Source organism: Chelonoidis abingdonii, chromosome 8 (genome assembly GCF_003597395.2).
Source record: "Chelonoidis abingdonii isolate Lonesome George chromosome 8, CheloAbing_2.0, whole genome shotgun sequence".
In the NCBI taxonomy this organism is placed as follows: domain Eukaryota; kingdom Metazoa; phylum Chordata; order Testudines; family Testudinidae; genus Chelonoidis; species Chelonoidis abingdonii.
The window spans coordinates 58,609,476-58,730,586 of NC_133776.1; the positions used below are offsets into that span (position 1 = coordinate 58,609,476).

General features: G+C 45.2%; 4 protein-coding genes and 1 long non-coding RNA gene across 16 annotated transcripts in view; 3 read left to right on the plus strand and 2 right to left on the minus strand.

Annotated features, from left to right (window-relative positions):
* Positions 1-10,613, plus strand: part of LOC116833223 (SLAIN motif-containing protein-like) — a 77,298-nt gene extending 66,685 nt beyond the window's left edge. For all 10 annotated transcript variants that reach the window (XM_032794591.2, XM_032794590.2, XM_032794594.2 and 7 more), the window contains 2 exons: positions 784-1,105; positions 9,349-10,613. In XM_032794591.2, coding sequence (XP_032650482.1) covers positions 784-1,105; positions 9,349-9,415 — 389 coding nt within the window. In that variant the 3' untranslated portion in view covers positions 9,416-10,613. The remainder of the gene's footprint in view (positions 1-783; positions 1,106-9,348) is intronic.
* Positions 10,614-13,447: 2,834 nt separating this feature from the next.
* LOC142047202 (uncharacterized) lies at positions 13,448-17,642 on the plus strand. Its single transcript, XR_012656401.1, has 2 exons — positions 13,448-15,429; positions 15,681-17,642. It is a non-coding gene; the product is annotated as an uncharacterized LOC142047202 (long non-coding RNA).
* Positions 17,643-19,788: 2,146 nt separating this feature from the next.
* Positions 19,789-52,513, minus strand: VAMP7 (vesicle associated membrane protein 7). 3 transcript variants are annotated; one of them, XM_032794584.2, is made up of 8 exons: positions 52,432-52,513; positions 34,774-34,932; positions 31,004-31,061; positions 29,951-30,088; positions 28,157-28,247; positions 26,094-26,161; positions 23,419-23,511; positions 19,789-22,190 (listed from the first exon to the last, which is right to left on the minus strand). In XM_032794584.2, the coding sequence occupies exons 2-8, from the start codon at positions 34,917-34,919 to the stop codon at positions 22,122-22,124; spliced, it is 663 nt and encodes a 220-aa protein (XP_032650475.1). In that variant the 5' UTR covers positions 34,920-34,932; positions 52,432-52,513; the 3' UTR covers positions 19,789-22,121. The 3 variants fall into 3 exon arrangements, with proteins under 3 accessions (XP_032650475.1, XP_032650476.1, XP_032650480.1); XM_032794585.2 differs by having other exon boundaries at positions 52,374-52,457; XM_032794589.2 differs by lacking the exon at positions 23,419-23,511.
* Positions 52,514-54,477: 1,964 nt separating this feature from the next.
* Positions 54,478-75,936, plus strand: LOC116833220 (DNA-directed RNA polymerases I and III subunit RPAC2-like). Its single transcript, XM_032794583.2, has 5 exons — positions 54,478-54,568; positions 72,326-72,423; positions 73,265-73,341; positions 74,414-74,496; positions 75,748-75,936. Exons 1-5 carry the CDS (start codon positions 54,530-54,532, stop codon positions 75,793-75,795), a joined length of 345 nt encoding a protein of 114 aa, XP_032650474.1. The 5' UTR covers positions 54,478-54,529; the 3' UTR covers positions 75,796-75,936.
* A 17,732-nt stretch (positions 75,937-93,668) lies between these two features.
* LOC116833219 (endothelin receptor type B-like) lies at positions 93,669-117,806 on the minus strand. Its single transcript, XM_032794581.2, has 7 exons — positions 117,312-117,806; positions 109,845-109,957; positions 107,921-108,125; positions 102,614-102,763; positions 100,486-100,619; positions 99,861-99,969; positions 93,669-97,975 (listed from the first exon to the last, which is right to left on the minus strand). The coding sequence occupies exons 1-7, from the start codon at positions 117,804-117,806 to the stop codon at positions 97,826-97,828; spliced, it is 1,356 nt and encodes a 451-aa protein (XP_032650472.1). The 3' UTR covers positions 93,669-97,825.
* Between the last annotated feature and the right edge of the window lie 3,305 nt (positions 117,807-121,111).

Consider the following 121,111-nt stretch of genomic DNA (forward strand, 5'->3'; position numbering starts at 1 on the left):
GACTGACTGGCTAAGCAGTAGTTCTGCAGAAGAGGACCTGGGGATTGCAGTGGATGAGAAGCTGGATATGAGTCAACAGTGTGCCTTGTTGCCAAGAAGGCTAATGGCTTCTTGCACTATATTAGTAGGAGCATTGCCAGCAGATCAAGGGAAGTGATTATTTCTCTCTATTTGTCACTGGTGAGGCCACATCTGGAGTATTGCATCTAGTTTTGGGCCGCCAACTTCTGGAAGGATGTGGACAAATTGGAGAGAGTCCAGTGGAGGGCAACAAAAATCATTAGGGCCTGGGGCACATGACTTATGAGGAGAGACTGAGGGAACTGGGCTTACTTAGTCTGCAGAAGAGAAGAATGAGGGGGGATTTGATAGCAGCCTTCAACTACCTGAAGGAGGGTTCCAAAGAGGATGGAGCTAGGCTGTTCCCAGTGATGGCAGATGACAGAACAAGGAGCAGTGGTCTTAAGTTGCAGTGGGGAAGGTCTAGTGGGAAGGTCTAGGTTCCATATTAGCGAAAACTATTTCATTAGGAGGGTGGTGAAGCACTAGAATGGGTTACCTAGGGAGATGGTGGAATTTCCTTCCTTAAAATCATCCCTGGCTGGGATGATTTAGCTGGGATTGGCCCTGCTTTGAGCAGGGGGTTGGACTAGATGACCTCCTGAGGTCTCTTCCAACTCTAATCTTCTATGATTCTATGACAGTATTGCTAACTTCTTTCTTTTGTTTTTTTCTTTCTCTCTCTCCCATGGGGGGTGGCCACCACCACCCCTTCACATCTAGGTCTGACTCCCAGTAAACTCAGGTATTCCTCTAGTGCTGGCCAGTCTCCCTTAACAGTCCGACAGCCAATGAAAGCAGGGTCATGCACAAACTCTCTGTTGACACCAAGGCAGCCACTAAAAGCTTCCAGTTACACCACTCCTGCAAGTGGAGTCCGAAAGCCCCAGTCTTCAGTTCTCAGTCCAGGATCTTCTAGTAGCAGTTCTTCTACTACAAGAAGCAATAGTATGGCCACTGGAGCCAAAAATTCACCTGTTAAAGCACGAACATCTGTTGGAGGAACTTCTACTCCGAAGAGCAAGCTGATACAGCCATCCAAGAGGTAAGATCTTGAAATGAACATAAAAAAATTTAAATGCACCTTAACAAATTTTGCCAACAATATTGACATCTGTGGTGGTTGAAGTGCATTTCACATCTGTAAAGTAATTGTGTAAAAATGGCGTTCACCTCTGTCAGGGTTCCCTCCCCATTCTGAACTTTAGGGTACAGATGTGAGGACCCGGATGAAGACCCCCTAAGCTTATTTCTACCAACTTAGGTTAAAAACTCCCCAAGGCACAAATCCTTCCTTGTACCTTGGATTAGGTAACACTGCCACCACCAAGTGATTTAAACAAACATTTAGGGAGGGCTACTTGGAGCCCTACCATCCCCAAATATCCCCCCAAACCCCTACACCCCTTTTCCTGGGCAGGCTTGAGAATAATATCCTCACCAATTAGTACAGGTGAACACAGACCCAAACTCTTGGATCTTAAAACAATGAAAAATCAATCAGGTTCTTCGAAGAATTGTAATTAAAGAAAAGGTAAAAGAATTACCTCTGTAAAATCAGGATGGTAAGTACTTTATAGAATAAGAAAAGACTCAGGAACACAGAGGATCTCACCTTTAGGCAAAACCTGGGATAGCTCAGTGGTTTGAGCATTGGCCTGCTAAACCCAGGGTTGTGAGTTCAATCCTTGAGGAGGCCATTTAGGGATTTGGTGATTGGTCCTGCTTCATGCAGGGGGTTGGACTAGATGATCTCCTGAGGTCCCTTCCAACCCTGATATTCTGTGATTCCCTGTGATCATAATCATGTCACCTTAAAGTTACAAAACCAGGTATAAACCTCCCTCTTAGACAAGGAAATCACAAGCCAAAATAAAAGTAAGCTAATGCATTCCTTCACTAGTACTTACTAATACTAATGGAGATGGATTGCTTGCTTTCTTGATCTGCCTCCAGCAAGCATACAGAACAGACAGACAAAACAAAGCCTTTTCCCCTCCCCAGATTTGAAAATATCTTGTCCCCTTATTGGTCCTTTTGGTCAGGTGCCAGCTAGGTTACCTGAGCTTCTTAACCTTTTACAGGTAAAAGGATTTTGTGCCTCTGGCCAGAAGGGATTTTATAGTACTGTATACAGAAAGGTGGTTATCGTGCTCTTTATATTTATGACAACCTCCGATGCACTTTAACAATACTTATTAAACTCCTCAATTGGGTCAAAATGACTTTTAAAGCACAAACTAGAAAACATAGCTTGACTTCCAGGTCCCAGACTTACCTAGATTGATTGAGATACACTAATCATAGGTTCTCCTTGAAGCCATTTTAGTTTAAGTAATTGCAGATGGAATTTGTATGTTGGTCACTAAATCTCTATGCCTCAGAGGAAAAAAAACCTGTGTATTTACTGATAGATGTAGTGCCACTGACATGCATCATATTGCTTTACAGAATTATAAAGTGTTCTAATACTTTGAGAGCTTTAAATGAAAGGCATTACAGAATTGCAAAGCATTTAACAAAGGGCAGGTAAGGAAAACAGAGCCCAGAGAGATGGTGATTTGCCCAGGGTCACAAAAGCCTTTGAGGTAATAATTGCTTCAGACATCATGAAAATACAGTTCTCTGGAGAGGAGGATGGTTCATTGGTTAGGGGACTAACCTGGCACTTAGGGAATTGAGCCAAGCTTTCCTGCTCTGCCACAGACTTCCTGTGTGACCTCGCCCAAGTCATTCAGTTTCTCTGCCTCAATTCACCATCTTTAAAATTGGAATGTCTATTTCCTGATTTCTCTTAATGCTTTAACTCACAGGTGCATTGTGGGGTGGAAATGGGGGCTATTAAGTACCTCAAAAAGCTGACATCCAGATAAATAGCAAAGAATATGGGAATTCAGAAAAAGATAACCGTTAGATTTTGACTTTGCATATGTGCCTGTGCAAGGAAGTAAGAATCCCCTCATACACCTGCAGTTGGAAAAGAAAGAGTGACGCCTTGCCTCTGCTCTCACCATACTGGTCAGTACAGCTGAGCCAGCATGGTGAACCATAATTTTGCTGTTGGCCTAGGGTAACAAAATATCTATACCCAACCTCCCCCATACTCCTAGCAAGGGAGAAGCTGGGAGGGAGTTGTCTGAAGTAGCCTCTTCCAAGATTACTACTGGAGTAGGGCAGCTTATGCACCACCTCTTACTCAAGACTGTATCCAAAAGCAAAACCTAGCCATGAGGTAATAGAAGAATTCAGATGGATGGAATTAAACTTTAAAAAGAAAATGAAATTTGGTCAATTTGACAATACTCACTCTTCCCTCAAAAAATGCACTGAGATTACTAATGTTCCCGACCAACTAGAGGTCTTGTCTGTTTCCTCAGCGACTACACCAGCAGCATGGTGCCCAAGAATCTTTCTGGAGTACTACTTCATTTGATAGTTAGACAGAAGAATTGCACTTGCTGAATCACTTGTATTACTTCTACTGCCTTTTTGTAAATCTTAGAGTTCAAAAAATATTTTGACCAGGCCTGACCTTGCTTAGTTCGCAAGGTCAGAGGCTCTTGACCAAGGTATGACTGCAAATCAAAAAACAGATAATCGACTTGTTCACCTGTCGGGGTTCCTTCCCCACTCTGAGCTCTAGGGTACAGATGTGGGGACCCACATGAAAGACCCCCTAAGCTTATTTACCAGCTTAGGTTAACAGTAAGCTGCTACCACCAAGCGTGTTCCAAATCTTAGGGGAGAGCCACTTGGAATTCTGCCTTCCCCCAAATATTTCCCAAGTCCCTAACCTCCCCTTTCCTGGGCAGATTTGAGACTAATTCCTCCCCCAAAAGTCCTTACACCCCTTTTCCTGGGTAGGCTTGAGAGTACTCTCACCAATTCTGGTGAACACAGATCCAAAACCCTTGGATCTTAAAACAATGAAAAATCAATCAGGGTCTTAAAAGAAGGATTTTATTAAAAGAAAAGGTAAAGTTTATCTTTGTAAAATCAGGATGGAAATAACTTTACAGAGTAATCAGATTCAAAGTTACAGCAAAACAGATAAACCTCCCTCTAGCAAAGGAACATTTACAAGTTGAGAAAACAAAGATAAAACTAACATGCCTTGCCTGGCTGTTAGTTACAAGTTTGAAATATGAGAGACTTGTGCAGAAAGATTTGGAGAACATGGATTGATGTCTGGTCCCTTTTAGTCCCAAGAGTGAACACCACCCAAAAACAAAGAGCACAAACAACAGCCTTCCCTCCCTCCCTCCCCCCAAGATTTGAAAGTATCTTAGAATCATAGAACATCAGGGTTGGAAGGGACCTCAGGAGGTCATCTAGTCCAATCCCCTGCTCAAAGCAGGACCTAATCCCTAACTAAATCATCTCAGCCAGGCCTTTGTCAAGCCTGACCTTAAAAACCTCTAAGAAAGGAGATTCCACCACCTCCTCAGGCAACCCATTCCAGTGCTTCACCCCCCTCCTAGTGAAAAGTGTCCTCTTATTGGTCCTTTGGGTCAGGCATCAGCCAGGTTACCTGAGCTTCTTAACCCTTTACAGGTAAAAGGATTTTGGTGCCTCTGGCCAGGAGGGATTTTATAAAATTGTATACAGGAGGGTTGTTATCCTCCCCTTTATAGTTATGACATCACCACTGAAGAGTGATTTGAAAAGTAGAGCTGACTGAAAATATTTTAACTAGGGCTGTCGATTAATTGCAGTTAACTCACGCAATTAACTCAAAAAAATTAATCGCAGTTTTAATTGCACTGTTAAACGATAGAATTATTAATTGAAATTTACTAAATATTTTGGATGTTTTGCTATATTTTCATATATAATTTGGTGGTGTAATTGAAATCAAAGTATATATTTTTTATTACAAATATTTGCACTGTAAAAATGATAAGAATATTTTTCAGTTCACCTCCTGTAAGTACTGTAGTGCAATCTCTTTGTCGTGAAAGTGCAACTTACAAATGTTTGTTTTTTTGTTACATAACTACACTCAAAAACAAAACAGTATAAAACTTCAGTCCTACTTCTTGTTCAGCCAATCGCTAAGACAAACAAGTTTGTTTACATTTACAGGAGATCATGCTGCCCTCTTCTTATTTACAGTGTCACCAGAAAGTGAGAACAGGCACTTGCATGACACTTTTGTAGCCAGCATTGCAAGGTATTTATGTGCCAGATATGCTAAACATTTGTATGCTCCTTCATGCTTTGGCCATCATTCCAGAGGACATGCTTCCATGCTGATGATGCTGGTTAAAAAAATAATATATTAATTAAATTTGTGACTGAACTCTTTTGGAGAGAATTGTATGTCCCCTGCTCTGTTTTATCCTTATTCTGCCATATATTTCATGTTATAACATTCTCAGATGATGACACGTGTTGTTCATTTTAAGAACACTGTCACTGCAGATTTGACAAAATACAAAGGTGGTACCAATGTGAGATTTCTAAAGATAGCTACAGCACTCGACCCAAGGTTTAAAAATCTGAAGTGCCTGCCAAAATCTGAGAGAGATGAGGTGTAGAGCATGCTTTCAGAAGTCTTAAAAGAGCAACACTACAATGCGGAAACTACAGAACCTGAACCACCAAAAAAGAAAATCAACCTTCTGCTGGTGGCATCTGACTCAGATAATGAAAATGAACATGCGTCAGTCTGCACTTCTTTGGATTCTTATTGAGCAGAACCTGTCATCAGCATGGACACTTGTCCATTAGAATGGTGGTTGAAGTATGAAGGCACATATGAATCTTTAGTGCATCTGGCATGTAAATATCTTGCAATTCCAGCTACAACAGTGCCATGAGAACTCCTGTTCTCACTGGCAGGTGATATTGTCAGCAAGAACTGGGCAGTATTATCTCCTAAATGTAAACAAATTTGTTTGAGCAATTGGCTTAACAAGAAGTAGGACTGAGTAGACTTGCAGGCTCTAAAATTTTACATTATTTTATTTTTGAATGCAGGTTTTTTGTGTACATAATTCTACATTTGTAAGTTCAACTTTCATGATAAAGAGATTGCACTACAGTACTTATATTAGGTGAACTGAAAAATGCTATTTGTTTTTTTACAGTGCAGATTCTTGTAATAAAAAATAAATATAAAGTGAGGTCTGTGTTGTAATTGAAATCAATACATTTGAAAATGTAAAAACATCCAAATATATTTAAATAAATGGTATTCTATTATTAACAGTGCAATTAATTACAATTCATTTTTTTTAATCGTTTGACAACCCTAATTTTAACACATCTCTTTTGTACGTGTGTGTCACTTGGGAAACTTCTTAAAGAGCCACACAACTGGGGGAAAGCAAGGGATAGGTTTAATGCCTCAGAGCAGCTGGGCCCTAAATTTCACTATTAGCAATAATACAAAATGAGTGTGCATATTGTGTTGGGGGAAATATCTCCTGGCACCAGAAAGATAAACAGGGACGTCAGCTATTTGTCCTATTTCTGCCCATGCAAATTTCCTTATGAGTAGTAACCTGACAAATTCTCCTTAGTAATTATTACTGCAGGGAGCAATGCTTGAGAGAATTCTATGGATGGCAGAAAATCAGATAGATTCTTCCTTCACTTTGTGATGTGACATAGTGACTTCAGTTGGAGTTGGGATCAGCTTAATTTACACATTTCACAGGCAGAGGTGAAATGATTTGCCGAGCATCACTGAGTCAGTGGCTAGAGCAAGGAAGAGAACTCAGATCTCTTTACTCCAAGCTATTCTATCCACTGACTAGACCACAACATTTCCCTGATGAAGGGTGCAGCTGGGGTCATCGCTAATGTGTTCTCTCCTCAGTGGAAAGCTCGCATTTTTAAAATAGCTTTTTATCTTGCTTAATGGGACACTGAGGTTAAATGTAGGCCCTACATTAAAAATACTTTAACATTTAAAGTGCCTTCATAATCCTGAAAAGTATTTCCCTCAAAACAAGTGCTGCAATACTGGTAACTTTCTTACTTCTCTGCTGGTGTCCTGTGCCAGTCTGTTCTTATTAACTAGGAGGGTATTAAAATCCAAAATAGCCTTTGGGAGGCCTGATTTCTCCATTATTCTGAATCTTTTGTAGCCATTTACACCAGTGCAAAGTGGGTGTAAAATGCTACCATTCTGACTGAGTAGCGTTATTCCCATTCTGCACTGGTGTAAATGGCTATATAAAGTATAGGGCAATGGATAGTCTGGCCCCATGTCTCAAAAGAACTCAGCTGGCAAGTTTCTGTGTTTGTAATCTTTCTCTCACATGAAGCAGAGATAGAATGGAGAATAGCATTTACATGTGAATGAAAACCAAAATACAGCTGGAACATTAAAATGGAATATTATATAATCTTAATTTATATAATTTAACCAGGGCCTCCATGTATTCTGATCCTGCAGCTGTTGAAATTGCAACAGAATTCACCTCTTACCCCAAAATTGTTAGGCTACTGTACTGATTATATTACCCAAGCTTATCCTTAAAGGGTAACTTGGGAGTTTTACTGTTGGTCTAATTCTTCTTCCACTGTAGCCAATGAGGAGTGCTTTTAAAAAATCCCAGCCAAAGTAAAGTAACACTTCTGCCATGCCCCTACCCCACAATTTCCTGGGCACTATGCCTGCCCCAAAATCCCTGTTGACTAATTTTTGAGACTTACAATTTTTTAAAAATGTGTCTTAAAAAATAATAGGCTTTTTTTCTCTACTGTTGTGAAGGAATTCACACCAATGAGAGAAACAATTAAATTAATCAGAGTGTGTGTGTGGAACAAATATTTTCCTCTGATACCTTTCAGTTGGTGATGTTACAAGTAACAAATTAACCCACAATTGTCTGAATTTTGGTGTTGACAGAGGAGAAAATAAGTAAGGACATGTTGTTCACCCCTTCACATAACACAAGCACCAGGGATCACCTAATGAAATTTAATAGGCAGAAGTTTTAAAACTAACAAAAAAAGTACTATTTCACACAATGCACAGTCACCCTGTGGAACGCGTTGCTGGAGGTGTTGTGGAGGCCAAACCGTGGCTGGGGTAAAAAAAAATTTAGGCAAGTTTATGGAAGATAAGTCCATCAATGGCTATTAGTCAAGAGGGTTATCCTAAGCCTCTAACTGCCAGAATCTGGAACTGGATGATAAGGGGATCACTTGATTGCCTGTTCCATTCATTCCCTCTGAAGCATCTGGTACTGGCCAGAGGCAGATTTACAGTGAAACCCAAGGTGCCCTGGCATGGGGGGCCCCCAGTGACAGGGGGGCACAGGGCTGGGCAGCTAGGGGGGGCAGAAGTTTGGTCTTAATGGCTCCAGGGGCTCCTGCTGCAGGCTCTGCACCTCATCTTCCACCTCCTCCCCTGAGTGTGCCACATTTCTGCCCCTCTCCCCCCAGCATTACCCTCCCCCCTGCCGAACAGCTGTTTGCTGGCAGTCCAGAAGGGAGGAAGCGGAGAATAGGTGGGGTTGGGGTCTTGGAGAAGGGGGTGGAATCGGGGCAGGGCAGAGCAAAGGCACCCCCATGACCCCAGCCCACTGCACTGACTCCTGCCCCCCCACACCCTCAGCCCCCTACCCTCCCTGACTACTGTACCCTCCCCCCACATGCAGCCTCCACACCAAATGAGACCTGCGCCAGCCCTGAGCCCCCTCCTGCACCCTAACTCTTGGCCAGACGCTGCACCCCCAACTGCTCCTACACCGTAACTTCCTCCCAGACCCTGCACCCCCCTCTCGTACCGTAAGTCCTGGTCAGACTCCATGCCCCAATGTTTTTTTACTTAAAGCACTCTTATCCAAAGTGCTTTACAATAGTTCGCTAAGCTGAGCACAGAGCCCCACTAACTCTAAATCTGCCACTAGTACTGGCCCCTGTTGGAAGACAAGATACTGGGCTAGATGGACCATGGCTGCTATTATGTCTAACTTTAAAGCCTTTTTCAACATTACCTGAGCCTGCTGCAGCATTTCCCGTCTCTTGCACTAGCATGCCCCAGAACACAAGACTGGCTTTAATAGTTGGTATTCATGGATGTGAGTGTAACAGGGAACTATGGACTGTAAGACATGACTGTAGGGCAGGTGCTAAAATTCTGTGATAGATGGATTTTGTAAAAGCAAAAATATCACCATTCATTCTTAAGGCTTAGAGCACTAATATGTTTCTTGGAGCATGTTTCTTATGCTTTAATGAGCATTTCATTTCTTGCTGCTTTTTTTTAAATGTACCCCAATGCATCAGGCTGTCTGATGTGTTGGCTTTTTTGTGTTTTTAAAATAGATTTCCTCAGTCAGCAAAGACCAGTCAGACAACTGCTGATGATTCCTGGAAGGATGGGTGTTACTAAGCCAACTCAGAGAAGCTGATAAACTGTCAAACATCTGTATGAAGCATACCCCCAGCTGGCTGGGCATGAGAATATTATTTTAAAATATGCCTTGCCCAGACTTATCACATAGGACTGACTTGTATGTTTTCCTTATCTTTTGAATACAAATTACCCCCTTCCCTTCATTTATTTTGTAAAGATTTTGGTCTCTTACTAGTAGAAATAGACAACTTTTTCTTTACTGTGTTCCTACTGTTCAGAATATACTACTGAAGTCTGAAAAACATCAGATGAAGACTGGTTGATGCTAACCTGTATATCTCTAGTACAACTATCTACCAGATCAGCAGTGTGTTGTTGGAAGAGATGTTGACTTAGATACAATATGGTCTGTTCATGGGAAAATGTGCTTGGAAGGGTATAGGTGGTAATGTCTGTGCCATCAAGAAATTTTAACCCACTGTGCTTCCTGGTTGCTAAGCAGTGGTTTGGAGATGAGAAAAATAGTTGTATAGATGTTAGAAAATGAGGTTTGATTGTATTTTTTAAAATCATCTGGTGTAACTAACTTTTGCCTGAAGTTCAAAGTTTTTTTTACTTGTTCCTGTATAGAATGTTTCTTCTCTGCTACTTTCTATTAATGTTTGTTCTAGAAGATGAAGCAGCCTTTTATAACGCAGTAGTACAGTTCAAAAAGACATTTGTATTAGTGTGCGTATCACCAAGTGTAAGTTCACAAATGAAGGAGTAGTACACAATATTTGTGTGGGTTTATGAACAGGCAGTCACACTGCAGTAGGTGCTACTTAAAAACTGTCAAATTTCAGTATTTCCTCTGTTCCATAACTTCTCTAGGAAATACCAAACCTTGGTAAGCTGAACTACTACAGGTGAGTCTGGTTCTGCATGGCCTCCAATTGTATACTGGAGAGAAGCTATTGCACCTGAAGTGATTCCCTCCATCATCTACTTTACCCTTTCAGTAACAATTGCCCTTTTACTGGTTTTGTATAAAAAAACTGTTCTACTGCATTTTTTCATACGAGGGAATCAGTTCAAAATGAGTCCCCGTCCTCAGCAAACTATGAAGGCCACTGATTTAATCATATTTTCTGAAATATGCACTGGTAATAGAACTCAGCGATATATTCTCCCTGCCATCAATGTGATTTGATAGTGTCGTTTAATAAAGGCATATCTGGTTTCAGCAACTTAACATTTTTTAACTATTGAACTTTGTGGTAATATTTTTATAAGAAAGTTAATGGGCAGAGGGACAAAATATTCACTTTTAGATCTCAGTACTTAATTGTTTTCAGAAACAGGTAGGTTTACCACTACAGAACACTTTTACTGTTTATTATTTGCATTACAGACTTCTATTGAGTAATTACATATAGGTAGATTAAAATTGATGCTACATTTACACTCACTCTGGAGCCTCAAATCAACTGGAATGTGATTTTAGAAAACTTTAAAGAAACACGAGTCCAGGTTCTTTACAAAGGAAAAGTTAAAATGGGGGCCTGGAATAATTCTTTCCTACTATTTCTGCAGGAGTCAACCCTAATGGCCGAGTGTGATGACCTATGATAAACTTCAGAAGCATATAGCTTCCAAGGGCAGAAGGGATCATTGTGATAATCTTCTAGCTTGACAACCTGTAAACACAGGCAATAACACTTCCACAATAATTCAGAGAGTATAGCTTTAGAAAAACACCCACTCTTAATTTTAAACATCCATGACACTTGGTTAATTACTTTCACTGTTAAATGTGCACGTTAGTTCCAGTCCAAATTTGCCTAGCTTCAATTTCCAGACATTGGATGTTTATACATTTCTCTGCCAGATGGAAGAGCCTTAAATTTGTTCCCCTGTAAATACTTGTACACTAATCAGATCACTATTTAACCTTTTCTTTGTTAAACTGCATGGAGCTCAGTCACTATAAAACAGCTTTTGTAATCCTTCAGTCATTCTTGTGTGAACCCTCTCTAGTTTATCAACAGTTTTGAATTGCAGACACATTATTAGAATAATAAAATATCAGGGTTGGAAGGGACCTCAGGAGGTCATCTAGTCCAACCCCCTGCTCAAAGCAGGACCAATTCTTAGCTAAATCATCCCAGCCAGAGCTTTGTCAAACCTGACCTTAAAAACCTCTAAGGAAGGAGATTCCACCACCTCCCTAGGCAACCCATTCCAGTGCTTCACCACCCTCCTAGTGAAAAAGTTTTTCCTAATATCCAACCTAAACTTCCCCCACTGCAACTTGAGACCATTACTCCTTTGTCATCAGGTACCACTGAGAACAGTCTAGATCCATCCTCTTTGGAACCCCTTTCAGTAGTTGAAAGCAGCTATCAATCCCCCTCATTCTTCTCTTCTGCAGACTAAACAATCCCAGTTCCTCAGTCTCTTCCTCATAAGTCATGTGCTCCAGCCCCCTAAATTCATTTTTGTTGCCCTCTGCTGGACTCTTTCCAATTTTTTCCACATCCTTCTTGTAGTGTGGGCCCAAAACTGGACACAGTACTCCAGCTGACGCCTCACTAATGCTCGAATAGAGGGGAATGATCACACCCTCAATCTGCTGACAAGTGCCCTACTTATACAGCCTAAAATGTCATTAGCCTTCTTGGCAACAAGGGCACACTATTGACTCATATCCAGCTTCTCGTTCACTGTACCCCTAGGTCCTTTTCTGCAGAACGCTGCTTCCTAGCCATTCGGTCCCTAGTCTGTAACGTGCATGGGATTTTCCATCCTAAGTGGCAGACTCTGCACTTGTCCTGGTTGAACCTCATCGGATTCTCTTTGGCCTAATCCTCTAATTTGTCTAGGTCCCTCTGTATCCTATCCCTACCTCCAGCGTATCTACCACTCCTCCCAGTTTAGTGTCATCTGCAAACTGGCTGAGATTGCAGTCCACGCCATCCTCCAGAATCATTAATGAAGATATTGAACAAAACAGGCCCACCCTTGGGGCACTCTGCTTGAAACCAGCTGCCAAACTAGACATGGAGTCGTGATCACTACACGTTGAGCCCAATGATCTAGCCAGCTTTCTATCCACCTTATAGTCCATTCGTCCAGCCCATACTTCGTTAACTTGCTAGCAAGAATACTGTGGGAGACCATATCAAAAGCTTTGCCAAAGTCAAGGAATAATACATCCATTGCTTTCCCCAGTCATCCACAGACCCAGTTATTCTCCTCATAGAAGGCAATTAGGTAGTCAGGCATGACTTGCCCTTGGCTGAATCCATGCTGACTGTTCCTGATCACTTTCCTCTCCTTCGTAAGTGCTTCAGAATTGATTCCTTGAGGACCTGCTCCATGATTTTTCCAGGGACTGAGGTGGAGGCTGACTGGCCTTTAGTTCCCCAGATCCTCCTCCTTCCCTTTTTTTAAAGATGGGCACTACATTAGCCTTTTTCCAGTCATCTAGGACCTCCCCCGATCACCATGAGTTTTCAAAGATAATGGCCAATGGCTCTGCAATCACATCCGCCAACTCCTTTAGCACCCTCGGATGCAGCGCATCCAGCCCCATGGACTTGTGCTCATCCAGTTTTCTAAATAGTCCGAACCACTTCTTTCTCCACAGAAGGCTGGTCACCTTCTCCCCATACTGTGCTGCCCCAGTGCAGCAGTCTGGGAGCTGACCTTCATGTCAGTGAAGACTGAGGCAAAAAAAGCATTGAGTACTTCTGCTTTTTCCACATCATCTGTCACTAGGTTGCCTCCCTCATTCAGTAGGGCTCCCGAACTTTCCCTGACCACTTTCTTGTTGCTAACATACTTGTAGAAACCCTTCTTGTTACCCTTCACATCCCTTGCTAGCTGCAACTCCAGTTGTGCCTTGGCCTTCCTGATTACACCCCGGCATGCTCTAGCAATATTTTATACTTCTCCCTAGTCATCTGTCCAAATTTCCACTTCTTTTAAGCTTCCTTTTTGATTTTAAGCTCACCAAAGATTTCACTGTTAAGCCAAGCTAGTTGCCTGCCATATTTGCTATTCTTTATGCACATTGGCATGGTTTTTTCCTGCAACCTCAATAAGGCTTCTTTAAAATATAGCCAGCTCTCCTGGACTCCTTTCCCCTTCATGTTATTCTCCCAGGGGATCCTGCCCATCAGTTCCCTAAGGGAGTCAAAGTCTGCTTTTCTGAAGTCCAGGGTCCATATTGTGCTGCTCTACATTCTTCCTTGTGTCAGGATCCTGAACTTGACCATCTCATGGTCACTGCCTCCCAGGTTCCCATCCACTTTTGCTTCCCTTACTAATTCTTCCTGGTTTGTGAGCAGTAGGTCTAGAAGAGCTTGGCCCCTAGTTGGTTCCTCCAGCACTTGCACCAGGAAAGTGTCCCCTACACTTTCCAAAAACTTCCTGGATTGTCTGTGCAGCGCTGTATTGCTCTCCCAGCAGATATCAGGGTGATTAAAGTCTTCCATGAGAACCAGTAAACTTCTGCTAGTTGCCAGAAGAAAGCCTCGTTCACCTCATCACCCTGGTCTGGTGGTCTACAGCAGACTCCCACCACATCACCACCCTTGTTGCTCACACTTCTAAACTTAATCCAGAGACTCTCAGGTTTTCTGCAGTTTAATACTGGAGCTCTGAGCAGTCATACTGCTCTCTTACATACAATGCAACTCCCCCACCTTTTCTGCCCTGCCTGTCCTTCCTGAACAGTTTATATACATCCATAACAGTACTCCAGTCATGTGAGTTATCCCACCAAGTCTCTGTTATTCCAATCACATCATAGTTCCTCGACTGTGCCAGGACTTCCAGTTCTCCCTGCTTGTTTCCCAGGCTTCTTGCATTTGTGTAGGCACTTAAGATAAAGCATGACGATCAGTGAGTTCTCAGTCTAAGACAGGAGTCCTCCCCTTTTGCACTCTCCTGCTCGTGCTTCCTCCCGGTATCCTATTTCCCCACTTACCTCAGGGCTTTGGTCTCCTTCCTACGGTGAATCTAGTTTAAAGCCTTCCTCAGTAGGTTAGCCAGCCTGCTTGCAAAGAAGCTCTTCTCTCTCTTCGTTAGGTGGAGCCCGTCTCTGCCAAGCACTCCTCCTCCTTGGAACACCATCCCATGGTGGAAGAATTCAAAGCCTTCTCTCCGACACCACCTGCGTAGCCATTCGTTGACTTCCACAAGTCGACGATCTCTACCCAGGCCTTTTCCCTGCACAGGGAGGATGGACGAAAACCCCACTCGCGCCTCAAACTCCTTTATCCTTCCCAGAGCCATGTAGTCTGCAGTGATCAGCTCAAGATCATTCTTGGCAGTATCATTGGTGTCCATGTGGAGAAGCAGGAAGGGGTAGCAATCAGAGGGCTTGATCAGTCTCGGCAGTCTCTCCATCACATTGTGAATCCTAACTCCTGGCAAGCAGCAGACCTCTCGGTTTTCTCAGTCGGGGCAGCAGATAGATGACTCAGTCCCCCTGAGGAGGGAGTCCCTAACCACCACCACTCTCCTCCTCCCCTTGGAGTGGTAGTCGTGGAACCCCCATCCCTAGGACAGTGCATCTGATGCCTTCTAATCGGTGGAGTCTCCTGCTCCCTTTCCTCAGATGTATCATCTAGTCCACTCTCCGCATTAGTGCCTGTGGAGAGAACATGAAAACGGTTGCTCATCTATATCTCCATTACTGGTACATGGACTCTCCTCTTTCTTCACCATCCCTCAGTCTCCTCTGCGCAGCCTGCTCCGATTCTTCAGAACGTTGTGCCCGTAGAAGCATATCCTGATGTCTGTCCAGGAAATCTTCATTTTCTCATATGCAACGCAGGGTCAATACTTATTTCTCCAGACCTCGAACCTTCTCTTCTAATATGGAGACCAGCTTGCACTTCCTACAGACAAAGTCGCTTCTGTCCTGTGGAAGAAAGACAAACATGGCACAGTCTGTGCAGGTTCCACCTTCCATAATTTCTTCCTTCTAAGAGCTTCCTCAGCTGTTGCAGCAACTCACAGAAGCCTGTGAGATGAAAGCTTCAGTGGGCTCTTCCCAGGTGAACTCCCAGGCAGACTCCCTCTGTTAACCTCTGCTGTTTGCCATTCGGTTAGTTGGTTTGCTGCTGACTGCCTTTTTATTACAGTCAGGCCCATTCAAGGCTCACCTGGAACAAAGCACTTCCAATTCACACTTTTCAATCAATCAATCGTCAAACTGACAAACTGTCTCCTGCAACAGACACTCAGATACTCACCAACACAGCCCCCAATGCAGCACTTAACATACATCCTCTCAGACAGATCCCAGGCAAACTCCCTCTGTTAGCCTCCACCGTTCGCCGCAGTGGCTGCACCAGCACCAAATACAGAGGTAAAATAACCTTCCTACTCACACTTGAGGTTCACGTTTATGCATCCCAGGATCACAGCAGCTCTTTTAGGCAGTGTTGCACTGCAACCTCCTGTTTGGCTGATAACAGCCATACAGTTAAGAACAGTCATACTGGGTCAGACCAATGGTCCATCTACATGGCTGGCTCCAGGCCCCAGTATGCCAAGCGCATGCTTGGGGCAGCATGTCAGGGGGGGCACTCTGCGGGTCAGCAGGAGGGCGGCAGGCAGGGTGCCTTTGGCGTGGGGCGGCAAAATGTCTAGAGCTGCCCCTGTCCATCTAGCCCAGTATCCTGTCTTCTGACAGTGGCCAATGCCAGGTGTTTCAGAGGGAATGAACAGAACAGGTAATCATCAAGTGATCCATTCCCAGCTTCTGGCAAACAGAGACTAGGAACATAATCCCTGCCCATCCTCCATGAATTGACCTAGTTCTTTTTTGAACCCTGTTAAAGGCCTGGCCTTCACATCATCCTCTGGCAAAGAGTTCCACAGGTTGACTGGGTGGTGTGTGAAGAAATACTTCTGTTTGTTTTAAACTTACTGCCTATTTCATTTGGTAACCTCTAGTTGTTGTGTTATGAGTAAATAACACCTCCTTATTTACTCTCTCCACACCAGTCATTATCATACTGTGCCCCCCCACTCATTTTTTCCAAGCTGAAAATCCCAATTTTATTAATCTGTCCTCAGATGGCTGCCGTTCCATACCCTGAATCATTTTTGTTGCTCCTCTCTGACCCTTTTCCAATTCCAATACCTTTTTTGAGATAGGTCAACCACATCTGCACACAGTATTCCATGTGGGTGTACCATGGATTTATGTAGCAGCGATATGATACTTTGTGTTATCCATGCCTTTCCTAATGGATGTTTTCACAAAACTATCTAAGACCACCAACACCTCCAAAATCTTTTTCATTGCATCCAAAGAGAGTCTCCCACAGATGCTCTCATAGCTGGCCTCTATGCTTTGTTCCTAGATGTATTCATTTACATGCATTAAAATACTTAGTTTGCTTGTACCAGCTACCATGTAATCTAGGTTGCTTTGTATTATTAAATACTGGCAGTTGCATGCAAGTACATTTAATAGTCTAAAGTAATGGAGTACAAGTACTATTGTTAAAGAAGGGACAAGACCTTCTGCACAGCATCAGCAGATGGAGGTATGAATTGGTGATTAACAGATGCAGTAAAAATGAGATTTTTTTTAAAAACAGCAGTGGGAGAGAACTTATACCGGTGCAGCTTTGAAGGGCTAATTCAAAATACTTCTGGGACTGAACTAACCCTCAGCTTCTTAAGTAAATAGATTCATTTTGTTTGGTTAGAGAACTTTTAAACACTGGACATTTTAAAGTGGGCTGTCTAAATCTGTAGAAAAACACTACTTGGACTGGCTGGAGTTAAATCTGGTCTCCTCCAATATGAAATACTTCTCGCAAGCTCACACTAAATTTAGTTGTACGATACCAGATAACAACTTCATTTACACCTGTTTGGAGTGCCTTCAGCTGTGGAGGGGAAGGTAGAAGGGTGGAAAATGAAAGATGAGTTATACTTGGTATTGGTTGTAGCTCACTGTTTAAGGCAGCTGCTCCAGGACTCCAGCATCAGAGTACAATTGTTTAGGTTTAAAGAGGTACCTCTAATTGGATGTCTATTCCCTAAGTGTTGTCTTTCCACCTGTTAGCTAGTGACAAGGTAGTTTTCACATGGTTACTCCTATTAAAGGCAGCAGTTTTAAGGTTAGCAGGGCAAAGTAAACCATCTAAAACAGCCATGTCTGATTTTTGTTTCATTAGCAAATGCAGTTCTCAAACTTTTGTACTGGTGACCCCCTTTCACATAGCAAGCCTCTGAGTGCGACCCCCCCTTAAATATATAAAAAAAGTGTTTTTAATTTATAACACCATTATAAATGCTGGAGGCAAAGCAGGGTTTGAGTGGAAACTGACAGCTCATGACCTCCCATGTAATACCCTCATGACCCCCTGAGGGATCCTGACGCCCAGTTTGAGAACCCCTGATCTAATGTAAGAAAACCTCATCTTTAAGAAAGACTGCTGACTTGGCTCTGAGTACTTTACTTATTGACTGACAGCTGATGACTAGCTCCTTTTCCCCATGCCAGCTGAATCAGTGGGAAAGGACCAGATATATTTCAGTTACTTATCAATATTTAGTCATTGAGATTGAGGCTCCTTGCCTATCTATACCAAAATTAAACTAGGCTAGAAAATGTAGATTAGGATGAAGGCTGCACACTGCATTTAAAAAACAAAACAAAACAAAAAAACTAGCAGAGGAGTTTAAATCCTGGCTGCTGCTTTTTTTACTACCTTCTTTTAGGTAACTGTCCGCCACACTTTCCCTGTGAGCAGGTGCTTCATAAAGGTAAACTGTAGTAGACAAGATGCTTTAACTTACCCAGAGAATGGCAGCATTAGCTATGTTGAATCACAGGTGGCACAGGAATGTGGAAGATATTGAGTGCCTGGCAGACATGCATAGAGTCAGTTTAGCCAATGCTTGCAGAGCTGGCAGTTGGATTTTCTTTTAGAGCTGGAGTACCACAGGCTTTTGGGGGCACTTTAAATGTAAGCACCTTTTAAAGTGTAAATTCTAAACTTGATTTTTCAGTTACTTAGTTGTCCTGAATCTGTTTTGGATTCCTGCTGAAATCTTAAGTGGAAGCCAAAATGGTGCATATATCTTAAATACTAATTTGAGATAGGGAAAAATGAGGGATTTAAAACAGTTTAACATGCTTTCAGCAGAGCAAGCTCCACAGTAAGCAATTACTCCAGTATTCCTTTAGCTGCCTGAATCAGCAGTAAAACTACTAGAAGGACATGAAAGATGTTTAGTTTAAATCAGTTCTATTAAATAGAATGTTTTATGCAAAGGATGTTTTGAAGATGAAAGGGATAGCTTACAGGCATTTTTGCATTTCCTATCAAGCCACGCCAAGCATTAAGCATGGGGAGAATCATGTATTTTCTAGTAAACAAACTTTCTATGATGCAGTTTACTTTGGATTTACAGAACAGCCCGTTAACTGTATTTGCTACATTTAATGTAGTAATGTGCAGGAAAAAATTATGCTTTATAAACCTGGACCAGGGTTAGCATTTTAATTACAGCAGCCTGCAAAATAAAGTTCACTGTAGTGTTCAGACAAGCTACATAATGCCGTTTCCAAACATTAAGGACAACTCGTCTTTCAACCAATATGCAAGGCCCAATTCTCTGGTACCTGACACCATCTAGCTATTTAATGACTAAGGGGTGTAAGGCAGTGAATAATGTGACAACAGTTCTTTTTTTCCTCTGGTGAATAGTTCTACTTGAAGATTTAAGCTGTATTCCCACTTGTCTTGCTGTAGGATTGAGCAGAAAGAGCTATGCCTCTTCCCTTTCTTCTTGCACATGAAAAGGGGATGGTTGGTTTAGATTCAGATTAAGAATCTCTGCATGCTTTTTACCGAGTGTTCTCCACAAAATTCACTTCTGACAGCTTATTCCAGTGTAGCTCCTGAGGGCAACATCAGTCATGCTGAGGATGGCTATGCAAAAGTGCACTGCAGAAGCAGCTAGACAACCCCGATTATAGCCCTCATGCTTGGTGCTGTGCAAACAGAAAAAGATGGTCCAGATTTGTTTTAATCTGCTTTCTTGAAGCTGTTTTTCTACTCGATTTAAGTCTATGTACCAAACTCTTCCACATGTGGAGGATTTAGATAATATGCTTTATAGGTAAGGTAGTAGTGACTAGTTTTCTCCCTGCTCAGGAGGAACCAAGTCAGTCTAATCAGGACAGGCAGCACTATTGCTGATATATTTAAAGTGTCTTTTAGTAATTTGGCCTGTTTCAGAAGCGCACCAAGTTAAGTTAGGCAGGGTTTTAAAGAATAACTTTTCAGAACACTGCTGCGTTTAATATTAGTGGTGCTCCTCTAGCATGGAGTTGGGAGCAGCCATTTAATGCCAAGCTACCCTTCACAAAACTTAAAGTCTGGTCATGTGCCATAGAGTAAGTTTATTCAAACAGGATAACTTGGTTTTACAGTAATGCCTCACTGCATTCTTTAAAACAGAGGAAATCGTTTCTATAAAAAGTGTTTGTACATAAAGAGACAAATCATAGGAAATGAACAGTAACATTACCAATCCCTAAAACATGCAGAGTTGCACATTGATTGTGGGCAGTAGTGCGTACTTGAAGGAGATGACCTATCTCCTGCTCTTCCCAGATGAGCCATGAGTATTTCACCGATTGAGGGTTTCCAGTAAACTCAGCACTGCCTCTATTCTCAGGGGTTAGTCCAACTGGCGATAAAAAGTGAACTTAACATGGAGAACAGGGTCACAAATATGTTTTCTTGCATGGCAGGAAGACACTAACCAGTTCCAACTACCATGGATCAGATTTTGGTCTTCTGAGGATAAGCCCATGCATGGATGTGAATTTCGAGTACTGTTACAGAATGGAACCTGCTGAGAGACCAGTGTGTAACATGCAGCAGCACAAAGGATGGGATAGGGGTGGCAATTTGGTTTTCAGTGCCCTGTTTCATGGGGACCCAGTACTAAATGCCCTCAGGGATAAACTCCTCAAGGCCAGAGTGCAAAAGCTGTTCTGTACATCACATCTGATGAATGGCACTGCAATAAGCACGTGGCTTTAAATATATGCACTAGTATTAAGCCTCTCTCCCCCTTCCTCCCACACACACCCCTCCACCTTCTTAATAGGAGTTAGTTTCTGAGTGCTCAGTCACTGAGCACTGGAAAAAACTCTAGGGCGCAGGAGTTAGATATTTGTGTAAGCCATCTCATATTTCTCATTTATCAGAGAATTTGCTTTTGTCTCCATCCCCTCCATAGGAAACAGAGCTCTTTCAAAAGAAATATTGAATAGTTTACCAATTAGAAAAAAAGAGTCAGCAAGCCTTTTACACACTGCCGAGGTCAGACCTCAAGCCACTACTTTACAAATCTGCACTGTATATAACTGGACAGTGCCACCCCAATTTCAGCTATTGAGGAATTACACAGGGCTACCCCTAGGATAAGGATGTCCAGATAGCTTTGATTATAAACGCTTTGTCCTATCAGACACTGGACAAGTCTCTATGGGGCTATTTTTGGCCCTGTGAGGTTCTCATAGTAGTATATTTGTCAAGGACCCTGCCTTTGGTTGTTAACATTGGTGTTTTGTACCACAGAATACAGAATACATCTCGGGATAAGAGTTTCCCTTCAGAGCAGCACAAGATGAGACTTAGAACTGGGACAGAACCATCCGTTACCTGTTTCTTTAACATATGGAAGGATCTGACCAGGATGGAGATGCAAGCACATGGCACTTCAGAACATATATTCTCTTTGCAAACCAGAAAAATAGCTTGGCCCCAATTCCATCTCTTCCATCTTGAGTAATAAGCACTTGCTGTAAGTTTGTTTTGAGTAGGGGAGGATTAAACATACAGGACAGAAACAATACTTAAAACACAATGACAAACAGCAGCCAAGTTATCACAACCATCATCTTTACTCTATCGACTTAGTCACAGAGTAGGGGAGCTGGGCAGAAGACAGAGGGTGAAAGAGGAGTAATTTCAACATGCCCACTCAATCCCCACCCATCTGTACAGATGTTCAAAGAGATACTCCAAAGGAAAAAAGGGTTCCATATTGAAGAGGGAGATGTCTCTTCCAGAGGGGCCTATGCCTTTCAAGGATCTTAACATCTACTGTGCCGTTCCATTTGTGACCTCAACCCATGTTTGCATTGGTGGCCCCTAACCAAGCAAGCATTGAACTCTACATAGTACATCAGTTTGTGGACCAAACATGTAAGGAGCAGATGTTAATTAGATCCCAATACAGTGGCAGCAAAATGGACTTTCACCACTCTGACTACCTTCATAGACCCACCTTGAGTTCTCCAGCCCCACTCCTCATGCAGAGATGGAGGTACTAGCAATGCTGTTCTCTGCTTAGCACGCTCCCAGTAAAGTGCAAAGCTGTACATACACACACAGATGAGCATGCATGTACCCTCTGGAGCCAGCCTTGCAGCCTGCCCAGCTGAGAAACTGCTGTTAAGACAAAAGAACAAAAACAAAATCCCTTCAAGTAGTTTTAAAACACAGCTCTTCCTTCAGGCTGAAAGTGCACTGAGGCAGTGATTTGGGGCCGCTGAGGGTGATAAGACAAAGAGAAGTCCAAAGTCCTGGAAGGATGGAAGAATGAGGTGTCAGTAGTGAAAGACAAGTTATTTTGTGGGTTGCTCCTTCGCACACACTCATGCGCTCTCATCCTTGGCTGAACAGCACAGGCCATCTGTTTACTTCTGCACACAACTGGGCCATGTAAGCCCACCACAGGCAGCCGACACAATGACGTAGATGACCACCTGGAGGAAGAAAGCACTGTCAAAGGATAGATAATCTCTCTTATCACTCAAGTACTTAGAACAAGGTTTGGAAACCCAGACTAGGGTACTATTCCTGTCTCTGCCATCAACTTTTCCTTTGGCATTTAACGATTTGGGGGAAACCTGCCTCCATTTTCCCCAACTGAAACACTGGGATACCACCACCCGCCCTGCAGAGTAATGCAAGGCTCCATCAAGGACAGCAATGCACCTATGTCATCTGCAATTATGCTTTGAGGTCCTCAGATGAAAGAGGTTAAGAGCAAGAACATTTGAGGGTAAATACCTGAGGAGGAGGAGAGGTCATGACTCAGGCATGAAGCCATTTCAAGTAAGAGCAACAGGGGCACAGGGCTCCTTAAAACTTAAGTTTCCACTGGGCCCAGATACCGTGAACTCACTGCTTCAGCTTCTAAGAGTCAACAAGGCAGCTATGTCCCTGCCCTCTCTTACAGGGCTATATACAGCTAGAGAGAACGGCAACAGGGCACCCTCTGGAATGCTACACTTCCTGTCCCTCTCATCTGAGACATTAAGATAGCAGACATCACCCCCACATACTGTTATGGGCAGGGCTAGAAATGACTGGAAAAAAGAGAAATCCCCTCCTGTAAAAGATTTCCCATTTTTGAAGAAGGTCCTCATATTTGGGATGGAACAAGTCAAAATGAAACATTTTTTGTGGGAAGGGATTGAGAGAACCAAAATGGGATGTCTGGCTTCCTGCCTGAAGGAAGTCTCTTCCTCCCCAGGTGGTGGCCTCCTAACTCCTGGGCCCTGTAACTGACAGGCAGAAAATGTAATTGACAGAGTTTTCCAGGCAGACAGCCAGCTAGGGAACCATTGCTTCAATTTTCTTGATGGAAAAATAGAATTTTTTGGCAAAATGAATTTTCTGCAGAAGATATTAGTTTTGGGAAAAGGGAATTTTTTATTGGGAAATGATTGATGAAAAATTCCCGACCAGCTCTAGGCAGGATATTGCCACCTGCTCTAGTGTAAAAAGGGCAATGAAATGCTGAGTCCTAGCCTTGGGAAGAGAACCTTCAAGAAGGAACTCATTTACCTCCATCACTAGGAGACAATGTTTATTTAGGGGCTACTGTGAAGAGACATGGATGACATTTTCTAACATTCAGGCCTCACTTTAGAAAGGAGCATGTGCGTTACCTCCTTGGAAAAAAGAGGATGAAGGCTAGTAACTTACAATCGATACTACTGTGATGATGATGGTAAGCTTGAGGTTCTTCATACACATGGCTCTGGCCAGGTTCCTGCTGGTAGTTTTGAATGTGACAGACTATGAGAGAAAGACAACCCCCACTTAGTCGATGTGCCCTGGTGAGCAGCCCTAGTCCTCCAGTTGGATTTCATCAAAATCCCTCCTGATCCAATATCTAATCTCCAACAGCCTGCCAAGGGGAGCAGTAGGGCGAAAAAACCTAACTGGCTTCAAGACTGAACTTGGTAAATTTAAGGAGAGGACCGTGTGATGAGACTGCCTACAATGGCACGTGGCCCATCAGCCACTGCTAGCTGCAAATATCTCCAATGACAAGTGATGGGACAATTCGATGTGGAGGGCTCCGAGTTACTACAGAGAATTCTTTCCCAGGTATCTGGCTGGTGTGTCTTACCCACATGCTCAGGAGTCAGGAGGGAATTTTGCCCCGTGTCAGATTGGTGGAGACCTTGGGGGGTTTTCACCTCTCTCTGCACCATGGGGCATGGGTCATTTGCAGGTTTAAAATAGTGTAAACAGTGGATTCTCTGTAATGTGAAGTCTTTAAATCATGATATGAGGACTTCAGTAACTGAGCCAGAGGTTTGGGGTCTATTTCAGGAGTTGGTGGGTGAGGTTCTGTGGCCTGTGATGTGCAGGTCAGACTATGATCATGATGGTCCCTTTTGACCTTAAAGTCTATGAGTGAGTGAGTAAAAGAGATGCATTCCCTGTGCCCAATCCCCACCTCTTCATCAGCATTTAAAATAAACTGGATACTTCCCAATGCTGAAGAGCAGATCATTTCATCCATTGGAGGTTGTAGGGGCCCTTGTCAAAGTCATTTATTTGCTTTGCCCCTTCATTTCCCCTAGGAAAGGGAGTCCCTTCCCATTCCTGCCTCTGTACCTGCAATCCTTTAGCACTGATTGTCTCAGTGGGAGACGGGATTGGGGCCCCAAGTTTCTCCCCTAGTTTTCTTCCACAGAAGTGGTAGTTAAATAGGCAACATCAAAGCTTGTGTGGGCCTGAAAGTAAGCCTTGTACATGGGCACCCCTCTGCTCAGTCCTCCAGCTTTTCTATGCACTGCCTGTTCCCATGTCCTGTGTTGCACATACAGCCAGGCTAATCTACCCTGTTCCATTTGCAGGCCTAAAATCCAGGAGTAGAGAGGGCATTCTGCACAGTTTTACCATTGTAAATAAATATATTGAGAGGTTTCAAACTGAGCAACTTTTAATACCAGCTCCCTTTTGGACCTAGCTGACTGAAGACCTTTGAGAACCTGAAGCTTATCTCCAATATTTATGCCAGGGGTAGGCAACCTATGGCACGGGTGCCGAAGGCGGCACTCACACTGCCTGGGTCCTGGCCACTGGTCCGGGGGACTCTGCATTGCTGATTTATAAATCAGCACTGCTGATTTATGTTATTCTGACCTTGTGGTAAATCTTCACTTTATTCATTTTTCCCATCCTGCTTCTCTGTAATCCAGAACCCCACTACACTCCAAATGATAGGGTTTCATCCCAGGATGGCAGCCTACCGTCTTAAGATCAGATGATTTCTTGCACAAAAAACCCTCAACATCCCAGTGCAAAGAGCTCTCTGAATGGAAAAAACTGGCAAATGCTGGACATTCAACACAGGAACATGCAACAGCTTCCAATCCAATCCAGCTACAGGAAACTCAACATTGCCCTCTGTTGGGAGCAAAGGGAATTTTCTGCATCCTCTTGTATTATTTCCCCTTCTCCCTTCTTTTCTTAAATGCAGAAGGGCATTTCTTGACATTTCTGAGAGGTGAAGAACAACTTCTAGGGGACCCATTCATAGCTATGTGGGTGTTAGCTGCAGTAACTTGTTTCTTTTCAGTAGCCAAAGCACTACTGTAGGCCAGAAGGCTTCCACATGATTAGCCTGAAGTCAATTGATCTGAGAGTTATTTTCATAATTAAGGTTTCTATAATGAAGAACATAGATGTCGTGGAACCAAAATATGAAGGAAACCCAGACTGTGGCTTTCCCCTTACATACTAGAAAGCAGGGCGGAAGGTCATGGGCATTTGGGGCTTCTGTGCACAGACAGGAAGAAAGAGAAAGAGTGGAACTTATACAGGAAGTTTCCTTAACAGAGCAGGATGCAGCAGCAGGAGCACATAAATGAAATAGCACCAAGGAGCAAGGAATTAGGCATTATTCCAGTGGGAGCAGAGTTCTGACATGTCTACATGTAGCCTGGTATCCAGTATCCATCCACACATCTCACGCACTGCTATGCCTCAGATGCAAATAGCAGAAGACACGGTGCAGTAAGGAATGGGCACAATGAGCTACGCCACAAGCAAAACACAGCTTTGTTGCTGGAAACCAGGTTGCGTAGGTAAGGCCTAGAGGGGGACTGAAAGAAAGTCATGTGTCTTGTACACACGACATGCAGTCTCAGTACAAACACAAGCGCTTAGTGTCTAGAAGCCCCAGTATTTGTATTGTTTGTGCACAGCTCTTGTGCCTGGTCTTTGCTGCCACCTGCACTCACTGCACACTGGTTAATATCAGCTTTTGCTCATAACTAATATAGTACCAGCATGTCTGGTTACTACATAAAAGTCCACACCTCACCCTCACTCCCCTTCCCCCTATGCCTCTCTGTACTTACTGAGTCCACTAGATTCTCCGTTTTGTCTATCAGCAGCTCCAGCTTCTCTCCTCTTTGGGCCACCAGGTCTGAGGGAGGAAGAACAAATCAGCAGTCAGAATCGAGGTGCAAAAGCATCTTCCTTATCCAAGTCTCTTGCTTCTTCAAGGCCAGGAGACATCTCTGATACAACTAGGGTTGGCAGAATTCAATTGATATTTTTATAATTTCAACAAATCCATTTATTTTAAAGCTTTTCTTCTATTTTTATCAATTTAAATTTTCACAACTCCAGGAAATCACATAATTGTCTGAACTGCCCCTCCTGCCCCGATGACCTTAAGTTAGATGTTAAGTTATAAAGCTTCTTGATTCTCAACACAAAATTGTCAACGTGTCAAAATGTACAAAGTAAATATCTTTAAATCAAACTAAGTTCTCCAGCAGCATTTTTCTTATTTTATTGAAGTTTGGAGTAATGTCGATGGGAATATGTTTCCCTTGGTTTGGGTATGAGTACAGTGAAATCGACATTTACAAACATTTACCAATAAAAAGGCTCACTTGTTAGACAGTTAAGGGTTGTGCACAACCCTTCCGAGCTACTTGGTGTACAGTATTTGAGGTGGAGGGAGGAGAAAGGTCAAAATCCCCATGTCCCAAGCAATCCCAAATTAGTTTCTGAGCCAGATCCTAGAGTTTCACCAATTTATACCAGCTGAGGATCTGGCCCTCTATCTTAAGTGAGGAAGCAAGTTTTTCTTGAACTCTATTGCAGTGGGCTTGGGCACTGTTTATGAATGAAGCCCTCAAAAGGAAACAGGTCACACTATGGATTAGTCCAGGGGTCGGCAACCTTTCAGAAGTGCTGTGCCGAGTCTTCATATATACCCTCTAATTTAAGGTTTTGCGTGCCAGTCATATATTTTAATGTTTTTAGAAAGTCTCGTTCTATAAGTCTATAATATATAACTAAACTATTGTTGTATGTAAAGTAAATAAGGTTTTTTAAATGTTTAAGAAGCTTCATTTAAAATTAAATTAAAATGCAGAGCACCCCAGACCAGTGGCCAGGACCCTGGCAGCGTGAATGCCACTGATAATCAGCTCGCATGCCACCTTCGGCACACGTGCCATAGGTTGCCTACCTCTGGATTAGTCATTTAACAAGCTACTCGAGGCATTGAAAGAAGCATTAATACAGTACCTCTAGCTTCATCTCACCTGTATAACTCTATAAACCTGCTATATAGTTTGGGTCCAGAAGTAAATATTTTAGTGTAAAAGAGCCCTACATCAGAAACTGGTAAGTTACTATTTTGGCTATGACAAGGAGCCAAGTGGATTTTAGGGCCTGTCTGGGCAGTGGGGTAATGTGTTCTAGAGGAGTGTGATTTCTAAAACACACTAACATGCTGCACATTAATTGGCCTGTGTAGACCTTGCTGGTGTGCACTAAAGGTTCCCTAGTGTGCTTTAATGCAATGCATTGCAAACAGCACTACATCAAAGCACACCAGCAAGGTCTACGCAGATCAAGTAATGAGTTTTAAAAAACACAAACCTGTAGAGCACATTACCCCACTGTGCAGACAAACCCTTAATTTGGATAAATCACTGCCTTCTCCAAGAATAGAAGGAGTTTCAAGTCTTTACAGCTTTAAGACTCTTCATATCCATCAGCAAAGGAGTGATACACGTGCTTTGCTAAGGCCCTGATCCTGCACTCAGGCCCACATGGCTTTCAGTGCAGAATGGAGATTGAGCATTTGGAATTTGGAGCGCATCCACCATTGGTCTGCAACACCACTTCTCAATCCCAATCTGCCAATCGGAGTGAAATCTTAGTGCAAACAAATTCCTCTGCAAACTCAGAGCACTTCTGCATGTGGCATAGAATACTTGCCAACTGTAGCAGACTCTGTTGTTCAACCAGGTTACCACTGCAGAAGATGGCAGGTAAACCTTGGTCTCCCATAAAGCATTAGCTGTACAATACCGTTGGGAATGCCTCTGAAAGGGATGCTCCTCTAGGACCCAGGGTTGCACGCTGTGTGCGGAGCAGGAAGTGAAGTGATAAATACCTATGTTTCGGACCATGATTCCTTTTAGTTCATCAACCTGGGCTTGTGTCTCCACCATCTGATCAGTGCCCTTGTTCTCCGAGTGGTGTTTCTGTAACAGATGAACTGAGTCAGTAATGGTACAGATCTGTTTAGAATGAAAACAAATTTCTCCTATCTCAGCTCCCCGTTCTCTCCTAAAGAGCTTGCTGGCAAGCTGGGGGAAGTGGGAGGGGAGAGAGATAATCCAAATATAATATCCAATTATAATAATACAAATATAACCCCCTCATTTACATTAATTCTTATGAGGAAATTGGATTTGCTTAACGTTGTCTCACTTAAAATCACATTTTTCAGGAACATAACTACAACGTTAAGTAAGGAGTTACTGTACCAGTGTTCTATCTGTACAGGTCTTGCAGACTGCTTTCAACCACTCCCTACATCTACTTTGGCTTGCTACTAATTTCCAAAAGCTTACAAGTGAGACTACCCAGAGAGTCTCAGGTTTATCTTTCCTGTTACTTCAGTACCCTTGTAGATGGCTTGAAATCTCTTGGTGAAGAACACTAGACAAGTACTAGGTATTACAGGAGGCAGACGGACATAGAAAAATAAAAACTGAGGTAGAAGCTAAGATTACAGAGTTTATGTCCCAGCTGACTTTGTACAATCTTGGGCAAGTCACTTCTCTTGTGTGCATCAATCCTCATCTGGGAAACGGGAACTGCAACTGTAAGGTTAGTCGCAAAGTTTGTTATCAGGGCCCTGTGTACACTGCAGCAAGCTAGACAAATTCTGTGGTGCTCTGGTGTGGCAAACTGATTGGAAATTCTGTAACAGCTTCATTTAATTATACAAGCGGATTATATTGAATTCAGTAGGAAAGTGAATACTACAAGCAGTACTATAACCACAAGATACTTTGTATTTCCTTTTGTGCTACCCCATATTTCCAGTATGCTAATTATCTGCATAATCAACATCATTATGAAGGAAGCTGGGTGAGAGCAGTAGGGTGAAAGCTTTCCACACTCAGGAGGCAGTTTAGGATTGGTGGATAAGAATATTAGCATAATGTTTTTGCTCAAGTGATCCACAATAAAAGTGTTGCCGCTAAGCTGTCATTAGGCATCAACGCTTAATTGAAATGAATGGGGCAATTAATTGCTCAAAGGTCAGCCTGGGACCTGAGGCTACGGGCAGTCACGTTACATTCAGTTCATACTTTTAACATTCCCTTGAAAGGTTTTCAATATGGAAGTTGAGACTGAAGCAAGATCTGTGACAAAGGGTGGATTCTACAAGAAATTCTACAGTCTCAAAACAGCAGACTACATCGGCTGTGCTTATGACTATCAAGTGCTTAGACGTGCCCAGTCCTAGAAAGGCTACATACTCCTCAGATGTATGAGTCCTGCTGATGAGAAGCACATCAATGTTCAGGCAGGAGCTCCCAACACAGCTTTGCTCAAGCTATTACAAAGTACGCATGCATTTCTCTCTCCAAACACCACTCTCCTCCCTACTTAGGAGAACTCTTTCCAAGGATGGGAGTGGAGTCTGACTAGGAACTTGAAGATTGTCTGTATAAAATTTTAATTTGCACTGACTTTGCTAATGCTTTTTATGTAGCCTCTTGTAAAAATAAGCAAATATCTAGATGAGCTGATGACATGGAAGACCTCTGCACACCCCCATAGATACACAAACTCCTGGTTGAGAACCACTGATGTAAAGCCAACAACAGGAGGGTTTACAAGGGAGAGATGAGGCTGGTTAGAGAGTCCCTTCGGACCATATGTATCTTACCAGCTGTGCAGCCAAGATACTGGAGAATTCGCTGTTCATGGCATATGGAAGTGCTGTCTGTGCTCTTGAACCGTACGTAGTCTGAAATCTCTTTTTGATTTCATTCAGGAAACTGAAGGCTCTGGAACGTTCAAAGTTCTAAAAGTAAAAACAAAATGTTCACATCAGGCAGAAAACTGCATGTCACCTAACATTCTAGTTAGGAAACTGGGGGAATAGGTGGCCTACAGAAAAACTTAAAAGACACGTAACCATTTAGAGACCCTCCACCTTTTATCAAATACGAACAGTCATGCTGTGCATAACCCTGCAAAAGCCTTGCTATCTCTTCCTCTTAATCTCTTTAACAGCAGTCACTTTTTTAATATCAGTCTGTTCCTCCCTGGATACCCACTGGAATCAGGTCTACAAAGCTCAAAAGCAAGCCTGTGCTTTATTTACTTTTTAAGGGGAAACAAAGACAAAGACAAAAGACTTCACAGCCTCTATCTGTACTTTCTTCCACAGTTGAGGGCAAAGCTTAAGTGTACTCTACTAATGACTACGATGCCTTAGGAATGACTGCAGAGCGAAAGTCACCTGATCCTTGTAAGCAGCAAAGAATCCTGTGGCACCTTATAGACTAACAGACATTTTGGATCATTAGCAGGATTCTTTGCTGCTTTCACAGATCCAGACTAACAGGGCTACCCCTCTGATACTGATCCTTGTAGTTCTATTGTACTGGTCCTGCTGAGAAAGCTGGGTGAATCTTACCAACTCACCTGCAAGTAGAAAGCAGCAGGGGAAGTTGGTGCAGTGGGAAAGAGACACTGTCATCCCCCATACACACACCAGCTGGATACTATGGTAGATGAACTAAAATATTTGAACTTTGACTTTAGCTAGAGAGGCCCATGTTCTGAGTTACACCAGTGTAAATATGCAGGAATGCCACTGAAGAAAACAGCCCCATGGGTTTGTGCCCATTATTGATTTTCATGGATACGCTCAGAGAGAAAAGCACTACCATTTTCAGGGTGTATGCACAGTAGCGTTATCCAAAATACTTACATCATCTGTGATACATAGGTATATAATCCGGTCTTGGCAGATGTAATGAAATAGATAACTGCAAAAAGGGAGGGAAAAAAAACAGCAAATCTTATTTAGAGCTGCCAGCAAGACTCCATGAACTACTGTAGAAGACCCCAATGTTCAAACAACTATCTGCCAGGCACACCCAAATTAAGGAGTGGAGCAACTTGCAGCCACCCTACAGAAAAAATACAGGTCCCAGCATGCAATGCTCCATCTTGATCACAGCACATTTCTTCTGGGACCTTTGTACTGTAACCTGCATAGAACTAAAGACAACAGCTGTGGGCAGTGGTACAGGTTGGTATCCCAATGGCTACATGTAGCTCACAGCCCACACTCGGCTACCCCTGGATTAACAGCCAAGTGGGGCAATGTCTAACTGCAGATGTATTAAAGTTACGCATTGTACTAATCATTTAACATACCAAGGTAAAACCATCAAGGGGCTTCCACAGATACGATTCAGTGCAACATCATCCCAAGTATAAAGCAAACAATCATGCCTACCGAAGTACGCCAACATAAATTCCTTGAAAAAGTGTAGCTAGTGTGTCCACACAGTAATTTGCTTAATGAAGCAATGAAATTTCCATTGTAAACTCTTCTGGCCCAGGTCTCAAGTTGCAGTGGGGGACGTCTAGGTTGGATATTAGGAAAAACTGTTTCAGTAGGAGGCTGGTGAAGCACTGGAATGTGTGAAGTGGTGGAATCTCTGTCTTTAGAGGTTTTGAAGGCCCAGCTTGACAAAGCCCTGGCTGGGATGATTTAGTTGGTGTTGGTCCTGCTTTGAGCAGGCGGTTGGACTAGATGACCTCCTGAGGTCTCTTTCAACCCTAATCTTCTATGATTCTCTAGCACAAGGAGGCCAGTTCACGACTGGACTCTCTGGGTGCTACCACAACAGAAGTTGTATCAATAACTGGATTAATGTTTTTACTAAACCAATTTCAAAGGCCTCCATCAAATGCCTCCATAAGCCTCCATCAGGTGCTTACACAAACAGCTCTATGGTGACTGGCATCCTTTGACTGCTAGGCTGCATTTAATTAACTGTGCAACTCTTTGGAAACAGCGAACGGCCACATTGCTCTAAGTCTTGCATTCATTCTTAATTTTTCCACTTGCACCTAGACTGACACACTTAAGCAAGCCTGACGTTCTGCATTATTAAACACCTATAAATGAGTACAACAGCAGTGTTCTTCCCAGATTTTAGAAAAGCATCTTAGTAATACTTTTGAATTATTATACAGCCTTTTTCATCTAAGGATGTAAAAAACAATTGACAAGACATTAAGTCAGTCTCACAACATTCCTGAGAGATGCAGTCTACTTAGTACAATTTGTCCAGTTCTGCCTCACCGGTGTGCGCGCACATGCACACACACACACAGTTAGGACACCTCCTCCCCCCATCCCCGCCACACGCTAGGAGTTCTGAACATGGTTTTGATTTTTACTGGGTGGTTGTGAGCTCATAAAAGCCTAACCCTATTCCCCCAAATGGGGATAAACTCCATCCCTTCTATGTCAGAAGGCTCCCTGATGGCAGCAGCAGATAATGGATAGCATTGGGCAGTCCAGATGCTAAACAGCATTAGGTAGGGACCCTGAAACCCAGGAGTGGTTGCAGCAAGATCAGACATTCACTCCTAAAGTTCTGCATTAACGAGGACACACCAGGCTTCAGCTATTTCCTCTCTGAGTTTGTTTTTGGTTTAGAAGCAGAGACTCCAGACATTCTGGCACAGGGGAAGAGCGTTCCCAGGTCTCCCTGTCTGTGGGGGCCAGGACGCTGGGCAGAAAGTAACTGCCTAAACTCTGAACGCTAAGCCCTCTCCTCAGGCCATCCCAGGTGCCCTGCTCAGGTGTCCTCAAGTACCACAACTGGACAGAACTGAACTGCATCTTCCCAGCCCCATGCCATGATCTCTGCTGTCCCAGAGGAGGGAAGGAATTGCCGGTCCCAAGCAGGGAAGCCAGGTTGTTTGGAGGATTTTGAACACAAGTAAGAAGACGTCCTACCTTCCAAACACTTCAAAAGGAGGTGTATGGAATTTGAGCCAATCTGCCCATTTCCTCCCCCTGAGGAAGGACAGAGGAGTTCCAAGCTAAGGGGTGGTTCTCTCCATTTTGTTATGGGCATATAAACACTGCAGAATTAGATTGCTAGGAGGGAGCCCCTGCGATTCTGGCTGGGGAGGCGGTTTCATACTGAATACAGAGTGTGCCTAGACTCAGAGCTGCCCAATAGCTCCAAATCTGCACTGTGCATTATCCTACTGCAGTAGTTTAGAAAGTCTGGGAAATGCAATTCACCCTGTTCAAGCACAGTGTTTAATAAAGCAATAATCCGCCCTTGCCCAAGTTATAGCCACCCACCCCCAGCTGATATCTTCAGTGAGTTCCAAGTTTAGCTCCCTCAAGGCCTGCGGTGTATACACTCCTGCTGCATGTCACATGTAACCCATAGCACACTTGGGAAGCAGACATGTCTGCTAGTAATCATTATCCCTCATCTGAGCTCCCTGCGCAGCTGAGACAGACTGCAGAGCCAAGATCCCCTCTATCAGGAATTAGCCCAATTAGCATGCATCAAATATACTAATGGAGCCACGCCAAGCCAACTGCCCAGCTTGACTTTAAGGAGAAACTCAGGATTAGAGCAAGGAATGTGAGCTGTCCTCAAGACTAAAATTTAGTATTTTTGTAAAAATTGAAGACTGCAAAGCAGATACTAGGCCAACTCAGTGAGACACATCCCTAAAATACAACACTTTGCAGTACTCCCAGTCAAAGTCCTCCCCTGTCAGAGCTATAATTTGTGAGATTCCTACAAATTTCATCAGACAGCCTGTGTGTAACAATGGAGCTGGCAGGTCCAGCCACTTGTTACCTGAAAGCACACTTGGAATCCTAAAGTGCACAAAGTTTTGGACCCATGGCCTTTACAGTGTGAGGGAAAGTCTGGGGTTACTCTGGATTATAGATCTAGAGTAGAGATGCAATTGAAATGAAACACCCTGAACTTTGGCAAACCATCCATCTGATCTGTGCCACTGAGGTCCAGCCATAGTTCTGTGCCTGGCAGTTTGGGTCACGCAGTGTTGTAAAGGCAGGGAGTCAGCATACTTTTGGATTTAAATAAATCTATATTAAAGCCTTATCCCCCACAGATTTCGCTCTCCATGGCCCAAAGCCAAAATTGCACATAACCAGTTGCACCCTTCTGGCCTCCCCCACTGTTGATGACTATTTCTGGGTATGTCCAATGAATCTCCGACTCATAGTACAAAGATCCTCCTAGCCATACCAGAAGATAATATCAACTCCGCTGGTTTCTTAGAGGAACAGGTTTCTAAGAACTGCCTGAGCAATGAGACATCTTAAATGTATCAGTAGCCAAGAGGTGTCAGCAATCAGTGCAGCAAACCTGGTGCCCTTACACTCTGCATAACTGCAAGTGCAGCCCAAGGCATCCCATGTTCAGCACCACTTCAGAAAGCATGGTTAGATCAATTGCTCAGCTTTCCATCTTGACATGTGATGTCATAATCCATCTAGTTGTTCATAGGGCATTCAAGACCTGAATTTTTAGCATAAGAAACAAGGTGGGTGGGAGCAATGTCCTTCTCAGGTCTTAATACATCAATCAGTAGCAATGGCCCAAACTCAGTTTCTCCCCACAGCAGGTCCCTTCTCTCCCCTTTCCCCACAACTCCAGAAGACAGAGCATTACTCACTTTCCATGTGAGTAGGTGAGTTTGTTGTTCTCTGATGGTATCTTTGCCAGGATCTGCTCCGTCACCTCTAGGAAGTTCCCTCCACACCAGGCATGTTTGGCAAGGATGGTCGTGCCTCTGGCAACAACGACAAACAGGATGGCCATTGCTTCACACTAGCTAGAGACACAACACACACAGGATTAGGAGACTCATAACACTTCCTCTACAGATCCCTCTCAGCAGAGCACAGTAATTCCATGTTAATAAGCATCTCTCTCTTTGGCATAGAGGGCAAGGAAGGAGTAAGACTGTTCAATATTTCTACTGGATGCCATTACCTGCAGCCCATCTTTCTTCCTCTTCCCCTTTTCTAGGCACCACGCAATAAGATAGGTAGAATTATGCTGACCTCACTACAAGATTCTGGTTTGATGCAGGTCATGCATCATGGCACTACATGCAGTTAATTGCCCTTCCAGTCTCCTCACCAAGAGAAAACATTTGTTGCAAAGGAGTTTGCTTCTAGGTAACTAAATTTCACAGGAGAGTCACAATTTTCACCATTTCCCAAGTTAGCATTGCATGGTTCCATTGCACAAGACATGCCACGTACAATGGAAAGACCATCTCAGACTGTAAGCTCTTTGGGGCAAAGGGTAGCCCCCCGTCTCATAAAAGACAAGGGGAGCAAGACTATGATTATTGTACCAGTAGTAGTCACAATGCACCAATGCCCATGCTAATGCATGCACACAAATCTCTGTGGGTTAGCTGGTTGTTTTAAAGAGGTTTCCTGATTTTAGTAAATTATGGATTCAAAGTACAGGAGAGACACCACCAGCTTACAGTTCTGGAACCACCATATACATTTCCCTAGTAGCATCTCTTGGTCTGGCAGTTAATGAGGTTCATATGCTTTAGGCAAATTAAATATCAACATGCATGCACTTCCACAACAAAAAACAAACACTCACAGCATGCCATTCTGAATCTTTTAAAATTAGATTGAATCCCTTGATAGGAAGATAACCACGTATCCTCACATCATATGAGTATCAAATTCAGGGTTTAAGCATCCAAGCGACTGGGGCTATGCTGAGTCTAGCAAGACGGTAGAGAAGTACTTGTTAGCTGCTGAGGCAGCAGACTGTGTTAATCAGTGGAATAGCAACACTTTAGTCTGCTGTCAGGGACCCAAGATTTAAAAGGTGCAGTACATTCATAAGCCTCTTTTCTGCTTAGAGCGTATATAAAAGGAACGCCTCCTGACCCTGCAAAGGAGCCTACTATTTTTCACTTTCCACTTGGAGAGTTTCAATATCATCCATCTTGTACTCAGCCACTGAAACAGACGCTGTGCATATCACCATGGATTTGAACTTGGGAAGCCTGGCTGGCAGAGCCATCAGACTGTGTGCCGAAGCAACCGGGATGGCTGAAAAGTCAGCGTTGAGAATGCCAAGCAATCAAATCCCCGTTCAGACTGGAAGCAGGATTGTGCTAGTTTCCCTGGTACTTTCTTTTCAGTGGGGATGAGGTGTTTTATTCTAGGCCTTAGACTGTAAAAGGCCAAGAAAAGGCATTTTTAGCACTAGCCTCCTTGCCCACAAACCCAGCATCTATCATTTCAGTGGACTGTTGTGATAACTGGTCCTAATTGTGAGCACCACTGTAAAAAGTGATTCAAAGTTCATAAAATGTCACAACATCATCAGATGATGGGAAAAGGTACAAAAGAGAGACAATTACTGAGTTAGTCCAAACAAAGAGACCTACGGATACAATTCCAGGACTGTGTTAAAATCATGCCTGGTATATAAGAACAGTGAGACCGCAGTTGGTGTGTCAGACGTTAGACCTAACTGGTCAACAAAATAATGAGGAGATGGGTATTCTACCCATCATCCTCTTTTGGGGTTCTTACAAAGAAAAGATTTTTGGGAGGAAATAAGGAGGCGGCTACCACAACTCTGGCTGACTGAAAAAAGGGGAAAGAGTGAGCTTCAACATGACTGCCACCCCCTCTGTCTCGTGGACCCACAAACCATCTTCATCCTAACCTGAGAGATGTCCTGACAGAGGACTCAGGTGACATCAGCACCTCCACCTCTACCAGCTTCAGCTAAACCCAACTAGCACCTGGGATGTGAGTGAGTGCAGTGGTTGAGTGGTTAACTCAACTACAAGCCCAAAAGTTTTGCTTCTGAGTCTCACTTGATCTCACACTGAAAGGCCATCTCCAGTTTACACAGTGGCCAAATGAGCCAGCAGGTTAGGGTAGCCAAAGATGTTTGGATGTGCTGCTGGCCACACTACTCCCTTGGGTACCACTGGCTATGAAACTGACATACCTTAACTATATCTGGCCCATGAGCCATTGGCTTGGGGAAACTCTGACCTGGGATGTAAGACTGTCACCTGCTGCATGCTCGTTCCCCTCCCCCCAGTTCTTTTTCTTCCCCTCTTTATTTCTTCTCTTTTCTGTCTCTTTTTCCTTCTGCCTAAATAGAGTCTGACTAGGCTAGCCTGGCCTGTATATTTTGCAAGCCTGTGACCAGAGAGGCAGCTAAATGCAATGATCTAAACAGCCTGACACTAATACAAGTTTGCCAGGTCTTGAAGTGGCTGATCAGACTGTGTGCTGTGCCTGGATTTTTCAGCAATGAGAGTCAACACCAGAGACAGCAGCTGCATTTTCTATCTTTGCTGTTCTTTTCTCTCCCATCTTGTCCCGCGCTCTCATTCTGTCATTTAGGAAACTAAATCGGACTTTAACATCACCACTTCCTTCAGGTCATCTCAGCTAACTTCTTTTCTCCCTAGAAAAGCCTGTTATCTTGGATGCCATCTGAAAGATGGTCAAAAAAAGGTTTCTTTTCTTTTCTGAAGGCTCTCTAGAGCTCCAGGGAAAGGCAACAAGGGTTATTGTTCAAATGAAAACCTGATTTAATACTTTACATACATTTCAAATGCTTTAACTGTCTGTCACCCCTCCCCCCATCTTTAATAAAAGATTAAAAGAATGTTTCATGGTGTGTTTGCCATGGTAGAAAGCAGGCTAAGGTCACTGGATACCAAAGCCCAAACCCTGTTTAAACTATTTAACATTGGAGAATGTCAGGGTTATGTTAACACCTTTAAGTCTTTGGGCCCCACATTTTCCAGCTCAGTTAATACAATAGGACTCCATCTACAGTAGGAAAATGACCCATTCCTGACAATAGCGGGTCATTGTCAGATTCCCAGTAGAAACATTGAGAACTGCTGGTTTTGTCCCTTCTGCATTATGTACGCTGTTACAGGAAACAAGCATTGAATTGGAAACTTGGTAGCAACTGCTGTTTACAGCAACAGCCCAATTTCCTAGCATATACAGAGCTACTGAGACTTGAAATGACTCTATGCAATCAAGGATCATATCAGTGTCCATCTTAGGAGGCAGCAGGGACAAAACAACCTGATACGGCCTGCACTTCAGCAACCTCTTTCTGGCCAGCACTTTCCCCACCATGTGCAAGAGTCATTATGCATGAAAAGAGGAGGAAGGAGGAGGCACCAGACCATAAAGCAGCCTTTAACTTTTGAACCCAGCAAACATGTACTGAAAGAACTATCATTACCTTTCTATCAAGCCATCCCCTGCTCTGCTCTAGCAATATGGGCATAAAATGACTTTTTTTTTTTTAAAACCACTTAATTCTGCACAAGAGCTTATATTTGATGTTTGTGATGCCCCAACTCAGGATCAAGGCCCCACTGGGCCAGCCATTGGAGACACAGAGATAGAGTTCTGCACTAGTAATCATACTTGCTGAATCTCACTTCAAATTAGATGGTGAGTATGCCAATAGTAGGCACATGGGAAGGCAGGAAGAGGGGCAATGATGCTAAGGCCACAGTGTTATATAGGTTAGCTATTGCATAGCTTAGTGGTCTGAAATCTGATAGAGTTGATATTGTATTAAGAGTGCTGAGTACCGCGCAAGCTTGCCAACTCATGGCATCACAAGAAATGTGTCATGAGGAGGGATTTGAAGAATAGGGTAGTGGATTTATGGATGAAGTCAGAAATGGCATTCCATGCTGAAAATCAGCATGGAGACATTTGTGGGAACAGCCAGGTGTTCAAGCTTGCATCACTGGCAAAGCCAGTGTGATAGGACACAAGAGTAGATAAGCAGGACAGCAGAGCAATGAAAGATTTAGAGCGCTCTGGGCTGCTGAAGGAGACTGTCAGAGGAAGAGGGAAAATCAGATATGCCATTAAATGGACGAGCTTTACAAAGCCAGAGAACACACAGAATCGATGAATCCCAGACGCAGGAGAGCTGCCCACACTTACTTTCCCTTGGCCTCTTACATGAAAACAGAGCAATAAGCAGGGCAGGGTGAAGGGCCCTCCAGCATTTGTCAGCCAGTCACAGCAGTATTTCCCTCCAGTGCTCTAGCGTTCACTGAATTTGCCTCTTTCACTTCCCTCTTGGTCTATAATAGTCAATCTTCAGACCAAATTAATAGGCTTTCAGCCTCATCTCGCTAAAGGTAGGAGGGCTACTCCTACTCCTGCTGCTCCTTTGGTCTGCACTAATTCTGCTTTGAGCAACCAGTGTCCCTAAATGACTGCAACTTGATACATGTTGACCAGCTGCACTTGTGTCCTCCTTGCTTCTTTAAAGCTGTGCTGATGGCTCCCCACTTCCCCATGCCCCTTTATATTTCAAAGTGCTTGTTTTTACCTCAGGGCTTGGCTACACTGGAGAGTTGCAGCGCTGGTGATGGGGTTACAGCGCTGCAACTCACTCTGTGTCCACACTTGCACAGCACAGCCAGCGCTGCAACTCCCTGGCTGCAGCGCTGGCTGTACACCTGGTCTGCTTGGGGTGTAGCGATTCCAGCGCTGGTGATGCAGCGCTGCTCATCAAGTGTGGCCACCAAAAGCGCTTTTATTGGCCTCCAGGGTATTAAGAGGTATCCCAGAATTCCTGTCCACAACAAACCGGAAGAATGGCTGAACTATGACCTCCCCGAGCTCCCCAGAGCTACTTATCTAAAAAACAAACACAGCTGCTCTTCGCTCACTTGCTCGCTGGAGCAGAGGCAGGGGAATTGCTTTGGAATGTTCACAACTGTTTGCTTGAGGAGGGGAGGGGGAGTCCATGTTGAGCAGCTGCTTATGTGGTCTGAAGGCTATTTAAGAGTGCATAATTTGCATTTAGTGAATAAGAGAGGGGTGGGGGAAGGGTCAAAACTTTTAAAATGATTGAAGGTTGGTGCTGTGTATCTTCCAGTCCTTAGAACTTGCAAGGCAGGGAGCTGAGAACAGTGTCAGCTCCAAAAATCCACTCTGTCTCCCCCACGCTTCCTGTCACACTTCACCCCACCCCCCTGTTTTGAAAAGCACGTTGCAGCCACTTGAACGCTGGGATAGCTGCCCACAATGCACCACTCCCAATAGCGCTGCAAATGCTGCAAATGTGGCCACATTGCAGCGCTGGTAGCTGCCAGTGTGGCCACACTGCAGTGCTTTCCCTACACAGCTGTACGAAGACAGCTGTAACTCCCAGCTCTGTACAAATGTAAGTCTAGCCATACCCTCAGTCACTCCCACCCATTCTCACTCCTAGGCCATGGCTACACTGGCGCTTTACAGCGCTGCAACTTTCTTGCTCAAGGGTGTGAAAAAAACACCCCCCTGAGCGCTGCAAGATACAGCGCTGTAAAGCATCAGTGTAAACAGTGCTGCAGTGCTGGGAGCGCGGCTCCCAGCACTGCAAGCTAATCCTCATGAGGATGTGGAGTACGTGCAGCACTGGGAGAGCTCTCTCCCAGCACCGGCGCTGCGACTGCATTCTCACTTCAAAGCGCTCCTGCGGCAGCGCTTTGAAGTTTCGAGTGTAGCCATACCCCTAGAGGGAACAACCTGGTTAGGACATTAACCTAGACTTAAGCAGTAGGACTGACATCCCATCGACAAACTGTCATGAAGACTTTTTTGCAGCATCCTTCTCCCTGCATCAGTGCTACACATTCACTCCTTGTTGGCTTCTCAGCCCTATCCCCACTACCTGCATAGCAGTCAGCAAGCTTCCTGCTTATCCTCACTGTGCAGCTGTTTTGTCTACTTATGCAGCTTCAAGGCCCTACCAGCTTGAGGAAGTCAGCAAGCAAGCTCTCAGGGGCTTTGAATGCTTCTCTCTCAGCATGCACCGTTCTCATCTCTGATTTGCAAGCAAAAGACTAGTCAAAGAACAAAAGCTACAGTGGCAAATACATTTATTTGGTGTTCTTTTTCTGTTTGCCATCATCTTTGTAGAGCTATTTTCCCCAATATTATAGATAGCAGAACTGTGATCATGGCATGCAAGACTCGTTATTGTTCTTTATTACTATAAAGATATAAGACTCTTCTCTCATTACTTCACCCATCTTCTCTAACAGAACTGCACATTATTAATGTGCAGGAGCACTTCTAGGAGAGAATGCTTTGTTTAGTGAGGTTCCCTAAAAGCTCAGGTGACCTTAACTCCTGTCATGATCTCTTAACAGGCTGTTGCTTTCTTCCTCTACGTCGGGCAATTAAATTGGCATCTGCAGCACAGACATTCAGGATTCTTTTGCAGGATGAAACAGACACTTATGAAATGGAGCACTTGTCCACATACACACATAAAAATAGAAACCACATACACACACAAAAACCACATGCACCATACCCACAGGGCATTTCACTTGTGATCAAAGTAGGGGACTGACTAGGAGTCAGGACTCATGGTTCTGGCCATTCTATCAATTCACGCCTTGACCTTTTTCTTAGCCTCACTATGTTCATATCTCCCACCACCTTCCTGCATCTGTACAAGGATCAGAATATCTATTTCACAGAAGAGACAATAAGTTACACAGAGAAACACCTACAGGACTGGAGACCATCATCATTAGCAGCACTTAAGCCATCTGCTCTGCATGATGATTTAACAAGGGGTTTAAAACATGCTTTCAAGGAGTCTTCATCAGCTCTTCTGCTGTTTGAGACATATCTGTTCGTAAAAACCTGAGGTGATCTGCTCGCACTGACCTACAAGTTACTTATGAAAGAGACTTTAGAAGTCTGACCGCAACAATCTATTGCTCCTTCCTGCCAATATCTGGAAAGCTACCTGCTGTAAGCCAGTGAACACCCACTTCAAGCTCATGCTACAATACGTCTGTTAGTCTATAAGGTGCCACAGGACTCTTTGCTGCTTTTACAGATCCAGACTAACATGGCTACCCCTCTGATACTTGATTACTCATCCTGTGGCAGTAGGATTTTATGTTTGTATTTTGTATAATTTAGAATGAAAGATAAAGAATAATGAGATAACAATGTAGCGTGTATTAAATGTACTGATGTATGATGTGACCATATCCTGCCAGCCACCCTTTTTGAATAGCAGATAGGAATGGCTTGATACGCCATTAGTAGAGATGCATCAGCCAGAATTTCTTTGTGTCTGGATTGATTTTAATGCAGTAACAGACCTTTGAGGGTCACCATTTTGTTGTAGGTTTAGCATTCTCAAATAAGTAAAAGAATGCCATAATTGTTCTCTTTTGCATTGCAACTTGATGTTCCTGTTCAAAATTTTCTGTGTAAATTAATTCTGTTTTGCGTGTGTTGAGATAAGTGTGAAGGCCATTGCTGAACCAGATGGTCTAGGGAGGATCCAGAGACAGATGCAAAAGCGCCAGGAGGTTGCAACATGCCCCTACTGAAATGTCAGAAGAGGGCAGATTGAAAGATGAGACAGGCACCTATCAATGGGGACAAGATAGCTGTGATCAAAACCAGCATGAGGTAACTCCCTGAGAGACTTGATGAAAGAACAAGATAAAGGATGAGAAAAACAATTTAAGAAAACAAGCACTCGTCAAACAACAATTGAGTATAGCATGATGGTGCAAAACTCATTGGTCCCAGTGAAGGAAAAATCACTATATAAACAGGGTGCCTTGCCATGAAACTTTGGGTTCATCCTGCCAAGACTTCCCCGGAGCATCACGTTGCAACCGACAGAACCTGGCTCCTACCTACCCATGATCAACCTAGCTGGCTACTAGATTGATCTGGACTGGTAACTATAACATCGACTGGCAGGACAGTGGGGTGGGGGAATATGATTGAATGCATATGCTAATTGTTACATCTTCAATAAACGCGGTGTATTGCTTTTTCCCCTGAAAAAGATGCTGTGTGCTTCTTGTAAGCATAAGAACGCCCTTCCTCCAAAAGTCTCAGAGGCAGATATCTAGAGAAATCAAGGTCCATAAACTGGGCTGTTTGCAAGGGAGTGCATCACTGTAGTCTTGTCAGAGAAAAGTGTCCTTACGTGTCTTGAGATAGATCTTTCTGGAAGAGAAGTTGCCTTGACCTCTTCCTAATCAGATTTCAAACTGATCAAGTTGCTTTAAGTAATTTCTCATCCAGAACTACAGAGAAGTTCTGCAGACACGCCCATTACACTACATTGCACCTTTGCAGAACACCAGAGCAGGGAAGGAGACCCAGACCAGGCAAACAGACTCCACAGTCAAGATGACTGTGGAGTCTGCTTGTCACCTCTGGTCTGGAAAAGCCTGAGTCCATGGATCTTCAGTGCACATTGCTAGAGCTGGGGAAGTTTCTTGTTGAGGATTAGAGAGTTAAAGTATTAAGAACCTCACACAGCAAGAATTCAGCTTAAGAGCAACCAGACACGGTTGAGTGCATCAGTTACCAAATAAAAACCTCCCTCCATTATTCTGAAAGGCAGGAAAAGGGCTTAGCCCACTGGACACGTCTATCTGTTTATATGCTGTGGTCACCAGGTGATTTTAGAGTGGGGCCATGATGATATAAAAAGGCACATACCAGGAGTGACTAAACCATAGAATCACAGAAAGTAGGGCTGGAAAGGTCCATGACACGTCAAGTCCAGCACCCTGCACTGAGGCAGGACCAAGTAAACTCAGACCATCCCTGACAAGTGTTTGTCCAATCTGTCATAAAAACCTCCAATGAGGGGAATTAAAAAAAAAAAAAAAACAAACACACCCAAACCCTCCCTTGGAAGCCTATTTCAGAACTATATTACCCTTATACTTAGAAAGTTTTTCATCGCTTGAAACCTTGCAGCAGAAAACCACCACATTTACCTATCTAAAGCCTACATGGAGAAGAAAGCAAAGCCAAAAATAGACTGGATCCCAAACACACCTGCATCTCTCTACAAGCCAATTTACTGAGGCTTAATACTCTCATGAGAGGCAGGAGCAGACTAGGATCCCCGACTACGATCTTGAAAGAGCAAAAAGGGCTACAGAACCACTGTAGCTTGCTCAACCCCATTACACAGCAAGCGGTTGTCTTCATTAGTGCCTGATGAGATAATGCCTGAAGTACAAATGATGCTTCCTCAGCATAAGCCAAGAATCCACCAGAGACAGGATGCGTAATGGTCAGCAGTTACTCCGGACTAACTTGTTAGGTGACTTGCCCAGGGCATGCCACTTCTGTGTTAGTTTCCCCACTTGGAAAAAAATGAGGCCGAGCAGGAGGCATATGTTAAGGCACTTTATGCTCTTGGATGAAAGGTGCTATATAGATGTAAGTATTATTTCCTTTCTACCTCCCCCTTACACTTCCGGGACTCCTTTTAGGTGAATACTTTAGAGACTCTCAACACCCCTCCTTAATCTACCTCAAGGAATGGCATGAGGCACCACTACTTCAGCTAGAAGTGGGGAAAGGATGCAAACTACATCTGCAGTAGAAGAGAATAACGAATCAAGCCTGAGTCTCCCACGCTGCAGTGCACAGCCACCACTGAAGCACTACAGGTCACTGGGTATGAGATTCATTTTGGTCTAACAGGAGACTGTCACTGTTTGATACAAACAGTACGGCATAACTAGGGTTGCCAGGCATCTGGTTTTTGACTATAATGCCTAGTCAAAAAGGGACTCTGGCGGTTCCATTCAGCAGTGCTGACCGGGCCACTAAGAGTCCGGTTGGTGGCGCAGTGGAGCTAAGCCAGGCTCCTTGCCTGCCCTGGCTCCGTGCAGCTCCCGGAAGCGGCTGGCATGTCCAGCTCCTAGGCGCAGGGGCAGCCATGGGGGCTCCACACACTGCCCCTGCAGCTCCCATTGACTAACTGAACAATCTGGATAAAATCTTCCTCCTAACTCCAATTAAAGTTATTTGTGCTATTCCTAAATGCTAACATTAAAGAGGTTCCACTCTTATAATGGAGGAAGCGGGAAGTACGGCATCAACCCTTACAACTAATGCTTTGAATATTTAACGTATCAGACATGTACCCTCAATCCCCAAGCATGTTTACAGTCATTAGCAACATAATGTTCAGAAATACCCAAGCTGTACAAGACCAACTCAAAACTTCCTGGAAGAAAATCTGGACCTACTTTGCTCATTTAGAAAGAGCCTGAGTGACTAAACATGCTCAAGGCAAACTGCCAGCCCAAGAGGGGGGAGAAGAGGATGGATATATTACAGAGTTGAAGGCCTCTTTCAAGATGACTCTGCCAGATTTCAAATCTGGGGTCTCTTAGCAAGAATCTCATCTGATTTCAACTGCAGGCTGATGGATAGACGAAATGCTGTCTGCAGAATAATCCAGACCCAAATCATATAGCACCTTGCAAATCAAAATTTATGTCTTGAACCATGCCCAGAAACAAGTTAGTAACCAGTATCGTCAAAATAATGATGCAATATACTCCATATGCAGACCAGTAAGTGAACAGGTTGCTGCATTCTGCATTAGCTGAAGTTTCCCAGTGATCTTTCAGAGAAGACCCAAGAAAGTGAATGACAGTAACTCAATCAGGAGGTGAGGAAGAGGAAAGGAAGAAATCATGAGACACTGTACAGTTTCAGTCTTCTACAATTTGGGGTTTCATACTTATGCAGTCAAGTACCCCAAAATGCACTACAGTGCTTGGCATCTTTGATGAAAAGCAGCAAGAAACTTTGCAGAACTAAGGACTAGACTACAGTAAGTGCTGAGCTGCCATTTGAGAGAAATCAGTTAGATTGTTTGCTCATTCTTCATTCTAGCAGGGAGCAGGAATCAATACAGACACAGCACATTTATGTCTCTTCAACAGTACTTCCCCCACTCACTGAGGAGAACTCCATAGTCTTCCTTGACTAGAAGACTGTAGCCACAGCTCAGAACTGGAGAAGAGAGAAAAAACAAGGGAATTCTCATAAACACTCTAGGAAAATGCAGTCTAGATTAAATTACTCAGAGACTAATTATCAATGGTTTGCTATCAAACTGGGAGGGTGTATCTAGTGGGGTTCCATAGGGGTCAGTCGTGGGTCTGGTACTATTCAAAATTTAAATTAATGACTTCAGTAATGGAGTGGAGAGCATGCTTATCAAATCTGCAGATGACACCAAGCCGAGAGAGGTTGCAAGCACTCTGGAGGACAGGATTAGAATTCAATACCATCTTGACAAATTGGAAAATTGGCCTGAAATCAATGAAATTCAACAACAAGTGTGAAGCACTTCACTTAAGAAGGAAAAATCAAATGCACAACTACAAAATGGGGAATAACTGAATAGGTGGAGGTAGTACTATGGAAAAGGATGTGGGATTACAGCAGCTCACAACTTGAATGAGAGTCTACAATATGATGCAGTTGCAAAAAAGGCTAATGTTCTGGGGTGTATTAACAGGAGCATCATAAGTCAGGTAACTGTTCTGCCCACTACTCAGCATGGGTGAGGCTTCAGCTGGAGTACTGTGTCCAGCTCTGGGCACTACATTTTGAGAAAGAGGACAAACTGAAGAGTCCAGAGAAGAGCAGCCACAGTGATAAAATGTTTAGAAAATCTGACATATGAGGAAAGTAAAAAAAACTGGGAAGGTTTAGTCTTAAGAAAAGACAACTGAGGAGAACCTGATAACAGTCTTCAAATCTGTTAAGGGCTGTTATAAAAAGGACTGTGATCAATTGTTCTCCGTGCCCATCAAAGGTAGGACAAGAAGAAATGGGCTTACTCTGCAGCCAGGGAAATTTAGATTAGATGTTAGGAAAAACATTCTAACTCTGAGGGTAGCTCTAGCATAAATTCCCCAGGGAGGTTGTGGAATCCCCATCATTCGAAGCTTTTAAGAAAAGGTTGGACAAACACATGTCAAGGGTGATCTAAGTTTACTTGGTCCTGCCTCAGTGCAGAGGACTGGACTAGATGACCTCTAGAAGTCCATTCCAGCCCTAGATTGATGTGATTCTACTTGCTTGTGGGGGGCACAAAGAGCCACAAGGGATACAGATCCCTTCCCTATCACTGTGTTGGGAAATCTCCTAAGGTCACCAGAAAAGGTTTTCTCCAAATCAGATTCAGTACAGACCATGCATGGTACGTGTTGTTCCACAGTACATACGTTAACAAAACTAACATGAGCAACATTTGTATCAATGGACTACAGATTCCTTCTCGACCTTTATAGTGAATATTTAAACTTGATGACTTGACCAGAAAGTGAGCCAAACTTCTGTTTAGCTCTCCCTGATTTTCGTTCATTTAAAATGAGGAAAAGTTTTTATCCTATCCTCCAAAGCTTCCATGTGGCTTAGTTTATTTTGACCTGACAGGTGTCCCTTTAAAGATATTCCTACCATTAACACCACCTTACATTAAAACAAATGTGAAAATCTATCATTCTTTTCTGTACTCGGGCTGTTTATTTTTTGCTTCTCTCAGCCTGAGCATCAGGAACACAAAAGCTGCCATGACTGGTCAAATCCCATCTAGTCAGGCAGCCAGTAAAAGATGTTTCACAGAAAAGTGAAAGAAACTCCGTAACAATTATGAAATAACCAGCTCCTTAAAGAAGTTTCTTCCTAGCCCATAACATAAGAACAGCCACAGTGGGTCAGACCAAATGGCCATCCAGCCCAGTACCCTGTCTACTGATGGTGAACAATGCCAGGTTCATTCCCTCTGGGACACCTAACAGGTAACGATCAAGTGACCTCTCTCCCGCCATCCATCTCCACCCTCTGAAAGAGGCTAGGGACTCCATTCCTTACCCATCCTGGCTAACAGCTATTAATGGACTTAACTAGATAAATTCATGGAGGTTCTCTTTTAAACCCTGTTAGAGTTCTGGCCTTCACAACCTCATCAGACAAGGAGTTCCACAAGTTGATTGTGCGCTGTTTGAAGAGCATCCTTTCATTTGTTTTAAACCTGCTGCCCATTAATTTCATTTGGTGGCCTCTAGTTCTTATATTATGGGAACAAGAAAATAACTTTCTTTTTCACTTTCTCCACATCACTCATGATTTTATATATATCTATCATATCCCCCCTTAGTCTCCTCTTTTCCAAGCAGAAAAGTCCTAGCCTCTTTAATCTCTCCTCATATGGGACCTGTTCCAAACCCCTAATCATTTTAGTTGCCCTTCTCTGAACCTTTTCTAATGCCAGTATATCTTTTTTTTAAGATGAAGAGACCACATCTGTACACAGTATTCAAGATGTGGGTGTACCACGGATTTATATCAGGGCAATAAGATAGTGTCTGTCTTATTCTCTATCCCTTTTTTAATTATTCCTAACATCCTGTTTGCTTTTTTGACCTCCTCTGCACACTGTGTGGACATCTTCAGAGAACTATCCACGATGACTCCAAGATCTTTTTTCTGACTCATTGTAGCTAAATTAGCCCCCATCATATTGTATGTATAGTTGGGGTTATTTTTTCCAATGTGCATTACTTTACAATTATCCACATTAAATTTCATTTGCCATTTTGTTGCCCAATCACTTAGTTTTGTGAGATCTTTTTGAAGTTGTTCACAATCTGCTTTGGTCTTAACTATCTTGAGTAGTTTAGTATCATCTGCAAACTTTGCCACCTCACTGTTGACAGCTTTCTCCAGATCATTTATGAATAAATGGAATAGAATTGGTCCTAGGACTGACCCTTGGGGAACACCACTAGTTACCCTCTCCTTTCTGATAATTTACCATTAATTCCTATCCTTTGTTCCTTGTCTTTTAACCAGTTCTCGGTCCATGAAAGGATCTTCCCTTTTATTCCATGACAACTTTATTTACATAATTCAGCTGTTGATGTATGTTCCGAAACATTAAAGGTTTATATCCCTTCTACTTTCCCCCCTAGCAAATGTAACTGTAGATTTTCGCATTATCCATGAGAACGTCTAATCCTTATTTTGAAGCCAATTAAACCATTGGCCTAAATTACCGCATGTACTCAATCATAAGCTGGTTCATTTATAAGCCAAACCCCCCCCCCCCATCACCCCCCACCCAGATGCATAAGTAAAAATGGAAATTTTTTTTAAGACTCCTTCATAAATCAACCCTATAATTCAGGGGTCAGCAAACTTTGGCTCCCGGGCCATCAGGATAAGCCGCTGGTGGGCCGAGATGGTTTGTTTACCTCCGCAGGCACGGAGGTAAACCTAAGTAAACAAAGTGTTCCGGCATGCCAGCTGCTGACCCTGACGGGCCGGGATAGCAACTGGCGGGGAAATTTTTTGTGGGGGAGAAGCTGGGGGTCAGGGGAGTAACCCCTGTGACCACCCCCCACATGACCCCAGCCCTAGCCTGGGACCCACACACTCTCTCCATCCCATCCTTTCCCAGCTTATCTGGGGAGGACCAGGGGAGGATGTCTCTGGTCTGGCTGGAGCTGCTCCAGCAGGCTGGACAGCGCGACCGCAGACTGCTCCGGCGGGCCAGACCAGGCGACGCGGCTGCATGTTTCAGTGGGCTGGGTAGCGAGGCCGAGCGGCACGGCCGCAGCCTGCCAGTCCTGTAGCTGCAGCTGCTTCGGAGGCTAGGGGGCAGAGCAGCATGGCCAGAAGCTGAGAGACTCTGGCCCCGCCTCTTCCCTTCTGGTTCTGCTGCCTCTCCTTGCTTCCTCTGTTGGGGGGACGAGCTGTGTCCCACCTCTCTCTCTCTATACTCGTTCATAAGCCAATCCCCTTCTCTGGTGCTTCCCTTTTTTACTAAAAAAAATTTGGCTTATTAACAAGTACATACATATATAGTGACATTTAGTTCCAGAGATGAACTAAAATAAACTGGCCTGTTGCAGTTTGCATATCTGATCAATTTCATACTCAAGTTCTCATGCACTGACACAGTCTTACATAGTTCAGGTTTTTAAATATAGGCCAAGAGATTTTCCACTGAAATGTTTTTGCTGCCTCACTGATACATTTCTATTGTTTGAGTTCTGTAAAACCTTGCTTTTACTAAATCCAAGTTTGATGATTCTCTCATTCTGTGTCCCTTTTTAGTGTTTAATTATTGTTGAGAGATAAGAACTTACGAAGCCTAGACTGAAGGGGGGAAAAAACAAAAATAAAACAGACTTTCCTTACAACTTCCATCAAGTTCATTGATGAGCTTCCCATCAAAGTCAGCCTTCATTCTACCTCTCCACCCCTTTTGCAAATGAAATTAATAGGCAGCAGGTTTTAAACAAATAAAAGGAAGTATTTCTTCACACAAAGCACAGTCAGCCGGTGGAACTCCTTGCCAGAGGATGTTGTGAAGACCAAGACCATAACAGCATATATATATAAAAAAAAAAACTAGATAAATTCATGGAGGATATGTCCATCAGTGGTTATTAGCCAGGAATGGTGTCCCTGGGGGTAGGGGAGGGATAGCTCAGTGATTTGAGCATTGGCCTGCTCAACCCAGGATAGAGTTCAATCCTTGAGGGGGCCATGTAGGGATCTGGGCAAAATTCAGTACTTGGTCCTGCTAGTGAAGGCAGGGAGCTAGACTCAATGACCTTTCAGGGTCCCTTCCGGTTCTATGAGATAAGTATATCTCCTTATATGAATATGAAAAGCCTCTGTTTGCCAGAAACTGGGACTGAGTGACAGGGGATGGATCACTTGATGATTACCTGTTCTGTTCATTCCCTCTGGGACACCTGGCACTAGCCACTGTCGGAAGACAGGATACTGGGCTAGATGGACCTTTGGCCTGACCCAGTAGGGCCATAAGAACAGCCGTACTGGGTCAGACCAAAGGTCCATCTAGCCCAGTATACTGTCTACCGACAGTGGCCAATGCCAGGTGCCCCAGAGAGAGTGAACCTAACAGGTAATGATCAAGTGATCTCTCTCCTGCCAGCCATCTCCACCCTCTGACAAACAGAGTCCAGGGACACCATTCCTTACCCATCGTGGCTAATACCCATTAATGGACTTAATCTCCATGAATTTATCCAGTTCTCTTTTAAATGCTGTTATAGTCCTAGCCTTCACAACCTCCTCATGTAAGGAGTTCCACAAGTTAGCCATTCTTATGTTTGCATAAAAGCCCACATGCAAAGTCAGAAGCTAGCTGACTTCCACAGTCTTCCAGTTTCCACTTCCAGCATCCCCCTATGAGCTAAAACCAGAACACATCACTCAGTTCGAGCACCTAACCAGAACAGGTGGGAAAACAGCAAACTTCATTTTCTCTTTTGTAATTATTGAGTAGTATTTGTTCTCTTCCCCACCCCCTCCACATTTAAAGCTAATTTGGTTTCACAATTGCCTTTGTCTCTAACAAGAGATTATACAACTCTCACCTACAGAAGTTCAACTGTCATAAAGCTTCCCCCAAGATCATCTCACTGTTTTCCTCTATATGGCCGCTCTCCTTATAAAGGGACAGCTTTGCTGTTGGAAGTCTGTCCCTTTCCTCCCACTCTTAAAGAGAGACTGTCAGTTTATGCCAAAATATTTAGATTTGTACAAGCAAAATATTGGGACCTGTTTTGGGGACAGATGTTAAAAACCCTTTTGAGGCATTTACAACTCAGCAAGGTAACACTCACCCATACACCAGAACCTGAAAGTGAAACCAACAAGGTTGCCCAGGAGAAGAGAAATGCAATAAGTAAACAAGATAAAGACAGGCTTCAGAACAAACAGCAGCAACAGGGAAGGTTAAATGAGATGTTTAGATTCCAGTCAGCAACTTCAGGTTTTGTTAGTGAGGCAAATCAGGAAGGCTGTAATGTCTCTGGGTGAAGCTTCCTGGCAATACCCCACAGGTGTACAGGCAACAGCCACCAACTTGGACACCCCACTCCTCCTCAATTGCACAGACACTACTAACAAATGTTGCTGCATGATGCAGCTTCTCCATCCTTTGGGTGGAAAGCCCCAGGCTCTGCCCCCGAGCTTCAGAACTCTCCTTGGGGTAACTCCCACCCCTACTCCTTCTAGCTGTCCCCCACACTCCTTCCTTCTGCCTCAAGGCCCCATTTGGACCCAGCCCCACACCCCCTCCTCCTGCTGCTTTATTGCTCCTACTCCCGTCCCCAGACCCACCCACCCCGGTCTCCTCCTGCCCCCCCCAGTACTACCTTTACCCCCTCCTGCCCCCAGGCCCTCTTCTGCCTTCCTCCTGCTTTATTACCCCCACCCCTTCTCCCAAATCCTCCTCCTCCTGTCCCCCAAACCCACTCCCCAGACCCACATCCCCAGCCTCCTCCTGCCCCCAGTCCCAGTCCCAGTCCTACCCCTACCCCCTCCTCTTGAGCCTTCCATCAACTCCCGTCCCCCTCACCTGCACCCGCGGCCTCGCTTTCCGGGCCGGGGAGTCCCCAGCCCAGTGTACTGTTTACCTGCTTCCCCAAGTCGCTTTCCCCTCCGTTCGGCGAGCACGTGCACTTCCGCCAGAGACGCTCCCGAGGCTGCAGGAACTCACGGGAAATGTAGTCCCCAGCGCAGGGAGGGGGCCGCTTCCTCCCGAGCCGCGCAGCACGTTGGGAAACACCGCCTACCCAGCCGCTCTGACTGCTGGGTATTGTAGTTCTTAGGTGAGCGTGGAAAGGCCCCGCCCCCCCGGGAGCCCACGGCGGCAGCGAGCAGCCGAGGGGCAGGGGGCAGCTCCCCCTATCTGGCTCAAGACTAGGGTGACTAGACGTCCCGATTTCTAGGCCTTTGTCCCACGTCCCGATCGATGTTTGGGCGGGACGAAATTTGTCCCGATATTTCGCTCTTCTGGGTTTTTGTTTTCCCCCTGCCCGCGGGACTCCGGGGTTTTTTGCTCTCTCTCTGTCTCTCTGCCGGCGGGACACTGTTATTTTTCTTTCTTTTTTTTCTTCCCCCTTTCTCTCTACCAGCGGCACTCTGGGACTCCGCGCCTTTTTTTTTTTTTTGCTGTGCCAGGACTCCACTCCCCCCCTTCCCCCCGCCGGCAGGACGCCGTTATTTTGTCTCTCTCTCTCTGCCGGCAGGACTCTGGGATGCTGCGCTTTTTTTTTTTTTTTTTTTTTTTTGCTCCACCGGCGGGGGACACCCCCCGCAATGTGTCCCGATATTTTCTTCATCCCATCTGGTCACCCTACTCAAGACTGCCCAGCCCGTGTCCTCCTGGGGCCTCCCTAGACCCGCTGCCGCAAATCACATTCAGATTCCAGTTCCAAGCAACTCGCAGAGCACCCCGCCCCAGAGCAGCAGCGTCTGCTAGAGGGCCCCGTCCCCAGCGCCTAAGATTTAGTTAGGGGTATTTTCAGTAAAAGCCATGGACATGTCACTTTTGTTTATTGCTGTGACCTGTTCCTTACTTTTACCTAAAATACCCCTAAGGTAGCCTTAGTGAAGTACCACCTATCCACTCAGAGCAAGACTTCACAGTATGTTCGAGATTCAAAGCTGGGGTTGGGTTGTTTTGGTGATGACCAGTCCTGATCCTGTAGCATCTCACATGATGCTATCTCTGCCATCCTTTTCCTCACATGTCAGGGTGAGACACACTTTTCTCCATATTTCAGCACCAGTCATGCTCAGGATATGCTCTGTGGTGCAGATATGTAGTTAGGTGCCAAGGACATATCTTGTTGTGGTGCTGTTCTTTAAAAATGTTAACTTTTATTTTTCACATCTTCATTTCCTAATCCTGCTCTCACTGCATTTCTCCCAGGCAGCCAGTGTCATACAGACCCTTGGCAGGTCCCATGAATGCCTCTGAGTGGAATTAACATGCCACAGGAACAGCGGCATCACCAATCCTAAGTGTTCAAATTTGAGCCAGGCCCCTCCAAATTATGGGACTGACTTAAAAATCACAAGGTTTTTTGTTTGTTTGTTTTGCTTTGTTGTTTTTTTAATAATACATTTGGAGTTCTTTTTATTTGACTTCTGGTTTTCTATACTGTCAGTCCTTGCAATTTTACTGTGAGTGGCACAATATTAGTGGCTAGGTTAGCATCTCAGTTATGGAATCCAATTATTTCCTGACAATTGCAGCTTTCATTTTTTAAAAAAGCTAAATTTCTGGCCCTCATGGCTGCAAAGAAGTGCTCGACAGCATAAACCATACATGTACCAGCACCAAAAAGCAAACAAAAAGAAACCTGAGTTTTTAAAGCCAATCTCATGATTTTAGGGGCCTCGACTAATTTTTTTTTAACACATTACTGAGTTTTGAACCTTTAGGTTGCACTCAGATGACATTTCCAAGCTTTTCTCTTCAACAAAGGGCTAGAAACTTGTTTAAAAACACCGAAAGCTGAAATTCCCAGGCAATCACGGGACCCCAGGAGCTGCGGGTTTTAAGAAACACAACAAATATAGACTCCAATTTGGCAATGCCGAGAAAGTGATGTCAGAGCACATGAAAACCTTCCTTCTTTGCCCGCTTCACTAGGGTTGGACTACAACTCCCAGAATCCCTTAGCAGCGTCCGAGGAGGAGGAAGGAAATTCTTCCCAGGCAGCAATGGCTGAAGAGGTGGAGAGGAAGCCGGTGCTTGAGATGGTGAGTGTCTGGGAGGCCGGGGCTCCTTGGTTCTGCTGTGCTCCTTGGCTAGATGCACTAGGGAGGTAGACTGGGGGACACAGGCTTGTGGCAGAAGAGCCACGTGGTGACCCACTGCTTCCCCTGTGCAGCCCCCAGGGTGTGCTGCTCCCAAATCCTTCAGCTTCCGTGGATGGCCCTGTTTTCTGCCGAGCTCGATCATTATCAGGCTCCCACGGCTGGAATATCTGAGAGCCCACCTACGGTCCTGGATTCAGAGAGAAAAGGCGCGTTATCTCTGTTCTGCAGGTGAGGGCTGGGTCTGAGGCACTGGAGTGAGTGATGATTGCGCCAGGTAGCTTGCAGCAGAACTGGGACTTACACCCAGATCTGTCCTAAAATGCTGTTTTATTTGTGTCCTCCCCAGCCTCCATACACCAATACTTCAGCCCTTCAAACATAATGAGTTTGAGCTCCTACCCCAGATCATGAGATTTTAGAATCTAGTAAATGTGGGCTCTTTTTATTTTATTTCTAGGTTTTGAGCCTTTTTTGAGGCTCATGTTTTCAAGCTTTCTCTACCACCATGAGCACTAAAAACTTTACTTTTCCTTGAAAATGAAAACAGGTTCTCACAAAATCATGTGAATCTAGAAGCTGAGGCTTTAAGAAAAACACTTGTGATTCTAGACAATTGGAAATGCTGTCCCTCCCTTCCCCATCTGCTTAGTTATCTCATCACCTGTTGTCTTTTCTTCTAGCCTGTAAGGAGTAGATCCCCAAAGCTATTTAGGCAGCTAACTCCCATGGATTTCCCATTGGGAATTAGGTGCCTAAATCGCTTTGAGCAGGGCCTGGATTGTTAGTCACACTATATTTGTAAAGTACCTAGCACAATGGATCCCAGCTTGGTCAACACTAGGCACTACTGCAGTATAAATGTTCAGTAGTAATAAGATTTTGAGTCTCCTTAAGTGTAAGGCCACAGTTCCGGTTTTGCTAGGACCTTTTGCCTCCACTGCTCTGTTAAAAATGAGGTCAATGTGCCCTGCAACTGAGGCCAGAAAGCAAGTGTATCCTTCAGAAGAAGATAAGATGTGGCATAGCTACAGAGCAGTAGAGGAGCCACCAACCTGTTACTGATCTTCAGCCAATCCCATTCAAGAGTTTTCATCTCCCTACATTCAGCTTGAGCCTCCATTACAATTAATGCTGCAAACTTTCTCTGTATAATGTAGTTCTAAGTATTGGCTGTTGGTAACAGCAGATGTGTTGTTTATAATTAAGAACATTTTATACTTGATTTGCCATATGAATGATTAAAAGATTGGAAAACATGCCTGACAGTGATAGACACAAGGTGCTTGATCTTAACAAAGAGAAGATTATTTAATAATGGGCTCTCCCATCTACCCAAGGGTAGGTCTACACTTAAAACGCTGAAGCAGCACCGCTGCACCAATGCTGCTGTGCCACTGTAGCACTTCAGTGAAGACACTACTATCTGATAGGAGACCTCCTCCCACCAGCGTAGTTAAGCCACCTCTGTAAGAAGCTGTAGTTAGCTATGTCGACAGGAGAAGCCCTCCTGTTGACATAGTGCTGTCTGCATCAGGGGTTAAGTCAGTATAACTGCGTCGCTCTGGGGTGTGGATTTTTCACAACCCTGAGTGATGTAGTTACACTGATGTAAATTTGTAGTGTAGACCTGGCCAGAGAAATGTATAGCATGATATAATGGCTGGATGTTAAAAATAGACAATTCCAGACTGGCAATAAAGCATACATTTTTAACAGTGAGAATAATTAACCATTGGAACAACCAAGGGTTGTGATGGGTTTTTCATCACTGACAGTTTTGGTTGGATGTTTTTCTAAAAGCTCTGTTCTAGGGATTATTGTGGTGCTGTTCTCTGGCCTAGATTATACAGGAGATGAGACTAGGTGATTACAATGGTCCCTTCTGGCCTTGGAATCTAGGAATCTAATGACACTGAAAAGAATGGGGAGTTTTGACATTGATATCAGTGGGAGTTGGGACCAGGGTTAGGGACGTAGGCCTTCACAGGGAGGGTTCAATTGACCGTAACCTAATACATTCGATTAAGTAGTTCTCTAAAAATGGGATATTGTGCCAGAACTGAAAGTTGTGTGTGTGAAACCACAGCTGCATGGTGTATGGCATGTTATTTTATAATCAGTCTAGCCCAGCAGTGGAGCAGCTAGGTGATTAGTTTGTTTAGCAGACAAAATCGTGTCCCTTGTGTAGCAGTGAATTACTATGGGCTGAGTGTTTTCCTGCAAGGGTTAATCACACATCGAGGAAGAAATCTTTCTATCAAGGATTCACAGAAGTGGCAGGAGGTCCCCATCTCCAAAAATCCATAGGTCCTTGATGAATGTATAGGTCATAGGAGAGCTGCTGGAGACAGCTGGCATTGGCACAGAAGTCACTCCTTTCTGCCATCTCCAGAGTCCTGTTTCATGGTAGTGTGGCTTCTTCAGGAGTTGTGATGCCAGAACTCCCCTGCTGCTCTCATTGTTTCACAGAACAGGCAGGGAACCAGGTCAGGCTGAACAGGAGATGGTCAGTATGAAGTTGTATAGTAGATGAGGCCCTGGATTGGTTTTATTTGGGGTTGGGTAGTGCTATGGCAAACAGCTATTATTTGCCCCTTCACTTGCCCTCTCTTGAGATACAGAGCTTGAATCCAGTGGACCATCTACAGGCAGGTGGGCTATGCAGTCTAAGGGATGTCTGAGGAGGGATGGTGGTTAGGGCACCCGCCTAGGACTTGGGTGAACCAGGTTCAGTTTCCTGCTCTTTTACAGACTCTCTGTATAACCTTGGGCCAGTTGCTTAGTCTCTCTGGACCACAATTCCCCATCTGTACAATAAGGATAATAGCACTGCATTACTTCCCAGGGCATTGGGAGCATAACTATATCAAAGACTGTAAAGTGCTCAGATGCTGCAGTGAGAGGTCTGTGTAGTACCTGAGATAGATCGAAGGGGTGAGTACTAGGGCTATCAAGCGATTACAAAAATTAATTGTGATTAATTGCGCGATTAAAAAAATTAATAGAATACCATTTATTTAAATATTTTTGGATGTTTTCTACATTTTCAAATATATTGATTTCAGTTACAACACAGAATACAAAGTGTACAGTCCTCCCTTTATATTTATTTTTTATTATGAGTATTTGCACTGTAAACAAACCTAAAGAAAAAAGGTATTTTTCAATTCACCTAATACAAGTACTGTAGTGCAATTGCTTTACCATGAAAGTTGGGCTTACAAATGTAGAATTATGTACAAAAAAACCTGCATTAAAAAATAAAACAATGTAAAATTTTAGAGGCTGCAAGTCCAATCAGTCACACTTCTTGTTCAGCCAATCGCTCAGACGAACAAGTTTGTTTACATCTGCAGAGATAATGCCGGTTTCTTGTAGTGAGAACAGGCATTCACATGGCACTGTTGTACCCAGCGTTGCAAGATATTTACATGCAGATGCACTAATGATTCATATGTCCCTTCATACTTCAACCACGATTCCAGGGGATGTGGATCTCTGCTGATGATGGGTTCTGCTCAATAACAACCCAAAACAGTTTGGACCGATGAATGTTCATTTTCATTATCTGATGCCACCAGCAGAAGGTTGTTTCTGTTTTTGGTGGTTCAGGTTCTGTAGTTTCCACATCAGAGTGTTACTCTTTTAAGACTTCTGTTTAGCATATCTGGCATGTAAATACCTTGCAATGCCAGCTACAAAAGTGTCAAGTAAATGCCTGTTCTCACTTTCTGGTGATGTTGTAAATAAGACGAGGGCAGCATTATTTCCTGTAAATGTAAACAAACTTATTTGTCGCTTTGTGATTGGCTGAAAAAGAAGTAGGATTGAGTGGACTTGTAGGCTCTGAAGTTTTACTTTGTTTTGTTTTTGAGGGCAGTTATGTAACAAAAGCATGTACATTTGTAAGTTTCATTTTCATGACAGAGATTGCACTACAGTACTTGTATGAGGTGAATTGAAAAATACTGTTTCTTTTGTTTATCATTTTTACAGTGCAGATATTTATAATAAAAATATACACTTTGATTTCAGTTACACAGAATGCAATATATATGAAAATGTACAAAAATCAAAATCTTGAATAAATTTCAATTGGTATTTTATTGTTTAACAGTACAGTTAAAACTGCTATTAATTGCAATTAATTTTTTTAATCGCGAATAATTTTTTTGAGTTAATCGCATGCATCAACTGTGATTAATCAACAGCCCTAGTAAGTACTGATTCTGTAGTGGGCTTCCCTCGTCCCCAGGCAGCAGTGTGGGGTGTTTGCACAGAAAATTCTCGAACCTAGGAACATAGCTGTTTTAGGGTATTTGTCACAATGTAATGGAGGATGTTTTTGAGTTCAGATTTCACACCGATCTTTAGAGAAACATCAGTAGCCCTGTCTAATCCCTGTCAGCACCACAGGATGTGACGCCACTTTATTTTGTATAATGTGTTTCATGGAGCTAAATGACACAGGTATGAAGTTAAAACCCAAGCCAACAGTGGAGGGAGGGAGAAATTGAGAGGAGACAAAAGTGGCATTTTCAGAAATGGATGTAAGAGTGAGATCCGAGAAGGTGCCTGTTGCTTTAATTTCTTGAAGCATTTCATTGTGTTGCCCTGTGTTTTGATCTCACCAAGATTATCCTACATGGAATAGGAACAGCAAAGTCAGTGCTATGTTAGATGGAGCTAGGTTAGAAGCAAGGGTCAATATTTTCTAAAACTGGCCCTATTTTTCAAGGGGAGTTTTTGGAATGAGGCCCAAGGAGTCTCAGATAATCAATTTGATAGCTGCAAGATCTTTCCTTGGTAGAGATTTGCCCCACACTCTAAACTGACACATTGGCAAGATTATTCAGCTCTGTAGTAGAGTTTCAGACTGGCCTTTCTATCCATGAACCCATACTTCATTCTTATGTCTGCCTTTCCTTCATTAGTTGGTTAAGTGCTGTTGTAGCTGTGTTGGTCCTGTTATTAGCAAGACAAAGTGGGTGAGGTAATATCTTTTATTGGACCAACTTCTGTTGGTGAAAGAGACAAGCTTTTGAGCTGATACAGAGCTTTTCTTCAAGTTTTCAAATGATGGAGAGCTCTGTGTTAGCTTGAAAGCTTGTCTCTTTCACCAACAGAAGTCGGTCCAATAAACGATACTACCTCACCATCTTATGTTTCCTTCATCAGGTTCCTTGTACTTTTTTTTTCTCTCAGCCAATGCACTAGATGGCATTACAGTTCACCATAGCTGGATTTGTATCACTTACTAGCTTGAAAGGAACTTGTTTGTCCAGCAGCCCAAGACATTGTAAATTATTACTCTCTGGACAGTTCCTCCAGAGTCTCCAGTTGCCAAATGACCAACCAACCAATGGGGAAGGGGCTATTGAGAATGGAGGTGGCTGCACAGGGGAAACAAATGGATTGTTAGTAGTATCTGTTGTTTATTGCCTGTTTTTAAAAAGGAATCATATTAATATGGTCAGTTATTGTTCCAACCAAATGCTGAATCATGCAGATCTCACGAGTAACCATGAGTACTTCTGTTGACGCAGATGTGGGAAAGGGTAGAAGGATCAGGCCCCTAGACAGCAAATCAGACACTTTGATCTAGAAATGTCCCATAGTGTACAGAAGTCTGCACAGTAGAAGAGAAAGGGGACTGAGATGGGTTGCTTGATGTAAGAGATGTCAGGGAATTTAGGGACACTTGTACCATGGTCGCTAACCAGTTACCACCTGCACTTGCATACAAGACAATTTGTGTATAAAGTGACCCTCCTGATTGCCCATTGGACATGAATAAAAACCAGTGTCCCAAATATAAACTAGCCACCACCCTATCTAGCTAATCTAGTCCCTCTATGTGCAGTGATAATGCAGCCATCACTGCATTATGTGGGTACCACTTACAAGGTTAAATAATTCACAATTGTAAATCACAGTGCCTCTAAGCAGGAAGATCTTTTATATGATGTGGGATTACAGATATTAGTATTGCTTAGCTGGGAGAGGCAAACAAATATCTGAGAGATGGTCTGTCAGGACCAGGGTCAACAGCCTGCCCTTGGTGTGGATACCCTGGATAATCTTGTGGATCTTTCCCATCTCTAAGGAGTTGTCTATGCAGGGAAGTTGACCAGCATAGCTTTAGCAGAATAATTGTTCTTTTATAGCCATGCCAGCATAACTGCCCTGTATAGATACTCTTCTGGAATAAAAGCAACTTTTTTCTGGAATAATTACTCCACTTCCAAACATCTTTGGGAATCTAGAGGCAATTTGATTGATTGTGTATTTCAGATTAGGAAAGCTGCCATGAAAACAGATCAGTTCTTCTCTTTTCCTGTTGGTCCATAATTTGAGAATAAGGGTCCAGCAGATGAAATGGATGGCAAGTAAATGTAGAAAAATAAAATATTGCTGCACACACCAGGTAGAATTCCCTAAACCATGTAGAATTCCCTACACCAGGAAGGGGATCGGGCTTTCAGGTCAAATAATGAAGAACATTTTTCAAATGGGTTGGATAATTTGACACCTACATACCACAGTGATGGACACATTAGAAATACGTAAAGACATCCAACTTCATGGCTCTGGGCACAAACTGATTACCACAGGGCCATGTCAGAACCCTCCGTATGTGTACAGCATGGCATAAGTCAAGTGGTGTGTTACTGGAGGGATGCTGTTTGCCTTCCTCTGAAGCATCAGAGAACAGCCACTTCTGGAGGACCAGCGGTCTGATCATCTACCGCAAAACTTTCATCCCTATGGAGATCTGGAAATGTATCAAAGGGATCTCTGTGTGAAGCAGGAGGGATAAATCAAGTCTCTGCGAACCAGACTGATCTGGCACAGCATGTTCCCTGCGGCTCCATGAAATAGTGGTGCATGGGCTGTCATTCATCAGATCACTGCACCAGTTTCTCAATGTACTAGACAGATGGAAAAGCTAAATGCACTGTAGTCTGCTGCATGGTTTGTTGCCTTCTCAATCTCCTTTAAGAAGTCTGCCCTGTGCATCTCCTGTCACGCACTGCACTAGGCCACACAGCCTCCTTTCCGCAAACTCCATGACTTCTGCAGTGGTCATTGTGGCTGACCCCGGGTGCCAGGTGGTCCAGGGACAGCCACACTGGCCGCTGCTGGAGTAGCTCCACAGCTAGCCGTTTGGGTGGCTCTGCAGCCAGCCTCGATGGCCACTGCTCGGGTGTCTCAGGGTGGCTGGCCCCTGGGACTGCCCGAGCAGCAGCAGCCAGTGCGGTTGGCCCCAGGGACCACCTGAGCAGTGGTCCCAGGGCAGCAGGAGCAGCCGCAGCTCAGTGGCCCGTGGCAGCAGTCTGGGAATGGTCCCTGGGGGCACCCCCAGAGCAGTGGCCTCTCGGGGGCCTCCAGCAGCACCCCCGGGGTCCCACAGAGCAGGACTCCTCTTGAGGCCCCCCCCCAACTCAGATTTAGTCAGAGATATTTATAGTACAAGTCATAGATGGGTCACAGGCTGTGAATTTTTGTTTTCTGCCCGTGACCTGTCCATGAATTTTATTAAAAATACGCATGACTAAATCGTAGCCTTATTTATAACATCCAAATCCACATGTGCAGGTGTTTGGGCATAGAGGGCCCAATCCTGTGACATATTGTGCCTTAAGGGCATGCCACACTGTGCAGGATCAGGCCCCTATAGACATGACACAGGATCCTGATATAGTCTGTTCGGACTCCTGCCAATGCGCCAATAACTAAAAGCTCCAACAGGACCGGTTTGGGATCGAGATACTCTTGGTTTTGGAGACAATCTAAATAATCTGCCAGCCATCAGAGTACTCCTGAGCCTCTGGCCTCTCCCTGGGCTAAGTACAGCTGCTGCAGAGCCTGATTTCACCAGTCAATCCCCAGCTGACCTCGAAACTGGTGCGAGGTCTCAAGGTTAAATGTGGAGCCAGAGCTATACAAAGCCCTCATCTCCTCACCTCCTGCCCGCGGTCAGCTCCTCAAATGCCCCAGAAGGTTCACAACTCCATTCACTTCTTGTCACATAGCAACACCCTCAGCAGTTACGTTCACCTTTCCACAGGCACAGACACTGCAAGGAATTTGCTCATTGTTTTAGAAGAACAGGGACAGTGATTTCAGAGAATGAGACAGATTATCAAGATCTGCTAGAGAATTCTGGGACTGGCTCCAGAAAGCCCCTGTAGATTACATTTGGCACAATAATTATATTAACATTATAATCCTTTGTGTTTCTACAGCTCCTTTCATGTTAGGATCTCAAAGTACTTTAATAAATTAAGCCTCACAACCCTTTGGTGGAGTCGGTAAATATCATCCCCAATTCTACAATGGGGAAAATGAGGTGTAGAGAGAGAGGTTAAGGAATAGGTCCTTCCCCCACGGTGGTCACTGGCAAAACTTCCATGGGAATAAGAAGACAAGAAATGAGGAGCTTTCCCTGTGCCACTCGGTGAGATGGTGGCATTGCTGAGAACAAAACCCAAGTGAACTGACTCCCAGTCCCCTCTCACACGCATTAGGCCCAGATCCTTCCTGTTTGTTCCCAGAGCCCGTTGTTATTTTGCTAGTCCGCAAGGAAGTTTTTACTGATATTATTAGTGTCTATCGATGCTCAGAAGCACCTTTCCATAGCTTCAGGCTCCTTGGGTAGCCATTAAAATGCATCAAACGAAAAGAGAAAATCCCCCTTGCCTGCTCTCTCCTCTCTCAGAGCATACGAGCCCATTTAAACCGCCTTTCGTGACCCTACCCCTGGAAATAACCATCTCTTTCATCAGCCTATCATGCACAGCCCTCAACCTGCTGTTTCCTGAGAAGCTGAAGGAAACCAATGAGGAGCCTGACAGGCAGAAGAAGGGCTTAGATGGCCCAACCGAGATCAGCGCCCCAGTGTTGTGGACACAGAGTGAGTCCCTGCCCCAAAGAGCTCACAATGGGATGGGAGAGAAAAGCAATATATCATCAGTAGAGAGCTGTGGCCCAGAGGGTTAAATTATTTGCCCAACGTCAGACAGGGAGTCTGCAGCAAAGCTTGGCACTGAACCCAGAATTCCAGATGTAGTTCCTTAGCCACAGAATTACCAAGATGTTCTCCCTGCCTGAGACCCTTCAGCTAAGACCAGGTGTCAAAAGCTGATCTAAATGCTGGACAAACAGGATTTTAAAATGGAACTGCTGTTGTTTTTTTTTAACTCCTAGTGCTGACTTGATCTCCATGATAGACATGGAGTCCTAGTTATAAACCCAGGGCGTGGTGGAGGCAGTGTGGCCTAGTGAATAGAACACTGAACTGGGACCTGGGAGACACAGCTCTGCCACTGGCTCACTCTGATTCCTTAGACATGACATATCACTGCTCTGTGCCTCAGTTTCCCCATATATAATGCCAATAATGATACTGAATTGCTTTGTAAAACCGTGAGATCTGCTGATAGAAGCACTAGATAACACCACAACCTAGCTCTGATTACTGGAGTGAAATCCTGATCCTATTGAAGTCATTGGTGAAATTCACGTTCATTTCAATAGGGTAGGATTTCACCTAAAGCAGTGGTTCTCAACCTTTCCAGACTACTGTACCCCTTTCAGGAGTCTGATTTGTCTTGTGTACCCCCAAGTTTCACTTCACTTAAAAACTCATTGTTAGGGGGCTTATTCCTTCACCCTTCCACTTCCCTGGTCCTTTTTGCATGAACAGAGAGCAACAATACCCGAAGTCCAAAGGCGCAAACAATGTATGCAGACATAAGGGTTTTCCAGCTGTGTCTATTGATAAGTGAGTTCTTGCCAGACAGGATGCTATCAAACTAAGTTTCCTTTTACATCTTCTAGGCTCTTCCCTTTCTCTGGAGGTGATAGGAATATCAGGACAGGATTGTATTCCTAATAGCCCAATAGCACCTTATTTCAGTGTGACTAGTTTGGAATGCGAGGATGTGACCATACACTTCCCAGCTTATGGCTGCCTAACTACATCTTAGCTGACGGCCTCAGCCTGTCACAGTAAGAGAAGGCCATTACACAGACAGTGATCTGTGATTCTTTCTTTTATACCTCTATAACTAGCTAAGTAATAAGAATACACCTAAATTCTTAAAGTATAGGCCTTTGCAGACAGGCCTGAATATCTATATCCTAACTCTCCACCTCCTTTTTTTTTTTTTTTCTTCCCCTTTTGGAATTCTCCTGCCCAGATATCCCTGGAAAAGCATAGGACATATGGTGACACATTTCCTGATACTGCCAGGCATCAAGGTGGAAGGTGTTGATATTTTATTTGTTTCACTGCCCCTTGGGTAGTATAGTGCCCTGCACCTTTTCTTGTACAGGCATACCACACCTATTTTAATTAGTGTTTCAGACTTCCCATTATAATGGGCCCGAGAAGGTTGGGTTCGGGTTGTTCTGCACGCTACGGGGTAGGGCGGGCTTACTTCATTACTTATAGGTTATTTTTATAAGCAGTGTAACACAAGTACTGTTAACAATATACAATGCACAGCAACACCCAGTTTTGATCACTGCAGAATGGTCCCAGGTCCGAGTCACGACCAAAACACTGCCTCTTTTCCTTTGACAGGGTTAAGATTTTAATGTGTCCAGTTGCTGGCAATTGCAACAAGGTGCCCCTGCAAGTTTTACGTGCTTTTGTTTATATTATAAGTTTATTGAATGTTTACAGAGAAATGGGTTATTGTTTAAACCAACTTAACCACTTGGTATGGAATTAGGCAGTATGCCCTGGTTTGATTATTTACAGCAATAAGATTTACAAATTTATTTGTGCACCAGAGTCCAGACAGCAGCGTGTAGATGTGTGTAGTTTGGTTGGGGGCTGGTGTAATTGTGCCTCCAGTAATATGTACATTTTTAGCAAAACATCTTATATGTAGTACACCCAATTGTTTACCCCTTGCCATAGGCCATTGATTTTGCTTTTTTACAGTTGTAGGAGAGGGGCACAGCCAAACATTTTGTTTGATTTACACCCATTTTTTACACCCCTTTATTGATTTTTAGTGAGCTTCCTTTTTTTTTATTATTATTTTCATAGGGTTTGTGGGGCCACCTTAGTTGCTGTTTTATTTCCAGGCACCATGGTAGCTATTGCACAGGTGCTAGCCTTTTATTTGAGCATTTTGCATTTTTACACACTTTTTTTTTTAGGTCAGCATTTTGAAGCTATCCCCCACCCACGTTATGCTAGCAACAAGACAAACACTGCAGACAAACAATACAAAACATAGATTCATGGTACTTTGGGTTATTTTTTTTGTTGGCGCCAGCATACTTGTAGAGTGTTTGAAAAACAAAAGAAACAATTTCCACCCCCCTAGTGGGGACAGATTATTGCTTAATAATAATACCAATGTTTTTTACAATTTTTTTTGCTAATTGCAGGAAAAACAGAAGAATTACCTCCATGCTGTTTTGTTTTATAGTTAGGCTAGTGAATTACCCCACTTACTGGTCGTTTATGAAACTTATGAGGTGGTGTGCCTTAGTTTCCCCTTTTGTACAACAGACCAGGTTTGCAATAGTTTTTTTGCTGTAACAAGCTTTACGTTTATTTTTAGGTAATAGCTGAGAGACAGCTTTAGATTTTTGCTTTGTACACACACACACACACACACACACACACACGCACTCCCCCCCACTCCACCCCCCTTAGGGTTAACCTGTTTCCCTTATTTTTAGGTTTGACTTGTTTTTTTACCTTCCTTTTTTGGAGGGCCATAATCCGAGCTTTTTAGTAGCTTGTTTGCTGACCAGATGTATTTGTTATTTTTAGGTTTTTTGGGCTGCAAAGGGCAGGTTTTTTTTCCATTAGCTAGATAATTTGCATTTACACCGATGCTTTTTTGGCTTGCCTTTGGATTTAAAGCTATTAGCAGCTCAGAGACTGTTTTAAAAGGGACACATTTTACTTTCACCAGAGTTGTGATTACTTTTTATTGTTGTTTTTTGCTTTAAAACGCTGCTTTAAAGATTTGAAAAAGAAAGCACAATTTACTATGGCTTCTTTTGGAGCCCTAAAAGGATTTTAATTAAGTACTGTGTTTTGTTTGCATTTATTTTCCCCTTTTTTAATATACACTGCACATGTTTTGGGAAATAGTTTAACCTTTATTATATTAGCCATATTCATTTTACACGAGGTGTGACTGCCTTTCCCATGCCCAGAGTTTTTATGCACTTTCAAAGTGACAGTTGGATCCCCCAGAGCCACCCCAAGGCTTAGTGTTCCCATTATTGCTTTCCTTTTTTTTTTTTGTGCACCCACACACAATTTTATTTTGTCTAACATTCCTTGCACTGTGATTACTTTTTTTACACAATTGTACCCCGATTACACTTTTATTTTGTACAACCAGAGATAGCCAGGAGCAGTTAAGTTTCCATAGAAACCCTTGACATTTCTTTAGTGATTTTGATTATATTACCCAATAGTTAAATAATTTTGATTAGATTAATTTTATGCCTGCTGCCTGCAGCAGTTTTCCATAGATGATTGTTGTGGGAAAAGACCCATTTTTTTTTAAAATAGCTGTAAAGGCTTTTGGGGACAGAAGCATAGTGGTGGTAGTAGCCACTTTACCTGACCCCCTGTATAATTTAATTACCAAGCTTTAATGCAATGTGACTGCACAGAGTTGCACATACAGTTACATTTATATAACTGGGTTTTATTATGAAACCAAAAGCTTTTTTTTTTTGGTAACACCACAACTGTTACCTTTAATGTATTTACAACTGTTACCTGTACTATTTTTACAACTTTTAAATGTTTACTTTGTTTTAAACCCTGTATTATTAATTTTTGCAAAAGGTATTTGTAACTTACTTTTTTAAATTACTTGCTTTTACATTTAGTTTTTTAAGGTAGTGCACTTTGTTTTTAACAACTTAGCCACCAAGTACAATTATTGTCATACAGCTGCCTTAACCTGTGCTGTCTTTACCCTGAGACTGTTTAAAAAGGCAGTAAAACATTTGTCTTCATGGTTGCCCATGGATTTTTTTTTCCAAAAATTTTAGTGGAATACAGCAGACCTGTTATACTTTGTCCAAAATGAAACAAAAACAAACAAACAAAACCAAAAACATGTTGCATAAGTATTTAAAGTACCCTCCATTAAAACTTTAGAAAAACAAAGGTGTGGAAAGACAGGGGAAGAGGACAGAGAAGAGGTGGAAAAAAAACCAATTAAGCCTGTTAGGTCAGTTTAAAGAACAGGCTACCAGCAGCAAATTAAGTAAACTGAGAAAAAGAAGGAGGAAAGGATAGTTAGTTTTGAACCAAGAGTAGGCACCCCAGCTTGAAACAGCGGGGAACCCTTACCCCCAGGTTCTCATCTTGCCTCTGGAAGAAGAGTGCGGGTTGTTACCTTCTCCTGCAAACTCCGCCATTTTTTAGTTTGAATCTCACACCTCCTTTTTTTTTTTTTTCTTCCCTTTTGAATTCTCCTGCGCCAGATATCCCTGGAAAAGCATAGGAATAATGGTGACACATTTCGATACTGGCCAGCATCAAGTGGAAGGTGTGATATTTTATTTGTTTCACTGGCCCCTTGGTAGTATAGTGGCCCTGCCACTTTTCTTGTACAGGGCATAACACACACTATTTAACATTAGTGTTTCAGACTTCCCATTATAACTGGGCCCGAGAAGGTTGGGTCGGGTTGTTCTGCACGCTACGGGTAGCGCGCGGGCTTTCCTTCATTACTTATAGGTTATTTTTAAAGCAGTGTAACAGAAGTATGTTAACAATATACAAATCACAGCAAACCCAGTTTATTTGATGCACTGCAGAATGTTCCCAGGTCCGTCACGACCAAAACACTGCCTCTTTTCCTTTGACAGGTTAAGATTTTACATGCTGTCCAGTTGTGCAATTGCACAAGGTCCCTGCAGTTTTCGTGCTTTTGTTTATATTAATAAGTTGTATTCGGAATGTTTAACAGAGAAATGGTTATTGTTAACCAACTTAACCACTTGTATGGAATTAAGGTCAGTACTGCCCTGGTTGATTATTTACAGCAATAAGATTTACAATTATTTGTGCACGCAGAGTCAGACAGCAAGCGGTGATGGTGTAGTTTGGTTGGGGGCTGGTGTAATTGTGGCCTCCAGTAATATGTACATTTTTAAAAACATCTTATATGCTAGTACACCAATTGTTTTACATCTTGCCATAGGCATAAGGGTTTTCCAGCTGTGTCTATTAATAAGTGAGTTCTTGCCAGAGAGGATGCTATTAAACAAAGTTTTCTTTTATATCTTCTAGGCTCTTCCCTTTCTCTGAAGGTAATAGAAATATCAAAACGAAATTGTATTCCTAATAGCACCTTATTTCAATGTAACTAGTTTAAAATGTAAAAATGTAACCATACACTTCCCAGCTTATGGCTGCCTTACTGCATCTTAGCTAAAGGCCTTAGCCTGTCACAGTAAAAAAAGGCCATTACACAAACAGTAATTTTAATTCTTTTATATCTCTGTAACTAGCTAAGTAATACAAATACACCTAAATTCTTAAAGTATAGGCCTTTCAAAACAGGCCTAAATATCTGTATCCTAACACTCATCATCATCATCATCACCATAACCACATTGGTCGTTGGGGCACTATCATTAATGAGCAATCAGCCAATTGTCTCTACCCCTGTGTGTCAGTGTTTGACTCTCCACAATGTCCATTCCTGTCCACTCTTCTATGTTGTCAATCCATCTCTTCTTCTGTCTACCTCTTCTTCTCTTCCCCTGTGCTGTCCCCTGGAAGATGATCTTGGATAGGCCAGTGATCTTGTTACATGGCCATACCATTTCAGCTTGCGCTTCTTCATGGTCGTCAGCAGGTCTTCATATGACCCAGTGCATTGGGTGATGATGTTGCAGACCTCTTCATTAGTGATGTGGTCGAAGTAGGAAATGCCCAGGATTTTACGGAAGTATCTTATCTCTACTACCTGTATATTCTGTTCAAGTTCTGCCATAAGAGTCCATGTCGCGCACGCATACAGGAGAATGGAGATGACCAGTGCATGCAGCAGTTTCAGTTTGGATTCCAGGGAGATGTTCTTATTCCTCCAAATTGGCTTTAGCTTTGCCTCTGGTGCTGCTGGTTGCACACTTCTTGCCCAAATTTCTGCCTTGGATCCTTCATCAGTGATGATTGCCCCCAAATACTTGAACTGTTTTACTGTCTCCGGCTCTAGTCCACTGACAGTGATATGTGAGCTGATCCCACCACATTTGTTTGTCATCAGCTTAGACAACCCAGATTCAACAGAGGAGGATGACTTTCCAATACTACGTGAAGAAGTGGAGACATCTGTGAAATCACTCAAGAATGGAAAGGCTACAGGTATTGACAACATCCCAGCGGAACTGATGAAATTCGGAGGAGAAATAGTAATAGATGTACTCACCAAGATCTGCAAGAAGATCTGGCAGATCGGTGAGTGGCCCTCCACGTGGACACAGTCACTCTGCCAAAGAAAGGCAACCTGCAATTGTGTCAAAATTATCAGACCATAAGTTTAATTAGCCATCCCAGAAAAGTGATGTTGAAAGTTATATTAAACAAATTGAAGCCACAAGCTGAGAATATCATCGCTAAAGAACAGGCTCGCTTTCATGCTGGAAAAAGTACCACCGAACAGATTTTCAACCTGCATGTATGTGAGAAGTTGCACAGTGGTGTTGCACTTACAACACCAGCAGAACATCTACCACATCTTTGTTGACTTCAAGAAGGTATTTGACAGAGTGTGGCATGAAGCTCTCTGGGCAACTATGAAGAAGTACAATGTTGGTTGTAAGTTTATTTTTATCATTAAACAACTGTATGCCAGGGCCAGCAGTGGAGTTCTCATCAATGGCACAATAGGAGAGTGGTTTCACACCAAGGCTGCCTTCTTTCGCTCACACTGTTCAACATCTGCTTGGCCCACATAATGACTGATACCCTAGAAGATCACATATGCACAGTCAGCATCGGGGGGGGGGGGGGGCGAACAATCTGAAATCTTCAGTTTGCTGATGATGTCGATGGCCTGACAGGCAGTGAAAATGAACTTGCCAACCTTGTGAAATGACTGGATGAAGCCTCCGCAAAATACGGCATGGAAATCAGTGCAGAGAAAACCAAGCTGATGACTTAAAAATTACCTGCTTACAAAATTAGACATAGAAATACAAAAGTGTCACAGCACACTGTTACTGAAAAACTGCTGACTTTCTCATTTATACCATATAATTATAAAATAAAACAATTGGAATATAAATATTGCACTTACATTTCAGTATATAGAGCAGTATAAACAAATCATTGTCTGTATGAAATTTCAGTTTGTACTGACTTTGCTAGCGCTTTTTATGTAACCTGTTGTAAAAGTTAAAAGTCCGGTAAGCGGCGCAGCAGGGCCCGGGGCTAAGGCAGGCTCCCTGGCTCTGCACGGTCCCAGAAGTGGCCACCAGCTCTCCCGCCACCATAGCTACTGCTGCTCATTGTTGATGGGAGAGACCTCTCCCATCAACAATGTGGTTACACAAGCGCTCTGACAGTGGTACGGCTGTATTGGTGCGGCTGTGCTGCTGTATTCTTGTAAGTGTAGACTTGGCCTGACTCCTCACAACAAACTTTCTCCTTTGACACGGGTCACTTGCTGGAGGATTCTCTGCACCTTGAGGTCTTTAAACCACAACTTGAGGACTTCAATAACTCCTCGTTACAGGAGTGGGTGGGTGAGATTCTATAGCCTGTATTATACAGGAGGTCAGACTAGAAGATCATAATGGTCCCTTCTGACCTTAAAGTCTATGAGTCTATTGTTGGGTCTGGAATGTGACTCCTGGTAAATGAGATCCAAGAACGGCTTGGTATTAAAGGTCGTTGAGGGTGGGATCTTGTATTCATGCTTCCAAAATTCCCTTTGAAGGCTGGGACCTTTGGGTGTGCAAGGAATGGAAAGATCAGAACCTAGGATAACACTAACCCTTTGACCATGCATATAATAATAATTCCTAGCTTTTTCTATCGTGCAGTATATCTAGCCTTCATCTATCTGGCAGTCTAGAAATCCCTGGGTTCTAAGAGGAAGGCTCTGGCTTTATATTTTTTTTCCCCTCCAGATTTGTGTGGTGGGCCCATACTCCAGCTGTGGCGTTTCTCCAAAAACAAGCTCTTGGCAAATCTCAACCACTGTTTTCTAACACAATGATGAACATAGATGAACAATGATGAACCTAGTTGTCCAGGTCTATGCTTACAGTTATACCATGAGGGGCGACCCTGTTGCTGACACCAGTCATCAGAAAAGCAGCAAAGAATCCTGTGGCACCTTATAGACTAACAGACGTTTTGGAGCATGAGCTTTCGTGGGTGAATACCCACTTCGTCAGATGCATGTAGTGGAAATTTCCAGGGGCAGGTATATATATGCTAGCAAGCTAGAGATAATGAGGTTAGTTCAATCAGGGAGGATGAGGCCCTGTTCTAGCAGTTGAGGTGCTGCTTTTACAGATCCAGACTAACACAGCTACCCCTCTGATACTTGACGGTCATCAGAAGTGAGTCATTTTTCTAGTGTAGGCCTGTCCTTAGTTACTTCAGAAGGAGTTTAAATCATCTGAAGATATAACCATATTCTTGTGCTTCTCTTGCTTTCCTGTCTCTGGCAGGTCCAGGCAGATGGGACGGATGGAAACTGTGTCACATTTGTGTTACATGATGAGGACCACACATTGGGCAACTCCCTCCGTTACATGATCATGAAAAAGTAAGTGAAGTCCCTGTGATAACTGGTACCACTTCAGGGCCGTGTTTCCTGTCCCTAGACTTCTGATCTAGGACCTCTGGCACTGCTGAAACCGGATGAATATTGCAAATCTCCCTACTTGGGTTCTTTAAACAAGTGCACTTTGACTGCATCTCTGCCCCTTTGGGAACAAGTTTACTGTCAGGCCTGGGAGTGGAAACAGCCAGTGTTCAAGTGAGTATTAGAGAATCTTATTTTGAACTTGCAAACACAAATATTCGCACTGGGAGCCTGATTCATATGCTCATGCAGTCAAAAGAATAGTGTCTCATGACTTACATGACCCTGTCCAGTAATCAATATTTAGGAGGAACTTCTTGTCATGAGTTCCTGCTCTAGAAGTATTAAGGAAGGGGGGGGTTGCATTTGATAATTTCAAAGGACAAATTGTGATCGTCTTGTAAGCTGCTCATGATAAATCAGCATCAGCAAAGCAGGGCTGTAACCTTTAGGCCATGCTTTCTTTCAGCTGCTAAAGCCAGGGCAACCACTCGACTGGTCTTAAGTTTGGGTCTGGGCAGTCGTGAAATCCATCCACAGCATAGAAAAGGCAGGGGGTGTTTATCTGTTCCATACCCCACCAACTTTAGAATCCAGCCCACCCCACAGAAGCACACCTTTTCCTCCGCACGCCTGTCTCAGGGAGCTGTGGGTGATGGAAAGTGATTCTTTTGAAACACTTGGACCAAGATGCAGCGCAGGTCTGCTTGCTTCAGAGGCTTCCTAAACCTGAGTGTCTCTCCAGTCGGCTTGCTGCTGATTCTGAGAGCCCACTTGTGCTTCCTGCTTCTGTCTCCTGTAGCCCCGAAGTGGAGTTCTGTGGTTACAGCATCACTCACCCATCTGAAAGCAAAATCAACTTCCGGATCCAAACCAGAGGTAGGAATGCAGCTGGGCTTCCCTGGACAGCTATCCTTTGCCATGTCAGGCCCTGAAACCATGGATCTGCCAGCCTGTGAAGTCTTTCCCCCTCCCTCTGCATGTCATTGGTTCCAGCATTCTACAGGGCAGTTGCAATCACCATCCATGATCAGCGCAGCTTGAGTAGCAATGATAGAGCTGGTCTCCGTCATCCCCTACTGCAGAGCCCAGACGTGGCCTCTGTAGTAATCAGCAAGCCTGGGGAGTTGTGGTCCCAAAGCCTCACTCAGCACTGGGCATCCCACCTGGCATCACGCCCTAGTTAGCTCCTGGGTGCCTCCTCCAAGTTAGATTTTCACACAAAGCTTGTTACATTACACACTAAACAACAGATCCAGTCTGTTACACAGCTCGATGGGCAGATATTGCTAATTCCTGGGGTGAATAGCTCTGCAAGTGCTCTATGCAGCAGGGTGCCCTCCGGGTGCTGTACTCTGTGTTCCCCTCATCCTATCCTGATGTCCACACCAAAGGGCAGCCTGCAGGATTCGCCTGGGACTGTATCTGCCATTGCAAGAGCGAGGCTGCTGAGCCGCTCCATTTCCATACCTACCTCACAATTGTCCCTCTGAATAGTTTGTAAAACCCAGCCAGAGCCTCTAACTTCGTTCCCAGCTCACAGGTCCCCTCTCCTGTGGCCTTGAGTGTTGGTTGCGTAGAAGAGCAGAGCCACTGGAAATGGCCAAGTTGTGCTAGATGGCTTTTTAATTTTTTGAAGAATTTAGCAGTACTGCAAAGTGCTGGATTGCTGGCCTCGGAGAGTGGAGCCCTTTTTCTGTCCACAGCACAAACTGCAGGGCAAGCTTCCCCTACGTTGTCCCTGCCAAAGGGCTTCAGCCTGGACTTGGCTGATCTTCTCAGACGGCTGATGGGAGCGGGAGGGAGCATGACATGGATGCTGGCCTAAGATCCTCACCTTATCACAGGGGCCGCCAAAGAGGTGTATAATGGTTGGGTTAGGAGGGGAAGGGCCCCATGTCCAATACTGGAGCCAGCCACACTTTCTGTGAATACTTCTCCTTTTCTGAAGGAGGGATCCTGGCCATTGAGCCATTCCGGAGAGGACTGACAGAACTGGTGGACGTCTGCCAGCACGTGCTCAGCAAGTTTGAGGTGAGGTCACGGCTTCATGGTAGAATGACTCTGGGCTCCTCCTCTCTGTGGTTTGTGAAGGAGAGAAATAGCTGGCTGCATTGATTGACTGACAGAGGCACTAACATGTCCATGGCTGCAGATGTTATCTAACTGATCCCCTCCTCGTGCCTCTTGCAAGATCTGCACATATTTGGAGGCAGCCAGTTGTAGTAGTTAGAGAAGTGAAACTGGGAGTCAGCAGACTTGGGCTCTCTGACCTGCTCTGACACTGAATCACTGCGTGACCTTGGGGAAGTCACTTCACATTTGTGACTCAGTTTCCCCATCTCTAAAATGACACTTCACCTACCTCTGAAAGGGGGGTTCTGAGAAGGAAGCAGTGTTTGTAGAGTGCTTTGGGATCCTCAGATGGAAGTTGCTGTACAAGTTAAATGCAAAATATTACTATTTCACCCTGTTCATTACATTTTACTGCAGTGTAAGTGAAACGCAGAGAATGCACAAATCTGCATTCCACATCCAAAGGATTTCCCCCATCATCTTGGAAGAAGTGTTTTTTCTACCATACTGGGGGCATAGGATTTGGAAAGCCACCTGAGGCTCAGTAATCCTGCTTGTGGCAGAGAGCAGCTAGCACATCACAGAGACAATTTGGTGTGATAGAGGCGTAAGAATGCCAATGTGAAGGGTGGCTTGGGTGTAAGTGGTGCATATGGAACCTAGATGCAGCAGGGCTACGAGGATAAGTTTAGGATCGGTCAGCAATAAGATGGTTCAATAATCTGCTCCCTCCAACCCTAACGGATGTGGACGTGTGCTCTTTGAAGGAAGGGCTGGATGCAGTGGCAGCGACCTCAGTTGGGGGGGAAATTGAGCCCTGAATTTGTTCTCTTTCAAATATGCTGCTGTAATCAGTAAAGCATCTGTGTCAATAGGCAGGCTGATCTTGGGGCTACTCCTGGAGGCGCTGCCTCACTTCCCTTACAGTGAACCAAGACTGATGAAAAATAAAATGCAACCATTTCTCAGAGCACCTAAAGCTCATTGGTTTCCTTCCCCACCCTTCAGTCCTGCTAGACCCTCCAGCCTTTTCAAGCAGGAGCCTCAGCCACATTAAAATGTCGCTTTTTTCTTGTCTTACTCTGCCTGGGAGAGTATATTCAGAACCAGAGAGCCTCTCAAAGCTCCTCAGGTGTGGACGTGGGCCTGGCTGTGTTTTAATTCATCAAACATACAGCATTGACATTGGTCATTTGATCTCATTTGCAGGCAAGCGTAAAGGAATACAAGGCCCAAAGAGAAGCGGAAATGGACTAGCCCCTGCGGCTGCTGAAGTACGGAATGGACATGTATATATTGTTCATGTATGTTTAATGCCCCTGTTGAAAGAGGTTTTATTTTTTTATGACAAATCTGAAGCAAACTGTGTAATTTCTCTAATAAATGCTGTAAGGTTCAGTCCTGCTTGCATTTCACTCCATTCTGAGCTCCCACAGATCCAGAAAAAGAAAGGGGTTTCCTGAAATTTTCTCAGGTCAGCAGTCCCCACTACACTTCCATTCTCACCCTTAGAAATCTCCACAGCCTCAAATTCACTTCAGGATCTGAGTCTGCAGAAATCCCCCAGATCAAAGCACCTCCAACCCTCTGCAGTGTTTGAAATCTGATGCTAAGTTTTCAGCTTTCATCCTTTTTCTCTAAACTTCTTAACGTTTCCACACTTCTTCCACTTTTGGGGTGCCTTGATGACTTCCACCTAACCCTTTACCCACCCCTTGGGAGAAACTTACTATGATTTTGTGGTGTTGGAAGGCTAACTGCAAAGACCAGAGTAATAAGAGCATTAAGATTTCATCAGTCCAATGAATGTGCAGTTCCCTCCCTGCTTGTGTCTGTTTGCACCTTTCTTGTTAGCATGTGTGTGTTTTTTAAAAAGCATCAGTTCACAAAGCAAAGGGGGATTAGTGTTCAGTTCCCTTGATTGAGCTATTGGTGCACAAGGAAATCCACCATCAGCGGTTGTGGGTTTATCATGATCCCATTTGTTTAATTATCAAACGGGCCCTCTTGTTATTCATTACTACAGCAGAGAACGTATCATTAGGCTTTACTTGGGGCATGGCTTATCCCGAGCAGCATAAATTACGTGTAATGTGCAAGGAGAACAGATGTGATTCTTTTACAATAAATCAGTTCAGTTTGGATCCCAAGTTAATAACAGGATCCATATGGAGACTGAACCATTTACCAGTCTGTCCGCCTGACTCCGATCTCCTTTGCACTGTTTGAAATCCTCATTTTCACCTATGGTAAAGGTGAGAAGAATCAAGATCCATGTATTTTAAAACAGAAGGGTCTGATCCTTCTTTTACCCACCAAGAGCCTGCTTTCCAGTCTCTGTCTCATCCCCCAGGAGAGTTAACGTCCTTTCCCCTAAAGGCAGTGTGGCACAGGGGAGAGCACACTGGATTGTAACTCAGCAGACCTCGGTTCTATCCTGCCACTTTCCTGTTGGGTGACCTTGGCCAAGTCCTTTCCCTTCTCTGTGCCTCAGTTTACCTAACTGTAAAATGGGGATGATAATGCCAACGTCCTTTGGAAAGTGCTTTGCGATCTGCCAGTGGATAAGAGCTAGATAAGAACATAACATGTACACAGCCATATTGGGTCAGACTAATGGTCCATTTGCCCTATCTTCTGACAGAGGCCACTGCCAGGCCCTTCAGAGGGAATGAAGAGAACAGGGCAATTGTCAAGTGATCCCTGCCCTTTGATCTACTTCTGGCAGGCAGAGGTTTAGGGACAACCAGAGCATGGGGTTGTGTCCCTGCCCATCTGTCATGGATTTGCAGGCTCAGTGCTCTGGAACGGCTCTGAATGAAGTTCACACTGGACCCGCTTGTAGTGCAACAACCCCTCAGGCCACACACTCACTAGGGCAAGCCTCCTTGGGTCTGACCTTGGAGCATTTAGTAGCCCTGTTCACATTGTGAGCTCCCTGCAGTGAGTCCACCTGAACAGGATACCTGGAGAAGCCTTACACATACCCCAAAAGGGGCCATGCATCCCAACTCCACGGTCAGCAGTGACTCAGCCAGCAAGGTAAAATAGAAAGTTTATTAGTTCTGTGAAACTCAGCGTAGAAACAGATCTTGTTAGCACAGAAAGCAGAAACATTCAGCAAAGTCCATCTTGCAGAGATCCAGAGCCCTGGGCTCCCCACTCAGTCCCAAACTAGGAGACTGATTAGCTTCAAGCAGCCCACCCTCAGCCGTACCTGACTGGCCCTCCTCTGTCCTTTTTCCCAGGCAAACTGATCAGCTGGCCTCCACCTCTGCTTTGTTAGAATCATAGAATGTTAGGGTTGCAAGAGACCTCAGGAGGTCATCTAGTCCAATCCCATGCTCAAAGCAGGACCAACACCAACTAAATCATCCCAGTCAAGGCTTTGTCAAGCCTGACCTTAAAAACCTCTAAGGATGAAGATTCCACCACCTCCCTAGGTAACCCATTCCACTGTTTTACCACCCTCCTAGTGAAATAGTGTTTCCTAATATCCAACCTAGACCTCCCCCACTGCAACTTGAGACCATTGCTCCTTGTTCTGTCATCTGGCACAGAATGCAACCCAGCCAACGGGCAGGGCGCCCGCGGTGAGCTCTTGAGCTAGCGCAAGTAGACACGCCGTGGGGCCCCAAGCGGCGCGGCGAGACACGGCCATGGGGCCCGCTGGGCCGCCCCGGAGCGGCGGCGGCCAGGAGCGCGGGCAGGAGTCCCCGGCGGGGCCGGCAGTAAGAGGCGCAGGGCGCGCGTGGCCCCGGCACACGCGAACAGCATGGGCGCAGGGCAGGGATCCCTCACAGCGGCGGGGCTCCCAGGCAGGAGACAAGCTGCAGCGGCAAGCCCGAGGGCGGGACAGGGCCCCTGGCGGCTCAGACACGTGGCAACCAGAGCACCCGTGGGGCCTCCCCGGGGGCCCAGGGGCGGCAGCGGCACGGGAACAGGGGATCCCCCGGAGTACAGGTGATAGCAGCAGCGGCGCGGGGGGGTCTCCCCATGGGGGAAGGTGGTTGGGGCTCAGCGGGCACCACCCATATCCCGGAGAGCAGCAGCTGGCACCGGGGCTTCCTTCAGGCGGCTGGGATGCTGACGGGGGAAAGCTTCAGGCTGTTCAGCAGCTGGACGGCGTGTTCTCCGGCGGCAGCCGTGGGGGGGTGTCGTTCGGTGACTGCCGGCGGTGGGAGGTGATTCTCCCCGCGGAGGAGTGTGGCGGTGGCAGGTTCCTGTAGCTGCTGGCCATCAGGGGGAAGGTTTTCTGAAACTGGGAGCTCCGCGGGGCAGACTCCCGGCGGCGCAGCGCGCGGTGAGCGCCCGGGTCTCCTCGAGTCGCGGGAGCAACTAGCAGAGAGCGTTCACGGCTGGAGAAGGGGGTGCGAACCCCCTCGGTAGTGAGCGTTCTGGCGGGCTGATCTCGTCGTGTTGGGGCCCCGTGTAGTGGCATCTCGGGGGAGATCTTTCTGTGGTCCGTTTCTGCCCCTTGGTTTTGTCGACCGGCCGGGCCGTGGGATCACAGAGTGAACAGGTGGTGAGTCTCTGGAGCGTAGCTACGGAAGCTTGCGCTGGGCAGTACTGCCACACCGGAGAGGAGATTGGTGCCTTGCGCTGGTGGTTTAGCAGCAAATACTGTGCATCCTTCCTCACCAAGATCTTACCCAAAATCACGCTGTGGCCAATCTTTAGAATCTAAAATCTAAAGGTTTATTCATAAAGAAAAAAGATAGAGATGAGAGCTAGAATGTTGAATGAGATTAATTACATACAGTGATGGCAAAGTTCTTAGTTCAGGTTTTGTAGCAGTTGATGGAGTAAACTGCAGGTTCAAATCAAGTCGCTGGAGTACATCCCCGCTGGGATGGGTCATCAGTCTTTGTGCAGAGCTTCAGCTGTGTAGCAAAGTCCTTCCAGAGGTAAGAAGCAGGATGAAGACAAAATGGAGATGAGGCCCGCCTAATAAGGCTTTCCAGGTGAAGGACACTCTCTTGTTACTGTGAAAGTTACAGCAAAATGGAGTTGCAGTCACATGGACCAGTTCTGCCACACCCTGGCTGAGTCACCAGGCGAACTGCCTCCCTCAATGGGCAATTGTGTAGCTAATGGTCCTTAATGAGCCATCAAGCAGGCTAAGCTGAGCTGACACCAACTTGTCTGGGATCTTCCCCAGTAACACAGCACAAGTTTGAAATACCAGACAGTATACAGCCAATATTCAAAACTATTAACTACAAAATAGACAGACATACAGACAGCACAAATCATAACCAGTAACCCGTAACCTGGTCTTAGACACCTTATATGACCTACATAAATCTGGTGCCACTGCAGGACCTTGGTTGCAACTCATTTCGATATGTCCAGTTATAATCAATAACGCACACTCTCTCTTCTGCAGATTAAATAACCCCAGTCCCTCAGCCTCTCTGTGTAAGACGTGCGTCAGCCCCCTAATAATTTCGTTCCCTTCCGCTGGACTCCTCCAATTTGTCCACATCCTTCTGTAGTGGGGCCCAAAAGTGGATGCAACTCCAGGTGTGGCCTCACCAGTGTCCAACAGAGGGGAGTAATCACTTCCCTCGATTCTACTGGCAATGCTTCTACTAATACACCCAATATGCTGTTGGCCTTCTGGCAAAAAGGGCACACTGCTTGACTCATACTCCGCTTCTCATCCACTGTAACCCAAGTCATTTCCTGCAGAACTTGCTGCTTAGCCAGTCAGTCCCAGCCTGTAGCGGTGCATGGATTCTTCCTTCCAAGTGTAGGACTCTGCACTTGTCCTTGTTGAGCTTCATCAGATTTCTTTAGCCCAATCCTCCAATTTATCTAGTCCAGGGGTAGGCAACCTAGGCATGCATGCCAAAGGCACATGCGAGCTGATTCAGTGCAGTGCACTCACACTACCCGGTCCTGAAACACTGCCGGGGGGGCTCTGCATTTAATTAATTTTAAATGAAATTTCTTAAACATTTAACCTTATTTACTTTACATACAACAATGTTAGTTAATATGATAACTTATAGAAAGAGATCTTATAAAACATTAAATGTATTACAGCACGCGAAACCTAAATAGAGTGAATAAATAAACTTGGCACACCACTCTGAAAGGTTGCTGACCCCTGTCTAGTCACCTGGACCCTATCCCTTACCCTCCAGCAATCTACATCTCCCTCCCGGTTAGTGTCATCTGTGAACTTGCTAAAGAAGATATAATCCATATTCAGATAATTAATAAAGATGTGAACAAAACCGGCCCCAGGACCGACCCCTGGGGCACTCCGCTTGATACTGGTGCCAGCTAAACATCGAGCCTTTGATCACTACCCATTGACCCCAACACTAGGCAGCTCTACCACCTATGTCCATTCATCCAATCCATACTGTTTTAACTTGCTGGCAATAATGCTATGGGACACTGTATCAAAAGTTTTGCTAAGTCAAGATATATCACATCCACCGCTTCCCACGTCCACAGAGCCAGTTATCTCACATAGAAGGCAATCGGTGTCAGTATGGACTTGCCCTTGGGTGAATCCATGTTGTCTGTTCCCGATCACCTTTCTTCTCATCCAAGTGCTTCACTCAAGAAAGAGATCTTGGAGTCATTGTGGATAGTTCTAGAAATCATCCACTCAATGTGCAGCACAGTCAAAAAGCAGAGAGAAGGTCTGCGAATCATTAGGAAAGGGATAGATAAATAAAAGAAATCATATTGCCTCATATAAATCCATGTTACACCAACATCTTGAATACTGCATGCAGATGTGATCGCTCAATTCACAAAAAAATATGGAATTGGAAAAGGGCAATAAACTTATAGGGAATATAAACGCTCTGTATGACCATGGGTCTGGTTCAAACATCCTTCATTTTGTTCCTCCGGACAGGATCGAGCACCAACACCATGTCCCCTATTTCAAACGCTCTCTCTCCTGAGCATCTCTGTCATACCAGGCCTTCTGAGTATCTTGGCTCTCTTTCAGATTCTGCTCAACCAACTTTCATCATCTCTTGCAAACTCTCCTGAACTGAGCCACATATTCAGCCACCGGCTGCTCTGTCTCCTCCACCTGACCTTCCCAGGAGTCACGAACCAAATCTAGGGGCCCCCGGACCTGCCTCCATAGAGCAGTTCAAAGGAGCAACCCTGTAGACTCTTTGGGGTACACTCCTGTATGCATACAATAGATATGGCAGTAGAACATCCCAGTCATTCTGGCGTCTATCCACATACATTTTCAACATAGACTTTAAGGTTCCATTGAACCTTTCCACTAGACCATTAGTCTGGGGTGGTAGGGAGCAGCTTTCAGGTGCTTCACCCCACATAACTCCCACAACTGCTTGAAAACTACAGACATGAAGTTAGATCCACGGTCAGACAGTATTTCCTTAGGAAACCCACTCTGCTAAAAATAGAGAACAAAGCCACTGCCACTGTCTCTGCCTCAATGTTAGCCAAGGCTACAGCCTCTGGATATCTGGTAGCAAAGTCTACCAGCACCAGGATGTATTTTTTCCCATTTCTGGAAGGTTTGGGAATGGCCCACAATATCCACAGCCACTCTGGCAAAAGCCTCACCCCTATAATGGGCAGAGGCTGGAGGGGCACCTTGCTAGGTCCCCTTGCCCCTTACCCGCTTTTGACACAGTTCACAGCTTCTGCAGTAATCCCTCACCGTCTCAAAGAGGTGAGGCCAGTAGAAATTTTTGCTCCAGCCTGTCACACGTCTTGCCTATACCCAGATGTCCTGGCAAAGGACCATCATGAGCCAACTTCAACAACTCATTGCGGTAACTCTCCTGGTACCACAAGCTGTTTGCGAGCTGCCGCTTGGGAATTCTTTTTCCCTTGGGAGGCTCCCTATACAACAGCCCATCCTGCATAAAAAATCTGCCTCTCTCTTCACTGGCTGGGACCTGATTCTGAGCATCATTCCTAGCTTTCTCTAGAGATACATCACTTTGCTGAGCCACCATGAATTCACCCTGGGTTTTGGTTGAATTCAAAACCCTCTCTGACATTTCAGACAAACCTTCCCTGATTCATCTTGAGATACACTCTCTGTCTGTTCGCCATCCCCCTCACTGCCATCAGTCAGGGCATCTGCCACAGACCCAAACTCCCTCTGTGACCTGGTTCACCACATTCACTTGGCTAGGCACCCCCAGTATGTTATTTCCTACCAAAACATCAGCCGGAATTAAATCTCGGACTGCAGCCTTCACGTCCCCTTTAAAGCCGTCCACTCAAGGTGGATTCTAGCCATTGGCAGGTCCACAGAGTACTCAGATAGTGCCACTACCGTTACATATTCCCCTGGCAGCATGTCCTCTGGCTTCACCAGATGTCCCTTGACTATAGTTACACCGAGCCAGTGTCTCGCCATTCCATGCATTCAACACCATTGACCTTTGCCTCCATAATAAACCTTTCACTTCCTTGCCAAGCCTCAGTTCTGACATAGCTGGTGAGCTGATCCCCTCCTCCCAGAGCACTGGAGACGAGGGGGTTGGCATTGGCCACTGCTCTGCTTGCACCTGGACTTGAGGTGGTGCTGTTGTGGCTTGGCTCAGCCTGGGTGCTCAGAGTAATGGAATTGGCATCTACTGTGGCTTTTGGGGTTGCTGGTTTTGGGCTGCCCTTTAGGGTTGGGCAATCTGGTCTCATGTGGCCAAGCATCCCACAGTGATAGCATGTAACCTGTTTATGTTTGGGGTGAGAGTTCCTATCCTCTGCGCCCCCGGAGCCACCTTATAAGAGTCAGGCCAGGTTTACCTTTAAATCCTTCCTTCCTCTTAAACTGGGAGAATGGTGACTACTTTTCCCTTGGGGTTTATACCCTTCCCGAGCCCTACTTTGGGTATGGGCATCTGCAATCTCTGCAGCCCGTAGGACTGACTCAGGGTCCCTATCACACACAGCTGCTCTCACATGGTCAGGCACAATGTTTAAGAACTGTTCCAAAGTTATTAAATCCAGCAGCTTCTCAAAACTCCCATGCGCCTTTGCTCCCATCACCCACTTTTTAACAAAACCCATTAGCTTATGAGCACATTCTACAAAAGTACAGTCATTAGACATTTTAACTTTCTAAACTTGACTCTGTAAGAATCAGGAGTAACCTTGAACCACCTTAACACAGCATCTTTAAACCGCCCATAATCCAAGGCTTCTTGTTCCCCCAAATCATTAAATACCTCCCTGGCTTTTCCAGTCAGTCTGGTCAGCAGGACAGGCATTTGCTGCTCATCAGGGATCTGGTACAGAGTGCAGAGGCGCTCAAAGGTGGACAAAAAATCCTTATATCCTCAGTATCATTGTAAATGGGACACATCTTTTCCCAGTTCTTCTCCTGGCGGTGGGTATGTGGAGTACCAGGTGGCGATGACTTTCTCCGCTCTTCCATTACTTGGAGCTGCAGTCTGGCCGTCTCCTGTTTCCATCTGAGTCTTCTGTATCTTGTGAGCTCTCTCTTCAGCTCTCTCTTCAGCCAGTAACTCCAGACGCCCTTACGAGCTTTTTCTTCTCTCTCATTTCAGCCTCTCTGTCCAATTCAGCTATTTTCTGCCTTTCCAGCCATCGCAGATCTGCTAGCTTCTGTTCATGCTCCCATTGCAGTTTATTCGCTGCCTCTTTCATTCGAATTCCTTCTGCAGTCTCTGTAGTGTCAGGTAAGGGCTGTGCTCCTGCCTCCTGATCACTGCCCATTAACACCTCTCTCAGTTCTTGATTTGTAGCTTTCTTTTTAAAGCTTATTCTCTTTTCAGAACACAATCACTGCCACATAGACAGCCTAGTCCATGCTCTTGAACCGCTTTCAGGTAGCTGAAGGCTGATATCAATTCCCCCTCACTCTTTGTGACGATGCGGAGTTCTGGCGGGACCCAACTGAGAGTGCCAAATCAGGACCAATGCTCAAACAGGGCAGTTACAGCCCCAGGCTGGGGTTTCCACTTCTAGGTAAACAACCAGCAGCCAGACAAAAGGACTTGGTTCACCCCACTGGCTAACCACAAGTCACACAAGCAATTTCCCTTAGCACTCTCAGTCTCCCCAGTATCACCACCAGTTCACACGTCTGGGGATGAACGGTTATGAAAACCAACACCCCAGTAAAAAAAAAAGGTCTATCAATCAAACAGTACCAAGCCCAGACCAGGTCAATTCAGATATTGTTGTATTAAGAGAATAGTAATAAGTAGGAGACACAGAGTTTGGCATGATGTATCATTAGGCAATCGGAGGCACGAGACACAGAGAATGGGGGACGCTGGTATGGTTATGGTTAGCATATAGCCCATACAGTCTGTAATGTCCCCAATGGCGGGTGGTACGGGTGTGGGGTCAAATATAGTGAGGGGAGCAGTGAGGTACATCGCTCACTAATGGGTACACATAGTCATGTTAGAGCAAGTAGCCGGGTAATGGGGACAGGGGGACCCTCACGAGGTGGAATCCAGATCGGTGGGTTCAAGGACTCAGGGATGTAGTTTAGTAAGGGGGTTGTAAAGAGTGTTTCCCCTCCCCCCGTGGTGTCGTGGAAGCCACATCGGCTCACCCTAGTACTGGCGGTGGCCGGTGATTGGTTCGGTGGTAGGAGTCCCTGACCACCGGATAGTGTGCGAGACATCAAACGTCTCATGAGTCGCGCATAGCGACGGCCAACCCCACAGACCTACTTAAGTACACGTTCGTACGACGGTCCCAGGGCTAGCCTATCGCGCCCATCGCCGATCAGGGCGTCGGTGTAAACCTCGTAGCCCTTTGCCCGCAAGGTTCCAGCAAGGGGCATATTTTTCGATTTACGGCTCGGGCTTCGCGGAACGCCGGGTCCTGTTCCTCGAATGGGATCACACATCGACGAGGATGATCTTTTTCCTCCTGTTCCGGTGACGACGAGGTCTGGGCGCGCAGCGGTGCTGTCGGTGTCAGGGATGGTGGTTGACTGCAATCTACACCGGAGGTGTGGGCGATGGCCTCACTAGGCGGTCCTGAACGGTGTTGTGGCGCAGCTGCCAGGCGTCTGGCGTGGGGCTTGCAGCTGCAAGGACGTGGGGCAGGTGTCCCAGGTGTACCCGCACTTCCTTCAGCGCTGGTCGTTCCCGCTGACGGAATGGTCCATAGAGCGGACGCCAGTTTAGTTGGGTGCGGTGTATGAACCGCAGTTGGCGAAGGCGTGGTGAAGCTGCCCCGCGCGGGGAGGAAGGGGTTGCGGAGTCCCACTTGCTGGTCACTCTCAAAGGCCTTGCCCTGTCAGGTTTTCCGCAGGGTGTCCACGTAGAGCACTGTGAACGGCGGCCTCATGGGACTTCTCTAGCGTACGCCGCGGGCTCCGGGCAGACGGTGAAGCTAGGCCCTCCGGCTCGATCTGCGGCACAGAACTCCCAGCTCCTGCCGCTCCTCACTCCATACCAAGCGTCAGCCCCCAGACGCTCCTACAACGCTCGCGCGGGTGGCGTTGCGGGCACGGGACCACAGTGAGGCGATGTCCACCTGTCCGTCGGCCAGAATTCGCCGTCCAGGGAGCCGCTCAGGAAAGTGGCTACATCCTGGCCGGAGGGAGGCCTGCCGATTCGCTTCTCGGTGGCAAGGTATGCACGGCAGCGGTTGCCGCGGACGCTCTTACTGTCGTGTCCGGGCACGTCAGGAGGCGGAAGGCGTGCGTGATGACTGCAATGCTCACGAGGTCTGCCATCGGGGGACGTTGGCGCACCGTGCCTGTGAGCATATTATGAGCCGTTGCTGGCTGTCTGGGGCAGGGACAACCACTTTGTTGAACCAATCTTTGCCGGATGGTGTTTGTCCGCGCTTGTATGAGGGTACCTTTGCCACGGCCGGAACCTCTCAGGACGAAGGTGATGCGGAGGGGACTCAGGAGCACGCTTGTATGAGGGGTTGATGCTTTGCATGGGCCAGCTTGGATGTACACGTGATCTTGGCAGCGGTCCTTCAGGATCCCCGGATGGTGTGTAACCGGGGGTCGCCGGACGCGACTGACGCCCGGTCGACGTCAACCGAGGTGTGTGGTATGCAGGACCCTACCCATCTGCGAGCCAAGTGGAGACGACGGCTTGCCTCTGGATCTGGAGCTCGTCTCCAGCACGTGAGTCTTTTTGCTCACCCGCGACGTGGAGGGACGCCCACTTTTGCATGAACGCGGAGACCCCGTCCAGTCAGAGCTCCCGCATGGTCGTTGAACATGCCTGGAACCCTCCGTGGGTGTCCGCTATCAGCGGTACGAGGTCATCCGCATAGGCCAAGATGCATACCGTCTGCGCACGTTCAGGCGAGAGTGAAGCCGTCAGCGCCATTTGAGATCGACCGCAGAGACAGGTGGTGACCGTGGCGAGGTGAAGATTGATGGCTGAGGGGGCAGCCCTAGCATTTACAACGCTGGGGATCGGGATCTCGGCGGCGTTCCAACACTCTCGAATCCCAGAACGATGTGGTGCCTGCAGACGTAGTTCAAGGTAGTTCCGATACAGGCAAAGGAAGGACTCTGGCGCTCCAAACTCCGTTAGAGTGTTTGAATGAATGTTGTGGTGGGGGAGGACCCGAAGCCATTGGACAGGTCGAGCCACGACTATTCAACGAGCACTGCTTCCGCGCCCTCTTGTGACTAGGAGGATGGTCTGGAGCAAGGAATTGGGCTCGTAGCACCCCTCTGACCGGCAATGAAAGGCCGCTGCGACGGCTGATGTCCCCTTAAGGTAATTTGCCCACACTGTCCGTATAGCTGCCGGTCTGCCAGGCCCGCCGGTCGTCAACCTAGTCCTTGTACGCATCAGCAGAAAGGAGGCAATGGGGGGATGGGCTCCAGTTCGGGGTCATCTCTACTCGCGCCTGCACTGGCCCCATATGATCGTTTTGAGTGGATTACAGGACGCCATGGCCTTTCAAACAAAGAATGGATCTTCCGGGAAGGTGGGAGATCAAAATATACGGGAACATGCCAAAGCAGTCCGGCACACGGTTGAGATGCGATAGAGGTACGAGAGGCAGCTTCTGCGCCCACCGGGGCCTCCTTGCTCCTAGACAGCTGGCATGTCTGATACCCCCGACCACCAATCACCCCCTGCACAGCAAACTCCGTTGCCCTTAGATATGTGCTGGCTGACAAGGAGCTAACCATCTGCTATTCACAGACGTGGTGGAGAGATTAATAAGACTGGGACTTTTCAGCTTGGAAAAGAGGTGACTAAGGGGGAATATGATTGAGGTCTATAAAATCATGAGTGGTATAGAGAAAGTAATTAAGGAAGTGTTATTTACTCCTTATAATACAAAACAAGGGGCCACCAAATTAATAGGTAGCAGGTTTAAAACAAACCACAAGAAAGTATTTTTTCACACAATGTACTGTCAGCTTCTGGAACTCCTTGCCAGATGGTGTTGTGAAGACCAATACTATAACGGGGTTCAGAAGGGAGCTAGATAGATTAATGGAGGATAGGTCCATCAATGGGTATTAGCCAGGATGGGCAGGAATGGTGTCCCTAGCCTCTGTTTGCTAGAAGCTGAGATTGGGTGACAGGGCATGGATCACTTGCTGATAACCTGTCTGTTCATTCCCTTTGGGGCACCTACCATTGGCCACTGTCAGAGGACAGGATACTAGGCTTGATGGACCTTTGGTCTGACCCAGTATGGCCGTTTTTATGTTCTTATTCTTTTTTTGATCTCAGTTTTGGTCTCTACAATATCCCCTGGCGATGAGTTCTATAGGGTGACTGTATGTCGTGTGGCAAAGTACTTCCTTCTGTTTGTTTTAAACCTGCTAACTATTAATTTCATTGAGTGACCCATAGTTCTGTGAAGGAGTAAATAACTTCCTTATTCACTTTCTCCACATCATTCATAATTTTATAGACCTCTATCATATCCCCCGCAAGTCGTCTCTTTTCTAAGATGAGCAGTCCCAGTCTTTTTAATCTCTCCACACTCCTAAGCATTTTTGTTGCTCTTCTCTGTACTTTTTTTCAATTTCAATTTATCTTTCTTGAGATGGGGCAACCAAAAGTTCACACAGTATTCAAAGTGTGTGCAGACCATAGATTTATGTGGTGGCATTATGGTATTTTCTGTCTTCTTATCTATGTCTTTCCTAAAGATTCCCAACATTCTGTTAGCTTTTTTAACTGCTGCTGCATATTGAGCAGATGTTTTCAGAGAACTATCCACCGTGACATTAAGATCTCTTTCTTGAGTGGTAACAGCTAATCTAGACCCCATCATTTTAGATGTATAGCTGGGATTATGTTTTCCAATGTGCATTACTTTGGACACTGAATTTCATCTGCCATTTTCCTGCTGAGTCACCCAATTTCGTGAGACCCCTTTGTAACTTTTGCCAGTCTGCTTTGGACTTAACTGTCTTGAGTAATAGTGCATCATCTGCAAACTTTGCTATCTCACTGTTTTCCTCTTGTTCCAGATCATTTGTGAGTATGTTGAACAGAACTGGTGCCAGTACAGATCCTTCAGGGACCCCACTGTTTACCTCTCTCCACGGTGAAAACTAACATTCATTCCTACCCTTTGTTTCCTATCTTGTAATCACATACTGCTCCATGGGAGGACCTCTTCTCTTATGCCATAACTGTTTTACTTTGCTTAAGAGCCTTTGGTGAGAGATCTTGTCAAAGGCTTTTTGGAAGTCTGAATACACTATATCCACTAGATCATCCTTGTCCACGTTTGTGGCCTCCCTCAATGAAATCGAGTAGATCGGTGAGAGATGATTTCCCTTTCAAAAGCCGTGCTGACTCTTCCCCAACGTAGTGTGATCTTGAATTACAACTTGGAGGGGTGTCTCAGAGATGACCAGACTCAAGGACAGCAAGCTGCCATTGATTGCCTCCACCAAGTTGTAAAGAAGCTTTCTTTGCACCAGCAGGTGGTTTGTTTAGCAAATTTAGAGTCCTTGAAATTACCAGAGGCTCCAGAATCTATCAGTGTGAGCAGTGTGCAGCTTGCTTTGGGTGTAGACAGGCCTCAAAGTCGGAACTTGATCAGAAAGTGAGATTGGCAATTGTCTGCGGCTGTTAGGATAGGTAGCAGGGAGGGTCTGCTTGGGGAACTGACGTCTATCATTCTGGCCAGCCACTTCCCCTCTCGTGAGGCTGGACCTGCCTGTTTTCCCAGACGACCCATGGGACAGGACTTCACGGAGCACCTGATGGCAAAGTGGCCTCGTTCTCCACTGTCCAGGCATAGGCCATTGAGAAAACGCTATTCCTTCTCTTGATCTGAGGTCATGTTCATGTCGTGTCTACCTGCATGGATTCAGGTCCAGTGATTGCATGGAGGGAGTGGGAGGGGGACAGGAATAGGGCAGGGCCAGGTGGGGCTGAGCACACACCTTCCTTCTTTCCTGGCATCGAACAGTTGATTGTCAATTTGGATACACAACACAAGTCAATGAAGGGGAACAATGCAGTGGTGGGGGTCGACCTGGGCCAGTTCATTTTTAATAAAAACACCGAGGAGTCCTTGTGGCACCTTAGAGACTAACACATTTATTTGGGCATAACCTTTCATGGGCTACAGCCCACTTCATCAAATGCATGAAGTGGAAAATACAGAGGCAGGTATAAATACACAGCACATGAAAGGGTGGGAGTTGCCTTACCAAGTGGGGGGTCACTGCTAATGAGCCAATTCGATTAAGGTGGAAGTGGGCTATTCTCAACAATCACTTTTGTAGTACTAATGAGGCCAGTGAAATTAAGGTGACCCATTTGAAGCAGTTGACAAGAAGGTGTGAGTATCAGCAGGGGGAAATTAGTTTTTGTAGTGACCCATCCACTCCCAGTCTTTATTCAGGCCTACTTTGATGGTGTTCAGTTTGCAGATTAATTCCAGTGCTGCAATTTCTCGTTGGAGTCTGTTTTTGAAGTTTTTTTGTTGAAGAATTGCCACTTTTAAGTCTGTTATTGAGTGTCCAGGGAGACTGAATTGTTCTCCTACTGGTTTGTGAATGTTATAATTCTTGATGTCAGATTTGGGTCCATTTATTCTTCTGTGTAGAGACTGTCCGGTTTGGCCAATGTACATGGCAGAGGGGCATTGCTGGCACATGATGGAATATTTCATATGGGTAGATATGACATTGTCATATATCACATTTTTAATCTCATCCTTCAAGCCTAGCCAGAAGTGATAACGCTGCACTGTGTCATTCCAGGCTTTGCCAGATATCTGGGGATGGAAGTGGATGGCATAGACTGCGACAAGGGCCTTGTCTCAATAACTGCAGGGCAACTTCGGCAGAGCGGGCACAGTTTGGGTCATCAAACATGAGTGAAAAGACATGAATTCATCAAAGTTATTGAGAATTGTGTCCCCCCTGTCCCCCCCCAGGAGTGGCAATGCACAATCCAGTGCTTCACCTCTCAATAAACTGATGACAATCCCTACTATGGTTTGGTTCTTTGGGTAGAACATCACCAGGAACAGTAGGTGACATTGCTTGAGAAATCCTGAAACTTCCAATGGTTCCCATCAGCTCTCTGGTAATGGGAGCTTTGGGCCTAGATCTGGGACTCTTTTCACTGGGACTGCTGGGATCTGGGATCCTAGGAAGATGTTTTCCCACTGTAGCTGGGCCCCTTGGTTCTGGTAACCTCGAACTAGCTCTGCTATCTCAGTGGTGGGGGAGCCTGGAAATGTTATTTTGCTTGTAGAGGGTACCAGCTGGCATTATGAAATCCGCCTTGGCCATTAAGCATGACCGGGATCAGTCTGCTCAAACTGGTGGAAATTGTGATGGGAATGGTCCCTGAGAATCACTGGACCAGCCCCTGGCTTGAGGGCTGGCTGGAGCCTACCACAGGAATGACTCATCACCACATGCAACTTCATCAGGCTCTAGCTCAGGGATGACTCATCACCTCACAATGGGGCTTGGTGACATCTCCCAGCCCATGGGTCTATTAGTAGTAGTTGAATATTAAGGAAGAGCGAGGAACTCATGGCATTAGAATTGCCAGCAGGAATTGCCAACAGTGCTGAACTCAGGCTCTGACCGGCTAAAAGGCTCTCCGCACATCTTTAAACTGCATTTTTGTAATCATTTCCATCAAAGGAGGGTTTTCAGCTCCAATCTAAAGGTCAGTGTATGGACTGAACCTGTAGGAGGCTTGCTCGCAGAACCAGCACTTCTCTGTGCACCCAGCAGCTTCTGCAGAAGTTAAGTTTTCTTTTCCATAAATAAATTAAAAAAGAGATTCTAGCTCTTAAGAGTTCTGGAGAAAACCTCCTGCATGTAACCTAATGCAGCACTGTCTGCAGAGGAACTCCACTACGTGGGTTTGGTTTTACTGCAAAGAAAAACCTGCAGCACCATCTCAGAGCCTGGATCAATTGACTCAGGCTTACAGGTCTTGGGCGGCGGAGCTAAAAATAGCAGTGTAGGCATTCCTGCTCAGGCTGGAATCCGGGTTCTGAGACCTGGCGATGGGGTGGGGTTCTCTGAGTCTGGGCCCCAGCCCTAGTGAGAATGCCCACACAGCTATTCCGGGCCCTGGAGCCTGAGCCTGGCAAGTCCATTGCAGTATATACCAAGTGCAATGTGGCCTAATGTTGCCTGAAGTTTATCTGCTGCCCTCCAGCCTTTATTTTGTCATAAATGAAGCCATTCTTAATCCTTTCGATGGCTGATATTTACCGAGATGCTAGCCGAGCGTGTTTAGAGGGGCGTGTGCAATGTCTGCAGTTGGCAAATGAACACAAGAGTCACAGGAACCAGTTGACCCTCTATTAAGTATTTAGCAGACTTCCCAGGGCTGCTGCCCAATGATAAGAGACAGCCAGAGTCTTTCCTATCAAACACGAAAATGTTTTATTAACATACAGAGAAGAAAAAGGGCATGACATGTCATGATTTGCTATATATTGCTCTTTCCAAGACCAATTGACGGACTGGAGCCCTGTGACAGGTTGACAGTGTGTTTGCTTTTACAGACATTAGGTCAAGAAACCCACTAAACCCTGGGTTTCATGATAAGATTCTCTCCTCTCTCCACCGCAGCTGGCCCATCTTGTCTATTTCACTGTGATACAAGGAGCTGTCAAGCACTTGGCTTGGGAGGGTGCACGGGCTGCTTTTCTGTAGCACTTTCCATTGGCAGGCTGCAAAGCCTTTCTCTAGTAGAGGCCTGATTTCAAAGGGGGAGTTGAGCCACAACTGGACTGAGTTTGTGGGGCTCAGTCTAGTGAGGCTTTGACAGAGCCATGTGTAGGGGGGGGTGTTTTTCACAGGGCCAGCCTGCCTCTACATGGTGCCATCAGTTTCTCTGTACTCGTAATCACCAGATTTGCTAACCCGAATGAAAGGGGATTGTTAAAAATAAACATCCTAGTTAGCAGGAAGGCAATTACCCTGCGGGGACGAGAGGGACCGATCTGCTAACAGGAGCTGATTCACACACACAGGCTTATCCCATGATTGCTCAGCTGAGGACAGCTGACAGAGAATAAACCTCCTTGTAGTTTACATGATCTGAAATCCAGCTGGCTTTTAGTAGCTGACGGGTGACTTTCTCTGATATCTCAGGGTGTCAGGACATAACAACTGCTGCATTAGCCCTAAATTTGGCTCTGAAGCCCTCCTTGTCCTCTTTTTCTTCCCACCATGAGAAGAGAGGAATGGCTACATACATGCTTAATTATTCTATCTGCCTCTCAAAGCTGGATGTATCATGTAGATATGATCTTGTTCCGTGGGTGGCTATGTCATTGTATTAAAATTTTTGCTGGTAGTGAAAGCTAAACTTAAGGCTTAAGAATAGCTTCCATTGTAGCTCCCTGTTTTCAGGTGCCCATAACTTTCAGAGATTTTTTTCCTTTCAGGCAAAAATTTTCTGGGTTTGGTCTTAGTCCAACGATGATATTTTAAGGCTGGGGACATTACATTTAAATGCATCTATCATACAAAAGGGTTCAAAAAAGCATATACAGTTTCCTGTTGTGCCAAAAAAACTTTGAGATCTGTTGCTTTTGACAAGAGAATTATAGGGGGTGCTCCAGTAAGCTGCAAGGGACCAGCTATGCTGAAGGATACTGAGGCCCTCATTAAAAAGAACATGGTAGGAACCACCAGAATCTAGAGCTGGAGTAAATTCGCAGCAGCCTATTTGTTGCAATATTTATAACGTGGATCTAAGGCTGTTTTGAAAGGTTTGAAACATTTAGAAAACTAAACATTGATTTGCATGCAATGGTTAATGTGGAAATGAATAAACCTGCTCCTTTAGGATGAGAAGGCAAGGGGTTTGTAGCTCTTCTATGTCTGGCTGTTCAATCCAGTGATCTGCAGTCCCCCAGGGTGCCTATAATTGATGTCTGTCTGGTTCGAGCTCCGCAAAGTGCCCTGAGCTCTCCTTCCAGTGCCAATGAGCGGCTTGTGGCTGTTGAAAGTATAGGATGTTGTGTATTTACCGCCACCACTCAATGCTTATGGCTGAGAGCTTCAAAGCAGCCCTTGGGGATTTAGAGATACATTTCCCATTGAAATGAATGGGAGTGGTGCATCTGCCCCCTCCCCCCTGCCCAATTTGTCAATATAGCACAAGGCAGCAAGGGGGTCCCCAAAGGTGGAATAAAATGAGTCACAGGCCCAAATTCATTGCCAGCCTACTGAACATTAGGAGGACTTGCCTGAGGTCTCTTTCCATGGTCTGGGTTAGGGAGGAACCCTGGGTGCTTTCTTTATGTGGTGGTGTGATAAGGGTTAGCTCTTTTGGGTTGGTACTGGCAACGTTTTTGCACAGGGAAGATACTAGCAAGGGGCAAAATTACAGATATAAACCAATGAGCTTCCTTCTTTCCCGTCTGCAACTCCTGCTTGTGCCACTGTGGCACAGTGTTCAGCTGAGTGCTGGGGACCTGCACAATTTGTCACTCTGCAGCTCATACAGCAAGCAGTGCCCCAAGCACTAGGGGAATTGGACCCTCTTCCCATGCCTGTCCCTTGAAGCACAAAGCACTTTGGCCCAGATCCTGAGAGATATTTAGGCACTTAACTATCGTTCAAATCAATGGTAATTAGATGCCTAAATATGTCTGAGGATCTGGGCCTCTGCCAAGGTCCAAAGTCTGTCTTGAACCAAGAGAAATAGCCCGTTACTATCTTGATGAAGTGAGTTAATGCTCCCTTTGCCTCTCCTTCTGCATTCTGAAATGCTGCCATTCCTAAATGAGGCATCCTCTCTGCTCCTGCCTCCTGCTCCCCTGACCTGTCCGCCAGGGAGACAGCCACTGCCAGCTCTAGCTCTTGAGCGCAGCCCTCAGATCGAGGCATCGCAAGATCATGGTGAAATGAACTGCCTGAAAACCAGCAAAGGAGCCAGTGAAAGGTCAAGGACATGAAGAGCAATGGCCAGAAAGCCCTGAAGAGCAGAGGGTATAAGGACGGAAGCTAGCCAAGCTGCCTAGGGAGTGCTAGCCCAATGGGAATTGACATGCTGGGGAGGGTCTGCTGTTCTTTCTGGGTTGGTTTCAGCTTGTTTGGTGTGTTGATTTTACCATTTGTGTTGACAGCAGTTTGTCCTGCAATGTCACCTGCCTTGCCTCAAAGTCACCTGAAAATGACCACCAGACTTGTCAAACTGGCTTGCAGCCTTTCCTCTCCCACAGGAGCAAATCTCCAGGACTCCCTCCTCCAATGGATCTCTCCCCCCACAAGCAGCGGCTGCCCTCTCCAACCCCAACTGCCCCCCCCCCTTTTTCTGGCCCGTTAGAAATTCTAGGCTGCTCCATATGCCAAAGTTTAGGGCGACTTAGCCTATTGACTCACTTGGTAACCCAATGGGGTGGAGAGATCAATTTAATTAGTCAGCTGTCTCTGGTTTTAAGATCCTCTCAGTCTCTATGCCACTAAGTGCTCTGATTCCAGAGTGTGAGGATGTTGACCATGTTTGGGGTTAATGCAGGGTGGTATGGGGGTGTTGATGTCAGATCACATGCTGAACAGGAACACAGAGACTGGGGTTTATATACAGTATATACACACACGCTCACTCAGGTCATCTGTAAGCACATGGAAATACCAGAACCGTGACAGAAATCACAATGTTTTAAAAATACTTGCTGTTGAGGAAAATGCCCTCCAGCCTGGAGCACTTCAGCCACCAATGAAACTGCAGCCACCTCTGTGGTGGTAGGGGGAGAGAACACAGTAACAGCAGCACTGTGTAACTCTTAGGAGGTGAAGGCAAGAACAGCCCAATAAAGTGTCGTGGGCATTTAGCTGGGCAGACTGTAATCACTAGAGTGGCTCAATTTTCAAACAATTTTTTCTCATTGCGAATTGGGCTTTTTTCAAAATGGAAATGTTTGCAAAGCATGTCAGTGTGTGTGTCTCTGTGTGTAAAGGAAAATACCAAAAGTGAAACAAAACTAGGATTTTTATTTCCATTTTTTTCCTTTTTCCCTACTCTCCCCACCCCTTTTTTTAGTGGCAGAATGGAAAAGGGGGCAAAGAGGCAAATAAAGAAAAGGAAAGAAAGGAGGTGAAAAACCGATCCCCTCCCCCATGAAAATTCCCCATAAAAATGTTCATGACATCATTGGAATAAATGCAAGATTATTCCTTTGTGGAAGCTCTGGGTGAAAGCCCATCCGAATGGTCGACTATGTCAGTGAAGGCTCTTCACCATATTCTGAGCAGCTCTCGTAAGCCCTGTGCTGGAATATGGCCCCAGTGCATGAAGGCTCCCAGCTCTGAAGCTAGCATGGAGAGTGGTGGGCCTGTAGACCACCACGAGTGGGCAGAATTGTGGGTTTATGGCTAGTCTGCCAAAAGGCAGTGCCAGCAGCACCATGCTGGAGCATTGTTTGAGTATTGCAAGAGAGGAACCAGTACATCCTAAGGAGTCTCCAGCACCACTTCTTGCAGCACCTGGGGTTTCCTTAGAGGTCTCTGAACTGTGTCCCCGAGTTTGATGAATCTCACAAATGGACTACCAAGGGAATTGGTGGCTTTGCTATCTCTGGAAGCCTTCAGATCAAGACTGGTCTTTCTGTTAGACAGGCTTAAGCCAAGCACAAGCCAATGGGCTAAAGCCAGGAGGAACTGGATGACATTTTCTGGACTGTGATATATAGGAAATCAGAGAGATGATCTAGCAGGCCTCTCTGGCCTTAGACTCTATGAATTTATGTGGTACAGTGTTCCTGTAGCTAGGTACGCAGCCAGCATTGCTCAGACCCAATGGTGATCAAGGGTTCCCTTTCACTTTTAGTTCATCTCCTAACTTAGGTGACGTGTACAGTGAACTTTCTGGCGTCTGTTCATAGCACAACCCCAGCAGAGCTGATCTTTCCTCTTCAGAAGGACCGGGACTGGAGCAACATGCTGCAGATAGCAATTAAGGACAAGTTGGCAAGAGTTGAGTGGTGGATGACAGCCAGCAATGCCTGGTTTTGCCCCACATTGACTCTAGCCAAGGCTGCTATTCCTGTGGTTGCCTTTACAAACACCAGCATGACCAGACGCAGCTCTCACCGTGAAGGAGCTGCCAGAAAGGAGAGGGGAGAAGCTACAACAGCCCATTTCTTTGTATGCTACAATTTCAAAAAAGGAACATTTTCTTAACCCCATTTCTACTAAGAATATAACATCCCTAAGCAGCTGTATTCTATATACACCACTTTGTTGTTACACTATAGACATGCAGGGTGAAATTCACCCCTGGGCAGAGGGCAGTGCAATTCCTAGGCACCCTCTGGGCTTAAATAGGGCTTAAGTGGTGCCTCGGACTTCTGCTGGCTGGCTGTCCAGGGTGAATTTCACCCCCAGTGATTGTGTCCCAGCAGCAAGGAGGGGAAAGCTATGGGCCTGTGATGCAGCTGCTTTGGTTTCACCTTAGCTTCTTAATGTATCAGCGTGAAGGATCATAATTAACCTCCGCCAGTGATGTCCTTTGTCCGTTTAAACATGACATCACCCACAGCACCATCCCCCCCCCTTCTCCCTCCCCATCTGGTGGTCTTGTCATCTGGAGACAGATAGCACCATGGATCACTCAGCTTTCCTAGCAGGATTTAAAACCCAAAAGGTCCTTTGAGGAAAACAAAAAAGATGATTATAAAGGAACAGATAAGAAGTGAAGTTTCAAGGCCCCCGGCAGTGGCTAGTTCAATGGTAGGTGAAGTGCTGCTGCTTTTTCCAATGGATCTGTGAAAGGAAAGCAAGTGACTCAGAGCCAGCCAGGAAATGACTGTGAGTGGGATGGATGGCTCCTTTCAGCTCTTGCGGCGAGCTCTCCAATTGATTTATGGTTCTTTAGGAAGAGCTGTACTTATTACTCAGGTGGGAGCTGCTTCGGTCCAGCCCCAATTCCTGCCCGTTGGCTTTCCACTTCCCAACAGATCCCTTATCATCCGTTGGTGCGCTGCTCAAGCCTGGTCTCTGGCACCAGCAGCACAGACAGGACTGGAAAGAGGTACACAGAAAGAAGTTAGAAGCTGGGACTATGGTGAAATATCCCCTATTATTGTCAGGAGGAAAGATAGTCTTGTGGGTAAGTGATTGGCAGGGTCTTGGCCTGGGGAGAATATATACATATATTATCTGGAAATAAATTATCTGGAAACAGACTTCAATTTATCATACTTTGAAATTGTTTGGTGACCCTGTGGTCTTAGGGACCATGCTCTTAAGGGCTGAGCTTCACAGACAGAGTCTGGTCGGGGCATTGTGATGCTCTTGTTGTTACGTACAGCCATTTGGAACAAGGTGCAGCATAAAGCAGAGCTCTTGCAGGCACCGTAAGCACTGAAGACCACAGAACCCTTTGTGTGAAGGGATCTCAGCCCATGCATTGTCTGGGAGCCATTTGCTTTGACTGCTGGGCCAGAGGAAGACAAAGTTTAAACTTTACTCCTGGGGGAATTCTGCATCACTAACCATGTGCAGAATTCTTGTCCCCCGCAGATTTCTTTGCTTCCCTGCAGAAAAATGACTTCTGATGGGGAAGCAAAGGGAAGCCCACAAAAGCAATCATGCATCCCTCCCCTGCAGTGTAGGCAGGTTGGTTTGGCTGTCCAGAGCAGCTGGGGTGGGGTGGGGTGGGGTGGGGTGAGAGGCTGTGCAGATGTGCATGAGAGAGAGATACTCTGTCCCTCTTGCTCGCTATTGTGGCATGTTCGGTATGGAGAGGCAGGGCTTTGGGGTGTTTCTGAGGAGGTGGGCATGGGGCAGAGCAGAATATAGCAGCCTGCCTTCTTAGTGAATTGTTCCCATTGTCTTTGTGAATTCCCCCAGGAATATAAAACAGGTGTAAAAGTTTTAAGGCTCCTTTACATTGCCAGAGTGGTGTAAAGGACAGTATCGCCTTACAAATGCTTATGGTGCTTTAGTGGTTAGAATTGGTCTAAATTTTTGGCCTGAAAAAAATTCCTATCAAAATGTGCTCCATGAACTGTTTTGTGCTGACCTTTTTGGAGATGGTCAATAGCCAATATAAATTGTGAGTTTGATTCCCCAGCCCTCACTTGCTCTTCAGTTGCCTACAGTGTAACACTGAGCATATGGCTGCATATATTTGTTGACTAATAGCTAGAAATAAAGGGTCAAACCTAGCTACATTACTATTAGACAAGGGAGTTTGGGGATTTCCTCTAATGCACCCCCACTCCCATTCTCCATCCATTGTACTGTAGTTTTAAAAAATTACCAAAATAATTGAAACTGGCATGATTATATTGCATTATTTTGACAAAATTTGCAGAATTTTAAAATATTGTGTGCAGAATTCCCCCAGAAGTAAAACTTGACTTTGTTTCCCCATGTGCTTTAGGTCACATTTCAATGCTTCCTGAAGGTGCATGGTGCACTGCTGCTGCTCGTGTTGCAGGGAGCATCAGTTGTTGCTAGCTCACTAGGGAGGTGCTGGGAAGAATTCGTTTGATTTTGGTCCCTCCCCAAATGGGAATTTATCCTCTAAGGACTACTAGACAGTGCACATGAGTGGAAGTCAGGAGACCTAGGTTCTATTCCTTACTTTGCCAGTTGGTGCCATTGGCCAAGTCACTTCCCCGCTCTGTGCCTCAGTTTCTCTTTCTTTGTTTAGTTTCTTTCAACTGTGATTCTTCAGGGCAGGTCCTGTCTCTCACTATGTGTATGTACCATCCCCAGGAAAATGGGTTCTCAGTCTTGCCTGGGACCTCTAGGTTCTTTTGTAATACAATCATAAACACCCTCCAAAGCGCAGCCACACCCTGCTTCATGCTCCTGTTAGCTGAGACATCTTCAGGAGCCTCCACAGAAGGCACATGGCACATGCAACAAGTCTGAGCAAGCTGCGTTTGTCTCTCACCTGAAAGCAGTTCTTGAATTTCCGGCTGACGAAGTAGAGAGCTATGGGATTGATGCAGGAATTCAGGGAGGCCATGTTGATACCAAAGTAGTCCATCACCAGGAGGAAACTGGGAGTGGAGATGAGAGAGAATGATGGGTGTACTTGGAGTGCTTTGTCTAGCCCACTGTCTTGCTTCTGTAAAGAAGCAGTGATTGGAACTTCAAAGGAAAGCAAAACTGTCCCCTAACACACCTAGCCAATTGTGCAATGCTCTGACATTAGGGAAATATTTGTTTTCTGACCCCTGCAGTGACCAGCTCATGCCTGGAAGCATAACATCTGATTACCTCTATTATCCTGCTTTCCGTAAGCTCAAAACGTGCACTGCTCTTTGATAACAGCAGCTCCCTGCCCACCTACCATAGCCATACTCGGACCTCACTGGAATATCTGCACCCCACACCTTTCTGTGGCCATTAAAAGAAATTGAGCAAATAAAAACAAAAAACCAAACCAATGACTGAAGTTCCAGAGACAATTACAGCCAGCAGCAGCCTGGATTCAGAGTCCAGTATTAATATCACTGTGATCACAAGACTGAAGCACAATACAGAAGTGGGGGTCTTTTTCTCATTGTTCTCACCTCAGCAATTCACATCTGTTCGGGTCGGTCTGGTCATAGATGGTCTTCTTCAGGATCCTACTCAGGTGGAGAGGCAGCCAGCAGAGTGCGAAGATCACCACCAGGCAGAACACTGTCTTGGCAACCTCTCGGCGCTAAGACGCACAAGTGGAGAAGTGTGGGTGTGTGCACACTCAGCGTGAGCCTGTCTGAGGAGGGGAGCAGGGCACCACTAGCACAACCCTTGTAGAGGACCTTTAAATCCCTAGGCACATCCAGCAGCAGTTAGTGCTCAATCAGAACGATCATTGCACAGCACTGATAAGGGCTGTAGACCCCCTTTAATCCTTACATACCTCCAGCAGCACAGAAATTTACATGACTGCATGATCAGAGGGGTTGTGAGGGCTAGGGTGGCACAGTACAAGCAGTACAATAATGGTGGGGACTAGGGACTCTATCTATGGTCAGCCAGAGACAGCAATGTTTGCATTAGTGAGCACTCAAAGGACCTGACCCAAGTATGCTGAATTCAGTGGAAAGACTCCCATTGACTTCAGTGAGCTTTGGATCAGGCCTGCGGTGAGCTTGAACCAGTCGGGAGGTGAGACCTACAAGAGCCTTCACTGCTGAGGCATGAGGTCTCCCTTACTCACCTACGCATAGCCAAAGACAGGAGTTTACATCAGAAGCAAGCCAGGAGTGAGTGCAGTGAGTCTGCTATTAGGAGATGTGAACACACACCGAAGCTACCAGAGCCAGCCCTTCTGCCCATTAACATAGTGACATCTCCACTGGCAATGTGCGTGCGGCTGCTGCGGTAATACAGGCAGTCTTCAACTTTACCACGTTTGACTTACAATGAACAGCACTTATGACGTTTCTGAATTGACCCCCTGATTCAACTTATGGCAAGTGGTTTCGATTTTATGATTCTTGGTCCCACAATGGAGTGTATTGCCATTCCAGATTACAACATTTTGACTTACGACACGATTTTCAGGAACCAATTGTGTCAGGAGTCTGAGGACTGCCTGTACAACATTTCTTTAAACAACAGGCAAACGGGACTATTTATAACCCAGATATAATAAATACATAGGGAGGCTTGGCTTCCCCAAGACAGTCAGATTGGGCCAGACTGGGCAGGACACCTAACCTAACACCGCATGATTGCTCTTGTACTGGTATTTGTAGCTATTGGCTGGGTGGACCTGGAATGTAGCAGGGAACAGGGGAGCTACTGTGGCATAAGGTGGAGATCAAGACATCTTAGACCGAAGGACTAAGGCCCAGCTCCTCAATGAGCATTAGCTGCATTAAACCCCTATGAAGCTCTGGGCCTCCCTGCCTTTTCTGTCCAATGGCGATAATAATCTACCCTTTCTGCCCCTCCCTTGCCTGGTTTGTTTATTTAGACTGTAAACTCTTCAGGGCAGGGACTGGCACTTGTGGGTATGTGCCATGCCTAGCACAAAGGGACCCTGATTGCCATTGGCCTTTACCCACTACTGGAATATAACTAAGCATAATACATTAAAAGTCAAAGTGTTTTGCAGCCTTAATGCTAGTGCTTGGAGTTGTACCAGATGAACTCTGGCAACACTCACCACTGGGCAGAAAAGGGGCGTTTCCCCTAGCTCAGACTGGCAGGGACCCTGAAGGGAGGCGTTCATCTTCCTTTGCAACATGGGGCATGTTTTGCCTTCTGAGATCATCTGGACATGTCTCATCTAGTCAATGCTCTGCCATCACATGGGGACTTGTGCACTGATGGCACCTTGGTCCCTCCAGTTCCCTGCCCATGGCACACAACAGTTTAGTCACCTGAGGAAATTCTTTAGTCTAACTAAAGTCTATGGGCTTAGCAAAGGGATATGTGGGTGCAATGTGGTGGCCTGTCATACACAGGAGGCCAGACTAGATGAGCTGATGAACTTTCTGGCCTTAAACTCTATGAAAGTGACAGATGAGCTGTACAGAGCTAGAGGCCCCAGATCTCCACTGATGTCAATTTCCATAACTCCACTGACTTGTCCTTCTCCATGGACTTCACACTGACTGTGGACTAGGGCCAATACATGGTCTCTTGTGCTGCAGCTCTATCCTCTCTCTGTGGAGTGCCTAGTAGAAGGCTGGATCCCCTCACCCGCTTCATGTGGTCATTGAAGGCAATTCTCATGCCGTTCCTCTTGCTCAGCATCTCGCAGGACATGAGGGTATAGAAGACACCGGTGCATGCCAGAGGCAGGCAGAAATAGAAGCCAAAAAGCCACCAGTCCTTCACATCCCTGTAGAACTACACACAAAACAGAAAGGACATGAATAGGAATAACCAGCCAGAGGCAGAACCAGGGTCCATCTAACCCAGTGTCCTGGCTTTTACAAGGTCCCCTGGCAGATGCTTCAGGGAAAGGTGCAAGAATCCTTGCATTAGGCAGATGTCAAATTATGTTTACATTAGGTCTCCTAATCCAAAATAGTTAGAGAATGGTTTATATCTGTTTAATATGCCTTCCAATAGCACCTCTTTCTTATTCCTGCAGATCATATACAGCACCCAGAGTCAGGAAGCAATCACAAGTCAAAATATCATGCAGGCTCTATCCTGTTCTGGAAGGGGATACATTTTGATGCTTCATTATGGATTTTTTCCATCCACAGATACTATGATGTCAGCTCTGTAAAGCTGTAGTAAAAAGTAAATGGAGGGTCTACACTTCTTATCTCTGCAGGTAAACTTCCATAATGTTAGTCATTGTAAAGCAGTGCAAAAGTCTTTGTTGCATTGACCATTCTGAAATGGCCAAAGCAATGCATTTTGGGGGGAACAAAATTTTTCTGTTTGATTTTGAGTTTTTCTTAACATTTAATTTTTTAAAATAAAATTGAAGGACATGCATCTGACAAAGTGGGTATTCACCCACGAAAGCTTGTGCTCCAATTCTTCTGTTAGTCTACAAGGTGCCAGAGGACTCTTTGTCGCATTTTGAAATGAAGTAATTTATGAAGAGAAAATCAAAACATTTTGAAAATAACAAAACAAAATGTTTTGATTAGGGTTTTATTTGAGGGTTTGTCTGTGGGTTTTTTGACAGAAACAATTTGGTGAAATCCGCACAAATTTGCAAAATATTTCAGTGTCACTGAATTTTGCCCAGCTCTGTGTCCTGGTGAGTGACACAGGCCCTATACTGAATGCATAGTCCAGTCCAGTTCCCTTCACTTTTAGTTTGCTTTAAGATGTTTACACTCATCTGCATTCCCCACTTGTCTGGTTTTATCCAAAAGCAAAAGGATCCCAAAATCATTACGGATGTTGCTCTTATAGCATTTCAAACCCAGGAGAAATCACTGTTTCACTGGATGATGGGATGAATTGCACCCTCAGCAAGTTCGCAGATGACACTAAACTGAGGGGAGAGGTAGATACACTGGAGGGTAGGGATAGAGTCCAGAGTGACCTAGACAAATTGGAGGATTGGGCCAAAAGAAATCTGATGGGGTTCAACAAGGACAAGTGCAGAGTCCTACACTTCGGAAGGAAGAATCCTATTCGCTGCTGCAGACTGGAGACCAACTGGCTAAGCAGCAGTTCTGCAGAGAAGGACCTGGAGATTACAATGGACGAGAAGCTGGATATGAGTCAGCAGTGTGCCCTTGTTGCCAAGAAGGCTAATGGCATTGTGGAAGTAGAGCAAGAGTCAGTCTACATTCCTCATTATTGACATAAGGTCGCAACAACTTTTCACATAGTTCTTTCCCACTCACCTCACACAATCCTCGCTTCTACAAATCTCGCGTTATTAGGGTTACAGCTAGCCTGACTCTTGCTCTACTTCCACAACATATTGGGCTGTATTAGTAGGAACATTGCCAGCAGATCAAGGGAAGTGATTATTCCCCTCTATTCAGCACAGGTGAGGCCATACCATAATACAATAGCAATTAACATCCCTGTGGTGGGAAGAACATCTCAACAGCCCAACACTGTGGCATTTAATTTCAAAAGGGGGAATTATACAAAAATGAAGGGGTTAGTTAAACAAAGTTAAAATGTACAGTGACTAAAGTGAAATCCCTGCAAGCTGCATGGGTGCTTTTTAAAGACACCATAATAGAGGCCCAACTTCAATGTATACCCCAAATTAAGAAACACAGTAAAAGAACTAAAAGAGAGCCACCGTGGCTTAACAACCATGTAAAAGAAGCAGTGAGAGAGAAAAAGATTTCCTTTAAAAAGTGGAAGTCAAATCCTATTGAAGCAAATAGAAAGGAGCATAAACACTGCCAAATTAAGTGCAAAAGTGTAATAAGAAAAGTCAAAGAGGAGTTTGAAGAATGGTTAGCCTAAAACTCCAAAGGTAATAACAAAATGTTTTTTAAGTACATCAGAAGCAGGAAGCCTGCTAAACAACCGGTGGGGCCCCTTGACGATCGAAATACAAAAGGAGCGCTTAAAGACGATAAAGTCATTGTGGAGAAACTAAATGGATTCTTTGCTTCAGTCTTCACGGGCTGAGTATGTTAGGGAGATCCCAAACCCGACTGGTTTTGTAGGTGACGAATTCTGAGGAACTGTCACAGATTGAAGTTGTCACTAGAGGAGGTTTTGGAATTAATTGATAAACTCAACGGTATTACACCAAAGTCACCGGGACCAGTATGACATTCTACCCTAGGGTTATGAACAAGAACCAAAATGGAAGTTGCAAGAACTATTAACTAACGGTTATGTATAACTTGTCCTTTAAATCGGCTTTGCTTTAACCCAATGACTGGAAGTTAGTGTGAATGTAATGAAAATAGTTTAAAAAAGCTCTAGAGGTGAATCCTGTCAATTTACAGGACCGTGGGTAAGTCATAACGTTCGGTAAGTCCGGGCAAATAGTCTAAACAATAGTTAAGAATAAAATTGTTCGACACACAGAAAAACATAAATCTGTTTTGGGAAGCAATAGTCAACATGGTTTCTGTAAGGGAAATGGTCTACTAATCTATTAGAAATTCTGTTGAAGGGCTGTCAACAAACATGTGGACAAGGGGGAGCCAGTGGACATAGTGTACTTAGATTTCCAGAAAGGTGATTGACCAAGTCCCTCACCAAAGGCTCTTAATGTGAACGACTCTCAATCTGTCATGGGATACAAAAGTGTAAGGTCCTTTCATGGACTTGAGAACTGGTTAAAAAGACAGGAACAAAGGGTAGGAATTTAATGGTAAATTCTCAGAATGGAGAGGATGCCCGGTAACTGAGAGTGTACTAGTGTTTTCCTCAAGGTCAGTCGTATGAACAGATTCTATTCCATTATATTCATACAATGATCTGGAAGGAAAGTCTAGTCAAACCAGCTGAGAGTGGGCAAGTTTTGCAAATCATCCTTTATCTCAAGATAGTTAAGACCAAAGCATAGTATTGTGTAAAGCAACTTCAAAAAATATCACAAAACTAGATGATTGCGAGCAACAAAAAATGGCAAATTGGAAATTTAATGTGGATAAAGTTAAAGTCACATGCACATTTAGGAAATATAATACAAAACCCCAACTCTATTATACACTACTTAATAATGTATGCGGGGCTATATTAGCTATATCATTAGATAGATTTCAAAAGATGAGTCATTGTGGATAGTTTCTCTTGAATGACTTCGCACCGCAGTGTGCACAGCGTGAGAGGATGTCAAAACGGCATAATATCAGATGTTAGGAGTCATAGAAGAGAGGGAAATGCGGAATTAATGACTAGTAATATATTTTATTGTGCTTATATAATAAATCCATGAGATAACGCACCACGATCTTTTGAAATACTGTGTACAGATGTGTCTCCTCACTTCAACTAAAAAGATTATCTAGCTTATCATATGAAAGGCTTTTTTCAGAAATAGGACACTAAAAAATGATTAGGAGAGTTTTGGAGGAGATCCATGATGAGCGGGAGATTTAAAGGAAGGGCTAGGACATCTTTTAGAGCTTGGAAATGATGAGAAATTTAAGGAGGGATGATATGAATTTTAGATGGTTATCATACTCATGAGTGATGTTCGGGAAAGGTGGGTTATAAGGAGAAAGTTAATTTGCGTTATTCCTGTGAATATCAAGTAATTAGGAGTATACCAAAATGAGAGAATTATGAGGCATCAGAGGTTATAGAAACAAATAAAAGGATGAGTTACTCGTTGGCAGACGCTACAGGTCACGATGTGGATCGTCCTTACCAATAAAGGAGGTGACTAAGTCCGAATTGCTAGGGACATATATGGCGATGTTATATAGAGAACTGGATAAGTAATATGCCTAGGCGTGATAAGTCTCAAAATGGCTGTTAGCCAGCGTATGAGGAGTAAAGACATAGGGTGTCTTGTCCTACCTCTCTTCATAGAGAAGGAATGGAGAGAGATGGCAGAAGAGGATCACTTGATCTTTTTCCTGTTTAGGTTCACCCCTCTGGGCACGCTGCATTAGCACATTGTCGTAGAACAGATACATGGGCAGGATGACTTTGGTCTGAACCCTAGTACTGCACGTTCTTAATGTTCTTATGCGATGCAATCCGGTTTATGATCCTACACTACAGACAGGGATATGGACAAATACGGAAGAAATCCAAAGCAGAGGGCAAGTGAAAAATGATTTCAGGGGACTTGGGCACAACATATGACTTAATGAGAGAGAGGCTGAGGGACTTATTTAGCCGTATGCAAGAAGAGAAGAGTTGGAGGGGGTGGATTTGATAGCAGCCTTCAAATACCTGAAGGGGGCTTCCAAAGAGGATGGAGCTAGGCTGTTCTCAGTGGTACCAGATGACAGAACAAGAAGCAATGGTGTCAAGTTGCAGGGGGGGAGGTCTAGGTTGGATATTAGGAAAAACTATTTAACTAGGAGGGTGATGAACCACTGGAATGGGTTACCTAGGGAGGTGGTAGAATCTCCATCCTTAGGGATTTTTAAGGCCCAGCTTGACAAAGCCCTGGCTGAGATGATTTAGTTGGTGTTGGTCCTGCTTTGAGCAGGGGGTTGGACTAGATGATCTCCTGAGGTCTCTTCCAACCCTAATGTTCTATGATTCTATGAGTACAAGGAACCTCAAAAGACAGCCTGATTTCTATATAGGCTTCCAAAGAGTCTGGGGTTAGAGAAGGATCTGAATCCAAACACTTGATCTGAGCACCATCAGACTTCAGAAAAATATGGTTCTAGATCGAGATCCTGCCTGGCTTCTGGCTCCACAATGGGCTGAACCAAAGCTCCATATCCAGCCTCCACCCTGCGATTTGCAGCTCAGATACACATGTGAGCCCACTGCCTTTGGAGCTTTGCCCAGTACTGTTATCGCCTCGCTGGCACTGAGGGGCTGTGCACCAGCCATTCCCATCTGCATGCTAGGAGTGAGCACCAGAAGGGGAGTGCCTTCTCCTCCTCCTCCTCACTAAAACAGCGGTGGAGTACGCACCAGGGTGAATCTGGAGTTCTGTTCAGCAGACAGCATGCAGACCCAGAGCATCTGCTCGCGATAGTTCAGCTCCACCATGTCGAAGGCAATGGCTTCAGGGACAGCCAGGACAATAGCCGCAGCCCAGATCAGCATCACCTCGACTGCCTTCCACATGGGGATCCCTATGCCCTGGATCCGGCTCCAGGAGGCCACCGCTCTGTACCTGCCGGACACAACAGGATGTTACTGCCTTCATTTCACACGCTGCAACTCTCTGTGACAGGATAAGAGCCCCATCCCTTGCTGGAAAGAGCTAAGGCAAGCCTTGGTCTCAGGAAGCCACCCCCTCTGGACCGGTGCTGGGTTTGGTCTGAAAGAGGGGGAAATCCAGCTGGGGCATGGAAAGAGTGCTGACAGATGTTCAGCTGGGACCTAGATGGCAAGAATGGGTTGCTGGCAGGAAGGACTGAGCCAAGATGACAGTGGCTGAATCTGAACAATGTGTCTGAGAGGTGCAGAGCCACTGTGCATGGCTGGTCATTACTCACAGGAGCAGGGCCTGAAGGTGCAGCCTGGCTGGTGAAAGAGTTTGTTGTCTTGTACCTTTTGAGCTTTGTTTTGCAGAACTCCTTTCCCCAATGGGTCAAGTGCTTTGGGCTCAGTTGACTGGAGGGCAAGGCTGCTATTACAGCTGGGTAGGTCACAGGGCACTGGAGGGAAGCTGAGGCAGAACACACACAGGACCATGCTGTGCTGTAAGGGGACAAGTGCAGGCCATGCGCTATCATGCTCACACACGGAAGGGTCCAGGGAGCAGAGTTGCAAGAAAAGCAACTGCCTGGAGGGTTTAGAAGCCCTAACCCTGCCTTAGACTTAGACCATCTTCCATCTCCCTTGTATGTCAGTTACCCCACTGCCTTGGGCCTCAGTGGGCGTCAGAGGGTCTGAGTGAGGCTCACAGCATGTTAAGCATCTTCTCTGAATTTGGCTTAAGGGAAAACAGGAACCACGTGGGACCAGTGGGCTGCACTGTGGCTATGTGAGGGGGTATGCCCCCCCACCAGTAATGAAAGAGTTAACTGGAAACTGAGAGCAAATAGTGCACCTGATTGCACCAGAAGGGTGGGAGACGAAGCCAAGCTGGGGGCAGAGCTGGGTGGTGGACATCCAGGGGGAAGCCCGGTCTGTAGGGAGAGGGGTGAACAGCTCTGCAGTCCGTCTCTGCATGCCGGAAAGCGGAGGAGGGGCCTGGAGAGAGGCAGGTGCACAGGGAGCCCAGGGAGGGGCTGTGAGAAGGGCCAAGGAAGGAAGAAGTCCAGGGAGGCAGCATGGAGTCTGAGGGAACAGAGCTCAACTGACCTGGAGAGAGGCAGGTGCACAGGGAGCCCAGGGAGGGCCTGTGGGAAGGGCCAAGGTAGGAAGAAGTCCAGGGAGGCAGCACGGAGTCTGAGGGAACAGAGCTCAGCTGCTCACCACAGGGTGCCTGGCCTGGAACCTGGAGCAGAGGGCAGGCCTGAGTTCCCCTGCCCTCCAGGACCGGTGGGGCGGGAAGCCCCTGCCACAAGGGGGAGAAGGAGAATTGAGTTTGGAGCCAGGGAGAAAACACTAGGAGGTGTCGCTTTGCCCGAGAGCCCGAGGGCAGCCCTGCAGAGCCCAGGTCAGGGTGAAGCATTTGTTGATTTGAGTTTAGTTTATTGGATACTTTGTTTACCCCCCAAGTGGGTGGGGGGGGGGACACTAAATGTGACCTGGCTGGCCAACCATGGCAGGGCCAGAGCAGGTGTCTGCAGGGGGAGCTAGAGGAGAGCCAGCCATGCCATCCCCAGCCACGAGGGAGCACACCAGCACTGAGTCCAGTCGGCTGCCTTGAGGACAGCAAAGGGCTGCACCCTGATTAAATTGACCTGGTTGCAGAACATGATGGTGACAACAGGTTCATTACCTGTCTATGCTGAGTGCACAGAGGCTGAGGACGGTGATGCCCACAGATGCCTTCTGAATGAATGGAACCAGCTTGCACACCTGGACGCCGAATGGCCAGTCTTCTGCCAATAGCTGAGAAAGAGGACGAAGACGCACATGATTAACAGGCCTTGTCAGGCTTTTTGGATCAGGTTGTTCCCTTCATGGAAAGGGGAGGACGCTATGAAACACTTGGATGTTACCTCCGCTGGGATTCAGGGTGACCTTTCTTGGGCTGTGTGAGCATGGAGTTGTACAGTGGCTTGTCACATTGGGAATGAATCCTCTCCCACAAGCACACTTTTAGGAGGAGGGTTTATTGTGCTGAGGGGTGGTCCAGAAGCCAATAAGTGAACCCAAACACTGGCATTTTTTGAGAGGTACAGAATTCAACTTTGACCCCTTTGGGCCAGAAGCCCCCCTGGCAGTTGGGGTTTGGGCTGGCCTCACATTTGCAAGGAGCTCATCTTTAGCTGCTGCTGAAATCTCACAAGAACAGCTGCTGAATTTCAGAGCCATCAGATTCCAGCCCAGCTCGGATTCAGCCTTATATCCAAACTTGAACTTACTGCTCACATAAATGTAGATCTCAACACCAACTCCTCTGTGCAGCACTAGCTGCTTTGGCCAGTAGTTCATTGCATGAGACTGAGGCCCAGATCCTCACAGGCATTTAGGTCTCTAACTCCCACTGGAATCAATGGGAATTTAGGTGTCTAAATACTTTTGAGGATCCAGGTCTAAAAGGATAAAAATGGCCAACTTGCTGAGGGCTCTAATTGACAGAGCACCCTTCAATGTTTCAGAAGTCACTGAACAGATTCAGATAAGGAACAGCAAGGAAACATTTAGGATCAGATCCTAATTAAACTTGACTGAGATCAGGATTTGGTCATTAGAGAATAAACTAACCAGTTTATAATCTTGTATTTGGTCGGGGTCAAATTCTGTTCTATCTTACCCACTTGACTTCAGTGGAAACCCTTATTTGAGTAAGGCAACCTGGGTTGGCCCTAGGTAGCCACCCATAAAGATTTAATAATAATAAGTTGTTCTATGATTAGAAAGGACTCACTTTACTTTAACATATTGGCTCAAATTCATCCCATTGAACCCAATGACATTATACCAGGTCTTAATTTGCCCCATTGAGTTTACTAAGGACACCATCTCTAATTGGGCAGGATAGTGTACTCATGCTAAGTTGTTACGTTAATTTATAATTGAACATGACCATTTGAAATCCAGTTATGGGGCTTGTTGACTCAGGATTATACTGGAACAATTGTATTGCTGTACATTAGGATAATTGAATTATACACACATGTGCAAAAAAGGAACAATGCAACCTTACATTAAGACACTACAGAGTTAGGTTCATGTAAGGCAGCTTATGTTGACATAACTATGTCAGTGTCCACACTACAACCTTGCTCCTGCTGATATAAGTGCCTAGGGTTTGAGGTAGGCTTGAGAGCCTGAGCTCCAGCCTGAACTGAAACATCTGTGCAGTTGTTTTTAATGTGCCAGCCAAATCTCCACCAGAAAATGTCTATGGCATCAGGCTAGGAGGCTAGCTCAGAGGGCTTGTAACACTAGTGCTTATGTTGGCATAACTGATTTGCTCAGGGGTCTGACAAAGCAATCCCCCTGAGCAATGTAAGTTATTCTGATCTAAGCACTGGTGTGAACAGTGCTATGTCAGCAGGAGAAAGCTTCTCCCACTGTCATAGCTACTGTCTTTTGCAGAGGTGGATTTATTTTGCCAGTGGGAGAGCTCTCTCCCATCAGCATAGAGCTTCTGCACTAGCAGCACGACAGTTGTGCTGCTGTAACGATTCTAGTGTAGACTAGCCCTCAGATGCAGCATAGCCATACCCTTAGGGCCTGATCCATTGTCTTCAATGGGGTTTGGAGCAGCCATTTAATCTATCAGTTCCCCACCTATAAAAAGGGTATTGTGAAGGTTGACATGCATTATGATTATGTGATGCTTGGATACTATGGAGATGAAGCTGAGATACTCACCTAGAGAGATGTCAGTGGAGTTAATAATCTGGTAGGAAGGTCTGTATTATAAACTGACATCTCCACTCCTCAGGTATATTGGAACATAAAGCTCATCCATGCAGGAGTCAGAGTTTTCCTGGGGGCCAATCCAGCTATGCAATGAGCTCCTCCAGGAACTAAGGGTACGTCTATACTACCCACCGGATTGGCAGGTAGCAATCGATCTATCGGGGATCGATTTATCGCTTCTAGTGTAGACGTGATAAATCGATCCCTGATTGCTCTCCCGTCGACTGCTGAACTCCAGCTCAGAGAGAGGAAGAAGCAAAGTTGAGGGGGTAGCCACAGCCATTGATCCCGCGCCGTGAGGACACAAAGTAAGTAATTCTAAGTCGATCTAAGATACGTTGACTTCAGCTACGCTATTCTCATAGCTGAAGTTGCCTATCTTAGATCGATTGCGCCCCCCCGCAGTGTAGATCTGGCCAAAGAGCCATCCCCAAACCTCCTCTCCCCCTTCTGCTGCAAGTGCCGGGTGCACTCTGACCTGCTGTCTAATACGATGCAGAGCAGCATGGACATTTTAAAATGCAAAACCAAAACCATATCAACACAAACCACTTCATGGCACACACAGTGACAGCAGGAGAGAAAGGAGTTTGTTAGGTTGCTTAATGGACTCCTGGAAGTGCTCAGCTATTGCAGTGATGAGGGTGGTATAAGAATCTGAATGGAAGCAAACTGGGATAACTTTATCAAGTATTGTAACACCTGTGATTTCCCATTATCTCCCATTGGGGTCTTGTGTGCTGCTCCTTTTCCCCTACCCCTCTGGTAGCCTACTGTGATGGGACAAGGCCAGATGGCTATAGGAAAGTAGTGAGAAACAGGTATGTTAGCCCAGGCTAAAGAAATCCCTGTTACCATGGTAACCAAATGGCAGTTGCTCCAGGTTAATCAAGACACCTCTGGCCAATTAAGATCCTTCCAGAAAACAGTGGAGACAGCTAGGTTGATTGGGACACCTGAAGCCAATCAGGGGCTGGTTGAAACTAGTTAAAAGCCTCCTAGTTAGTCAGGGAGCTGTGGGAGGAAGTTGTGCTGTTGGAGAGAGTGAGCTGTACACACTTGTTAGGCACAAGGAAGGAGGCCCTGAGGTAAGTGTGAAGTGGAGCTTGAGGAAGTGGGGGCTGCTGTGCGGAAGTAGCCTAGGGTATTGTACCATAGCTGATGCTATCAGGGTCCCTGGGCTGGAGCCTGGAGTAGAGGGCAGGCCCAGGCTCCCCCCATTGCCCTCCTGATTAATCACTGAGAGACAAGAGAGACTGTGCAAGGGAGGATAACTTCTCCTCACCTCCCTTGCTGGCTTATGATGAAAATGGCTCAGTAGACTGTGACCCTTACCTCTAAAGAGAAAAGGGCTATGTGGAAGGTCACAGTGAGCCTCTGAGGCTAGCGAAATCCACCAGGAAATGCGGGACCCACGGAGACAAGGACAGAGCTTTGTCACACTACCCACCATGCACCTCATCTCATTACCACCTAGCAGCATCAGGCTCAAGTCTTTCCTCAAACCATTCTGCCCTCTTGCCACTCTACCAATCTCCTGTCCGTGGGGCCTGATCCAAAGTCACTTACAGCAACGGAAAGACTCCTATTGAATTCAGTGGGCTTTGGGTCAGGATTATTAACCAAGAGAATACATGCATTAAAAGCTTTCCCTGGGCTTCCCTCTTCCCTCTCACACTAATGTGCCAATGGGGTATTTCCTCACTGTGCTACCGCTATAATTTTAGACCATAAGCTCTTTGGGAAAAGGGTCTTTGGGTTGCATTGCAGAAATAAAATAAAATGCTGCTATGATGCTATATACTTATTTCTACTTCTACTAAATTATCACTGTTAGTTGATAATAAACACCTGTCCTCAGAATGCAAACCCAGTGGCCAGGCTTTCCAGTGGACTGGCCAGCCATTAAAGGGAAAGGAAAAAAATGATCACTTTGTTTAAAAACTAAAAGAAGAGTCCTGAGTTATGCCCCACAAGCCCTGATCATGACAAAAACATTCCCTTCCCTACTCACCAGGGTTTAAATCGCAGCTGTAGCTGTGTATTAAAGTAACACATTAGATCTCTGATTTTTCTTTTTGAAAAAGAAAAGAATCGCTATTAAAATCAGTCCTGAATTGGGGTGTGAGGTGTGCACAGAACTGGATCAGTGCTGCTGCAGGAAATGTAAGGAGAGCTGCTGTTTGTGGCACAAAACAAGTGTGTTCTTCTAAGGGATGTTTCCCACCCAAACCCAGATTAAGCCTAGATCAGCCTGGTTTATAACATCTGCCCACATAGAAAGCCCCCTCTGGCCTTGCTGCAGAAGAGTGAGTTTGTAATCGTGCTCACTAAAGCATTGGAAAGAACTGAAGCTGAACTCCAACAGAAGGTTATTGCTCAACATGAGCACTGCAGTCCCTGAGCGACACCCCCTTTTCGCTAACCCGTGCCCACCACCCACAAAACTCTGCCAATGTTCCCCATTTGCAGCAGCGCTATTTGTTTGAGTTCTCGAACTCCACCTGGCTTCCTCAGCATATCTCAGTTCTGCGCTGAGATGGCCCCTGCTCTTCTAGCCTTGCACACAGAGCGGTGCCAGTGCAGAACAATGCCAGGCTCATCTAACCCACAGAACTCTGCTAATGCAGTGCAATCATCATCATCAGCCCATCCTATTCCACTTCTGGAGGCCCGTTACTCGAGACAGTAGCAATGGGAGCCAGATGGGCTAAGAGATCATGGGCCCTCTGAGTGGCACCCTACTTGTCAGGAGAAGCCCAGGCGGCCTATATGGCCCTGAATGAAGAACAGGCCTGGGACTATGGTACAGTGAAGGTGGCCGTCCTGAACAGGGTTGGCCTGTTGGGCAAAAAATATAGACAGAAATTTCATGCTGCTAGATGGACTGGGGATGTGCGGTCCTGAGCCATTGCACAAAAATGGACAGACTGGGCAACCTGTTGGCTTTGGCTGGACACCTGAAGTGCAGGGGAGATAATAGACATCATAATACTGGTGCAATTTCTCCAGAGCCTCCTTGAAAGCAAACATGTATGGGTCCAGGGGCACCAGCCAAGTATAAAAGAAGCCTCTTGAGGTACCTATCGTCCCTCCCCCCTGCATCGAGGCAGGATTAAATAAACCTAGACCATCTCACAGCTATTTGTCAAACCTGTTCTTGAAAATTCCCTGTGCTCACAGAAGAGGACATCATCTCACTCACATTAGAGGTCCTTGCTGCACTGCAGATTAGCGTGCTCTATCACTTGCTCTCCCTTGCAACCTGTTGGATGTGTAAGTGTGCACAGGTGAGTTCTACCTCAAAGGATTGGTTGATTCAAACTGTGTGTGTGTTTACCTACCCTTGAATTTGCTGCCATTCATATTTGCCTCTGAGTTTTTCTGTCTCACACGCCCAGCTCATTATATGGAGGAGATTCAAAAATGAGTCCAACCTTGATAGGTATTTTTAAAGGAAGAAGGATGCTAAAAATTTTGCTGAGCAGGAATAAACTGAGTTATTGGATCCCAGGTTATTCTCTCTCCAGAGAGAGTGATGCTGGAACTAGGGCTCCTGGCATGCTAATAAATACCCAAATATATGGCTTCTGCCTTCAGTACCCCCACTAGAAAAGTTGTTTCAGTACCATTGCAGGGCTTAAGAACACATCCTGCAGTTGCTCAGTGCACAGTTGTGTATATACACACACATTGTGGAGCAGTTCTCTGGGCTGTATTATACAGGGAGTCGGACGATGGTCACAGTGGTCCCTGCTGGCCTTGGAATCTATGGAAATAGCGATTTAGAAGGGCATTACGTTAATTGAAGGATATATACTCTCACTCCACCTTATCTCAGAATACTCCTTCCTGCTCACTAATGACACTTGGCATGCTCTATCCATTGAGCTCAGTAACGCTCATCTACCTTTGCACTGCAAGATTTTATCAATGGGGATACTAAGGCATGGAGAGGGGAAGTGATATGACCATGCTTGTACAGAGTTGGGAACAAATTTCAGGTTTCGTGACTCTCCCTCTGCATCAGGACACATAGGATCTTCATTTCATTCCATAGACCTCCAGGACCCACAGGAAACCTGAAGATTTGTCACCTCTTGCTAATTATTGTTAACCATGTTTATTATGGCAGTCCCTAACAGCCAACCGAGAGTTGGGATCTGTTGTGCTACGTGCTGTGCAAGCACTGAGTAGTAGATATTCCCTGCCCCAAAGAGCTCACAGTCTAAACAGAGCAGATAGACATGGGGTGAGTGAAGGGGTAGAACACGCCAGCAAGAGTGATTGGAATGGCAGCAAATGGCATGGTAGTCCTACTGTTTTGTTTTTAGGTACTTTTCCATAGGTGGGAATCAGCTAAATGCAAAGAGAGGTGAAGGAGAGGGGCCATTGAAGAGAAGGGGGTGAGGGGCAGGGCAGAGAAGAGGTAAGAGGGGCACATGTGGAGAGAAGCTGAGGTGCAGAGATTGTGAGGGAGGGGAAGGAGAGGGCTGGATCCAAGAGCCGATTTGCACAGGGCAAAGACAGCCCAGGCAGAAAAGCAGAAAGTTCTCCCAATGTCTATAGGCCCCTGCTTTGGGTGTGTCTGCCCCTTCCCCTCCCTCTCTCTTTGCCTCAGCTTCTCTCCACTTGCCACCTGATGGGTGAGTGTGAGTGCCCTAGTGCCCTGAGAGCATTTCTGGGACTGGGAGAAGGCCCCATTTGACCCCATCTCTCTCCAGTACAGCAGTCTTTGCTTTGGCTAGTAGACTAGTCTGCCTCCTGGTCAGTACAGACTTGTTCTCCTGTCTAGTGCTGAGTAATTTTTACCTCTTCCCTGGAGAGAATGTTCATTGGTCCAATCAACCTCCCAACTGATATGTGGCTTAACTGTTTGTTTCTTCAAATAGTTTAATTTTCCTAATTGTGTCCCCCTTCACCACCCTAGAATCCATTTCTGCACCAGGTGGCACTCATTGCTGTAATAGCATTTCCAGGTCTTGGCCATGCCTGTATTGTGCTAAGCCCCGTCTGTAGGGAGAGACAGTCCCTGCCAAAGAATTTACTCCCAAGATAGATAAGGACAACGGAGGCTCAGAGACTGTAGTGACTTGCCCATAGTAGATTAGTGGCAGACCTCAGAAGAGAACCCAAGTTTCCTGGGTTCCCACCCAATGCCTTCTTCACTGGCACAATGGTTCTCTGACAGTTGCTTCAGATACTTGTATACAGTTATCATACCTCTTGGTGTGCATTGGCCACCCAAATCAGTGTTATCTGTCCAGGTATTTATCATGGTAGGATCAGACCATTGTAATGTGGGAGGGTGAAATCCCCCTTGCCACCTCCCCAGATGGCAAGATTATTAGTGCCCCATAGTGCCTACCTTGTACACATTGATGGGAAGAGCTATGAGGATGTAGAGAAGGTCCCCAAGAGCCAAGCTAGCAATGAGGACATTGGGCCCATTCCTCATGCATTTGTTCTTGTAAATGATCCTCAGCAGGGTGGAGTTGCCAATGATGCCCACCATGAAGATGGTGCAGGACACGATGGTATTGATGTACTTGAAGATGTGTCTGATTTCAGCAGGCTTTATACACATAGTGGGCAGGGGTAGCTGTGACTGAGTGTTTCCAGGGGTGTCAGTCGACTGGTTGGAGGAGGCTCTGACATCCTGGAACAAGCTCGATTGGATAAGACTGTAAACCTGCTCCTGGTGTAGAACCTTAAATGGAATCGTGCTCTCCTTGATGTTCCTCGGGGTCTGACTGCAGACGCTTGAGAAGAGGCAAGTCAGGCAAATGGCTAGTACTACAGAAGTTGGGATTCTAGCCATTGAGGGTGGAACACCAGACCCCAGCCACATTCCTATGTGCATTTGCTTGCGGCAATATGAGTGTCTGTCTGAGTCTTGGCTTCTCCTGTAGAGAAGGAATAGGGAGAAAACAGTTATGGGGAAAGGGGAAGCATGATGAAATTGAGGAAATGAACGATGAATCAGCAAAGAAACCTCACTGTCATTATTCTCATAGGGCCTGACCAACAGTCCAGTGTAGTCAGTGGAAGTCTTTCCTCTGACTTCAATTGCTTTGGATCCAGTCCACTTTCAGAGCAGTAGTCACTGAATCTAACATGGACTAACCTCTTTAAATATCTAAATACAAAAAATGCTGCTGTGTCTGAAATCCTTTAATTCAGTTTTTGAGCAAAAAGCCTTTGCCCCTCAGGCACTGCCCAGTCCTTATTTGCCTTCTAAAATGATTTATTTTGTGTATTGAAGCTATATCACCTTAAGCTGAGATCTCAAGCGAGCCAAGCTAACCAGGGCCAGTTTGCTCAGTACAATAGAAGTCCTATCTTCCCAGAGACATAGGGAGACAATACATGATGCACACTGATTCATGGATCATGAGTAGTCCAGAGACTAGTTAAATGGAGCTATACTGTATTTTGAGGTCTGCTGTCAACAACAAACATTGGTTTTATTTCAAGTGGTGGTGTTGATTCAGTACTGCAGTTGGCATTCTTCGCTCCAGACCAGGAATGGGCTAACAGCTCAGTGTGCTGCACTATGCCACGAGCAGTGCAATATATCAGATGAAGTATGAACCAGTGATGAGGTCAGTGAAAATCCATGGCACTTGTCACAGCTGTAAGTGTGAGAACCCCAGGTCTGGGCTCACTTCCAAACCAGGTAATTACCGCAATTGATTAAAAATGTTATGTCAAAACACTTTTCTGAAGAAAAGTGGCTTTTTAATTTCACTGTAAATTTTCCCAGAAAATTCCCTTTCGAGGTTGCTGCATTGAAGTGGTGGGCAGAGTGCTTCATATAGTTTGTAGAGCACTTTGGGATTTGTTTAATACAAAGTGTTTTCAGTGCATGAAATACAAACAGATGTTTCTTCTCAGCCTGGCCTAGTGAAGGCTTAACAGTCAGACTCAGCCACTGATTAGCTGTCTGACTTCAGTCAAGTCACTTCACCCATCAGTGACTCAGTTTCCCTATCTGTAAATGTAGCTAATGTCTTCACTTATAAGGTACTCTGAAATTGGTGGTTGAAATGTGCTAGCTAAGAGCTATCATTGTTACAAGAACCAATGCAGAATAGGCCAGTCTCCTGTTAAGAATTCTATGTCCTATTGCTCTCAGAACAAAACCAGATTGAATGCTGTGAGTCTGAGGTTTGCCAACAAGCACTGATCTCAGGCCTGCCTTTTATATCTTGCTGGCTGTCACTCCAGGCCCCCACACTCCTTCCATTTATAATTTGGTCTCAGATAATTTCATCTGAGTTTATCTTTAAACAATCTTCTCCAATTCCAAAACCCAGAAGAAATTGGTAAGAGATTGGTTGGTAAGAGAACAACAGTAATATCCATCTAGCTTAGGCATCACCATAGTATCTGAGGCAAAGAGTTCTGAGACATCCAACGAAGTGGGTATTTACCCACTAAAGCTCATGCTCCAATACTTCTGTTAGTCTATAGCAGGGGTAGGCAACCTATGGAATGCATGTCGAAGGTGGCACGCGAGCTGATTTTCAGTGGCACTCACACTGCCCGGGTCCTGGCCACCGCTTCGGGGGGCTCTGCATTTTAATTTAATTTTAAATGAAGCTTCTTAAACATTTAAAAACCTTATTTACTTTACATACAACAATAGTTTAGTTATATATGATAGACTTATAGAAAGAGACCATCTAAAAACTATAAGGTGCCACAGAACTCTTTGCTGCTTTTATAGATCCAGGCTAACACGGCTACCTCTCTGTTATATAATATCTGAGTGCCTTACAATCTTTAATATATACTTATCTTCACAATTCCCCTTTGTAGCAGGGCAATGTTATTTCCATGGTACAGAGGAGAAACTGAGGCCAGTGAGATGAGATGACTTGCCCCAAGTCGCACAGGAAGTGCTTGGGAGAGGAGGCAGTTGAACCTGAGTTTTCCATGTCTCAGGCTAACACCCTAACCAATGGATTTTCCTTCCTCTTTGATAGCCTTGGTAACACCCCATGTAAACCCCTTCTCCACACTCCACACAACAGCACTGCTTTATGACAGTCTCTAAAGTGCCCACTGTCCCATTAGAACTGGACCTGAGGCTAATGGAGATATTCCCATTGTCTTCAGTAGGCACTGGAGTCAGCCAGTAGAGATTTGTCCAACATCCCAGCTGTGTGAGGCAGTCGTGAAGCAGCTAAAGATCCATTTTCAGCATGCTCCTTGCACATTTTAATCACTCCCTGGCTCCCTGTAGTACTAAAAGAAACCATGTAGCTGAATCCATCCCTGAATAGACCACATTTGCTTGGAATAGACCACAAGATTTTCTCCCACTATGGTGTTTTTAAACCAAACATCTAATACCAATTAATATGGTGGGGGAATATTTTCCCCCTCTATTGGTATAGTTCTTTAATTGCAATGCTTAATTTCAGAAACTTCCACAATATTCATGTTAAATATTAGCGGACACATGTAACTCTCCCAAAGCAACATGCTGCTTTGATGAATGATAGCACAATGGTGCTCGCCTCCCACTTGAGACCTCTAGGTGTTCCCATAAAGCAAATAATACACATTAGTGCTTATTCCACTTCCCAGCTCATGGCCACTGTTTTAAAATAGCAGTGTGCACATCTCAGGATTTCAAAACACTAAGCCATTTAACCTCACAATGTCCCAGGTAGTAGGTTAATATTACAGAGGAGAAAAATGGCACAGATAGCACGTGACTTCTCCAAACTCACAGAACAAAACTCACAGAACAAAACCAGGAATACAGTTCAAGTCTCCTGACTCCTACACAATTGCCATAATTACATGACTATCCTTCCTCCTGCTTTAGCTAGTTGCAGTTATAAAATAAGTTTTAGATAACTACAGTCCACCATACAACAGACTGAGCCAAATACACCTCTACCTCGATATAACGCTGTCCTCGGGAGCCAAAAAATCTTATCACGTTATAGGTGAAACTTCATTATATAGAACTTGATTTGATCCACCGGCACATGCAGCCTCCTCTGTGGTAATCTAGCCGTCCAGTCCCAGACCTGGACTTTAGTGTCCACCAGTCTGGTCCTGTCCCAAACCTGGACTTTTGCGTCCAAAGTTTGGGGGCTTACCTGAAACTCCCCCAAGCTCACTACCAGCTTGGATATTCTCGCTGCC

Bases quoted from the DNA above. Each gene is read 5' to 3' on its own strand.
- VAMP7 (XM_032794584.2), bottom strand. From the start codon at position 34,919: ATGGCCATCCTGTTTGTCGTTGTTGCCAGAGGCACGACCATCCTTGCC. The intron at 30,089-31,003 runs GTAAGTATTTTG...TTTTACTTTTAG, and splicing joins ACCTATGTATCACAGATGAT to AACTTTGAACGTTCCAGAGC. The intron at 28,248-29,950 runs GTAAGATACATA...CATCTGTTACAG, and splicing joins GTATCTTGGCTGCACAGCTG to AAACACCACTCGGAGAACAA.
- LOC116833220 (XM_032794583.2), top strand. From the start codon at position 54,530: ATGGCTGAAGAGGTGGAGAGGAAGCCGGTGCTTGAGATG. The intron at 54,569-72,325 runs GTGAGTGTCTGG...TGTCTCTGGCAG, and splicing joins GGAAGCCGGTGCTTGAGATG to GTCCAGGCAGATGGGACGGA. The intron at 73,342-74,413 runs GTAGGAATGCAG...CCTTTTCTGAAG, and splicing joins CTTCCGGATCCAAACCAGAG to GAGGGATCCTGGCCATTGAG.
- LOC116833219 (XM_032794581.2), bottom strand. From the start codon at position 117,806: ATGCACATAGGAATGTGGCTGGGGTCTGGTGTTCCACCCTCAATGGCT. The intron at 108,126-109,844 runs GTAATGAACCTG...TGTGTCCGGCAG, and splicing joins TGTGCACTCAGCATAGACAG to GTACAGAGCGGTGGCCTCCT. The intron at 97,976-99,860 runs GTGAGAGACAAA...ACCTCTTTCCAG, and splicing joins AATTCAAGAACTGCTTTCAG to TCCTGTCTGTGCTGCTGGTG.